Source organism: Lynx canadensis, chromosome B4 (genome assembly GCF_007474595.2).
Source record: "Lynx canadensis isolate LIC74 chromosome B4, mLynCan4.pri.v2, whole genome shotgun sequence".
Taxonomy (NCBI): domain Eukaryota; kingdom Metazoa; phylum Chordata; class Mammalia; order Carnivora; family Felidae; genus Lynx; species Lynx canadensis.
In genome coordinates, this window is record NC_044309.1 from 58,638,056 (window position 1) to 58,782,234 (window position 144,179).

Consider the following 144,179-nt stretch of genomic DNA (forward strand, 5'->3'; position numbering starts at 1 on the left):
GAGCCGGGGCTGTAACCCGAGCGCCCGGCCGAGGGGGGCGCCCCCGCGCCGCTCCTCGCGCGCGCTCTACCCGCGGCCCGGCGAAGGGGCGGAGCCGCCCGGGTGCCCGAGCCCGGCCCGGCCCCCAGCCCGGCCCCCAGCCCAGAGGCACCGGCCGCGGGAGCGAGCCGGCCGCCAACTCCGCCGTCCGGCACAACGCTCGCCGCCCCGCTCCTCGCCGAGCCTCGCTAGACCGCCCGCGGCAGCGGCGGCGGCGCTGGGGGCGGCTCCTTCGGGCGGCACAGCCGCTGCCCGAGCGCTCCCACACCGCGGCAGCTCAGCCAGGGGCGTCCACACTCACCTAGCGCTGGCCGGGAGGTGCGCCGAGAGGACGCGCCGGGAGCCGGGGCCTCCAGCCGGTGCGGGGCGTGCGGCCCGCCGAGTGCGGCGGAGGGAGGCGCGCCGGGCGGCACGGCCGGGACAGGAGCTGGGCGGCCGCCGAGCTTCGGACGCCGTCGCGTCCTCAGCGCCCCGGCCGGCCTGGGCGGGCGGCCTGCGGGGGCGGCGCAGTTGCGAAACTGAGTAAGTATTAACTTTACTCCGCTGCTGCGATTTCTGGGCAACGTCTAGGATCCCTCCCTTCTCCTCCTGGAGCCTCGGGCTCTCCCTTCCCCGCCCCCTCACCCCTCCGTCTGCACCTTGGGTTTCTTCGCCGGTTCTACCCTGCGGCCACTGGCTCCCAGTTCCTCCGGTTCACCTTTTCCCTGTTGTGTTCGCCTTTGCGCGTTCTGCCCGCCGCGCACACGCGCCTCTGAGAAGTACAAGCTTGTGTCCTGCTTCTCTGTTTCCTCCCAGTGTCCTTGGCAGGGGAGTTTAGAGGCCACTTTTGTTGGGCAGGGAAATGTATGTATGGCTTCTTTAACATTTTTCTCTCCAAATGGAAATCGGATGTTCGCTTGCCGGGTGGCGGTTTGGTGAACGCTTACTTTCTCCTCTGAAAACAGGATTGGTTTTTAGGTTTTAAAATTTTGTTTGAACGCTTAACCGTCCTCCGTCCCTATTTCCCCTTGCCGCCAACCCGTCTGGAGAGGCGAGTCCAGACGAGGGGACTTTAAAAGTAATTCCGTTTTGCAGACTAGAAACTTTGCGAGGGTTCATAGCAGAAAGCATCATAAGCTTCAACCTGAAGGGACGTGAGCTTTGAATGTGGCTCCTTGTGCGGCACTAGAGCTTACAAGCGAGTACCTGGGTTCGTAATTGAGTGTTGGCGTTGTTATTTTAGCATCCTAGAGCCGCCTGGTGTTGCTAAACCACTACTTTTTCAGCATCAAATGGCATCTTGAGCAGAGCAAGCGTTGAATGTAATTACGGGTCAGCATTGCCCCTGGTCTTTAGGGACTTAGAAGAGAAATAGATGCAGGGCACATTTCATAGCTGTGAAACCCATCAGGTTAGCTGTGTCAGTGCATCACAGCATTGCATTAAAAAGAATTCTTCCAGCCTGGTAACAGCGAGGAGGAACATTTACAAATTTTCCAGTATGATGTGGCTCAGCAATTCTTCGTTAGATCTGTTGTGTCACTAGAAAGGACCTTTAAAAAGGTATAGAGCTCAGCTTTTCTGCCGATTGGATTAACCCCTCATTCTGGTAGAAGGCCTCAGGTAGTCCTCCTCCCCCCCCCCCCCGCCGTCTTTTTTTTTTTTTTTTTCTTTCATCTTTGGGTTGTCAGCAGTTGGCGATCCTGTTTTGAAGGACTAGAAAACGGGAAGCTTTTCTTAATGGATTTTCAGCATCCCGTCCTTTGCCTGGGTGAGGCAGTAGTGAATGCCAGCTAGATCTCTGCAGGGAGAGGTGCAGGTGGACACAAGAATCTGGCAGAAGGACACTGTAGTACTATCATTGGGGGGGTGGTTTGTGTGTTTATCTTTTAGTGGGCATATTAATGCTACTTTTTATTTATCTCCATGGGGAATCTCCCAAAACCATGAAAATTACATGTGACCATACCCAGCTTTAAGAAGACTGAATGTAATTTGATTATTCCGTTGAAGGATCAGACTTAACAAAATAGAATTTGTAATGTAGGCGATAAGACCTTTCAAAAATCTCTCCCTTCCTCATTTTCTCTCCTTTTAAGAGCCTCAAGCTGGTACTTTCAGTAATAGACACAATTGTTAGTAATGCATTGAGTTCTTTCTAGGTTCATTAATCAAGCCTAATTTCTGGCTTCAATAGCTGAGGGGGACATCAGCCCAGAGAGGGAGAGAATCATGAGACTGTGCAGATAGGAAAGGCATTTCAGTTTGCTAAAGTGTCAATGTGCTGCAGAGAAAAGCAGTTAAAAAGAAGAATGTTCAGGTTTTAGCATGCACATTTACTGAATTTGGCATTTGGTTGAGATATTTGGGAATTGCAGATTTTAAATTCTACAGTTATGGTATCCTTTCTTTTTGCCTAACATTGTATCCTTTTAAGTTTTTGATTGTTTAATGGGAATCTCAATACTTCCTTTTGTAGCCTTCTGTACTGGGTGGCTTGCATTAATTTTTTACTTGAATGGTTTAGCCATTTTGAGAAATAGTTTTTCAGAATTTCTTACTCAGTTGATCTGTCTTATATTGATTCATGTATGGTTTGTGAGTAAAAATATTGTTCACTGCTGGGTGTTGTTGCTCTTTTCATTATCGTTGATTTCTGGCATAGTGGCTTTGCTCCTTTATTGTAAACCATTAAGGTCCTAGGTATCTTGAGGGTGTTCAAAACATTGCAAAACTCTGCAGGGAGAAGTGGAGAGGGGATAGGGAAACATTATGCATCATAAATCTGAGAACTTGGATTTATTTTTTTTTTAATTTTTTTTTTAATGTTCTTATTTATTTTTGAGACAGAGAGAGACAGAGCATGAGCAGGGGAGGGGGAGAGAGAGGGAAACACAGAATCCGAAGCAGGCTCCAGGCTCTGAGCTGTCAGCACAGAGCCCGACGCGGGGCTCAAACTCACAGACTGTGAGATCATGACCTGAGCTGAAGTCGGACGCTTAACCAACTGAGTCACCCAGGCACCCCTGAGAACTTGGATTTAAAAAATAACATATCACCTGTTTACTCACCTTGGGTGCTAGCTTGCTCCAACCCCATGTAGATTTCAAAATGGGAAGTATGGACATAGTTTCCAAGAACTGTGTATAGTGAAAAGAATGCTTACCCCACAGCCAGCCAACCAGACTTGAGTAGCAAGTGACTTTGTCACTTTGAACTGATTTAGCTTGGCCATGCTACTTCAACCTCATGATCTACAGTTTGCTTTGTGTAAAATGGGAATACTGTTCCTAAAAGGGATGCTGTGACAAGTGAAATAGCTAACATAGTGTCTGGTACATCTCAGTCAATACATGACAGTATCTGACACTTCTCGAGAACTGAGCTCTTGATTACCCAACCTTTCAGCCTGTTTCTCCTGTGTTTTTCATCCCCTCCATCCAACAAGTGGCTCAGGCCAGAAGGCTAGAGTTTAACATTCACTTCTGTTCTCACCTCCCCTCCCCACCCCCAACCAGTTTGTCACAAAGTCTTTATTTACTTTTCTGGAAAAATCTCTCTCAAACCTGTCTGATTTTCAATCTCCACTACGTTTCCATTCCACTTGAGGCCACCATTATCTTTCCCCATTGCCTTCTGCATGTACTCTGTATCCCTTCCAGTCTCTTTTCCTACCAGCAGCCTAAAAAGAAAAAAAAATGTCACTTGCTATTTAAAGTCTTCAAAGCTCTAAGAAAACACATTTATTTCTCCAGATATAATATGAGATCTTCAACATACCTATAAAGTCCTGCATGGTTTGGCCACTGCCCACCCCCAATCTTCGTCTCTTGCTAGCCACATTGTTCAGTTCTCCAGCAGGCTCACATCAGGGCTCTTGCTCATGCTATTGGTCTTTCTATTTTAGGACCATCTCCTTGAGTAATTTGTCATCCTTGGATATGGATTCAAATATCCTCTCTATAAATGTCTTCTCTGAGAAGACCCTATCCTTAGCATCATGTCATTTAGAAATTCTTTATTTTCTCCCTCATAGCACAATCATCTTGCCTTCTTTGTGTGTATCATAACTTATATATTATTTACTTAATGTTTCTTTCTTAGCCTCAAGGTCGAAGTAATACCCGGTTTATTCACCAGTCTATACTCAGTGCCTGGTACAGTTAGTAGGTGCTCAATAAAGGATTCTTGTTATAATTAATAAGATAATGTCAGTTTTATATTTGTGTCTTGGTTGCCTCCTATGTCACTGTTCATTCTGCTTTTCATAACAGAAAAGCCAGACTGGTGCTCTCCTGTGTTCCTTCATTGCTGGTGTTAAATGTGTAATATGAAACAGCCTTTGCAGATACGAGGCAAAATTAATGCATTTGGGCTATGTGGAAAATTCATAGTAATAAATTGAGACACCTTTTAATTAGTGTTACCCTTGTGATTTTCTGTTGTAGATAATCCTTTTTCTAAGTACATCATTAAAGTAATTACGGGTTTTTTTCATCAGCACAGGATTACTGAAAGAAAAAAATCTTAGTAGTTCATATTATTTTACACATGTCATAGGATAATATGTTAGCAGCTATTGATCGCTCAGTGTCAGACTTCAAAGGAAGGTAGAGAAAACTAGTAGAAAGATGAGAGTTCTAGTTCTAAGGATGTTTAGTACTTTCCAGCTGTTGATGTGACTTGCATAAATAACTACATATCATTTGAACATTTAGTTAAGGTAGCAGAGTAATTATTTAAAAATTGGAGCCACCTAGAGGTCTGTAAATTCTTTTTCCTTCTCTCACTAAAGCATTCCTTCTTTTAGCCAAAAAAGTCTCATGACTTTCCAAGGCCAAGGAAGGCTTAAAGCTTTGAGTATTTTTGTCATGTGGTTGCTCTCTACAAATTATTAGTTTGATGCACTATAGTTCTAAAGTGCTTATGTCCTTAGTATTAATGTTTCTACTCTAATTCTTAACTAATAACCCACATTTCTTTTGACTTATTTCTTAGGACTTGAGTTTCTTTTTAGAATTTTCCCTTGCACTCCTAGAGTATAAATCCAATTCCTCTTTCGTTTTGTAGCTTATACTTTAGGTCATAAAGTATACAGAGAATTTAGGAGTTGATTCTAGTTCTTTCAACGATTTATTTGTTTGCATTTAACCTCTGGGTGTCTCCTAAATGTTATACCTCATAAGTGGTCTAGACTCTGAGTTTTTGTCAGCAAGAAGCTGGATGCCCTTGGATTGGGAAAGTAAGGGAGATTACAGCAGCATTTTTAAGTCCCTATTATATGCCAAGCTTGAGGCTAAGTGCTCTCGCAAAAGAACAGTGAGTGGTTCATCCAGTCAAAATCATAAAAAGGAACCATAACCTTTCCATACATTTGCTTCACTCAAAGAAATTGTTTTTGTTGTTTCTCCATTTCCCTACCCTTTATTTTTCTAGTTAGGAAGGCATGGCAAGATAGTGAAGCCCTCTCTAGCTCAGCCCATTACCTTACCTTTTTTTTTATTTAGACCTGAATTTACTTGTATAAAAATACTGGACGTGGGGCCAGAAAGGGGCATGCCCTTTGATTTGTCTTTGAGGTAGGTCTCTGTGCTCCAGGATATTTGCACCATGAGTAGCTACTACTATGGAGGAGAAAAAAGTTATGGTTGAGAGTCCTAGTTATTTTTCCCCATATATATATATATTAATATGTATATTAACATATACACACACATATGCATATGTATGTATATATATACGTACATACGTACATGCTTACTGGTTACTTTGGGTGACCTTGAATGAGTTGCCTGAAGCTTTATAGCACCAACAATATCTATTACCTATTTATTTCACAGCCTTGCTATTGGATTTAGAAGACTTATTTTTGGCAATGTTGTTTTTTTTTTTTTTTGTCACATTCAAATATATCACAAAGCTCATTACAATTAACTCCAATGCTGTCAAGTTCTATGCATTAAGAAAAATGTTTTCTTAGCATATGTTTTAACTCTTTGTTTTGATAAGCAATCAGATATGAGTACAGGTTGTAACAAGAGGAGAGTTGTAATACTTTTCTACCAGCTTTTATTCATGTGTGTGATATATCTTGTCGATTGTTAATGGTCATTGGCTTCTGGTTAATCATGTTTATCCTTAATTGTAGTAAATTTATTATTGGAAAATCACCTAAAATTAAATTATTTTTCAGAAAGAAGCACATACAGTGGAAAAATTAGAGTGCTTTTAATGGATAGGTATTGGACAGAAAAGTAAGATATCACTCTAATTTTTGCTTAAAATATTTGAATAAATTTATAATTTCTGAAATCCTACTGCAGAAATAGTATTGAAAGGTAGGTTGGGAATAATTTGTAGTGTTTAAGGTAAAATTTGGGCGTTTCTGAAGCAAGTTCTAATACTTGATGCCATTAGATGTTAGGAAAGTAAACTAGTTTATTTGTGCTACATTTTCCTTATTTTCTTTTTGTATATAATGACTTCCTTCTTTTATATCTCTTTTTTAATTTTTATTTTTTATGTTAAAATTTTTTAATGTTTATATTTGAGAGAGAGAAAGACAGAGTGAGCAGGGAAAGGGCAGAGAGAGAGGGAGACCCAGAATCTGAAGCAGGCTCTAGGCTGAGCTGATGCACAGAGCCTGATGTGGGGCTTAAACTCATGAGCCATGAGATCATGTCCTGAGCCAAAGTCGGAAGCTCAACAGACTGAGTCACCCAGGTGCCCCATCTCTCTCTTTTTTTTTAAACCTCTTTAGTGAGCTAAGCTGAGGTGAACAGCTTAGTAACATGCAATGAACTGCACACATTTAAGTGTACAGTTTGATAAGCTTTGACCTACATATATAAATATGAAATCATGACCACAGTCAAGATAGTGAATATATATATCACCCTCCCCAAATTTCCCATTCCCATTTGCAGTCCCTTCCCTATCCATCATCCCCTCCCCGACAAAGCACAGCTTTGCTCTGTCTCTGCAGAGTAGTTTTCATTTTCCAGAATATAAATTAATGGAACATGTAATATATTCTTTTTTGGTCTGACTTCTTTCACTCAGAATAATTATTTATTTGGAGATGCATTCATGTTGATGTAGGCAGCATTGATGAATAGTGTTCCATTATATGTATATACAACAAATTATGTATGTACCTATTGATGGCCATTTGGGCTGTTTCCAGTTTTTGGCTATTACAAAGGAAGCTGCTGTGAATATTTGCATATAATCTTTGTGTGGACATACGTTTTCATTAATCTTGGGTAAGTACATAGGAGTAGAATGGCAGGGTGATGGTAGACATACATGTTTAGCTTTTTCAGAAACTGCCAAACTGTTTTCCAGAGTGATTATACCATTTTATTTTCCTACCAGCAGTGTATAAGCATGCTAGTTCCTTCACTTCCTTCCCAACAATTAGTATGATTAGTCTTTTTTAATTTTAGTTATCAGCAGTATTTCATTTTTATTTTAATTTACCATTTCCCTAATGACTAGTGGTGTTAAGCACCTTTTAATGTATTTTTTGCTATGTTTGTATCTTCTTTGATGAAGTGTTTGTTCAAGTGTTTTGCCCACGTTTTTATTGGGTTGATTGTTTTTTTAATTGTTGAATTTTGAGAGTTCATTATATATTTTGAAAAATCCTTCATCCAATATATGTTTTGCAAAGATTTTCTCCCAGTTTGTGGCTTACACTTTCATTTTCACAGTGACTTTTGAAGAGAAAAGGTTTTTAATTTTGATGAAGTCCAGCTTATGATTTTGTTCTCTTACATATTGTGCTTTTGGTGTCCTTTTTAAGAACCTTTGCCTAAGCTAAGTTCACATAGATTGTCTTCTAAAAGTTTTCTGATTTTCTTCTAGAATTTTTATAGTTTTAGGTTTTACATTGAAGTATATCACCTATTTGAAGTTATATTTTTAAAATAGACTTTACTTTTTAGAGCAATTTTAGGTTCACAACAAAACTGAGGAGAAGGTACAGAGATTTCCCATATACTCCCTGTCCCCACACATGCATAGCTTCCTCCATTACAGTATTCCCCACAGAATGGTGCATTTATTGTAGTTGAACCTACATTGACTGACACATCATTATAACCTAAAGTCCATGGTTTATGTTAGGGTTCACTCACTCTAAGTGTTCTAAGTACTGTATGTTTAGGCAAATTTATAATGACACATATTCATCATTATAGCATCCCACAGAGTAGTTGCACTGCTCTAAAAATCCTCTGTACTCTGCCTATTCATTTCTCCCTCTCCTAATCCCTGGAAACCACTATGATCTTTTTACTGTCTCCATAGTTATCCCTTTTCCTGAATGTCATATAGTTGGAATCATATGGTATGTAGCCTTTTCAGATAGGTCCTTTCATTTACTAATACGCATTTATGTTTTCTCCATGTCTTTTCATAGTTTGATAGCTCGTTTTAGCCCTGAATAATATTTCATTATCTGGAGGTACCCACAGTCTGTTTATCCATTCACCTACTGACAGACACATCTGTGTCCAACTTTTGGCAATTATAAATAAAGCTGCAAGAAGCGTCCATGTGCAGGTTTCTGTATGGGCATAGTTTTCAACTCCTTTGGATAAATACAAAGGAACACAATTTTAGGGTCATGTGGTAAGGGTATGTTTGGTTTTATAAGAAATTGCCACATTTCCCAAGTGGTGTACCATTTTGCATTCCCACCCTCAGTGAATGAGGGTTCCTGCCCTTCCACATCCTTAACAGCATTTGGTGTTGTCAGTGTTTTGTATTTCAGCCATTCTAATATTACATTGTTGTTTTAATTTATATTTCACTGAAGACTTATTATGTGGGGCATCTTTTTATATGCTTATTTGCCGTATCTCTATCTTTGGCAAGGTATTAAGGTGTTTAGTCTATTGAGTTAATTTTTTTTTTTTTTTTTTATTGAGTAAGTTTTGGGTAGAGTTGATTTTCGGCATATGGCAATCTAATTGTTTCACCACTATTTGTTAAAAAGACTATTATTTCTTTACTGAGTTGTTTGCATTTTTGTAGGAAATGAGTTGTCCTTTATATCTCTTTTTATTATATCAGTTGACATTCATACCTGGATAAAACAAACTAAAGGAAAAGCAACTAAATCCTATTCTGGACAATGAATGTGTTTTTGTCATGTTTAGTAAAATTTCTAGTTTCCTTACTGTAGCCTTTATGTAAACCTTTCCTACGCAAACATTTCTTCTCCCTTTATTTCTCTTTTTGTTATTGGCTATGTATTATAATAAAGTCTGGTGGTGGGACATGCACAACTTGCCCCTGTAAATTTTAATTAACTTTACTGTTACTGAAAATTATTTGTTTTCTCTCTTTGAAAATCTCTCAACCTAGATTACACCTTCCATTTTAATTTTCCTAGTTTTGATGGTCTGTCTCTTCTCCTATTGTTGAGTCATGACATATGGTGTATATTGGAAAGACTGCTCACTTCAGTTAAAAACCTGGCTGGGACTGGGTAACGTTGGAGAAGTTATAAAGCTCACTCCTTCTCAAGTTTCCTTTAAATGGGGCTACTATTTCATCACTCAGGGGTGTTTTGGAATAAAAGTGATGTTTGTATGTGTCCATATATGGAAATGAATGTAAATGAAATGTCTCAGTGAAGAGTTAGTGCCTTTCTCCCTTACCTAACTCCAGTTAAGCTGTGGATACTCATTCTCTCTCAACTGAACAGGCCCCAGTGCTCTTTGGAGCCAACTGAACAGGAGTCTGAACAGGCCCCAGTGCTCTTTGGAGAAGACAGGTGCTCCACAGTCTGTCTAGGCAAGTGGTCTGAGGAGAGAACACTGTCAGTGTAGATGATAGAAAGGTGGGAGAAGAGTGTTTGCTAGTTAACGTGGGTGACATCCTCCTCACCCCTCGCAGTCTGGAGTTGGCTGCCCTCTAGGCTATTCTCCATTAGTAATCCTTTCTCCCTATTGGATTTCAGTCTCATCTTTCATTCTCTTCTTATCCTTAGCCTGGAAAGAATATGCTCAAATCTCTCTTGACATTGCTACACCTCCTGTCTACTTCTGTCTCCTTTCTCAGCCAACTTCTTTGAGGAGGTATCTGTGCTTAATGCTTCTACTACTCACTCCTCAGCCAGGTACCATTTCTTAGAAACATTTTGCCACAGCACCAATTTCTTAATTGCCAAAATCAATGGAAACTTCTTACTTCTAATATAACAGAAGCTTTTGTAGCGTGTTTGCACTGTTGAGCTATCTTCCTGTGTCTCCAGACTTCTCCTCGGCTTCCTTGTCAGCGCTCTTTCTTTGTTCATTTATTTATTCAAAAATGACAACAAAACACACAACACTGCTCTCATAGAAAGTGCTCCATGGAGGAAGTTAGATAATGAGTAATTTTACATTCTTTATATGATGATAAATGCATCAGAGGAAAAAAATATAACAAGCTGGAGAAATTGAAAATGCTGGGTTGGGAGTGGAGGTGTTACATGATATTGGATAGGCAGGAAGTCCTCACTCATGAGAACACATTTCAGTAGAAAACTTAATGAAGCGAAGGACGTAACTCTGCAGCTGTCTGGAGGAAGAGCACTCTACACAGAGGAAACATTGAGTGCCTAGGCACTGAAGCAGGTACATACAGTTGTCTCCAGATCAGTGAGGCTGGGAGTGGGGCCAGGGCATGGGACAATAGCAGGAGATGAGGCAGTGGGGCCTATATACCAGGCCCCTTATTGGCTGTGACAAGGATCTTGGGTTTTACTCTTGAGTGAGAAGACAGTTGAGGATCTTGAAGAGAGGAATGAATGAATTGGAGAGTAGCACGGAGTAGTAGGTGAGAGGATGAACTGTGGAGCTGGCTGCTTAAGTTAAAATCCCAGCCCTAAACTTAACTGGCTCTGTGACCTTGTAGTAGTTCTGTAGCTTCTCTGTGCCCCATTGGTAAAATGGGAATACGAATGATCTCTATCTCACAGTGTTGTTATGAGGATGAAATGAGTTAATATTTATAAAGAACAAAGCATGGCAGATAGTATTATAAAAATGCTTGTTAAATAAAATCAGTAAAATAGAAAAGGCTCCCTGTGCTTCCATGTCTTGTCAAGAGGAATTTATTTTATTTTATTTTTTTTTACCTGTTTGACTTCTTTATTTTATTTTATTTTATTTTATTTTATTTTATTTTATTTTATTTTTTTATATATATGAAATTTATTGACAAATTGGTTTCCATATAACACCCAGTGCTCATCCCAAAAGGTGCCCTCCTCAATACCCATCACCCACCCTCCCCTCCCTCCCACCCCCCATCAACCCTCAGTTTGTTCTCAGTTTTTAACAGTCTGTCAAGAGGAATTTAGAATAGAAGCAGAAAGCCTAAACATGGAAACAACCTAAGTGTTTATCAGTCAATGGATGGATAAAGAAAATGTAGCATATGGAATATGATTCAGCCAGAAAAAAAGGAGTTTTGCCATTTGTGACAACATGGCAAACCTTGAAAGGACAGACCTTGAAAGCATTATGCTAAGTGAAATAAACAGAGAAAGACAAATACTGGATGATCTCACTTATATGCATAATCTAAAGAAAAAAAAAAACACCTGACTCATAGATACAGAGAAAAGATTAGTGGTTGCCAAAGGCGGGGAGTGGGGGTGGTTGAAATGGTTGAAGGGAGTCAAAAGGTACAAACTTGTGCTTATAAGATACGTAAGTCCTGGAAATGTAATATACAGCATGGTGGCTCAATAGGAAGGAAGGAAAAGGAAAAAAGAAAACCAATTAGGAGATGATTGCAATAATTCATGCAAGGAATGGCTTAGTTGAGGTGCTAGTTGTGAAGGTGGGGAACATGGTCACATTGTGGGTGTATTTTGGAAATAAGGATGACTTATTGGCTCAGGAATAGATCTGCTTTTCCTCCCATCTCTGATCTTTCTGGCTCAGTCTTCTTTGCTCCTTCCTCTTCTCCCTTTTGACCAAGGGTTCTCAGAAAGGGTAGTAGTGTTTGGAAATATGTGGGAGCCCTTTTTGGCTGTCACAGAGATGAAGTTGTGGATATTTCTTGTGTTCAGTGAGTGCTCAATATCATGCATGATGAAGATATGTCTTCTGCAATTTGCCGGTAGCTACCTTGTAGAGAAATGCTGCTTTAGACCTTCTTCCCACCTCTCCTACCTGTCCCCTGGCCTAGGATTTCCTAACCTGTGGTCCTGTGTGGGTAGCAGGGGGCCTACAAGCTACCAAGTATTTTTTCCAAAATGTTTGTTTATATACATTTTAGTGAGTGGGGTAGTGGTAAGAATTTTAATCAAGTTCTCAAAAGGGTTCATATCCTCAGAATGCAAGAATTCCTGTTATGGGTGGTCTTACCCACCTTCATGGTTTTTATTCTGGCCTGTATGGTGGTGGACTTTCAAATCTGTTCCTTTAATGTTCTGTGCTTTGACTTCTAGACCCTTCTCTACTGAACCATGCATGCAACACTTCCTCAGGATCAACATGTCTTCTAACTTCTTCCTGTATTTCCCACCTGGGTTTGTGGCACCATCATCCACCTTATTCTTAATCTTGCCTTTTTTGTGCCACTTCACCTTGACTAATTCATCTAGTTCTGCTTTTACCTCCTGGACAGCTGAGGAATTTTTTTTTTTCCATTTCCCCTTTATACACTACTCTAATTTAGCATCTCTGATTTAGATTGCTGCCACTTTGCTGGTCTTCCCACCTGAGACCCATCTTCCACATATCAGCAGATGACTGCTTGGATACAGAAATCTCACTGTGTCACTGACTTGCTAAAAACTCAGCTCTGTCAATGCCTGCAGGGTTGCATACAGGATCTCTGAAATCTGGCGCTAGTTCCCTGTCTTGGGCTGTTCAGGAGGCTGTCCTGCCTCTCTGCTTGGCTGCCCACCAGCTTTCCTCCCTCACCTGTCTTTCTGTGCTGGCCTCTAGTAGGACCAAACTAATAAGCTGTTTTATGCATTGATGCTGCAACATCTAAATATGCTATTTGGCCACATGAAAAAATAGTTCAGTCTCTTTCTTACCCATACTTTATAGCTTTAAAACCAAGCTCGGCTATCCTCTCTTCCTGAAGGAAGTGCTCGCTCACTTAGAAGTCCATCTTGCCTTCCTTATATATCATATGCATGCATATTTCTCTTCTTTCTTTGTGCTGTAATTTCAGAAGCTCTCTATTTCAAACAGATGAGCTTCTAAGAGGCTCTTCTTAAGCTCATTTGTTCACAGGTTCAAAGTGACTAAGAAGACTAAGCTTGCAGTCCCCCAGTGCAGTTCAAGGAGTGTAAGTTGGTTCTTTGAAGCTTTGTAACCAGTTATGCCCTTGCTGCTGGATGTTCAGTGGGGCATCTTTTTCTGAAGTGGAGCAGCTTTGTCTACATTAAAAATCTCTTGAGGCAGATGGGTCCTTTATGGTCTCTTTGGAGCCCGGGGGAGCCCCTTAGTAGCCCTTGGAGTCCAACTTCACTCCTTACCTCTTGAATTATAGGAGCCTCAGTGGGTTCAGTTTTGGCTGTACTCAGCCTTTCTGTTATAGAACAATTTCCTGGCCTCCTGAACTAACTTTGGGCCAAGTTTTCATTTTTAACACTGATCATCCTGTTGTATATTCAAAATGGAAAAACTTCTGAAGATCTATCTTCTCTGTTCTGGCTGATTATTACTGCTAGGTTAATAGGTATAGGTTAGCCTGTTTCACCCTCAGCCCCATTCATCCTTTATCCTTCAGGGTTCCATATACAAAAGGAAAAAAAAAGAAAAATATTTTTTACCACTCTCAGCTATTTTTATTAGTTATCCTTTTGTTTCTGCCATAATTTTGTGTCTTTTTTATTAGTACATTAGACATGTACTGTAGCTTTTCATCGTGAGATAATGATAAGGTTAATAATGTTTTTTTTTAAATACTTTAAAACATATTTTAAATGTAGCAAACACATTCATCCACAGACTAATGAACAGGAAGGTGCCCACCCAAGGCAGAGTTTTCAGAGTTTGGCTTTGGAGCCAGTATATGTCCCCATCTTGGCAATTGTGATACGAAAGCTCAGGAGTAGGGAGGTCAGGATGTGTTTCGTGTCACCTGCTAGATTGTGGATCTCCTTGAAAGTGAGATCCATATTTAATTATCCATCAACTACAATCTCTTTAATGGCAGGAACTTGTCTGATTCTCCTTGGATTCGTAGAGCATGGAACTGTTAGTTGTTGAATGAATTCATTTGCTAGCTAGTATTTATACCCTCAAGGGGAATCGTACTAAACTTCCTCTAAGTATATAGTTGTGTAGACTAAACAAAGAGTTTAAAATATAGATGACTAAAACATTCATGTTACATGGATGACTGAGGTGATACTGAAATTTGGGTTGGTAAGAATGGATATTTTACTTGGCTTTTGAAAACACTTCAACAAGTAGCAACTACCATGGTCAACAGTAGGATTTTGTAGATGATATGAGGAGAGGTGATGTAGTCTGTGGAAGCTTATTGAGCAATGAGGTTGCAGTAAATATATAAATAATTACATATGGCAGAGTATGTTATATGTATTATAAATATATTAAGCAGAGTATGAGGAGAGAGTGGCTAAATGACTTAAAGGTAAACGTATTTGCTCTGGCAATTTTATAATAATAATTGGAAACATCTAAATGTTTGATTACAGGGCACTGGTTAAGTAAATGGTGGCACAGCTTCCAGATATACGGTTAGATAGCCATTAAAAATGTTTATAAAGAATTTCTAGTAATTTGGGTAAAGCATATGCTTTATTGTAGGGGGAAATATCAGAATATAAACATATATAGACAACTTTTTTTTTTTAAACCAGGCATCTAGGAGGAAGAAAAGCACCAGGAAGAAAATAAACCAAAATATATACACTGCATCTGACTTCAAGTATATTATATGTGTGTGTGTATCTGTGTGTATTACACATATACAATACATATCATAAATATACACTTCAGTGAGTTTTTTACACACTGAACCTATCCATGCAACAAATGCCTAGATTAAGAAATAGAACATTATCAGCATTCCCACAAGCCCCCCCTGTGCTCTTAACTTTCAGTGACATTCCAGAGTTTTGACTGTTTTTGTTCCTTCCAGAAATGTAATAATACAACATGTACTCTTTTGTGTCTTAATTTCTCACACTCAGCATATGTGATTCACCCATACTGTGTATAGTTTTTTAGGTTGTTTATGTTTATTACTTATTATGGGTGACTTTTAATCATGCTCTTTTGTGTTTTCCAAAATTTGCTATAATGAGCATGTATTTATAATCAGAAAAAGATTACATTTGTTTTTTCAGAGATGCAAAGTCAAGTTTATTTGTGCCTGCGTAGATTCAGTTACCCAATTCAGCTAGACCATGGAACGTATGAAGGAGAATTGAGAAAATAAATTGTGGCTATTTAGAAACAGATGTGCAGTGCAATATGAACTCAGTATCAAGACAACCAGATTCTGTTTTGTCATTTAGTAGTCATCAGACTGTGGACACACTCTTTAATTCTTTGTTCCTCAGTTTTCTGATCCATTGGTCAATTAGGTATGATGATATCTTCCTTATAAACTAGGCATAAGGGTTAGCTGGAGATCATGAGTCTGTGAGTCTGCTAGGTGGTGAGGTCCTTCATTTAAAAACTGGAGTTAGAGAGGGTGGATGTTCAAGGAGGGAACTCATGTCCAGTTCCCATTTTCTCTATGAAGTGAGGGCTGAGGGTTCTTTGTAAGCAAAAGCACATGGCTTTGACGTATTAGTTTGTGCAAAGCTAAGAAGCTTTGGGGCAGGCAGCCCTTAAGTACTCAGGGAGCTAGGGGACCCAAGGGGGAATGCAGGAAGAATGCAGCAGTGTTGAGGGCCCAGCTGAGGTTGGAGCATAAATGTGAATATAGTGTGTAAGTTTTTCCTCCAGAAGATTATGATTTATCTGGGCTACCATTAAGGTGAATCTTTATTATAAAAGTGGAGGAGGAAAAAACAGAAAGAAAAAGGAAGGAGGAAGAAAGAAAGCCACTGACACATGAGAAGTACGATGTCTAATCTACAAAGAGAACACTGTTTAAAGGGAACCTCTGATTTAAAATGTGTATTATAGAAGTCCACAGTGATTTGGAACTTAGATTGTCTTTTTCCAAGCATATTTGCACTAAAAGGGAGGGCTAAGATTTTAGTCTAGCCCACAAAGGTCCACAGAACAGGCAGGTAGGTATCTTTTACTAACATGTTTTCTAGTTCTGAGAGTCCTAAAATCAACTAGTTTTAACTATTTTAGATCCTTCAAATAAAATAGGGCTTGATGTGTCAGCCTGGAACTGTATTCATGGATAGCATTGTTTCTATGAGAGTAATACTCAGGTACAGTGAAAACTTCTGGGAATGCACTCTGAGTTTTTTCTGACACCTCCAAATATAGGGATAGGTGAGCACTAGTTTCTGAGCCCAATACCTGGAAGGTTAGCTATTTGTAGATAAATGATGTTGGTTCCTTTGCTCAGTTTTAATCCATTCACACAGTATCTATTGAGTGCCTACCAGCTGGATATGCAAAAACAAAGAGAACCAGTCTTATCTTCCAGGTAGTTTGTGTCTGGGCCAGGTATTTAAAGAAATAATTTTTGGAATGTGATAACAGATAAAATGGAGATGTGGGTTCTTAAGGTGGGATTGGAAGTGAGTGTTTCTGGAAAGGTGTTTCTGAGTCTGTCTAAAGAAATCAGGGAAGGTTTAAGAGGAAAATTCACTCTTGAGCGAAGACTTGAGGAAGAAAGGCATTTTCTAGGAGGACACTCCATACTGAGGAAATGATAGACACCCCCCTGGGAACAGTACATAAGGGAGAACATGGTCTGTTGGAAAAGTACAGTAGTTTTGATATTTCTTAAAGTTAGATGTGTACAATGGAGTCGGGGAATGGCAGGAACTGAGGTAGGGACCCCCACTCCCCGACTCCTCTTGCAACCCAGGGGATGGGGAAGGATAGCACATTGTCCTAAAATTAGTTTAAGTTTCTGTTGATAGCATGATTGGTTATGAGAAACAGTTTTTCTATTTCTGTTCTGAATTAAGATTTTTACTTCTTTAGATTTTACATTAGGAAGAAATTTAGAGATTGCTTTAGAATTAACTGGGGCTTAGAGTACTGCTCAGTGTCTTTTATTACAGTGTATTTAGATCACCTCGTGAATACTCCACAAACATTTATGAAGCACACATTGTGTTGAAGGAATTATACTTGTGGTGGATGGTATTACAAGGATGAGAAATGGCCCCTGCCTTTCAAGAAGCTTACCGTCTAGTTAGTGAAGCAAAACTTGAATTTTCAAAAGTCCTATTATGGAAATAAAGATAATAGCAAAAGAAAGAGGATTAAAGATAATAGCAAAAGAAAAGAGGATGGGCTTGTTACCTAGAACTATGGGAAGCTGAGGAATGTATTTAGAAGACCACGTAATCAGGGTGCCTGAGTAGCTCAGTCAGTTAAGTGACCAGACTCTTGATTTCCGCTTGGCTCATGATCTCAGGGTCTTGGGATTGGCCCCGCATTGGGCTTCAGGCTGGGTGTGGAGCCTGCTTGGGATTCCCTCCCTCCATTCCTTCCTTCCTTCCTTCCTCTCTCTCTCTCTCTCTCAAAAGAAGACGACGATGACAGTGTAATCAAGGACTGAAAAGACCAAAAGAAATATGACTGGGGGACAGTGGTGTAAATGTGGGGCAAGGTGATTGGGGAACTGGAAAGAGGCCACCCCAGCCTGAGGACCATGGTGGAGACTAGCCCAGAATATAGATGTGCAGAGTATGGGTGGGAGGTAGCACCGTGTCTAGAGTCACTCAGTCTGGAGTGTACTGCTGGGAGTAGAGGGCAATGGGACTTTGTGGCTGGGGCCAGGTGTTGGAAGTCTTACATACTGCACTGAGGAATTTGAACTTTATTCCAAGGCGGTAAGGTTTTAAGATCAAGTCTTCTACTGATCTTCCTCTCCAACTCAGGCTGCCACTGTCTCTAGTTCTCCCTTCCATTTGCTATGTTCAGAACAAGCCCAGTGTAATTTGCCTAGTCCTGACACCATCTGACAGAGACTCTTCCGGTTTTGTACAGATTACCAAGGAAATTGTGATTTTGGTCTAGAATCTTAGGATGTTTTCATAGTCAGCAGCTAATCCTTTGGTGTTGGTTCTCCTTGCCATAGATTTTTGCAGCACACTGTTCAGTTTTTCAACTATTTTTGTGTCCATTGTATAATCTGATACTTAACAGTTTTTGGAAATAGATCAGACAGCTTAGAGAAATCAGCTCAGAAAGCCTAAATGAATAGCCCAAGATCACTCAGTGGTGAGACTTGAAGATGAAATTAGAAACAGTGACTTTATGACCCTGTTTGGTCCAGGGTTCCTTCCATTGAGTCATTATACCATGGCCTTCCATGGGTGATTCCGACTACCAAGGAATGCACATCAGCCATGTTGTTATGGCATCAGCGAGGTGCTTGCATGGGTTTATACCTGTTGGGTGTATATTTTGAAATGGCTGAGATTATGAGTTACATCTGTAATCATTACACAGAGAGAAACTAACTGGCTTATATGGGAGTTTGCCTATAATCATCTTATTTATTATTTTTTATAGGAACAGTCTAACTTCTTGGTAAACCTTTTTCATTCAACAAATCATTTTGATTTTTTTTTCTGGAAATAATATGCCTAAATCATTGGAGTTTTTATTCTTAATTTCATATAGTTAGCAGGAAAATTGTTTTCATCCTTCAAATATTCAGCAAGCTAACAAAGTATATTAATTTTGTGAGTCATTTTAAAGCAATAGGACTTACCAAGTTAAGTGCACAACTTAAAATATTTGTAAAAAAAAAAAAATTGAGGATCTTCCTTTAGAATTCTTTGTGCCAAAAGCAACAAAGTTCGCCTTTTAAAAATCATAATTGAGATTATCTAGGTTGTAAGCAGCTATAGTATTGGCAAAAATACTATCTTTATAATTAAGGACCACTGACATCAAACACTAAACCTATAGAATTCCTATAGAGACGTGGTGGTGTTGACACTGGAGAGACTGGGAGGTTGTACCATATTCAGAAGAGCAGTCTCTGAAGAATAGCAATGGAAGGTCACATAGTGTTAGGATATGGGACGAGGTCATGAGACCTCCTAGGCTTCCTGTTGTTAGTAGTAGGATCAGGTATAAACTCCTCAGTCTGTCCTCGGCCTTCCATCTGAGGGAGTGTGGGAGATGGAGGCTTTTCCCAAGTCCAACAACAAAGGCACAGAACACAAACAAAAGTAAGGACTTGCTTATCAGCACTGAGTGAATGTAATTTGATGGCATTATAGTAATGACAGTAAGTTTCAGACCTATCTTAGAAATAAAGATGGAACTCTTCTAACATTCTATTAAAAAAAAACAAAACAATAGATTGTCATTGAATATGTAGAGGCTTCTGAGCTTCTGATAGAGCGAGCTGATCTGGAACATTTTGTTCAATTCTAAGGTCAAATCAAGTTATTTTTAAGCTCCTAAATGACTGGGACTGGCCTAAATATAATATCCTTATGTATCTGGAAGTCAGACTGGCTAACCTCACCTGTCTAATAAAAGCATTTACAGTGGCAGTCACAAACCTCTATGTTTCCTAGTTTCTAAATTTATTATTATTTAATTCTATATTAATTATGTGTGTACTATATGTGATTATGTTAATGATATTAATTGTTAAATAATAAATGTTGCTTATTTCCGGTCCAAAATGTTTTAGACCTTTGACTGAAACCTGTGTACGTACCTGTGTTTGGTGGGGAGGGGTTCAGGAGCAACAGAATGAGGGCCTTAAAAACAGGCACATAGATTAAACAAACATTCAGGAGGCAGGACAAGACCAGCATTCTTTAACTTCAAAATATTGGACATGATTATGGTGTCTTGTAGTTTTCTGATCATTTTCACATCTTTTAAATCATTTGATTGTTCCAGAAAACCTGTAAGAATGGTACGCTGGGCATCATTCACATTGTCCATGCAAAGTGAAGTCATAGACTACGTTGTGTAATGTAACAGATATTTACACCATTCTTCCACAGTCAATTTGGTCCTGCCCACCTTCCTAGGTGTCTTATTTGGGGGATTAGTTGGATAATGGTATCTAGCAAAGAAGCTTGAAGCAAGTGAGAAATTCTTGGTCTCTTATAACATTACTACTGGGTTATAATGAAAGCAAATTTTGATTAAACTACACATACAGATAATTTTTAGATAAACATTTACTGGCAAATAGCAAAAAATTGTTAATACAGCCTGGTGTATAAGCTTGATGAAGGCTCAAATCTTTGTGTTTTTAGGCGTTCTGACACACCTTGCAAGGAACATTTACTTAAAGCAGACAGCAGCGTGGCAGAGGAGAGATACTTGGTCTTTTACTTGTCATGAGGGGTTCCAGGCTTCACCAGATTCTTTGTTTACTGCAGGGTGGAAGTATCTCTGAAACATTTTAACAAGCCATACATACTTGAATCCTTTAATTTCATCAATATGATTCTATTTCTAATATTCATCAGGCTACTTATAATTAGCAAGCTGCTGAATACACTGAAGAAAATCCATCCAGTAGGTAATGAGCAGTGTCCCCAAAGCATTTGTCTCTTATAACCACTGTTAAAGTATGGGCTTTCTGATTCCACTGTGGACAGTGCATTCCTACTACTATCAAAGTTATTGCCTAACCTAAAAAGTGTCACAAATCACAGCCTGTATGCTAAAATGGCTCAAAAAGTAAATTGCAGATACTGAAACACATCTAGACTTTTGAGATGTCTAGGCAAGTTACACTATTTGTGTATTCTGTTTAATAAAGAAGTTAGCAGGCACATTAATTTGCTTATAGAAGTCTTAACAAAATGTGGAGAGTGAGTTTGTGGTGATGTTATTTTTGCCCACATCAATGCAGCATGAATAGGCATGTGTGCATGGTATCTGTTTAGTGACTATTTGTGTGTATATATGTATCATCTTTATACAGCCCAAAGACTAAGTGAATTTCAGGTATAGTTTTCTGGGAAGAAATGAGAACTAAAAATTTAAAGATTTGCATTACTGAGGTAAGGCTAGGGTTTTGACACCCACCCATACATACATACACTTAAAACAAGCTATAGTCTGGTGAATGCTATGCAAATATTTACATACTCAAGCATGCAATAGGTGCAGTTTGGTAGCTAAACTTAATGTAGATGGTTTTGGGGATAGGTTGGAATATATTATGTATGGAATAAATGTGAGGATGTGACATGCAAATATTTTTTTCTAAATTTAAATTTAATCTCTATATGGTCTGTATCCCCCAAATATAAAAGCTTATTGAATTATACACTCTGCTTTCCCACAAGTGGTAGTAGTTGAAGACCAATTAATAGATAAGCTTGTCCTAGAAGCAGGTGTAGAGTAAGAGTTAAATAGTGAGAAGCTGCAACAGCTGGCCTAGGCAAGAGGAGAAGCCAGAGAGAAAAGGTGAGAGCAGTACCTTCCCTGAGTGCAAAGGGGAAAAGTCTCAATAACCAGCAGAAATAACCAGCAGTATTGAGTCTTATAGAGTCTATACACATTTTTATCCCCCATTTTACCTACACAAAAACTCAGGCACAGAATAATTTACCCAAACTTACATGGGTAGGAAGAGTGAGGCAGAGCTAGGATTCTAACCCAAAAGTGGCTACACCACTATTGATTTTAACTACCATTCCATGCTGAAGCTTTGCCATAGAGGAGAGTTTAGGTGCTTTGTTGGGTGATGGGGACACAGAGACACTTCCTACCCTAGAGGAATTTTTACAAGAATAGTAGGGTAGATGGCTCAATGACACATGGAGTGTTTTCATTTCTGTGATAGTGTGTTGCAGGTAGAGTCAGGACACAGGAAGACTGTGGCCAGCTTTTAATTATTGGAGGAAGGAGAGAGGAATCAGGATAGGTCTGTTGGAGAAGGTAACTCTTAAACTGAGGTTCGCAGTGGCAAAATTTAGAGTGGTGGTTTAAAAAATTTAGGTACAGGAAGCTGGATTTCATCCTTAGGTCTGCTTCTTTGTTTCCATCAAATTTTCTAAGTACTCTTCCCATATGGTTAAAAACTGATTTAAGCGAATATGCTGTGTCTTTAAAAGTCTGCAATGGGTTTGTCCTAACAAGGTATTTAACTCACAAATGTGAATATTTTGTTATTTGTTTTGGTTAGGTGGGTCATTGTGCTGTAACATTTATAATACAATTATATGCAATGTTCTCTTTAGAAAAAGAGTAATTAAAAAAAGTGTAGTAACTACCATGCTTTGTGTATGAGGTGGGAAAGACCTTTCATAATCATTCCTGTGCTTTCATTAAAAGCACCTTAGAAGAAATGAAGCTGTTCTCCAAATGAGGAGAACAAGGAAAATTAGGAAAGAAGGAATTCTGGAAATGTTGCAGGATTCTTCTGAGTAATGTCCCTTCTATTACACAGGTGCCCTGTCTCCATTAAGTGATTATATGATGTAGCTGAGTTTATTATGTCTTCTTTATGTATAGTTTTGTTACCTGTTTTTTAAAAGCAAGCACATTATAACTTTTTAAAAACTCAATTTCATGAAGTTGTTTTATTGCACTGGCTCACTCTTGGGTTTTTTTTTTGGGGGGGGTTGGGGTGGGGAGGGCCGTTGCCCTAAAAATAGTAAGAACAACCATGCACTAAGTGAACATTGTAGGTGCAGAGGCTGTGCTAGGTCCTTTACCCACATTTTTGTTTAATCTTACAATTTTGCAAGGTAAATTTGCTCATTTAACAAATGAGAAAATAGGGGCGCCTGGCTGGCCCAGTCAGTTAAGCATCCAAGTTTGGTTCAGGTCATGATCTTGCAGTTTGTGAGTTCAAGTCCTGTGTCAGGCTCTGTACTGACAACTCAGAACCTGGAGCCTGTTTTGGATTCTGTGTCTCCCTCTCTCTCTGCCTCCACCCAGCTTGTGCTCGCGCTCTCTCACTCTCTCTCTCTCTCTCTTTCAAATAAATAAATAAGCATTAAAAAAATTTTGAAAAAATGAGAAAACAGGTTTGGAGAGATTTTTTAAACTACAGAAAGTTAAGCAGCCAGTAGGAAGAGCTGGTCTGAGAAGAAAGAGGCCAACATAAGGAGAAAAAGCAGATATGAGGGAGGGCATGGAAGTGAACAAAAGAATGAGAGATGAGACAGATGAATCATTCAGCAGACTCACATGTGTGGTGTTGGAGGTTCTTGTTCTGGAACCCCTGAGGCTGTGGATATGCGATGCCCTTGTCTTGGATATGTTAGCCTTCTATGTATATGGGTGTCTCTTTTTTTCAGATGCTTTTTGGCAAGGTTTACAAACTCATTACAGCAGTCATGCAGATGGCATTAAGAGGTGAGGTGGGGTTAGTATAAAGGGTGAGTGGTTAGGACTGTGGCAAGTTAGAGTATGCCTTACCTAAAGGGGTGGTCACCTGCTCTGCTCAAGTTGATTACTGCCCTTAGGAAATGTTTGGCTTATATTCAGGCTTTTTTTCAGAGAAGCCATATATCTGGATATTTTGGGTCATTTCCACCTTTTTAAAAACATCAAACCACCATGTTAGCCAAACAAAATGGAAGGTGAATTTGTGCTTTAAATTGTATCAGTGTCTTTGTTAGCTGGTGAGAGTAGGGTAGGGATAGTACTAAGTTCTTAGGCCTGTGGGAAAGGATGTCTTGGTTACCTGATTAGCCTCAGCCAGCTACTGAGCAGGCCTGGTCTGGGCAAGGAGTCGTTATAAATGCACTAATTTTAATTTTTGAATTACAGGGGACGTAGATGTCAGATTGTCGAAATAGTCTCATTTCAAGAATAAATCTAAGCTAATTTTTAAAAATTCATGGAATGAGATATTTCAATTCAGTGAATTTTTTAGATAATTTAAATTCCTTTAAAACCTTCATTTTAAGAATTAAGGATATCAAACTGCCTGTTTTAACAAATATATTAAACATAATATTTGTGAGGGATGTATTAAAAGACATTATTAGCATATTATCCCATAAATTTAGATTTTGTTCAGTAGAAAATTGACAATGAATGTGTACTTTTATGAGCAGTTTAAGGAGATACTGAGGCAGTTGCTTTATTTAAAAAGGAGGAGGTATATTGCTAGGGTGACAACATATCCTGACTTACTGGATCAGTTCTGGTTCACTCTTGTTCTGGAATAATTAAAGGACCTTTAGTCCAGGATGATAAATTAAATGGTTACCTTATATAATGTTAATATGTTCTTCAGCTGTTAGTCCCTTTCTCATAGACTTGGAATGAGCCAGGTATGCTGAACGACCTTGTTGCTTCTTGGAAAATTAATCACTGAAGCAAAGGATAAACCAGTCTTCACCTCACTGTTACTCTCTCAGCCCTCCCTGAAGGATCTTTGCTATTGCTGTCATGGTTTTACTTGTCAGCAACATTTAAACCATGATTGATTATATCTATATCATAGTTTTCAAAGCCATCCTTCTTGTTAATTTTAACCTACTCTTATATCTGTATCAGATTTAATTTGTGGTGTGTGAGGGAGGCATAGCAATCCCCATTTCAAGGATGTATACCAAAAGTATCCATAATCATCCTTCAGTGACACTTAGGTAAAGGTAATAAAACCTTAATTTTATATAAGCACATATCCAAGCAAATATCTTTTATTGCATGAAATTTAACATACTGGGTGCTACTTTCCTGATGTATCAATTTTTTTTCAGAAATTATGTTTTATAATTATATATATATGATGATATATGAGTGATACCATGTTCCACATCTTTTCAGCTTGGAATAAATATAATGAAGTCATGTTAATCAGGTTCGTAAATGAAAAAAATTTGAAGATGTAGATAAAAATCTAAAAATGACAGATTGTGAATTCAGAATGATTTTAATGTCTTAAAACAATGGCTGAACCATAAAAGGACTAAATTTAATGGATTATGAATTTCTGCATTTAGATTAAAAAATAACAGTTACGTAAGTACAGGAATGAGGAAACATCTCAACATACCTCCTATGAAAAATAACAGGAAGTAATGGCCTTTAAAAAAATTAATGCTACCTTTCATTTCTTGGTATGTGAGACTAAATATGCTCAACTTCTTTTCTACCATAAACTAAAAGTGCTAGATAAGTTACATAATTGTGTCTTTAAACGGTGAGAGGGAAACTTTGGGCCGAAAGTAAAAGCAACTCCATGAGGTACGTGAAACGGCCAATATGTGAACACTTGTTGAATCCAGCAGATGTGAGCTGTGATTTACTTGGAGATAGGAGACAAAGCCCAGAGCCTATGTGAGGGAGAAAAACTTTACTAGATGTCTCCACATCAGTCTGGAACCCTGTAAAGACTACTTTCATTGTGTGGTGTTAAACCAGAGCTAACTTTTCCCCCTGATCTTCTCCCAGTCCCTAGCAACTCTAAGGAAAACTGCCTAATATTTCATAGCAAATAGCGTTCATGCAGGTTTTTAGTCCTAATTTAGACCTACTTAGGTAGTTCAAAAAAGACAAATAGTTGTTAAGTGTTTTTAGAAAGCAGAAGCAAGTGCAGATTCCTTCTGGAGGAATCTTTCTTCAGTGTAGGTCTCAAAGAGTTCAAAAAATATAATTTCAAGAAATTTCAACTCATAATCAAAATTATAAAACAGACAAGTAAACAAAGCATCATGAATAGAACCAGCCAGAGTAGTAGATGATAGAATTAGACATGTAGTGATCTAAGATACAGTTATCAGACAGAGAATGTAAAGTAGCTTTGTGTTAAAGAAATGGGAATGTTAAAAATGTTAGTAAATAGCAAGTGAATATAAAAATGACAAAGGAGGTCTGAAAATACTAGATAGAGCTTTGAAAATTTAAATATTTACTTGGAATTTTAAAATCAGCAAACAGGCTTAGTGGTAAATTAGACATAGCCAAAGAAAGAATTAATCAACTGGAGAACAGTTCTGAGCTTTCTGACTGTGACCCACAGTAAGAAATTCATTTACTGATGTGTGTGTGCATGTAACATGTGTATAATTTAAGTCAGAGTTTTAAGAAACTGATTGTATCCTCCTAAGAGTAATATTCTCTATTATTTTTCCTTTCTAATTTGTTCTTTTTCATTTAAAAACAAAAGTTGGATCCAACCCAGGAAATTTTATGAACCACACACAATAGGTCATGACCACAGTTCTGAATAAAACTGATTTTAATAAAGTTGAAAATATTCATACCCTGCAGCCCAGCATTTATCCACCGATGTTCGTAGTGCTTCATGTGGCCCATTCCAAAAAACCTGGAAGAAAACCATCAGTTGTAGAAAACATATCTGTGGTGTGTTTTATACACATAGTGGATTACTGTAGGACTAAGGTGATAACATGATGAATGACCAGTAAGTGCAACATGGGTACCACCCCATCAGAGTGGATGCTGCCAGGAAACAGCCAGCCTCAACCCACACCTGTGCGTGCAAATCTTTTCTGCAGCTTTGGAAATGCATAGAGCACCGATCCAAGCAGCAACATCACACTGAGTAAAAAAAAAAAAGCAAGGTGCAAAAGATTATATGTGGTATGATACCATTTATATGAAGTTCAGAAATTTGGGCAAGCTAGTAACCATTTGGGGATACAAACATGTAATTGAATTATTTTTCTAAAGATGAGTACACACAGCATTTAAGAGAGTTTCACCTCTAAGTGGAGAATTAGGGAGTGGGTTAGGAAGAGTCAAAAGGGGCTTCAGAGGTGTTAGTAATTTGGGTTTTTTTTCTTAAAACTGGTTGTGGCACACACGTTTATTCCCTTAGAATTCTTTATATATTGAGCATTAAATGAAAATAATAAAAAAGCCAAGGCACGATCAACACAGATAATAAATCTTTTATGCTGATCAGACCATCTTTAGAAAGACATTTTTAGTTTGGGGTGCCAGATTTTATGGACTTTAACAAACTGGAATGTGTCCAGAGGAAAACATCCAGAGTAATGATATAAACCTGGTCTTGAGCCTTTCATTTTTTAGATGAAAATCATGTGAATTTTGAGCATGGGGCAGTTTTGATTTCCCTGATCCATTAGCTAGTGGATGTGGGAAGTGAACTGTGCTCTGTTAAGTCTCAGGGTAATATACTTCTGCTGCACCATGCAGAAATGAGTTCTAAAAAATGTCTACAATTGTATTGTTTTTTCTGTCAGATGCTAGAACTGTAGGCCTTATGTGGCATGTTGTAATATACCAAGTAATAGCTCAGAAATGGGACCTTTCATTACTGGCTTCAGACAAGCCCTGTGCTATCCATAGCTCCTGAAAGCATCTTTAGATTCAGGTAGTATCCATGGAAGGGAGGTGCATCTGGGTAATTTGGTTTGGTGTCTTTTGGAGGAAAAGCAAACTCAGTCCTAGCATTGCTCTGTCTTTGGCTATGCAGGGAGCCAGTTTGTCTGACCAGGACCTTAGTTGGACATAAACATGGAAGGTTGGGCAAATAAATGGTAACCTTTATCTAGGTATAATGATCACTGGAGGTAAAGGTATAAGTTAGCAATTGTTGAGGATCTACAATGTGCCAGCTGTTGTTAGGCATTTTTTTAAGACTTTAATTTTTTTAGAGCAGTCTTAGGTTTGCAGCAAAATTAAGAGGAACTTACCAAGATTTCCCATATACCCCACACATGCATAGCCTTCCCCATTATCAACATGCCCCACCAGGGTGATACATTTGTTACAGTTAATGAACCTGCATCCACATATCACTATTACCCAAAGTCCGTAGTTCACACTACAGTTCACTTTTGGTGTTGTATCCTCTGTGTGTTGGGATAAATGCACCAGGATATGCATCTACCATTAGATTATAGAGTGGTTGCCCTGCCCTAAAAATTCTCTATGCTCTGCCTTTTCGTTCCTCTCTCTCCCCCAACCCATGGCAACCACTAATCTTCTTACTGTCTCCATACTTTTGCCTTTTTTTGAGTGAATGTCAAATAGTTGGAATCATACAGTTTGTAGCCTCTTCAGATTGGCTTCTCTTCCACTTGCTCATACGCGTTTACCTTTCCTCCATGTCGTTTCATGGTTGATAGCTCATTTTTAGCTCTGAATAATATTCCATTGTCTGGATATACCACAGCTTATTTATTCATTTACCTACTGAAGAACATCTATTTGCTTCCAAGTTTTGGGAGTTATAAATTAAGTTGCTATGCAGGTTTCTGTGTGGACATAAATTTTCAGCTCCTTTGAGTAAATACAAAGGTGCATGATAGGTAGATCCTGCCAGCAGGGAGTATGTTTAGTTTTGTTAGAAACCACCAAATTGTCTTTCAGAGTAGCTATCATTTTGCTTTCCCACCTGCAGTGAATGAGAATTCCTGTTGCATTTTATGTTGTCAGTGTTCCAGATTTTGGCCATTCTAACAGGTGTGTAGTAGTATCTCATTGTTTTAATTTGCATTTCCCTGATGATGTATGATGTACAGCATCTTTTCATATGTTTCTTAGGCATTGTCACATAAAAATATTCTATTCCTTTGGGAAGGAAGTGGTCTTATCTCCATCTTACAGATGTGAAATTCAAGGAGAGGTGATTAAAATCACTCTTTGGAAAGAAGGCCTTCCTGTCAGGAGAGCAAGCTGCAGGGTCCTGGCTAGAGGCAGTGTTGTGGAGTGGTTAGGAGCACAGACTATTCATATATACACAGAATCTGCCATTTGCTAGCAGGGTGAACTGGATTATGAGTTATTTGCCTTATCAGGAAATGAGGAAAATCCTTATTTTATGGGATTGTTATGAAAAGTAAATGAATTAATGTATACAGTACATAAAACAATGGCTTAGCACATAGAAAGTGATTAAAATGAAGTGTTTACAGAAATATTTTTCCGGACTCTGGCTTGTAGCAAGCAACTCTCTTGGTCTCAGTGACCTCGTAGCAGAGCCTGCCATCAGTCTTAAAGAGGTGAAATAGTTATGTCCAGTCTGGTATCCCCAACATCCCAAGTTGGGTTCTGCCCCATCCAGAAGGTGATAGTGGCCTTGATGATTTGCATTCATCAGTTCGTCTTCTTCCAAGATCCTTCATCTTCCAGGGGCATAGAGATGTTGATTATGATGCAGTTACTAAAAGACATAACAGGTACACTGATTTCTAAGAGCTTTGCTCTGCAGATGAGAAATTGAGGCTCAGGGAGGTTGTGAGTGTCCCAAATGCACTTCACATCCGAACTGGGATTAGGGTGTTTGCTCTCGTATGTACTACCTCCAGAACTGTGGAGGATAAAGCCAAGTTTTCTCTTTGAAGCCTCAATTTCATACAATATGAATCATCTCACATTTCTTGGGTTGACTGGACCATCAAGACTGTGGGTTCCGTGTGCCTTTTGGGGACTGGTAGGCTGTCACCAGCGTCCACATCATGCCAGGGCTGTTTGCCTTTTCTATTAAGGCATCTAATGGCTGCTCCTCCTTGCCCAGTTTCTCTCTGAATTGTGCAGGGATTAGACTTCTGTTGGCTTCCTCTGTGTGTTTCTCTTGTATCTGACCTATCATTTCCCAGTCATTGGCTTTTCATAACTCTGGCCAGGTTCGTATTTACTTACTTCCCCCCTTCCCCACCCCCCGCTTCTTCTGCCACTTCCTGTTTCCTTTAATCATTTTCCCTTCCTTATCCTGTTTTCTCTCTTATTTATTCTTACACATTGGCTCTTGTATGTTTTTGACATTTTTCCTGTAGCTGGGGTCAGGAGAGGTCTCTTGATTTTTAGAGTCATTATTAGACAGTGAATGGTATGAACTGGAACATGGCACACTGACCCAAATCCACATACAGCATGTGAACTAACTTAACTTCCTTTTGATTCCCTGGAGCCAAAGTGAACATTATTAACACAGCATTATAGTCAATATCATAATGGTCTCAGTAAGGGAAAAGAAGACACCAAAACTGTAGAGACTATAATTCTAGAAATGATCCAAGGACTTCCCTTCCCTAAGGCACTAAGGCAGGAAATGATAAGATCTCAGAAATAGGTAAAGTGTAATAATAATCACAAGTTCCTGGCTTAAATAGTGTTTAAACATAAAGATACTCTTTTCTTCAACTTAAGATAGCTTTATTGCTTAATGCTCTTCTTTGAACCGAAATGAGGACATTTATTCAAGATTAGCATATATGATGAAACTGTTCAATTTAGGAAATTAGATAATTGTTTGAAACATCTGAGCATGCCAAATGCTATAGTGATTGTCAAATTTAATAGGAGGATATTCTTTGATCTCTGTGTTTTGCGTTTTTAAAAAACATGCTAAAAATTTTCTATCAACTCCTATTTTAAAAGGAGAGAATAGAAATCATTGTCACTTAAAATCAATTAGTGTTATTTTAAAAATGAATCCATCACATTTGAACATACCCTTCTTTATGGTAGGGTTTTAAAAATTAGTTCTAAGACTGTTAGAAGAAAAATGGGAGAAAGTTTAGAACATCTGTGGACAACCTTTCAGTCAGAATTGTCAGGTCTTTATAAGTAATCTAGGGATTTTTCTTGTTGCCTGGTAGCAGTATTGAACATATGCTAAATTTACAGAAATAAAGCTGGATAATCAAATCTGATAAGCTGAGAAGAAGTTAACTAGAGCAATCTGTGGTATTTTAAAAAATTTCCAGGGTAATTGGGGACTGGTGGCTGAAATCAATATTTGGGATTTCATTTGTGTTAATACAAAAACAAAACCACAAGTTTGCTTTTTAATTAAATTATTATTTTTTTTTATTAAAATTTTTTTTTTTTCAACGTTTATTTTACTTTTGGGACAGAGAGAAACAGAGCATGAATGGGGGAGGGGCAGAGAGAGAGGGAGACACAGAATCGGAAGCAGGCTCCAGGCTCCGAGCCATCAGCCCAGAGCCTGACGCGGGGCTCGAACCCACGGACCGCGAGATCGTGACCTGGCTGAAGTCGGACGCTTAACCGACTGCGCCACCCAGGCGCCCCTAATTAAATTATTTTTCTTTGATTTAAAAAATAGCCCTCCGGGGCACTTGGGTGGCTCAGTCGGTTGAGCATCTGACTCCAGCTCAGGTCATGATCTTGCAGTTCATGGGTTTGAGCCCTGCGTCAGGCTCTGTGCCTATGGCTCAAAGCCTGGAGCCTGCTTCAGTTTCTGTGTCTCCCTCTCTGTCTGCCCTTCCCCTGTTCGTGCTCTGTCTCTCTTTCTCTCTCAAAAATGAATAAACATTAAAAAAAAAATTGTTTTTAAATAGCCCTCCTACCTTCCAACCAATCCATCCTTGTTGGGAGAGAAAGAAAAGAAAAATTTCTATCAGCTAGCTGCCTGCATGCCACCTCAGGAAATAGCATGTCAAATTCCTGCTTTATCAAGATCCTCTTCCTGGCCTTCCTCTCATCCTCATTGATTGAGTGTGCCAGATTCTGTGCTAGGTGCTGGGCCTATAAAGAAGAAGTGAGACAGGATTCCATTGTACAGTAGGGGAGTAGGTCTAACAAATAACACAAAACAGGGTGGAAACCTCCAAACAATCCTTTTGGTATGTTTAGAGAAGCTATCTGCTGAAGGAGCTGTCAACTTCACCAGCTCATTACCTTTTGTAATTCATTTAAATAAAAAACTAGTTAAGTTCTTTGAATTTTTCCTGTTCTTTACAAAGCAGCTCTTTGACAGGTATTATCTGTCCCACCTAAATTCTTCTGCAAACTCACTGTGCCTCCAAAAGAGCCTTGTACTTTCTGAGCAACAGTAAAGACAGCTTTGCAGAAAAAGCCCACTTCCTTTTCTGTTCTTCAGGTCTTTTTCCCTCCTAACATTTCCATCAGTTTGATGTTTTCTCAAACACCAGGCCACATGTGCTGTCCTGATCACGGAACCACACCAAGATCATGCTGTTTCTTTCTCAGTGCTTGTTTAATGTAACTCTTTAAGACGTCCCAGTATCACATTTGTCTGATGTGTGTTCTACAGGGAAACATAGCTTCTGTTAGCATGGTTATGTTTGTTCTTTATATGCATTTAACAGTGGCTTTTTTGGCCAACTCAGATTGGAATAATAGAGCTTCAGTTAGGACAACTAGATAATTTGATGAATGCTTGTTAAACTCTGCAGTTGATCTGAAAACAACTCTGGTGTGTAGGTTAAGTGTTAGCTAGGAGAGGGAGACCCTATCCAAGCAATCATTGGATAGCTTCTCTAGCAAAGTTTATGAAATGCATTTTTCAAACTTCTCTAAGCAAAAGTGATTGCTTGGTGGTTTAAAAACTAATTGATCATGTCTTTTGTCTTCTCCTTCTCCTCCTTTATAACTCTTCTGATTTCCTGTGTGACATTTAATAACAAATCATAAGACTAACAAGGATGGATTTCAATTCCTGTGGTTTATGGATCAGTTTATTAGGCCAGAAAGGGAAGGTGCAGTAAAGAATGTGAACACTTACTGGGAGCAGCACGGGTTAGGAGAACTAACCTGGGATGGGAGTCTGGGAGAAAAAAGAAGGATCTTTCAAATCAGGTACACCTAAGTTCAAATCAGGGCTCTGCCATTTACTAGCCATGTGAATCTGGAAAGGTACCAGATCTTCTAAGGTCTTAGTGTCCTCATCTGTAAAGTGGGGACTGTAGGATTTACCTTCCCAGTGTAGTGAACAGCTTCTGAATGATGCATTGAGTGTTGCCTGGCACTTATTTTCTGAGTGTCTACTATTCCTTCTTTAAAAAGCAGAAACTTGGTTCAGATCAAGTCACTTAATCTTTCTGAGCCTCCGCTTTGCCATCTGTATAATGGGAATTATAACATATTAACATGAAAAAGCTCAAAAAATTTTTAGTCATATACAAGTATAATGACATTTCACAAAGGCTTCCTAAATATCCAGGATATGAACTCTGCTGTAGCTTTTTTTACGTTTTTTTGGTGCTTCCAAAACATCTATTTGGTATTATTATTACTGTATATTAGTTATATCTCACAAATATTGCACAATTAGTGGAAAAAAATCCTTATCTTATTCACATTTATAATCCCTACTATATTTTAAATATATTAAGAGCTTGGTAGATGTTGATTATATAAATAATTCTCTGCTTTGCAAACTAATATAGCTTATAGCATCCTAATGGATTTACTTCACCTTTATTGTTTCTGTAATAATTTTATTTTAACATTTTATATTAAATGTTAGAAACCTAAGATACTTTTCTTAATAACTGTATTTCTTGTAGTAGAACTGAATTATGTTCACAGATGCATGATGTCTAGGAGTTTTGGTGTCAAAGAAGAAAAAAAAATTGTATGTTCCTACCCTCTTTTATTAGAAAAACTAAAAATTCAGGAGAATTTCAAATTTGCATAATATTTATAGTTTTAATTTATTTTGTGTATACAAAGAGATATCACTTATAAAAATGTGCTGTTGCAGTCTATTTATAATTGAATATTTATAGTTGAATATAGTTGAATATTTAGATGGATTTTTCCCTTTCCAATAAAAAAATGTACTTTTTTAACTTTTTAGTGTCTTGAAGTCACAGAGTAGAGAGTAGCTTCCTCTAAAACCTTTAGAATTTTTCCTATGTGACCTATAAGACTTGAACAACCAGAGCAGTAACCTCTTTTCTGACTGTTGTCCACTGATTATTCATTTGGTGGGCCTAGTTTAGAAGAAGGGAATATACCCGGCAATTAACCAGTAGTCATTAAGGGATAACCTACAAGCAAATGAAAGGCCTGCATGCTTCATTTCACCTATTAAAAAAAAAAAAAAAAGGAAGGAAAGGAAAAAGGCAACATCTCTTAGAAAACTGGAATTTATGGGGGGCGCCTGGGTGGCGCAGTCGGTTAAGCGTCCGACTTCAGCCAGGTCACGATCTCGCGGTCCGTGAGTTTGAGCCCCGCATCAGGCTCTGGGCTGATGGCTCGGAGCCTGGAGCCTGTTTCCGATGCTGTGTCTCCCTCTCTCTCTGCCCCTCCCCCGTTCATGCTCTGTCTCTCTCTGTCCCAAAAATAAATAAAATTAAAAAAAAAAAAAAAAAACAAAAAACGTTGAAAACTGGAATTTATTTTGCACTTGAGTTGTTCTTAATCATTCTATTTTGGTTTTGTTCAGTGTATAGGAATTGCGATAACCTGATATTGTGTTCATTTGTTATCAGTAATTTCCATTTGCATTCTTATAAACTGAATAAAGGCTGTGTGAGTGACAATAGATATATATTAGTTATCTATTGCTGCATAACAAGTTGCCTTGAACATAGGGATGTAAAACAATAAATGTTTGTTTTTTATCTCACTAGATTCTTTGGATCAGGAATCCAGGAATGTCCTAGGTGGGTGGCTCTGGCTCAGAATCTTACATGAGATTGCAGTCTAGACGTCATCTCATGTTATAAGTAGTCTGTGTGAAGGCTTTACTGGGGCTGAAAGATCTATTTCCAAGGTGGTTTGCTCACATGCCTGGCAAATTTGAGCTGGTTGTTGCCAGGAGACCTGTTTCTTACCATGTGGACCTTTCCATAGGGCTGCTTGACCATCTGCATAACATGAGCAAATGATCAAAGGGCAGGATAGAAGCTGCATCATCTTTTGTGACCTAGCCTGGAAGTCACACATCATTTCCATGATACCCTTCTGGCTATACAAATTAACTCTCCTCATAGTTGGAGGAGAATACGCAAGGATATGAAGACCAGGAAGCAAGGATCTTTAGGGGCTATCTTAGGCGCTGGCTACCAAACCTTAGGAGAATGTCTAATCTAATATGTGCAAGTGTCCAGTGAATGTTCAAATAGCCTTAATTTTAATTTTATCAAAAATAATATAAATTGGGGTGTAGAGGTTTTCAGTTTTTACATCTTTTGCTCCAAATTGCATGTGTTGGTATACATTGGTTATTGGTTCATTTCAATTACTTATATAACAGATACCTATTTTCGAACATGTAGTCATAGGAGAATTCTAGGTAAAAGAAATCATTTAGCAAGGCAGGACTTTCATTGGTGATAAGCTCAGCACCACTGAATAACCTATTGCCATTCTGTAAAACTCTGAATTCATCAAGCCCTCAACAGACATTTACTGAGCACCTCTTATGTGCTAGGCAATATGAATACAGATAGCAATGCAAAATGTCTCTGTGCTCAAGGAAAGGCAAACATTTCATTATAATTATGCCAAATACTATAACAGAGGTACATACTACAGATGATGAGGTCAGTTGTTGAAGAACATGGGTTCTGAAGTCAATCTGCCTGAGTTCAATTTCCAGCTCTCTTATTTATTAGCTATCTGACCTTGGACCACTTATTCAACCTTTCTATTCTTTAGTTTTCTGATTATTCCCTTTTTACAACTTACCTTCCTCATAGGGTTGTAGGGATTTAGGAAACAGTACCAGTGAGTGCTCTTAGCCAGCCAGAATTCCTGGAATGATCAGTTTGGATGAGGGAAGATTTCCAGAGAATGTGAGATGATTGAGTTGTTTCTTGGAGGGTAAGTTGGAGTTTGGTCAGCACAGAAGATTGGTGGAGCCCAGGGATGAGATACCAGCATGCAGTAGAGCTGGAGCCTGAGGAGCTGAGCAGGGATAAGGCTGGGGCATGTTGTGCGGTAGCTTCAAGGGAATGACTAGAAATGAGTTTAGACAGTGGCATGCAAGGATATGAAGTCTCAGGTGGAGCCCCAATACATTGTAAATTTTCTGAGATTATCTGTTTAAATATCAAATTTCTTGCTGTCTTCAGATTGCTAGATCTTATGTCCATATTTATGGTTAGGAAGAAATTGTCACCATAATGACAGGCCAAACAAAAAAATTTGGACTTTTTTGTGGAGGTTTTAAAAATAGTAGAATGATAGGATTTGCTCTTTTATTTCTTTGTTTGTTTGTTTTTAAAGTGGTTTGGGCAACGGGTTGAGTAGTTAGGATGGTTATAGTAATCCATGGGGAGAGGGTTGAGGCCACGCAGGAGACTAGAGAGGTGAGTACAAGTATACCAGAACCTGGCCCTTCTTGTCAGGTTTGGCATTTCCCATAGGCATCCCAAGCACATTCCCGGGACCCTGGCAGGACTAGGACACTTCCCATCCTAATCTAAAGAACCTTGAATTTTGCAATTATAAAAATCTAAGAAGGAGAGATTTTAATGTTAGCGTATATCTAAGTATCATTTTGAATTACATATGAGGAAATAGGTACCATAATCTTCTTGGCCTTTAAATGTCTGGCTCTAGTCTTGATAACCTTATTTTATGGATAAAAGAGGATAATGATTATGTCAATTTTAGAAACTCCTTAACTGCCAACTTCCCACTTTCAAAAGTTTTTTTTTTGAAAACAAAACTAAAAAGAGAGATGAGGCTTTAAAGAAGAAAAGATGGGTAAGAAATGAGATTTTTGATTTAGATAAATAAGAATCCCTTTGCCAACCAGGCTGACTTCTAGATAGCTTCTAGGCCCAAGGTTGGGAATTAGAGTGCTTAGTCTATTTAGCCTTTCTCACATGTCTTTTAATTCATCTTCCAATACTCTCTCCCAACAGGGCTGACCCTTCATTGCTTTTTGGATGACATGTTCCATGGACAGACTCTTTTACCAAGACACATGAGCCTCCAATTTGTGTCTTTCTTTTAGCTTCTTTAGGAGGTAGTTAGGTCTAGTTGAAGCCAGAAGGCTCTAACCCATCTAACATAAAATGACGAGACAGGAATTCTTTGATATCTAGTTTGCTTAAGGCTTATTTATTTTCATTAGAAAGAATTTTCATGTGAATGCTTCCCTCTTTTTCTTTTAAAACTTAGAAGCATGCACTAATGCACCTTTGCACTACAGCTATAACACTATTAAAAAATAATCCAGAAACGGATGGTATTTTATAACAACTATTAAGTTGTATGAAATGTTAGTGTAGCAAACAGACTGAAAGACAGTGTTTCCATTCAGGGTTATATAGCCTTTCAGGGAGAACCCAGCTATGGAAGGGGAAATTTTGAAGTAACTTATCCCTGCCTCAATTATGTTTGAAATTTATATATTTTCTGATAGCTTGCATCGTATTTGGGTTCATTTTCCTTACACTATTTCTAATTTGACATTTCATATTATTTCATAACTAAGAATTTAAGGATTGTAACTTTTTTGGTGATAGTTTTTATTCATGAAGTACTTTAGTGTGAAAAGAAAATGGTTGGTGGAAGATGGTCTTGTTATTAAAGTAAACCTTTCTATAAATAAATGCAGAAACATCTGTTAAGGGCAGAGTCTGAATGTGGCAGACATCTGAATTGCGTCAATTCCCGCCTTGTGGCCAAATTTCTTAGGCTTTCTTTATAACTAATGGCAGAGTTTCACATTCTCACAGCATTAGGCAATAGAATGGGCAAAAGAACTGGTGCCAAGTTACCCTCTTTCTTGGGTTAGCTAGTGGTAATAATTTATACTCCCTAAGGAAAAGTGTGGCGTGTTTTTGTTTTTATTTTTGAAGACTGAAAACCTGAAATTTCTCCCTCAACATCACTTTTAGGTGCTGGCTTTTGGCAGTTTTCCAAATGTCTAACTGCTAAACTGCTCTCAATAAATTATTGTGGTGTTGCAGTCAGCTTTGGTCAGGAGAAAGAGGGCACAAAGTCTTTCCTAGAACACCATGGGCCCATCAAATGACCTTTTTGAGAAACAGCTGAGATTTCTTTTTCAATGGCACAAACACGCTAATTGAGATCAAACAGAACACAAACCCACCCCACAAATACCGCAGTTCAAATGAGGAAGGGAGAAGGTTGGAGAGGGGAGGAAAAACTGTTCTTCAGGAAACTGTTTGAAGCTAAGGGCTTATGTATTTTGTTCTTGGATAATTAGAAGTTAAAATGGGGTGATTTAGCATTTTTAAGATAAAAATTAGCCAGGACTGTAAGAACACTGTGTACCTTTTCAGGTGCCTGTGTAGTTCCTCCTAGAATACTTGTCTGGTGCTCCACTCTTCCTCAAGACTACCTCAACACTCCTCCCACTTGGGGACTCCAGCGCCCTAAGGTGAGTCTGAAAATTTGTACTCCTTTCATGTATCCTAGAAAAATATCACTTAAAGTGACATTTTAAAAACAATTTTTCAAAATTGGGGGAGACTTTCAGAGGTTGTGTTCACTGGTGAACTCCTAAGAATCATTACTTATAAGTCCTGTATTTAGATAAGTATAAAGGGTAGTTAGCACTAGTATTTCCTTGCCAGTGTACCATAAATCCTAGGTCCAAATTTGGGGTGACACTACTAGCATTATGAACCATGCTTTAGATTTCAAACGTGGAGTCTGAAGCAAATTTTTTGCAGGTTGGTGTGTCACCACTTAGGCTTTCTGAGCGTTACTCTACTCGTGCTTTAAATTGGCAGCCTCTTTTATTTATTTATTCATTTTTATTTTCAGTTTTTATTTTAATTTCAGTTAGTTAGCATACAGTGTTCTATTAGTTTGGGAGGCACAATATAGTAATTCAACACTTCCGTACTTCACCCTGTGCTCTTCAAGACACGTGCACTCTTTAATCCCCATCACCTATTTTACCTGTCCCCCCATCCTCCTCCCCTCTGGTGACCATCAGTTTGTTCTCTGTAGTCTGTTTCTTACTTTGTCTCTCTATCTCTCTCTCTCTCCCTCTCTGTCTCTCATATTTTTTCCCTTTGCTTGTTTGGTTTCTTAAATTCCACATATGAATAAAATCATAGGGTATTTGTCTTTCTCTGACTGATTTACTTCAATTAGCATAATACTCTGGCTCTGTGCATGTTGTCACAAATAGCAAGATTTCATTCTTTTCTGTGGCTGAATAATATTCTGTGTGTGTGTGTGTGTGTGTGTGTGTACACACATTTTATATATACACACACATACCCACCACACCTTCTTTATCCATTCATTAATCGATGGCCTGTTTTACAGCAGAGAAGTATTTCTAACAGTGAAGATTAGAAGGTCTTGATAACTTTGAAATAGCTTATAGTTTGAGCTTCCATCTCTTAAGTACTGTAATTGTCTTCATGAAAGGGGGTTCACAAAGTCTCTTAAAGTGAGAATATACAACTAAATTAATTTTCACTTGCTTTTTGTGTGCTTGATGTGTATCGCCTCTTGAAACATTAAAGTGCTTCGTTGGTCTCAGAAGGGAAAATAATTTGACCTTGTTTGTAGTATGTGAATCACTTGTGAATAAATTGTCCACATTTTACAAGGTGAATTAACTCTTCAAAGGCACCAACCAGCATACTGTTTCATAAATTCCTTAGTCTCTTATTTTGCAAAAGTTACGTGCTTGCTTTTTTGCCTTAATGATGTATCTTCAAAGGTGTTAACATAAATTAATCCATCCCTGAAATAAAAATAACCTTAGAGCGTTGTAGTAATTGCTAGAATATTTGGAGGGAAATGAATTCCTAAAACCACAAGTCCTTATCCTCACTGGTTCAGTTTTTCTCCTACAGACTCTTGCATTGCTTGTGGCATTAGCAAAATCCATGACAAGCAGGCCACACGTGCTGAAAGTAAAAGATAGTCAGATTCTCATTGGACAGTTTTGTTATATCCATATCAGAAGCTGAAAAATTCTAGTTTAGCCCTGCTATTTGTCATGTGATCTAAAGAAGAAAAGTATAAGGAATAAAATGTATTATGTAGTCTAACTTACTACAGTTCTCTCCATAATTATGTTATCACTTAAATTTTAGGTTTAGCTTTCATCACTGATGAAGCTATTCTGTAAATCTTTCTTTTATTTACATTAATTATGTTTTGTTTGGGAGGATTTATATATAAGTTATAGGAAGAGGAACTATGGTTCAGATTTAATGTTTAGATATTGTGTACACTTGGGTTTGAATGCTTCAGTTATTTTGTTTCTTTTAGAACGCTGGTAGTTATACATGTAGAAGATGTAGGACTTGATTCAACTTTGCAGATAAAGAGTTAATTTTTTGCTATTTCTTCTCAAATGCTTACTATACTAGGAATTAACAGTCTTTGATTTTTGACTTCAAGTGCAAAAAGATTCCCTTAGCATACTGCCTTGTTTTCTTTTTTCAAATGAAGTTTTATCTGTTTTAAATAAATGAGGGGTTTCTGGATGTGTTATAGTAATAGATAAAACTTTTTTGCCTTTTGCTGGCTGCTGAAGTAAACCAGTTTACTCATAGAAAGAGGGTATCTGAGGGGCGCCTGGGTGGCGCAGTCGGTTAAGCGTCCGACTTCAGCCAGGTCACGATCTCGCGGTCCGTGAGTTCGAGCCCCGCGTCAGGCTCCGGGCTGATGGCTCGGAGCCTGGAGCCTGTTTCCGATTCTGTGTCTCCCTCTCACTCTGCCCCTCCCCCGTTCATGCTCTGTCTCTCTCTGTCCCAAAAATAAATAAACATTGAAAAAAAAAAAATTAAAAAAAAAAAAAAAAAAAAGAAAGAGGGTATCTGAGTTCCCTAAGCCTTTCTGAATGTAGCATCTAATTTTAGTCATATTAACTTTCTGGCAACAAAACCAGCTTTGAATTTTCAGTATTGCTACACTGTGAAACTACCTTAAATATTTTTTTATGGAGTGACTTTAAATTTTTAATGTCTTGCAATCAGACTATTTCTACTAAATTACATTTTCTCCACAATGATGTAGTTTCTCGTGAGCCATTATTCTTTTAGCGAATGATAGAGAATAATTCACATTTTATTTATCACAAGGCATCTTTCCTAGGTTTTAAATTTGAGGCTGTGTAAGAAGAAACTTTAAAACTCATATTTTATGTAAAAAAGACAGATTATGTAAAACAGAATAAGACATTACAGATAATTTATTTGCTTCTCTTTCTGTTCCAGATAAGATTGCATTCTTCTCCCATCCCCCTTTTCTGGTACCTTCCTGTAAAAAGCATTAATGGAGGGAAAAGAATGATAAACAGGACTTAGCTCTATAATCTTCTTTCAAAACTGCCGTGTAAATAATTTCCTATAGTTTCTGTAATGAAGCTTATGGTGGTAATATTTTGTGCCTCTGGTAGTGGGGAATAGTTTCAAAATACTCTCAACATTTTACATTTTAAGCTGTGTGTGTGTGTGTGTGTGTGTGTGTGTGTGTGTGTTCATGTGTTCATGTTTTCAGGTTAGGTTTTCTGTCCCACGTAGATTTAGTGGAATTTATTTTTTATATGCTTATACTTGGTTTTAACGGTTTAGGTGGGGGCATTTCTAAATAAAACTTGTTAAAGAGATGTTTATTGTTGTCACAGGTAATTTATGCACGCAGAGTTTAGGAGACTTGAAATGATCTTTTGGCAAAAAAAAAAAAAAAAACTTGGTAGAAGAAGGGGGGACATTTTCTGTAATTTAAGTTGTCATAGTAACTTGCATCAAGACCGATACTTGGAATCCAGGCCTGAAGAATTTCAGTGACAATAAACATTCCAGTTGCATTCATCATTTTTTTCCCCTCTGAGAAAAGAGCCATCAATTGTGATCTAATTATTCGCTTTCTGTTTTTAGAAGATGAGTAGCAGCTTGCATTTTTTAACACTTTGAAACTTCCCTGGTAGAGTAGAAATGAAAAGTTAGCTGTTTATATTTAAACTTGGCATTTTCTGGTAATGTATCTCAAACTAACCATTTCGGATGACAAGATAGGTTCAATATAATGGTTACTTAATGAAATATGAAAAGAAAAAGAGAAGTTGATGAGGATTTGAACACATTGCCACACACATTTGTTAACATGCAAATTTTAATATTAAGAGTATTGGAAAATGGTTTTCATGGAACTCTGATCTGGGAATGTTAGGATTTTCCTAATATCAGATTTTTAATATATTTATGGTATCTTGTATTCTTAAGCATGAATGTATTTAAATAAAAAGGAGGAGATACCATTTTTATTAGCAGAATAAGTTTACTTTGAGAAATTTGTATCCAGGCATTATTGTTAGATATGCTGTCTTTCACAAAGGACAGTACAATGTTGTTTTTAAAGAGAAAGCTTTTTTAGGTTTTGCTTCACTCTTGCCTTCTGCAAGATACTGATGACTAACCGACCCATAATTTAGAGTTAGAAACATTCTCCTTAAGCAAGGAACATTAGGAGAAATAAGGAGATAAAGGTGTATGTGTCCATTCATTTTAGGAAACTTGGAAAATAAATGGGAAGAGTTTGTAGCTAGTCTAATAGTAAAAAATAATATACAAAATTAGCAGCTGTTGAATATAACTGTAGTCATCTGTAGATAAAAGTGGTAATACTTTTGTAGAAACTTTTCCACATATGTGTGAGAATCTGAATCAAATGGGCAATCTTTTAAAAAACATAAATCAACAAAATTGAGTTTTAAAAATATAAGGTAGATGTAGAAAACCTAAATAAACCTACATAATTTACTGGAAATTGTGAAGGAAAATATAATCACCTATTATCTCACTGTTTAGAGATATTTACTGTATGTATTTTATGGGAAGTAGCTGAAGTTATGTGTTATAAACAAGGATCAAGTTATCAATAGCCAAAATACTAGTAATGGTGAAACACACAATTTTTTTTTTAATTTTTTTTTTCAACGTTTATTTATTTTTGGGACAGAGAGAGACAGAGCATGAACGGGCGAGGGGCAGAGAGAGAGGGAGACACAGAATCAGAAACAGGCTCCAGGCTCTGAGCCATCAGCCCAGAGCCCGACGCGGGGCTCGAACTCACGGACCGCGAGATCGTGACCTGGCTGAAGTCGGACGCCTAACCCACTGCGCCACCCAGGCGCCCCGAAACACACAATTTTATCTCCTATTAGAATTAGCAGCTTACTTGCTGTCATCATTACTATCTAAAATAGCTCTGAAATATTTAGCCAGTATATTAACAGAAAAAGAGAATTATTGAAAAGGACAGAATTATTTGTAGATAATAAAAAATGCCCAAGATATTTAATATAGTAAAATTCCATTATAAATAATGTAAATATCATGATTTATTTATATATATATCTGTTCATAGTAGCAACAAAAATTTATGCTGGGGATTAAACTTTGTAAGAAATGCGAATGGCCATGGGCGGGAAACTATTAAACTTTATTCTGAAGATGCAGAGACTCAATGTATCTGAAATTCTAGAAAAGAGGCTTTTAGCAAAGCATTAGTTCTCATATATTTAAAACAATTGCTCATTAAAAAAAAAAGTAATACAGTTAAGTTTAAAATGTATAGAAAGGTATAAAATGAAAAACAAGATTCCTTTCTTCCTCATTGTGTTTCTTCTATCTAAAGGAACCATTGTTAACAGTTTCTTGGGTATCTTTGCAGAAAATGTGCATACAACATTTATTTATGCCTTTTTAAACTTACAGCAATAAGTAATAGTGTGTGTGTGCGTACGTGTGTGTGTGTGTGTGTGTGTGTGTGTGTATTACACGAGATTCTTTACAGGTTGACTTCTTTAATTACCAGAATAATCTTAAAGGCAGATATGATTATCACACTGCTCATTGAATTGGTGGGAGTTCAGTAAATATGGGTAGTGTGCATTCTTCCATTTGGCTGAGTTTATAAAAATAAGGTTAGTATGGAATTACCTGGTATACTCAAGATTCTGATTGAGTCTACTTCTGATTGCACCTATCACTGTCATTCTCTGTGATCTGGTTTCTATCCCTACAAATTGAAATGGTGCTTATATCTGCCTGAATGTGGTAGAAAGAATACAAAAATTAAACAGGACCAAAATACAAAATCATTTTTTGTTCTTAAGGTATTACTAAGATAATACTCAAGAAATAATGATACCATAACACTTTTTTTCTTTTAAGTTTATTTATTTATTTTGAGAGAGAGAGAGTGTGCAGGAGCATGAGCAGGGGAGGGGCAGAGGCTTGGAACTGTGAGATCATGACTCCAACCGTTAACCAACTGCTACCCAGTCATCCTCCATAACACTCTTTCTAATTTTACAAAGGCAATTCCTTTTATATAAAGCAGACCTCATGAAAGTTATAAAGTAGAATAGGATGGAGTCCATATTTTCTGCTGTCAGGAATATATAGTCTCACCAACTTAAGCAGGTTCACACCAGATGGGAAAAACATAGTTTTTAGTTTTTATTGCTAAGCGATACCATGTTATAGCAATTCTTGAACTCTTGAACTTGCATGCTCTCTCTCTTTCCCTCTTCCTTTCTCTCACATTTTAGCCAGGGTATACTTGGCTCCTTAGAAATTTAGGGAAACTTGTCTTAAATCTCCAGTTTCAAAGCTTATAAAAGTATCCCCATGATCTTGATAAGTCTCAAGGCTTCGTGTCTCCAGTGAGAATCCCCTCATCTGTCTTTGACTTGACTCTATGGATAGTCTTCATTTTGTCCAGGGTTAAGCCTTCCTTTTTTAATGGATTCTCTGAGAACACAGCACAACACAACACATGCACACCACTTAGTAGAACCTACCAAAGATCTGGGACTTAGAGGAAAGAGATTCACATTGTGGGAAGGGCAATCTTGATAGTCTTCCTAGACTCTGGCTTCAACCTCATCCCTTCTTAAGATGCCTCAAAAAGCTACAAAAACTGCCACGTGTCATCTGGACTCATCTGTCAGGGTACAACTCAGCTTATCCCATTATTAATTGTGTGACCTTGACTGATTAGTCTCTAAAATCCAGTTTTCTTACTCGGATGTTAGGTAAGATTAAATTATGCAGTTGATCCTTAATGTGCTGTGTTTAGGGGTGCCAGCCCCCATGCAGTTGAAAATCCACATATAACTTCTGACTTCTCCAGAACTACTGGGAGCCTTGATAACATAAACAATCAATACACATTTTGTATTTTATATGTGTTATCTGCTATATTTGTACAATAAAGTAAGCTAGAGTAAAGAAAATGTTAAGAAAATCCTAAGGAAGAGAAAATGCATTTATATAGTACTATACTGTATTTACTGGGAAAAAAAATACACATAAAAGTGGACCCACACATTTCAAACTTGTGTTGTTCAAGGGTTAACTGTGTATGTAAAGGTCTCAGCATGTACAAAATTCAGTGTATTATAATTATCACCAATTTTATTGAAAGAGTACTGTTTTCCCCAAATGCTTCGATCTTGTTTCAGACTTAGGCTAGATATATTTTTATATAAGCACATGTTCACCCTTCTGTACTTATGGAAACTATGTAATTGTTCAAACCAGACACTTTGGAGAGTGAAACATGGCATTATTGTTAATTATGCTGGGATAACCATGTAAACTGTAAACCAGGATGAGTGGTCACTCAGCATGCCTCATTTGTGGTGCATGCTCAGAGAACACAGGTCATTGTCATTGAGTGAGACAATGAGGATATAGGACAAGTGAGGTCACATTCATCTTTTTGAGCTTTAGTTCCTTACTCATTAAACTGAGATTAACAATAACTAGCTCACAGGGTGACTAGAAAGATTAAATGAAGTTGTAGTCTGATAAAACATTGTATATATGTGGAAATTGGACACCTGTTAATTCCCTTCTCTGTCTCTGCAAATTACCTTAGTTCTGCTGATGGGTAAGTTTGTGTATAGCTGTGTTATTAGGTACTTAACCTTAATGTATCTTTATAGTTCATTCCACTGGACATTGTAGGTGGTACTCATAACCAAGTGCACATGTGGTTCCTCAGTTTCCTGTGGAGAGTTGGTCTATATTGCTTCAATTAATCACTTTTTAACACTGAAAGCATGAATTGTAGTGTTCAGGAACCACACCCACTTTCCCTATAAATTCTCCTGTGGTATGCTTTTTTCTTATGTGCTTTCCTATTTTTTGGATGAACATAATCTAAATAGGGGGATTTTTTTCTTAAATATTTCAGGCATGAATATTTATTTGCATTTAATACATGGTGAGAATCAAAGGCACTTGTTTTTGCACATCAGTTGTAGAGATGTATTTCTTCCTTGGGGAAAAAAATCTAGCCGAAACCTTAAAAATTAATAGTATAATTGGTAATATACATACCAAGTTTGATTTTCTTATCATTTACAAATAAATTTTAATAACACAAAACTGGAAGAAGTAATAGACCTCAAGGTTTGGGCCTTTTGCAAAATGATCACAGCATTTTCACCATTATTTTTCATAGTTGTTGTCTTCATTAGCAAATCCATATTCAGACTTGGTGGTATTTCCCGGTCTTTAGGCTTACAGAGAGTCTGTGGAGTACAGACAGGTGGTAAATGATTTTAGTCCTGTCATAAATTACACTTTTGTGGAATGAAGAAGGTGCTATGGGAGCACATGGGAAGTACTTTGTGCAAAGGTTTAGGAAGGCTGTTTGTGGCTACCATTTAAGTTAAGTGTTTAAAGGTAAGTAGGTCTTTAAGGAGGGGGGGAGAAAGCCTTTGAAAATGGCCTGGGAAATAGCATATGCAAAGCCTAGAAAGGCATATAAGGAGCATGATGTGTTTGGGAATTAACAAGTACAGCTAGGTGTGAATATGAATGTGGATGCCAAGGAGATGACTAATTTAAAAAAAAGGAATTCTTATTCTAAATGATAGCCCTTTTCTAGGGCTCTGGGCTTTATTGAAATTGAAAGAATCAATATTATAAGTAGATAAAGTTCTAGTTGGAAAAGAAGTAGAAGTGTTAATGACTTAGAACAACCTAAACTTTAGCTGTCTCTGTAAGGAGAAAAATTACTTTCTTTATTCTTGATGGCTTTTCTATAATCTCAAGAAATTAAATATTTACAATATCCTCATTCTTCAAAAGGATATTGCTACTTTAAAATTTTCTCACTTAAAAAAAATTAGATATAAATAGATAACATTAAAATCTATATATACTGGTTCCAGCCAGTTAGCTTAACATTCCATTCATTTTGTTAACATTTTATTCTGTGAGCTGCTCTGTAGCCACCAGACAATTTTGGTGTGCAAATTCTTTGCAGATTTTGCCTTGTCAAAATGTGAATTGCGTGAGGGATGAAATGATTAAAAGTGCTATTTTTTTTGTACAGCAAATAATGCTTTCAGAAAAAAACATGCTGACATTAACTGCCATTTCTATTCCATTTTGCTCCTGAGAATTGTTTGAATGTATACTCTCCATCTTTTTATTATATCAAGAAGTAGAAATATAATGACATTTACTATTAACAAAATAGTAATTTCATGTAGTAATATTTACACTCTCATGTGAGAAATAAAATAATGTCCTATGAGTGACTATTTTAACTCTAGTACCATCTTGCCTGCTTCATTTTGTATTTTCCCTGTGCTACACTATAGCATATACATAAAATCTTTATTTTTTCTTGGAAAGCACTCTGAACATTCAGATTTGAGCTTGAAGAAACCAAGACCCAGTTGGAGACTGATTTGCTCCCTTTAGACATCTCCTGTAGGGCAGAAACTCTTCTCATCATCTTTGTAGTCTCAGTGCCTAGCCAATAAATAAAGATCTGTCAAATAGGTGGATACATCTCTTACAACACACCTCATTTGATTCCTGGTCAGCCCATGTTCTTTGTACATTGGTACCTCCCCCATCTGTTTTCCCTCTCGCAAAGTGGATTTACATAGCAGCAGCATTCCTTAGGTTTCAAATTATGTATTTATGCATGATTGTTGGCTGTCATAACCCCATCCCCAACTCACAAGAAAGCCAAGCTCATCAACATGTTAGGACAAAGGGGCTGTTTGGACTGAGAATCAATGGATATACCAGAATATTCCTGAATGAATTTAATTTCCACACTCAAGATAGATGGCACTTTGTGCTTTTCAATATGTTGTTCATTTTTTTTTAAGTTTGTTTATTTTGAGAAGAATGAGTTTGAGCTGGGGAGAAGCAGAGAAAGAGGAAGAGAGAGAATCCCAAGCAGGCTCCACACTGTCAGCACAGAGCACAACGTGGGGCTCAGTCCCATGAACTGTGAGATCATGACCTGAGCAGAAATCAAGAGTCGGATGCTTAGCCTACTGAGCCCCCCAGGCGCCCTATTCATGCTTCTTTTGATGAAATTACAGAGTCAAGATATTCTGTAGGATCGGACACTATATTTTTAGAATAGTGTTTCTAAGCAGGAGTAATTTCACTATTGGGGTGTTTAGAAAATTTGTCAGAGCATTGTTGATTATTACAGTGATTGGAAGAATACTATTGGCATTTAGTCAATGGGTAACAGAGATGCCAGGCATCCTGTAGTGTACAGGACAGTTCCACATATTGATATTAAAATGGCCCCCTCAGTTTCCTATTGAAAAACCACAACTGAGCATAACTTTTTACATGTATACACAAAGCATTTTTGCATTGTCTTAATATATAATGAATTTTCTAGGAATACAACTGTTATGGAAATTAAGGGAAAATCATATTTAATTCAGAAGTTGAAAAAGAGTTGTTCTCCAGTTTAATAACCATGTCACAGACAACAGTCCCCTTTGTAGTATTTGAGTTTCCTATCAACGTACCTGCACTTTACATACCTACGTTTACAACTGTTGCATTTATGACATAGACATACCTCAGAGATATTGTAGGTTCAGTTCCAGACCACTGCAGTAAAGCAAACATGACAATTAAGTGAGTGAACTAAATTTTCTGGTTTCCAGTACATATAAAAGTTGTATTTACACTGTAGTCTAATAGTGTGTAATAGCATTATGTCTAAAAAAACAACATACATACCTTAATTAAAAATACTTCCTTGTTAAAAAATACTAACCATCATCAGAGTTTTCAGTGATGATGATGATGCACTTATCACAGATCACCATAACAAAGTAATAATGAAAAAGTTTCAAGTATTCTGAGAATTACCAAAATATGAGAAAAACACAAAGTGAGCAAATGCTGTTGAAAAAAAGACTTGCTTGTTGTAGGATTGCCACAAGCCTTCAATTTGTAAAAAACACAATATCTGCAAAGTGCAGTAAAGCAAAGCACAATCAAACAAGGTAGGCCTGTAAAGGTGTGAGCATCTAGCTACTTCATTGAGTCTTGTCATTTACATAGTTAAGTTCATACCTCTCTGCTATAAATCCTTTTTCTTTTATTTCTTTCTGGCTTCTTTGTTGAGAATAGCCTATTTGGGGGTAGAGGAAGCACAAGTGTAGAAGCAGGGAGACTCATGAGGAGGCTTTTGCAGTTAGGTGAGCAATTATGGTAGCATAGACAAAGATATAGCCAATAGGGTTTCCTGGCAGATTAGATGATGGCTTGTGAGATAGAGAAATCAAGGATAACAGTAGGCATTTGGGCTTAAGCAACCAGATGGATACATTCTAATTGCTTTGAACTGAGATGAATATGGGTGCAACAGATTGGGTGGGGGGTGGTAAGAATAAGAGTTCTTTTAAGACTTGTTGAGTTTGAGCTAGAAAGGCAGTTGAGGAGGAGGGAGCGGTTGGAAGGGGTACGCTGGCTTGGCATGCACTCCAGACCTCGGGATTTTGGAAGACTATTGCCCAGAAGAAAAGATGTTTGGTTTTCACAAGCCAAAGATGTACCAAAGTATAGAGGGCTGCTGTATTTGCAGAGCTAAGTCCTCCAGTTCTCAATTCACTGACACTAAATGCTATGGAAAGGACTTCCAGAGCTGTTTTGGGTTGCATGAGACTCGTTCAGGAGACATCTGTAATGCCTGTGTCCTGTTTTTGAAAAGATGGAAAAATCTGCCAGCAGGATCAAAAAAAAAAAAAAAAAAACACACACAAAAAACAAAAAACTGGAATCGTGGTACATGCAAGGGCAGGACCTAGTCTGAAGACAGCATTGAAACCAAAGACAGTGAAAACTCTATCTGGAAACAGGATAAAAAGCAACCAGATCAGTAAACTACAGAAGGAATTTAAACATCACAATTCTGATGCTCACGGTACCACCTCAAGTGCCTCCCCAGCTCAGTCTCCTTGTTATGGTAACCAGTCAGATGATGGCTCAGATACAGAGATGGCTCCTGGCTCTAATAGAATGCCAGTGTTTTCCTTTTTAGATCTCACATACTAGAAAAACCAGAAAATATGCTGTGGGATTATCTATAAAGGCCGTTTTGGAGAAGTTCTCATTGACACACATCTATTCAAGCCTTGCTGCAGCAATAAGAAAGCAGCTGCTGAGAAGCCGGAGGAGCAGGGGCCAGAGCCTCTGCCCATCTCCACTCAGGAGTGGTGACTGAGGTTTAGGTAGAAGGGGAACAAAAAAACGATTTAAATTTTGGAAAGAAAACAAAGCAACAAAACCCTCCTATTTTTAACTTGGATACCTGCTATTCTGCCAAAAGACACTTTCTAGAATAGTTTTGAATGGGTTGTTATTTCTCCTCCAGTTCCACAAACTCTGAAGCCAGTGTCTAGCTTACTAAAAGAAAAAAAGTGTACATAATATTTAAGATGCTGAGTATTTCATAGGAAAGCTGAATGCTGCTGTAAAGTGCTCTTTAAGTCTTTTTTTTTTTTAATCCCCTTCTAATGAATGAATCTAGGGGAATTTCAGGGGACAGAGATGGGATTTGTTGTATGATAAACGTAATGTAGTTTTAGTCTTTCTATATTGAGAAGCAGTGGTTGGGGCATTTTTAAGATGGCTGGCTATACTTGTTTTCCTTCATGATAATAAATTTGTCATAACTCAGTAACGTGGACTTGCCCCAAGAGGTAGTTGTTAATAATTTAAGGTCTTGCCAAGGTTCTGATGATTCAAACCTGTACTACTGAATATTAAGCAGGACAGACTAAGCTCTCTGGTGCAAATGCCTTGAAGGAGTAGTTTCTAAACATACAGAGAGGTAACTTGAGTGTATATGTTGCATCCTCTGTCACCTCCCTCCATATTCATTTTTGATAAAGATTTTAATCTATATTGAAACTTCTAAAGCAGAATCAAAGCTCCTCTGGGGAAATGTCAAGTTTTAGGATGAGCAATCCTAAATGAAGAGAACCAAAGCATTACCGCATGGTAGAGATCACATTCTATTAAAAATGTTAAATTATAGGGGCGCCTGGGTGGCGCAGTCGGTTAAGCATCCGACTTCAGCCAGGTCACGATCTCGTGGTCCTTGAGTTCGAGCCCCGCGTCAGGCTCTGGGCTGATGGCTCGGAGCCTGGAGCCTGTTTCCGATCCTGTGTCTCCCTCTCTCTCTGCCCCTCGCCCGTTCATGCTCTGTCTCTCTCTGTCCCAAAAATAAATAAAAAACGTTGAAAAAAAAATTAAAAAAAAAAAATAAATAAATAAAAATGTTAAATTATCTTTAAAAATGTCCAAGTCTTCAGGATGGCACACACAAAAAAACAAAGGTTAATGCTTCTTGGGGCACATTTCTTAGAGGGCTTGCTTAGTGTGTAAATAATTGACTTTTGTTTGTGTTACATGACTGGTGACTTCATTGAAAATCTGCGCAATTCAGTTTTAGCTCTGGATTACTTCAGTTGACCTTTGTGAAGGTTTTGTCTGTGTAGAGTGGTTGTTTGACTGGTTTTAACCTATTAGGGTTTGGGGTTTGTTTTTGTTTTTGTTTTTTTTTTCCACTCTATATTAAAGTAAAATTCTAAAAGAAAAGAGGTGTGTGTTAATGCTGAGTGGGCTGGTTTAGGTTTGACTTCTTTTAGTCAGGCTTTGTGAACATTGAGATGATAGATGATGCATCCGGAACACGGAGCTCTTCAAATCCAAAATCTTCATTTGAAGGCTTTTTACTTGAACCCAAACCAAAGTACTGTCATTGCCTGTTTTCTAAACGTTCAGGAATAACCTATCACTGGTTCAGACTTTTCATAATTAGGGAGGATCATTTGCCTACCTCATAATAACATGACTCAGTGCTTATTTTTAAAACTGGATTTTAAAAATTAGATAGTATAAATAACAGTAAGGAGTCAGCCACTTTTTTACGGGCACCATATAGTTTTATAGTTCTTAATCTAAACTTAAAATTTTGTATTTCTTCCTTATGGCAAAAACTACAAGCCACCATATGCACAGATTACACCGTGAGTTGGGTTGGCTCTCCCATAGCCTCTGAGGTGAATTACAAGAGTCCCAGCCATTATCATCTTCCTCCTGTTGTTCCGAAATTTTTTTTTTTTTTTGTACATTTTGGCTACAGTATTGGTGGTAGAATATACTATAACATGGATCATCTCTACTTCTTTCTTTCTTTCTTTCTTTCTTTCTTTCTTTCTTTCTTTCTTTCTTTCTTTATTACTAGACCTCAACCACAGCCTTCTTCTTCCCCTTCCACCTCTTTGCCTGTAGGATGTACTGTATATAGTCATGCACTTTGTATTAATATATTATAAATCTACAAATCTGTTTTGTACTTATAATCAAAACTTTTACTAGGGTACTGAATAAATTTAGTCTAACTATAAAAAAAAAAAAAAGACATGTTGAGTTTGAGATGTCTACCACTCAGTAGCAACACTAAGTAGGCATCTGAATGTGAGACTGAAGTTCAGAGAGGAGTGTGAGCTCGAAATTTTATGGGAATTGTCAAGTATATGGTATTTCAAGTTATGATCAAATTGAGTGAAATCACCAAGGGAGTGAATATAAATGGAAAAGATCCATGATTGAGATTTGGAATTCTCAAAAGCATAGAGAAGAGATTGAGAAGGAACACCAATGAGATTGGAGGAAAAGCAAAAGAGTGCAGCTGTTCTGGAAGCCAAATGAAGAAAGTGTATAAGGACGAGAGAGTGATTAATTGACTCTTAGATTTAGCGATGAGCTAAACATGATGGGTGACCATGGTTTTGGTGGAGTGATGGGAGTTAAGAGCCTGACAGGAATGAGCTCAATGGAGATGGAAGATGAGAATATGAAAAGGGATCAAGAAATGGAGGATAGCTGGTAGGGGAAGTGGGATCAAAAAAAATTTTTTTTGTTTTTGTTTTAAGATGGGTAATATAGCTACTTACGTATTCTCTGATTGACAATAAAAATTGAAGAAGATAGTGATGATGCTGGAGCTGATATAAGGGGGCTGACATGCTGCTTAGCCATGGGATGCCTATGGCTGCACCACTAGTTGTCCAAGCATCTGGTATGACATAGCTCTGGAATAGTCAATTAATATATAATAGATTTTGAGGCCCTGGGATCATCTTCTCACTCTCTGGTGTTTATTCATTTTTTTTTGTTTAGTAAAGTTGATCAGGCACCAGACAAAGGTTTAGGCTTTAACCAGACACTAAATTAGAAATTAGTGGGAAATTAGAAGGGAAGGCAGAACCAATTCCTTCTCAAAAAGCATCTGAGTGCAGCTTAAATTTTTCCTTCTTGTCCACTGGGACCACCTTAACCATTTTGACTTGTGGGTAAATGGCACAGGGATTTTAGAATAAGGAAAGTGAGTCACCTATGAGGGCACAGACTGAGGAGGCACTCACTTTTAGAGTCATGCAAGTATAATGTTGGCACTTGAGAATGATGCCTCCTTACATTTTGCACCCTACACACTTTGCTTGCTACATGCCCCCTAATTCCCCTGGTCCTGAGAATGGGCACTGTGGTTCATTTAAGGAATAATAGGAAAACTCTTTCCCTAATTATCTCTTCTTATATTACCAAATGGAGATTTATGTGCTTTAGTTAGTCTGATACTCCTCTCTCTCCTCAATATCTGGTTGACTTTGCCAACTAACAAACATGAGGAATACTTGGTAAAGAAGAAAAGAAATGCTTCTTTTCTGCAAAAGAAAAATTAGTGATGAGACAGAGTAGAGAATGATTGGTTGGAGCCTTTAGGCCAACAACTTGAAGGACTTTTAGATACCAAAAAGGCTGGAGAAAAGGAACTAGGGGATAGAAGGGAGAATCCATTCTGTTTGTGAAGACAAAAATAGAAACTGTTCCACTTTAGCTTAGTACATTTGTCATTTTTAAGAGTTTTAAGGGCCCTGGTACCATCTTGTCCTTCCATCTTTGGAATCCAAGGTGATAGGTTATCACTTACCTTGTTAGTGCTAAGAATTGACTTTCTTGTTCTGCTCAGTGCAGATCTGAGAAAGATCTTCTGAGGTCATCTGAGGAATTATCCATCTTTGTATCTCAGAAACCAAAAAAAGACTTACAGTAACATCTGCAGAACCCAGAGAATTCTCAAGGCTTTGTGTCATGTGATCTTGTGTTTGTCCCTTCTGAGGGAGCCACAGCGGTAAAGATACAATAGAGAATCACAGACCATCTTGACCATACTATATGAGTTGACAGATTCTCATATGAGGAGCATTTAGGACCAAATGTGTAGAGATGGTGCAGATGTGCTTGTGTACAAAATGAGAGTCAACTGAAGGAATGGTGGGGAGAGATGTACACAGACAGCTCTTAGGAGCTTCCACTAAGAAGTGTGGGAATGGGAAAAGCCAATTGAAATTACAAGTGAGAAAGTTTTCTTCATTTTAAAGTGGTCACCATGAAAACTGGAATAGCAAGAAGTCCATGACTAATTACGAATGAAATAAAAGATAACTGATTAATGATCCTGTTATTTTAAATCTTGAGGTATTTCACTACAAAATTAAACCTTTATAAGTTGCAGCCACATATGAATGAATCCGGGAGCAATACTATCAGATGACAGAAGTTTTTATTGCAGTTTCTTTTGGGATGAGGCCTGATGCTGGTTTAGCTTGTGTTATTTCCATATCTGAGAGCTGACAGTCATGTGCCCATGGAAAGAAGTTCTCACTGAAGATAGTAGACATTTGACTTTACTCAGTGTTACATAATCAGGAGGTCCTTTGAGAATTTCCCCAGAACTGATTTTCCAAAAAATTAGTCAAATATTTCCCAGAAAGACTTTCCTCTTTTTCGTAAGCAATATCATTTTTGTTAGTAGTGGTTACTCTTCTATGCCCTTGCCTCCTCTTCACGTCCAGTCCCAAAAACAGCTGAGTCAAGTAAATGTGAGGACATAATTAATTAACTGATAAATAGAGACTAACTCATCAACTTGTTTAAATCTAGTGTCTTTAAAGCTTTTGTTGTCATATGTTTGGCAAATAGTAGACCTTTAATAAATGTTTTTTTGAAACCATTAAGTATAATATATATTCTGCTTAATTATTTATTTTATTAGATTGTAGGGTATATTAGTTCATGGCTTGAGTTCTGGTTGCATTGCCTGGCTTCAGATCCTGGCCTTACTCCTAATGAGGTGTGTGATCTTGGGCAAGTTTTGTAACTTCTCTGTGCCATGATTTCCTCTTACAAAAAGTGGGGATAATAATAGTGCCTACCTTTTAAGATTATTATGAGAACTAAATAAATTGATACATTCAGAGCACTTAGAATAGTTCCTGGCGTGTGGTAAGTACTTAATAAATATTACGAATGATTTTAACAAAAGCTGTCAGACATTTAATATTTAAAAAGTGAGAAAACCGAGTCTCTACTTCTTCCCCAAATAACACTGTAGCTGGCAATGAATACTTGAATGTTGGTTGCTTGAATACTAGATAAGCCTTTTTTCAGTGGCTGTAAACAGCTTTCTGTGTTTCTGAAGGTGGAAGAATAGAAGTCATCTTCCCATCTGGCCTCATGTCAATACATCATTCTTGACACACTCTTGACACTGTGTTCATATATTGTTTACATTTTTGCTAATCACAAAAGTGCGTTGAGTTTTTAAAAAATTTGTGAGTACTATGATTAGTATCCAGATTTGTTTTTTGTTGAGTATTCTGTGTCTATGATGTTTCCTTCCACGTGAATTTTAAGAGTGGTACAGTTTGTTCCATCTTTGTGCTTTGTCCACCCAAATTTATAGAATCAAAACACAGGAAGGTATATCTCCCAAAATTAAAAAAAAAAAAAAAAATGGTGAGATTTCCATGTAGGCAGCAGCATGATATCCACAGGGTTCTTTGTTGATCCAGGCTCATAGTCAGGGGGTTGGGCAGTTCTGCTCAATAGAGGGGGCAGAGTTCTCTTCATGTGGTGTGCCCACAGGACTTCCCTCCCAGCTTCTCTCGTTTGCAGTAATCCAAGTCTGTTTTATAAACGCATGGAAAAATGTGGCTTCTCTGCTGATAGCCACCTGCTGGGACAGCACTTTGGTGTTCATAAAACACTTTTAAATAGGTGAATTTAGGGTGATGCTCACAGCAGACTAATGTGAAAAATATTCTTATAGGTATTCTACAGCTGAAAAAAAAAATGAGTTTAATGCGTGAGTTTAAAAGGGCGTTCACTTAAAATATAAGTGAACCCAGGTCTGCTGACTCCTTAAATCCTTTGTCTTCCCATTTTATTGCTTTCTGATCAGAGTCACTCAGGCTCAGCAAAATCATGTAATAGGAATAATAGCTGAGACTGTTCATTAGAAATCATAATCATAGAATTAGAATTTCAAATACTGTAAGATTTGACACTGTATTTAGTTGTTGAAAACTTTACTTTTTATAAAATAAAAGGCCCCAGTTTCTCTTTAGTTATATTATTCATTCTTTCTGGTTATGTATTCTTCCTGCTTATGCATTTTCTAACTAGCCTTAAATTTTTAAAGGTATTTTTTTTGTTATATGTATACTTTGTCATTAAAGTAGATTTCATGTTGATAGAAGTCTTTTTTCTTTCAATGTGGCTGGTGTTGAGTAGGCCTAGATTAAGAGTTTTTCTGAAATTCTTAGAAGAGTGTAATTACCAGTTCTTATCCTGTACTTGATAGGTAGGTGAGTGGTCTCAAGAAGAATAAAACGGTTCTATTTTTGTAACCATTATTTTTCTAAACCTCATTCTGAGTAAATGGCGCTTTTCTGTATTGTCGGGACAAACCTCAGACCTGTAGCATTGGTTTGAAGAATAGGAGAGTGTGGGCCTTTGTTGTTTCATGGGGTTGTGTTCGTGTCCCCTGCCTGAGCTGCCAGTGCTGCAGATGCAGCCACAGCTGGCTGGTGCCATGTGTCCAGTGGCTTGCTGAACGAAAGCTCGCTCACTATGACAAGCAGGTTTGGGCAGAGAACTGCCTATTTCAAGATCATGTTCAATGATCAGTCGCTGATGAGTCCTGAAAGACCCTAACTCCTATAGTAATACCAATAGCTATTTTTATTAAGCTATTTTTATTTTTATTTATAGTCCTATAGACTCTAACTAACTCCTATAATAATACCAATAGCTATTTTTATTAAGTAATTGCTGCATGCCAGGTTGTATTTAAGTCTTCATGTTCATTGTTATTTAGCTCTGACAAATTTAAGGATTATTATTTCCACTTTAACATTTATTTATTTTTGAGACAGAGAGAGACAGAGCATGAACGAGGGAGGGGCAGAGAGAGAGGGAGACACAGAATCGGAAGCAGGCTCCAGGCTCTGAGCCATCAGCCCAGAGCCTGACGCGGGGCTCGAATTCACGGACCGCGAGATCGTGATCTGAGCTGAAGTCGGAGGCTCAACCGACTGAGCCACCCAGGCACCCCTATTATTTCCACTGTAGAGCCAAGGAGCTAGTAATTTGTCTCAAGTCATATAGCTAATAAGTGGTAGGGTCAGGATTTGAATTCAGTGCTGCCTGACCACTAAAATGTGTTCTTAACCAGCAACTTACATATGAAGGATGATGAAATATGTCATATGTGCATACATGTGCCCATGGCAGACATGGTTAATTGTACATGGTATGTGTTCATGCTGAGCTGATAATCCTTTCTAGCAATCGTTACATTCTTGGCTTCTGTAGTCAAACAATCAGACTTTTAATAGGCAAGGTAAAATATACATGCTATCTTTAACTCTAAATGTGTCTTTTATTAGCTTTCTCTGAAATTTCAGTGGTGTGAACTATTGCTTTGTTTGATAGGAAGAACAAATATGCAATAATTATCTATGGAAGCCTTCATTGGTGTGGACAGTTGAATTGAATTCAGGATAACTTTCATTTTAAATAGCATATAAAAGTCATCTCCATGTCAGAAAAATTTTAAGGCAAGTTGATTTTACTTATTTATAATATTTATTTATTTGAAAAATTTTTAGAATGGATATTTGAAATAAACAAATTTTGACGGTGGTCATAGAGTTTGTTATAATGAAATTAGATTTTTTATACAGTCAGGAAATTAATTTGAAACTCTGTGTATGGCTGCAGTTATGGAAATAAAAAGCTGTTAGGATTACAGCTTTATTTACTTACTTACCTTTCTTATATACTTATTTATTTATAGTCCTTTTTTCTTTCAGACCTTACTACTACTTCAACTCAAGATAGTATTTTTTTTTTAATTTCACATATGATCAAATAGGCATTCCAGTGTGTCTTTTGACTCCTCGATAAGAGGGACTCCCCTCCCTGCAGTATTGTTGAAGAGCATCTTAGGACAGGATTCAGGGTTGGCATGTTTAAGCCAAAGACCAGTAATACCTGCTATAATAAATTGTCATTCCTGTCTGCTCTTTACTGTTCACATTTCTAGAAAATGTGTTCTTCATTTTTCTCCTCTGAAATAGTGGCACAAAACTGAAAAATAGAAAATAATTGATATCAAAATATTTTTCCAGCAAAGAGACTGAGGTATAATTTAATCCAAATTAATATGTGAGGCCATGGAAAATTCTTTATCTTTTGTGTGTATCTTTAAAGTTAAGTAACCTTATACTTTAAGTTACTTATCTCCATTTACAAAGAAATGAAAATTTTCCTTGCTTATTTTTATAGTGATGTTAGGAGAAGAAAATATATAATACTGAAGAGACTAGACAGTCTGTTATTGTGTTGTGAGAAATGCTGACTTGAGTGTGCTTTTTGGAAAAATAAATGAAATTAAGAGAAATAACTCAATAATGTTTCTTTAGTAACTCTCCTTGTTCTCAATAACACGTTTCTGTTTTTTCTTTATTGATAAGGTCCTAGTTATTCATACTTTAAAAACAGAAGACAGTACTTCTCTATAACACTGTGACCACAGACCCCACTAATTCTGAATAATGGTTACTTTGAAGTGCTGGTGGCTAGTTGGAGTTTATAATTTGTTACCAAATTACTATTATCTTTATTTTCATCCTGTATTTTGCCTGTCAAGCAGTCATATTCTCCAAAATTGGAGAGTCAGAACCTTCAACTAAAGAGTTTAACTAGAGTCAGGAAGGGCCTGTTTTCCCTTGAAACATATGGGATATTCATTCATTTTCATTTGTTTTAAACTTAAAAATCTGGAAGTTATTAAGGGTTGCTTATGGAGTTTTTTGTTTGTTTGCTTGCTTGATTGGTTGGTTGGTTAGAGATTTTGGTTTTGGGTTATCTAATGACTCTCCCTGGTTTTAAAGTCTAACTGGTGCTTTTTCTTTCCTTCATGTATAGTGTTCCTTTAGATTAAGAATTTGTTTCTCCCTAACCTAAGATTTTAAGATCTCCCAAATCCATGGCCAGGATTTTTATTGTAATATTACCTTAGTTAATCTACATATTATTGCTATTTATTCCAGAAAATAACAATTTTCTAAGGAAGAAGGAAGTTTTTTATGTATTAATATTTTATTGAGGCATAATTGATACATAATGTATTAGTTTCAGGCATACAGCATAATAATTCTGTATTTGTATGTATCGTGAAACAATTACCACAATAAGTTTAGTTAAAATCATTCCCATAACACAGTTAAAAATTTTTTTTTCTTACGATAAGGAACCTTTAAGATCTATTGTCTAAGCCACTTTCAAATATGCAATATAATATTATTAACTGTAGTCACTATGGTGTACATTACATCCCCATGACTTATTTTATAACCAAAAATGTGTACTTTTTGAGCCCTTTAGCACATTTCACCCACCCCACACCCTGCCTCCTGCCTCTGTCAGCTACCCATCATTTCTCAGTATCTGTGAGCTTTTTTTCTTGATGTTGTTGTTGTTGTTGTTGTTGTTTTAAATTCCACATATGAATGAAATCATACAGTATTTGTTTCTGTAACTTATTTCACTTAGCATAATGCCCTCAAGGTCCATCCATCTTGTTGCAAATAACATTTCATTCTTTTATGTTTTATTTTATATTAGAGAGAGAGCACGAGCAGGGGAAGGGCAGAGAGACAGAGAGAGAATCTGAAGCAGGTTCCAGGCTCAAAGCTGTCAGCACAGAGCCTGATGTGAGACTCAAACTCACAAGCAGTGAGATGACATGAGCCAAAGTTGGACGCTTAACCAACTGAGCCACCCAGGCACCCCACATTTCATTCTTTTTTATGGCTGAACAATATTCTGTTATGTATATGTCACCGTGTGTGTGTGTGTGTGTGTGTGTGTGTGTGTGACATTTTCTTTATTCATTCTTACATTGATGGAGAGCACTTAGGTTGTTTCCATATCTTGGTTATTGTAAATAATACTGCAGTGAACATGGGGGTACATGTATCTTTTTTAGTTAGTGTTTTTGTTTTCTTTGGGTAAATACCCAGAAATAGTATTACTGAATCATATGGTAATTCCATTTTTAATTTTTTGAGGAACACTTACACTGTTTTCCATAGTGTCTGCACCAGATTACATTCCTACCAGCAAGGCACAAGAGTTACCTTTCTCCACATCCTTGCTAACACTTGTTATTTCTTGACTTTCTGATGATAGCTATTCTAACATGAGTGAGGTGATAGCTCGTTGTGGGGTTTTTGTTTAATTTTTAATTTATTTTGAAGGAGAGAAAGAGCAAGGAGGGGAAAGGAAGAGAGAGAATCCCAGGCAGGCTCTACATTGTCAGGACAGCCTGATGTGGGGCTCGATCCCACGAACCCTGAGATCATGACCTGATCCAAAATCAAGGGTCAGATGCTTAACCAACTAAAGTACCCAGGCACCACCCCCATTGTGGTTTTCATTTTCAATTACCTGATTGTTGATGATGTTGAGTGTCTTTTCATGTATCTGTTGGCTATCTGTATGTCTTGTTTGGAAAAATGCCTGTTCAGATCATCTGCACATTTTTTAATCCAATTGTATTTTTGCTGTTGAGTTTTATGAGCTCTTTATATATTTTGGATATTAGCCCCTTATCAGATACATGATTGGCAGATATTTTCTCCTATGCAGTAGGTTGCCTTTTCATTTTATTGATGGTTTCCTTTGCTTCACAGAAGCTTTTTAGTTTGAGCTAGTCCCACTTGTTAATTTTTGCTTTTGTTACCTTTGTTTTTGGAGTCAGATCCAGAAAAATCATCTCTAAGAGCAGTGTCAAGGAGCTTACTGCCTATATTTCTTCTAGGAGTTTTATGGTTTCAGGTCTTCCATTCAAATTTTTTTTTCTTGAAAAATTTTTTTAATGTTTATTTATTTTTGAGAAAGAGAGAGACAGAGACAGGGCACAAGTGTGTGTGTGTGGAGGGGGGGGGAGTGGTACAGAGAGAGGGAGACACAGAATCCTAAGCAGGCTCCAGGCTCCCAGCTGTCAGCACAGAGCCTGACGCAGGGCTTGAACTCATGAACCGTGAGATCATGACCTGAGCCGAAGTCAGACACTCAACTGACTAAGCCACCCAGGCGCCCCTTCCATTCAAGTTTTTAATCCATTTTGAAGGTTTGTTGGTTGGTTGGTTGGTTTTGTATAGTATAAGATATTTAGAGTTCTTTTTTTAATCTATTTTGAGGTTTTTGCTGTTTTTTTTTTTTTTTTTTTTTTTTTGTGGTATAGTATAAAATACTCTTTTGCATGTGACTGTCCAGTCCAGTTTTCCCAACACCATTTATGGAAGAGACTCTCCTTTCCCCATTGTATATTCTTGACTCCTTTGTTAATTGTGGTTAATTGACCACATATGCATTGGTTCAGTTCTGGGCTCTCTTTCCTGTTCCATTGATCCATGTGTCTGTTTTTATTCCAGTACCATACTGTTCTGATTACTGTACCTTTGTAGTCTAGTTTGAAATCAGGGAGCATGTCTCTAGCTTTGTTCTTTCTCAAGATTGCTTTGGCTATTTGGGATCTTTTTTGTTTTCAGACAAGTTTTAGGATTGTTTGTTCTATTTCTGTGAAAAATGCCATTGGTATTTTGATAGGGATTGCATTGAATTAATAGATCATTTTGGGTAGTATGGTCATTTTGACAATATTCTTCCAATCCACGAATATAGAATGTCTTTCCATCTATTTGTCTTTAATTTTTGTTATCAGTGTCTTATAGTTTTCAGTATACAGATATTCCCCTCCTTGGTTAAATTTATTCTTAGGTATTTTATTCCTTTTGACACAATTGTAAATGGGATTGGTTTCTTAATTTCTCTTTCTGATAGTTCATTATAGGAGGGATCTTTTTTATTGATGTTGTTATCTAAATATAAGGACCTATGAGAAAGAGCTTTATAAATAAAGTTTAAAGTTCTGTACAGTTTTTATATTGAGTGAGAAAGTTGTTTTTACATAGTTATAAATATAAAATATAAAAAATAATTTTCAGAATTTAAGTTGCTTTTAAAGTCGTTTGCTGACAGTTGTCTATGTCAGCCCATTTAAAAGGTGTGAAAATATTTTCTTCTTCCCCTTTTTCTTCATGCTATTTGATTTGTATTTGTCCTTTTACATAAATGTTCATTTGTATTTTTTTACTTACTTTAACATGACAGGATAGATAATTAAAATGTTATCTGAAGTTCATTCATTAGTTGACTAATTCCCTTTTAAAGACCTTTCCTTTTTCTTTTCATTTCTAGTGATTTGTAAAATTGACTTGATTCTTTATTTCTCTGCTGTGCACAAACCAGGCAAGTTTTCTTTTTTTATGCAAGCTTTAGCTTCACAGTTTTAGTATTTTCAACTGGAATGTTTCCCCTGTAGATACGTAATAGTAAATGAGAACATTCTTACTTGTTTTTCTCTGGTTTTTCCTATGGGAGTGAAATTCCATATAGGATTAGGTAAGTAAAGTATTTTAACAGAAAAGCTTTTTTCTGATTGCTTTTGTCTTTATTATATCAGTATTGTTCATTGTTAGTAAGTGTATTTATTCTAAGGTACACAAAGAAGAATTAGAAAAATAGTGCTTTCCATTGCTGAACAAATCTGGGCCCAGTCAAGAGAGAGGAAAGATATGGTCCTTTGAACAGTGAAAATTTAATAGAGGACTGTAAATATGGCAGGGAATATGAAGTGAGAGATTGATACGAGGTAAAGAGAATTCTGTGGAATATAGGAATAGCAGATATAATATGATCTTAATAGCCACTACCCTAAAACTGAGATTGAGTATCCAAAGAAGAGGCCCCATGGGACTGAGATTCAGAGTTTGTTGCACAAGGCCTGGCTGTGGCTCTCTGCAGAAAAGTCAGTGTGGTGCCTTGTTGATGGAACTTACCCAGAATCCAACCCTCCTGGAACTTGCTGAGGATGCGTCTTACCACAGGCACTCCAGTATAAAATCACCCAAAGCCAGTGCTGGGAAAGCTGCTGGTTCTGCTGACCTCTCTACACTTGTAGGATCTGGGCACTGGGGGAGCTACCAGGAAACAAAACCCTTTCCTCTTGCCCTCTCTAGTGTGTCTCTCCAGTGCCCTCTCTTGACAAAATTCCACGTGGTGCGGTTGTCCAAGAAAACCTACTTAAGGTGCCAGATCCATTTTCAGAGTGGGCCAAAGGGAAGAATTTAGAGCTGAGAGGCAATAATTTAATAACCAACACAACCTGCAAGATCATGACAAAACACATTTTCTCTTTCCCATGTCTGTGAGATAGCCTGATATCATTTCTACTAAAATGTAAGAGGCATGTGAATTGTCAGGCATATCAGTTTACTTAACGTCTAGTGAAATGTATTAATCCTTTATAATTAGTGCACATCTGCTCCTTAAGAATTTGTCACTATAAAAGCTAATTTTTATTATTTTTTAAAAAGCATTGTTTCATTTCATCATGCTTCTGACCCATATTCATTACACTATAAACATCCACATAAATGTTATACAGGGGTTGGCAGCCACCTGTGAAGAATTTATTCTTGATTAAAAGTATTTTTGAAATAGCTGTAGAAGCTTGTTATTTGCTTAACAAATCCATTTTTTAATTTTAAAATTCTTGACGTTACTAACTAGATTGAAATTTTATGACATTCTGCTTTAATATTTCTTATTGACAAAACTCATGAGCTAAAAACAAAAACAAAAACAAACTAGACTAAAAACAAGAAAAGAGGGCACCTGGCTGGCTCATTTGGAGGAGCATGTGATTATCAGGGTCATGAATTTGAGCCCCAGGTGGGGTATAGAAATTACTAAAAAAATAAATAATAATAAAACTAAAAAAAAATTTATAAAACCAAATATGGATCCCAGCATTAGTAGCCAGAGAACATGATTTTAATTTCTTAGAGAATATTAAAAATGTATGCAAACTAAACACTTAAAATTATTTGAAACTTGAAATTACTGACCAGAAATTATGTAGGTCCTGTGGGAGAAGTAGCAGAAAGTATCTGTAGGTAAAACTGTGTTGTCCTGGTTGTAAACATGCCACTTCCAGAGGAAAAGTGATATTGAATGGATACGGGGCTAAGTCAAGGATATTGATCTACCCTGTCAGAAGAGCCTTTCACTGCATTTGGAAAATTCAGTCTGGCCCCAGACCTGATGACTAATGTTGGCCCCTGTGTAGTCAGTTACATAGAATAACTAGTTCATGTGTGGCTTCAGTAGATATGTCCAAATTTGCTCAATAAGCCTTCTCAAGAGTTGAACTCAACTCTGGTGAACCTGGAGCTGTCTACATCACGGTAGAGACCGTTGTCTTCTACCTGGCTTGGTTTGGCCATAGCGGTAGTATGCTATCATTGAAACATTTATAGGAGGTGGCTTGGGGTAGACTGCACAAAGACGACTGGAGGGCTGGACTGCAGTGGTCATAACTATCCACTGGTGAATGTCTCCAGTAAGACCAACATGTCTGCTTGTCAAAATTGGTTACAGATTACAGTGTACCAGCATTATTCTTTTAAAATAATCTTAATATAATTTAATATATATTTAAATAATTAAACATAATAAGATTATATAATTAAAATAATTTTAATAATAACAAAAACATGCCATATCAGCATATTTTATTTTTAAAAATAAGAGGTAACTGTCTCAGTTTCAGTGAATAATAATTATGAGTGAGTTCAGGAATACTACTGATACTTAGAAAATATGGCCATTAAAAATAAGACTTTTTGGAGTATAATAAACTGATGCAGAAGAAATTTTTAAAAGAAGAATTACAAATACCATTTGAGAAGTTGCAAATTATGAGTAAGTATATATTTCCCAAATTGCCTTCCCTAATGGGTACAGTACCCATCAGCACGTGAAGTATGAAATTCTATATTAAAGAAAAATGTCTCCTTACTTTGTACTCATAACTCCTGGTAATAGCTTTGGTGCACCAAAATCCAAACTTTTTACCTCCTAGAGTAGACTAAATAAATAATATAAATGGTCTTCATGCCTCACTGATGTAGAAGAGTGTAAGTGTGTGTGTATTTTTAAATTGAGTTTATAAGATATTTTGAATTGTAAAAACATTCCTGAATGTAGGAAAAGATTTACCATTTTGCAGAAGGGCAATGAGTTATTGTTCTTTTAAAGGAATGTTTGGATGAGGTATAAATCTACTGATTATCTTAATGCCACATTTTTAACTTTGATGTTTTAGAGAACTCTCTTATAAGAGGGAATTTAATTTTCTAGATATCCATTGTTTGAAAATGTTTTTTAAATTATATCTTTGAAAGTGCCTCAGGGCTGTAAGCTTAAAATTTGCAGCTTTATGACATTTGTCTAAGATGTAACAGGAAGAAAATGAACATAAGAATCTCACTTGTCACCTTACATGATAAGAGTGAATATTCCCTTAAATGACAAAAGAAATAAGTATGTTAAATCTTTTTCCTGGATTATCTGGGAGGGCCCTAATGCAATAATATAAGAGAAAGGCAGAGGGAGTTTTTGAGACAGAAGATGATGAAGCAGTGGGACCATGGAGGCAGAGAGATTGGAGTGATGTGGTCACAAGCCAAGATACCTGGAGCATTCTAGAAGCTTGAAGAAGCAAAGAAAGAATTCTGTACTAGAACCAGTGATGTATGCATGGCCCTATTGATACTTTGATTTTGGTGCAAAATCAAAACTGAGTTTTGGATTTCTGGCCCCAGAACTGTGCGAGAACAGTTTTTGTTCTTTCATACCAAGCAGTTTGTGGTAATATGTTATAGCAGTTCCAGGAAACTAATTCACTTAGTGCATGGACTGAATCTTTGTTTCTCCCTAAAATTCTTATGTTGAATTAATTACTAACTCCAACGTGATGATGATATCTGGAGGTGGAACCTTTGGGAGGTAATTAGGTTGGGATGAAGTCAGGAGCCTATATGATAGGATCAGTTCACTCATAAAAAGAGATCAGGTGGCCATCTGCAAACCAGGAAGTGGGCCTTCATTAGACACCAGATCTGCTGGCAACTTGATCTTGGACCTCCCAGACTCCAGAACTGGGAGAAATAAATGTTTTTTTAAACCATCTAATCTGTGCTCTTTTGTTTTAACAGCCCAAACTAAGACACTTAGTAATGAAGCAAATATAAAAATAAAATGTAAATATAAGATAAATCAACCATATGAGAAAATATTTTAGAGATTGATAGCTATTTTTTTAAAAGAAAATATTGTATGTAGTGATGGTCACTAGATAAGACAGATACTATCATACACTGCTATGAAAGTGAAGGAAATTTGGCAATTTGGAACAAAATTATGGTGCCATTAGAAACTGTTTTCAAAGAATATTTAAGGTAAAAATATGATTACCATATACTATGTAAAAACATGATTTAAAATTTAAAATTATGAACTAAATTTTAAGTAGGTATCTGTTTATAGGAAAAGAAAAGTAAAATTAAAAAATACAGTCTGTGGAGCAAATTTACATGTCTTTAATCCCTGCTTTTCCACTTCTTAAGTGTGTGACCTTGGGCAAATTACTAAAGCTTTTTGGGCCTCTGTTCACATCAATAAAATGAGGATAATAAAACAAACTATGCACCTTATAGAGGACTAAGTGTGTATTATTTTTAATCCCTCAAAACAACACCCAGCATGTTTTAAAGTGTGCAACATATGTTACTTAGTTTTTTTGTCTTTTTAAAACATACTGAAATAAAAATTTTAAAATCTAAGGAAGTGGTTCACCTGATTACTTCAAAAACTATTTCATTCTTCCTTCACTTAAGGTATAGATACTGAAGAGAGGCTCCATTTCCAGAAGCTCTGTGATCTGCTTCACAGCAAAACAAGCATAACTAGTGGAAACTATTTTTAAAAAATTAAAGTCACTGGATATTGTTCTATAGGTTGCACCAACTGAAGAAACATTTATCCAGGAAAACCTGCTAGTACTTGATAGGGGCAGCCAGTAAGGCAGTTAAGTAATGACAAGTTCCTGCCCTACGCCACTTCCAACAGCTCAGTTTTATAATAGCTGGACTGTCAACAGGTGTGGCTAAGAAAACAGGTATTCTCTCTTTCATCTCCCAGTGAAAAGATACCATGTCTTACGAGGAGGGCAGACTACCGGCATTTCTCATCCCCTCCAACTTTAAATTATATAAGAGGCTAAATTCCTGGTGAGTACAGCCAAGATGTCAAAGGTTCCCTTCCTCCTCCCAGCCCCCACTGATATTATGGAGACTCTATTCCAGATGTGGCAGACCTGGAATACTGGGGCACAATTGCCCACGTTCTACCTTGCTTGAAAAACAGAAGTTTCATACAGAGCGAGGCAAGCCCAAGAAGACCAGAGGCTACTGCCCCCACTCAGCCCCTGGACCAGTGGCTCCATGATTTTGCCTAGGGGAAGAGGTAGTCCATTAGAACAGAGAGTAGTACCTAAGCTCTCCCAGAAGGAACTCATTTTACTTGAAATGGAGTATGGGGAAACAAAAACCTAATGGTGCTCTCAAAAACAATGGAGATCTCTTAAGCAAGTAAGAGCAGCAAAAAGCTAACCCATAGGCCATCTTGTTCACAAAAGAGAACTGGGCAAAGAGCTAAGAAGAGGTCAGAACAAACCTCAAAGACTAGCCAGAAAAACTACCGATGCCCAAATTTAACTGGATCAGACTGTGAAACAACTTATGCCCAAAGCACTGTTTAAAACAATAGAGCAATCAGCCAGCAATTAGTTGAGCCAAAGATCTGGGCAGATATCTTACCAGAGATAAAAAAAAGACAAAGTTTTGCTAACATGACACTGGCATTCCCTGATGATTTTATGAACATAATGTCCTCCAGGTTCATCCACTTTGTAGCATGACAGGATTTTTTTTCTTTTTTATGGCAGAGTAATAGTTGCATGTGTATACATTTTCTTTATGCATTAATCCATTCCTGGACATTTGTTTCCAAGTGTTGGCTATTGTGCATAATGCTGCAATGGACATGGAAGTGCAGATGTCTCTTTGGGATCCTGATTTTAGTTATTTTGGGTAAATATGTAAATTGGGATTGCTGTAGTTCTATTTTTAATTTTTGGAGGAAACTCCATACTGTTTTTATTTACAATAGTGCACCCACCAACAGTGCACAAGAGCTCCAGTTTCTCCACATCCTCACTAGCACTTATTTTCTGCTGTTTGTTTTATGCAATAGCCATCCTAACAGATGTGAGGTGATACCTCCATCTAGTTTTGATATTTGTTTCCCTGTTGACCAGTGATGTTGAGCATTATTCGTATATCATGATGTTGGCCATTTGTATGTCATCTTTAGGAAAATATCTATTCAGGTCTTTTGCCCATTTTTAAATTTGGTTATTAGTTTTGTTTTTTTCTTTGCTTTTTCTGGCTTTTTCTTTTTTTCTGGGTTCTGAGAGCTCCTTATATATTTTGGATGTTAAATCCTTGTACGTGGTTTGCAAATATTTTCTCCCATTCTGTAGGTTGCTTTTCACCCTGTTGACATTTTCTTTTATTCTGCAGAAGATTTTTTTTAATGTGCTCCTCTGTGTCTATTTTTGCTTTTGTTGCCTGTAATTGTGATGTCATATCCAGGAAATTATTGCCAAGCCTAATGTCACACTTTGTCCTTAGGTTATCATCTAGGAGTTTTAACAGTTTTAGGTCTTACATTTAAGTCTTTAATCCTTTGGCTTTGTTCTTCTTTTTTTTTTTTTTTTTTCTTAACTTTTTTTAATGTTTATTTATTCTTGAGAGACAGAGTGTGAGCAGGGGAGGGGCAGAGAGGGAGGGAGGCACAGAATCTGAAGCAGGCTCCAGGCTCTGAGCTGCCAGCACAGAGCCCAACCCAGGGCTCGAACTCACGAACCACGAGACCACAATCTAAGCCCAAATTGGACATTTAACCAACTAAGCCACCCAGGCGCCCCTGTTCTTCTTTTTTAAGATTCTTTTTGCTCTCTGTGGTCATTGTTGTTCCATGTGAATTTTAGGATTGTTTCCTCTGTTTCTATTAAAAACTGTCAGGATATTGATAGGGAATGCATTGCATTTGAAGATCGCTTTTGATGGGTTAGACATTTTAACAATACTAAGCTTGGCAGTACATGAATATGGGGTCTCTTTCCATTTGTTTGTATATTCTTTAATTTCTTCCATCAGTGTTTTGTTGTTCTCAATGTACAAGTCTTTCACCTCCTTGTTTAGCTTATTCCTAAATATTTTATTCATTTTGACGCTACTGTAAATGGGTTTATTTTTTTAATTTCTTTTTCAGGTAGTTTCTTATTAGTATATAGAGACAACTGATTTTTGTGTTGTGATTTTGTGTCCTGAAATTTTATGAATTCATTTGTTAGTTCTAACAGTACCTATGTGTATATGTGTGGATTCTTTAGGAGTTTCTACATATAAGATCGTATCATCTGCAAACAGATAATTTTGTCTCTCCCTTCCCAATTTGGATGCTTTTTTTTTTTTTTTTTTTTTTTTTTTTGCCTAATCGTCTAGCTAGACCATTCCAAGCCTATGTTGAATAGAAGTGGCAAGAGTAAGAATCCTTGCCTTAATTCCTGATTTTAGAGGAAAAGCTTTCAACTTTTAACTGTTGAGAATGTTATTAAATGGGGCTTTTCATGTACAACCTTTATAAGTTGAGGTATTTTCTTTTGATTCCTAGTTTGCTGAGAGTTTTAATATGACAGGGTATTTAATTTTGTCAGATGTTTTTTTACATCTATTGAGATGATCACATGATTTTTTTTATCCTTCATTTTGCTAATGTGGGATGTCATATTAATTGATTTTTGTATTATGAACCATCTTGGCATACCAGGGATAAATCCCACTTGGTCATGATGTATGATCCTTTTAATGTGCTTTTGAATTTGGTTTGCTAGTTTGTTGTTGAGGATATTTGCATCTGTGTTCATCAGGGATATTGGCCATAATTTCTTTTCTTGTACTGATTTTGTCTCATTTTGATAACAAGGTAATGCTATCCTCATAAAATGAATTTGGATGTGCTCCCTGTTCTTCAGTTTTTTGAAAGAGTCTGAGAAGAATTGTCACTAATTCTTAAGTATTTGATAGAATTATACCGCTCAAGCCATCTGGTCCTTGGGTTTTTGTTGTTGGGAGATTTTTGATTACTGATTTAATTTGATTACCGATTCAGTCTTTGACTACTGTTTGATTAAAGACCAATCTTTAATCAATTGGTCTGTTTGGATTTTCTGTTTCTTCATGATTCAGTCTCGGTAGGTTGTATATTTCTAGGAACGTACCCATTTCTTCTAAATTGTCCAATTTGTTAGTCTGTTATTGTGTATAGTACTCTTTCATTCTTTGTATTTCTTTGGTATCAGTTGTAATGTCTCTTCTTTAATATCTAACTTTGAGTCTAATCTCTTTTTTGCTTAGTCTAGCAAAAAAATTGTCAGTTTTGTTAATCTTTAAAAAGTATTTTGATTTAAAATTTTTTTCTGTTCTCTATTTCTTTTATTTCTGCTTTAATGTTTATTATTCCCTTGTTTCTGCTAATTTTACACCTAGGTCATTCATCTAGTTCTTTGAGATGTAAAATTAGGCTGTTTGAGATCTTTCTTTTTTTAATATAGATGTTCATTGATATAAACAACCCTGTTAGTACTATTTTTGCTGCACCCATAAATTTTGATATATTGTGTTTTCATTTGTCTCAAGATATTTTCTCATTTCTTTCTTGCTTGTTGACCCACTGGTTGTTCAAGAGCTTTATTTAGGGGAACCAGGGTGGCTCAGTCAGTTAAACGTCTCACTTTGGCTCAGGTCAGGATCTCACGATTCATGACTTCCAGCCCTGCTTCTGGCTCTGTACTTTCAGCACAGAGCCTGCTTCAGATCCTCTGCCTTCCTCTCTCTCTCTGCCCCTTACCCTCTTGTGCTCTCTCTTGCTCTCTTTCTCTCTCAAAAGTAAATAAAACATTTTTTTAAAAGTGTTTTATTTAATTTCCATATATTTGTGGATTTTCCAGTTTTCTTTCTCTTATTGATATCTAGGTTAATTCTATCGTGGTTAGAAATGACACTTACTAGGGCGCCTGGGTGACTTAGTCAGTTAAGCATCTGATTCTTGATTTGGCTCAGGTCATGATCTCAGGGTTATGAGTTCAAGTCCCTCATCAGGCTCTGCTGACAGTGTGAAGCCTGCTTGAGATATTCTCTCTCTGTCTCTCTCTCTCTGCTTCTCCCTCCTCTCCCCCCCGCCCCCAGCAAGTCTGTCTCAAAATAAATAAATAAATACACTTTAAAAAAAAGATACTATAATTTCAATCTTAAATTTGCTAACATTTTTGTGACTTAACGTGATCTGTCCTGGAGAATGTTTCATGTGCACTTAAGAAGAATACATTTTCTCCTGTTGTTGGTTAGAATGTTCTGAATTTGTCTTCTAGATCTATTTGGGCAATAGTGTTCAAGTTTTGTTTTTTTATTGATCTGCTCTGTATGATCCATCCATTGTTGAAAGTGGGTATTAAAGTTCCCTATTATTGTATTGCTGTTTCTCCCATTTCTGTCAATGTTTGCTTCATATATTTGGATGCCATGATTTCCGTATAATTATTAGGTCTTCCTAGTAAATTGACCCATTATCATTATATAGTGATCTTGATTCAAAAAATACTGGCAAATGATTGCACGTTTGTTTGATTAAAGTTAAATGTGTTTTTATGATTGACTGCTTAATCCATTTTTGCAGTTAGTCAGCCAATTGCTATTCTAGCTATAGTGGATAAGAGACATCAGCTGGGTGGTTCTGGTCTTGGAGCTAAGAACTTCTTGGAGATTAGATTTGAAATTCATTAAGCCATTAATAAAATTAAACATCCATTGAGCATCTGTTCTGTGTTACTGCCTGTCAACATGTAGCTAATAATTGATACCACGAGAATGACTTTGCTCACTTAGGGAAAAGGTGTAAATAAGTGGCATAGAGGACAGAGACAGGAAATCAGTAGTTAATGTTGACATGAAAAAGAATAGCTCATAATGATGACTCCTAGAGAATGGCCAGATGACTGGGAAAAGCCATGGAGAGTGGGATGTAAGAAATCAGGTCAGGAGGGTGTTTGCAAACAACAGTTTGGTCAGTAGTGCCAATGCTGTAGAACATCAAAAAAGGTACAAAGAAAGAATAAACGGAGTATAAAGATATGGCCCTCCAAACATGAGATTCTTGGTGAACTTGTTGGAAGTATTTCATTGGTAAAGGGAGGACATATTACAGTGGCGTTTGTGAGGTAAATGGAGATGAATTATAAGAATTTGAAGCTATGTGTAAATTTTAATGTCTTAAAAATATATTTCACTCAGAACTGTATTCTTTTTCCCATATTCTGTGGGATCATAGTTGATTTTATTTTCCTAGAGCCATTGTCCGTTTACTGAATATTCTATAATGAACATATTTTACCTTTGTAGTTGGAAAAGAAAGTTGCTATATATCTAAAAGATGCAATGATGTGCAATAGCCTTATTTGCTAATATGTTGAAAATACAAAACAGTTTTCTAAAGAAGTATTTTACAAACTTCTAAGGACTTCCACTGGCCTGCTAAGTGACCTTTGCTTTGGGATTTCCTTTGGTGCTACTTTAACAATAAGAAAGATTGTGTTTTACAAAGTTCTAAATTATAATATAATCATAAGGGTTTATGCTGAACTGTCTCTTGGCTGCTTTAATCTACATATATGAAATAACCTGCTTTACCCCTTGAATTTTACTTCTACCTGTGGCTTACAGTAAATGGAGAGAATTGGGCCCTACCTTACCTAATGTAATAGAAACAAAAGAGATTGAAACTTTGGGTTTTCCGCGCCTTCTTATATAAGGGATGGCGTGAGTGGGGAAGAAGGTTTACATACTTTGTGTAAGACACTATGATAAATTAAGGGTCTCTTTAATTGTAAATATATATGCTGAACCCTGAAGAAGCCCTGGCTAATTTACTTTTTCCTTAAAGCCAGATTTGGCACACAAAAGTTAATTTTGACATGCAAAACTAATTTAAAAAGCAGTATAAATCTTTACTGCAGTCTTTAGCTGAAAAATGTCCAGGAATGCTTAGATTTGTAGTACAATACACAGTAAAAATTCTTGAAACTGAAATTTCATCCAGTTTCCTCCATTATCTCTCACAAGTACCTGTTCACAAATCTCTCTTCTTCAAGAAACTCCATCGCCTATTCCCCTTCACCTACCCCTCACTGCTTGATTCAGCTGTTAACATTGATCATTTTAGCCTCTCAGGCTGTTTTCAGTTTTCCTGTTCTCCATTACCTGTATGTCAGCATTAAGGATAAAGATGGAGGAGGGGGTCCCTTCTCAGTTTGGGTGGGGAGATAAAATTGCAAACACATGCATTGTTTGTTTTTGTTGTTTTTTATATCCTTGTAACAAACACACAATAAGTGGTGTTTCACAAACCCTGCTTTTCATCTCTCTGGGGAAGGGTGACCTCTGGTGGCTAAAACAAAAAGCCCCAAATTCAAGAGACTTAAAGCTTTAATTATCTCATCTCTGCTCAAATTGTGTGTATATTTGTTCATGTTTTGCCACTTTTTGTAATGCTCCATGTGCTCATTCCAAGTAAATCAGTATCTTCTGCCACCATGTTTAAATCCTGCATCTTTTGTTACTCAGAGCTGTGCTCTGTCAATTCATAATTGACCTTAATTCAAGATCTAAAATATTTCTTAATAAAATATATTAATTTAATTATTGATGTAAATATATCTAAAAATTATATATATATTATGAATACTAAAGTATTATTAATTTCTTAATATAGTTATATAGCATAATATATTACATAGCTATAATAACATTAACAATTAAAATTAATTGATATATTAATGTAATTGTATTTTCTTAACGAGACTGTCTCCTTGGTACTAAAACTTAAAACTTTTCTATTTAAATTATAGTTTTTAGTGATTATTCTAATTAGAAAAAAAGTTTTACCTACTGGCTAAAGAACCTATCAATCTCCAACTATGCTGTCTGATTCATACTCCAGGCTACTGTTTATCTTTGAACCAACCCTTTAACCAATATTTAATTCAGTTGCTTCCTCAGAGATATTTGTCCTTTACTTGTTTAGTCTGTCACTAAATGGCAGCTGAATTGTCCATTTTGTTTTCATATCAATCTTCACTGATTTGGTTATTTGTGTCCCACTTTGTTTAAAAAGGATTTAGGGCAACTCACAAAGATGCATACTATAAAAATGGTAAAAATTAATTTTAAAATAAAAATGAAGCAAAGAAATAAAAGTATCTTGGGCACAGTTTATACTATAGAATGTCTAAATTTTCTCAAAATTGATTTAAAAAAATTTTAATGTTTATTTACTTTTTGAGAGACAGAGACAGAGCGTGAGTGAGGGAGGGGGTAGAGAGAGAGGGAGACACAGAATCAGAAGCAGGCTTCAGGCTCTGAGCTGTCAGTACAGAGCCTAACACAGGACTCAAACCCATGAACTGTGAGATATGACCTGAGCTGAAGTCAGACACTTAACTGACTGAGCCACCCAGGCACCCCATCAAAACTGATTTTAATCCATTGTTTTTCTGAAGTGTAATTGATAAATGCTATCATGATTAATGTGGGTGGGTTTAATAATAAAATAATTCAGTAATTTTTCCCCATGATCAAAAGAATGCTTTATTGTGGAGAAAAGAAAAAATTGTTGCTGTGACAGTAAATCTACATTCTCATGCTTTATAATCCTGAGTAGGGAGAGTATAAGAAGCAGAAATTAATCTATTCCACAGAATTCTACTTGTTTTCAAAGAACTTTCTGTGAAGTTCAATAGAATGACTTTTTAAAAACACTTATCTAGATAAGATGGATTCTATTCTTTGTAATCCAGTATTGAGTTTGCGTCTATCATGCATTTTTACAGCCTGTGATGCTCTGCAGAGCTATTACTAATCCACAGGCATTTTTGCTGAGGTGTTTGGTATGAAACAAAAATTACCGTGTTACTCTAATGTAGTAGAAAAGTGTATTATTCTAATAAATTATATTTAACTGCTTTTTAAACCAATTACGTGTCTTTGAACTTCTTTTTTCCCAAAATTACATTTTAATTAATAAGCAGTCCCAGATTAATGTCTGAAGCAAAGAATTCAAAAAGCATTTTTTTCTCACATACTGTACAAGTTTTCAAGGTTAATTGTGTGTCACAAAATATATCCAAACTATGGCATAAAGAAAACAGTACTACCAAAAGCCAGACTATGCTTAATTATTCTTGGACCATTAACCACTATTCTATTGATAACCTGAGATACCTTAAATTTCACAAGCATGTATGATTTTGGTATATTTTTTCCTATCGGGACATAGTATTTAAGTGTCCTATAGTGATAAAACAATACAGATATTCTATAGTTGGTTATACAAAGAACATACTAGTTACTCAATGATCACAAACATGTTTTTGCAAAGTATCAGTACCATGGAGATGATGGTGCAAAATACAAATATTCTGTATAATAATAAGGGTTTTGAACTATTGGCAGTGAAAATGGCAGTTGATTGAGATATTTTAAAATAGAGAACTGGAAAATGAGTGTCTGCTTCTGAAAGTGGCTTGTTAAGTGGAATCTGAGTGATCAGAGTCAGGGTGGGAGAGCTTGAGAGAAGAGGGTTTAATAGAGATTTCAATATCAACTGTACATGTAAAGCCACAGCTATTCCTATCATTATTGAAAATACTCCTTATTCAGTGAAATTCAAGAAGTCTGAAAAGATGCTTCAGTGGTTTGATCTGACCTATATGTTTTACTTATAAATGCATTCCGAATAAATTTACCAAAATATCTTAAGTTTCTCATCATCACATGCTATTTTAATGAAATGTACGTTTCTGTGTGTTTAGTTCAAACTTAGGTGCATGATATCAGCAGCCTGCAGCATAGGAAGGAAACTTCCCATATCCTAGCAGAGCTAGTGACGAACATATGGTTTTGGGAAGTTTGGAAATTTTATGGCTGGAAAACTTCTGGATTTAGGAATTTTTCCATTGAGTTTGCTTCCCCTTGAGAAGATCCTTCCTCTTACGATAGTCTGTAGCTTTATTGGCCAAGCTCATCTATTTTTGTGATGATTTACTCATTTATTGTCACATATAAAACTTTTAAATATGGGGCACTTGGGTGGCTCTGTCAGTTAAGTGTCCACTTCTTCTCAGGGCATGACCTCACAGTTTGTGAGTTCAAGCCCCACATAGGGCTCTGTGCTGACAGCTCAGAGCATGGAGCCTGTTTCGGATTCTGTGTCTCCCTCTCTCCCTCTCTCCCTCTCTCCCTCTCTCCCCCTCTCCCCCTCTCCCCCTCTCCCTCTCCCTCTCCCTCTTGTTATGTGTTTTATGTTAAATAAATAAACATTAAAAAAATTTAAAACCTTTTAAATATCTTTTCGGAAAATTTGTGGAAATATGTATGTTGTTGCTTAATTTTTCCTAAAAAGGAGTAGGAGAAATTTGAGTCATTAAATATAAAAACAATTCTACTATGTCTGTATGCAGTTAGATTCTCAACAGGTTTCTCAAACTCATCTAGGTAAGGAACTTTGCAATGTTCATTCAAAACAAACTTCTTGCACTGTTTGGTGTAGAAACCCAAAGTCAAGTTGTAGGACTCATGGGAAACTTCCATGGCTTAATCAAAGGTTCCCTTGGGACACATGGATTTTTAGAAGGGAGGACAATAACAAAAAAGGATGTGGAAATTGCTACACTTGTGTGCAGCAAAGAATTTTGAACAAAATATTTCCGTGCAATTTTTATATCTTATTTACCTGTTCTTTATAGCCTAAGATATGTTTAAAGCCATAAAACCTCCAAATCTATTGAAAGTCAAAGGAGTTAGATTTCATTAACATGTGAAATGCCCAGTTTTCTTTACCCTTCTATAGTTATTTAAAGTAGGATTAGTAATAGGAATATCAACTGAGAAATTCTGTTGATATTTGAAATGCCTGGGGTGCCAACATAATTAAACAGCATGTGTACACACTTTGGCCCTGTTCCAAAACCAGTGATTACGTGTCTAACATTAATCTTGTGTGTCTACAAAAGCTGTTAGGGTAAACATCTGGGATCTTTTACTACCTAACCTAAAGTATTACATAACCAGTTAAGGGAACTTCTTACCCACAGATGTACTACAGAGAGCAATTTATGTGTGTGAACTTATTTTAAAGCACACATGTGTTAGGAACTAAATACATTATATCACATACTTCAGCCATCCTTGGATTGTGACTTTTCTTCTAAGGCAAAAAGTAAGGACAGTGTTCTTCTCACTTTGGTAGCACATATACTGAAAAAATAAAAAGTAAGGACAGTGTAAATGTTGTTAATGAGTTCAGTTTGACCCCAGATACTCTATAATGAGACTTAGGATCAATTGGAGATCAAATTCTTACCAAAATTATGTGGTTCAGCTTTTAAGCCATTACAGAATTTGTTGGAACTCCTTTGATCAAAAGAATCTGATACCTGCTCATGTAAATATTGAAACTCTAAGTAAAACTTGTGATCTTTTAGATCACAACAGATACCAATTTGCTTATAGCATTTTTTATTTTTATAATAGAAAATGACAAGAACAGTGAACTATGCTATATCTTTTTATAGATTTCCACTACATTCCTCCTTCATGCATAGTAAGGTTATTATCTCACTCTTTCATCCTAAAAAGCACATTAAAATTTTCAAGAGAGTATACATGATTTATCTATGAAGTTGACATTAATTATCCAGGTTTTGTTTTAGAAAATTAATAACATGAAGTGCTATTGATTTTTTATGATAGACATAAGATGAAACTGAATAAAATCATCTTCATAGAAAGAAAGAAACTTATGGCCATGTGTGTGTTTAAGCATGTTTCTTTGTCCATGGAAAACTGTTTCTTTGCATTTAATATGCAAACCTGCCTGGTCCCTGTGGGCTTTCCCACCCTCTGGGTAAAGATTAAGAGTTAGGACTGGAGTCAGACTCAATTAAAATCCTTGTCTCATGTTATACTAGTTGTATCTAGTCCATTAACCTTTCAGAGCCTCTACTCATTTTGCGTTATTTTTAGTTAGCATATGTGGCTGACATAGAGGAAGCTCGTGGCTTCTGCTGATGTGTCTTTTCCACCACCATCTCATCAAACTGAGACCAGCTGATTCCTGGGGGCAGTGGGTAAGAAGGAGGAGGATGTTCTAAGTAGAGAAAACAGTACTTGGTGGGGCAGAGAGATATGACTACCTCACAAAAGGAAGTGTAGTTGAGGAACGGGCTGGACTGAGGTGGACAATGGTAGGAAGTTTATTCTAAAGTCAGTGAGGAACATTCATGGATTTAAGCAGAAGAGGCCCAGGAATATAGTATTGTTGAGTGGATAAATTCATGCAGAAATGAACTAGGTTGCTTTTGGATGGATTTAAACTGAGAAAAGAAGCTAAAATGAAGAGATTGTCATGATGTCTGCTGTTAAGACTGCTTATGGTTAAAGGAATGAAGTTATGGATGGTTATGGATTTCTTGAAAAAGAAATTTTAAGTGTATAAATAAGTTCTAGCCCAGGTGATATTATTCTTAGCCCCCTATAAAGATAGGGACTGTCACTAGACCATACAACTTAATTATGCAAGAGTAAAACTAGCTAGGGAGTAATGCCCACAGAAGAGGGGTCAGTGCCTTAGTACAGCCTAGAGAAGAAGTTTATTAACCTTACCCTTAGAAGTTATAGTTTTTATCAGTAGTATTGGGCAGTTGGGAAAATGTCCATTAAAATTTATAGGGAAATACTGGAGTAATCTTCATAAATCTCAAAAATAAGATATATTCCATAGCAGCTAATGCACATAGAAATTAGGGGCACCTGGGTGCCTCAGTTGGTTAAGCGTCTGACTTCTGCTCAGATCATGATCTCATGGATCATGGGTTGGAGCCCCATGTCAGGCTCTATGCTGACAGCTCAGAGCCTAGATGGAGGCTGCTTCAGACTCTGTGTCTCCCTCTCTCTCTGCCCCTCTCCAACACGTGTGTGTACGCGCACTCTCTCAAAAATAAATAAACATTTTAAAAAAAGGAAATTAAAACCAAAGGTTGCAATAAAAAGAAAATATCCAGAAAGGTAAAACAAACCAATTGGAAGAACTCTGCAGCTTATAAATCTGCTATATGGTATTTTTTAGTTAGATGGGCTTTAAAAACAATTAAGAATTAGTATCATAGATTTTAATACATAGATTATGTGGAAAAGATATAATAATTTTGCTGTATTTGGACCTTATCCCAACCTTGTTTGGTTTTCTCCCTCTTCACCCCTGCATTTCGTAAGGAAGTAGGAAGCAGGAAGTTCTACAGTGTTCCCTTAATTGAAATATGGATAGTAAATGCTGGAGGATAAGGACTAAGAGTTACTTAGCCTGCCAGGAAAAAAAAAAAAAAAAAAAAAAAAGGTTTTGTTTTTTTTTTTTTTTTTTTTTATGAAGTTTATTGACAAATTGGTTTCCATACAACACCCAGTGCTCATCCCAAAAGGTGCCCTCCTCAATACCCATCACCCACCCTCCCCTCCCTCCCACCCCCCATCAACCCTCAGTTTGTTCTCAGTTTTTAACAGTCTCTTATGCTTTGGCTCTCTCCCACTCTAACCTCTTTTTTTTTTTTTCCTTCCCCTCCCCCATGGGTTCCTGTTAAGTTTCTCAGGATCCACATAAGAGTGAAACCATATGGTATCTGTCTTTCTCTGTATGGCTTATTTCACTTAGCATTACACTCTCCAGTTCCATCCACGTTGCTACAAAGGGCCATATTTCATTTTTTCTCATTGCCACATAGTATTCCATTGTGTATATAAACCACAATTTCTTTATCCATTCATCAGTTGATGGACATTTAGGCTCTTTCCATAATTTGGCTATTGTTGAGAGTGCTGCTATGAACATTGGGGTACAAGTGCCCCTATGCATCAGTACTCCTGTATCCCTTGGATAAATTCCTAGCAGTGCTATTGCTGGGTCATAGGGTAGGTCTATTTTTAATTTTCTGAGGAACCTCCACACTGCTTTCCAGAGCGGCTGCACCAATTTGCATTCCCATGAACAGTGCAAGAGGGTTCCCGTTTCTCCACATCCTCTCCAGCATCTATAGTCTCCTGATTTGTTCATTTTGGCCACTCTGACTGGCGTGAGGTGATACCTGAGTGTGGTTTTGATTTGTATTTCCCTGATAAGGAGCGACGCTGAACATCTTTTCATGTGCCTGTTGGCCATCTGGATGTCTTCTTTAGAGAAGTGTCTATTCGTGTTTTCTGCCCATTTCTTCACTGGGTTATTTGTTTTTCGGGTGTGGAGTTTGGTGAGCTCTTTATAGATTTTAGATACTAGCCCTTTGTCCGATATGTCATTTGCAAATATCTTTTCCCATTCCGTTGGTTGCCTTTTAGTTTTGTTGGTTGTTTCCTTTGCTGTGCAGAAGCTTTTTATCTTCATAAGGTCCCAGTAATTCACTTTTGCTTTTAATTCCCTTGCCTTTGGGGATGTGTCGAGTAAGAGATTGCTACGGCTGAGGTCAGAGAGATATTTTCCTGCTTTCTCCTCTAAGGTTTTGATGGTTTCCTGTCTCACATTTAGGTCCTTTATCCATTTTGAGTTTATTTTTGTAAATGGTGTGAGAAAGTGGTCTAGTTTCAACCTTCTGCATGTTGCTGTCCAGTTCTCCCAGCACCATTTGTTAAAGAGGCTGTCTTTTTTCCATTGGATGTTCTTTCCTGCTTTGTCAAAGATGAGTTGGCCATACGTTTGTGGGTCTAGTTCTGGGGTTTCTATTCTATTCCATTGGTCTGTGTGTCTGTTTTTGTGCCACTACCATGCTGTCTTGATGATGACAGCTTTGTAGTAGAGGCTAAAGTCTGGGATTGTGATGCCTCCTGCTTTGGTCTTCTTCTTCAAAATTCCTTTGGCTATTCGGGGCCTTTTGTGGTTCCATATGAATTTTAGGATTGCTTGTTCTAATTTCGAGAAGAATGCTGGTGCAATTTTGATTGGGATTGCATTGAATGTGTAGATAGCTTTGGGTAGTATTGACATTTTGACAATATTTATTTTTCCAATCCATGAGCAGGGAATGTCTTTCCATTTCTTTAAGTCTTCTTCAATTACCTTCATAAGCTTTCTATAGTTTTCAGCATACAGATCCTTTACATCTTTGGTTAGATTTATTCCTAGGTATTTTATGCTTCTTGGTGCAATTGTGAATGGGATCATTTTCTTTATTTGAAGAGACTCATTTTAGACCTGAGGACACCTTTAGATTCAGAGTGAGGGGTTGGAGAACTATTTATCATGCTACTGGAAGCCAAAAGAAAGCTGGAGTAGCCATACTTATATCAGACAAACTAGACTTTAAATTAAAGACGGTAACAAGAGATGAAGAAGGACATTATATAATAGTTAAAGGGTCTATCCATCAGGAAGAGCTAACAATTATAAATGTCTATGCGCCGAATACCGGAGCCCCCAAATATATAAAACAATTACTCATAAACATAAGCAACCTTATTGAGAAGAATGTGGTAATTGCAGGGGACTTTAACACCCCACTTACAGAAATGGATAGATCATCTAGACACACGGTCAATAAAGAAACAAGGGCCCTGAATGAGACATTGGATCAGATGGACTTGACAGATATATTTAGAACTCTGCATCCCAAAGCAACAGAATATACTTTCTTCTCGAGTGCACATGGAACATTCTCCAAGATAGATCATATACTGGGTCACAAAACAGCCCTTCATAAGTTTACAAGAATTGAGATCGTACCATGCATACTTTCAGACCACAATTCTATGAAGCTTGAAATCCACCACAGGAAAAAGTCTGGAAAACCTCCGAAAGCATGGAGGTTAAAGAACACCCTACTAACGAATGAGTGGGTCAACCAGGCAATTAGAGAAGAAATTAAAAAATATATGGAAACAAACGAAAATGAAAATACAACAATCCAAACGCTTTGGGACGCAGCGAAGGCAGTCCTGAGAGGAACATACATTGCAATCCAGGCCTATCTCAAGAAACAAGAAAAATCCCAAATACAAAATCTAACAGCACACCTAAAGGAAATAGAAGCAGAACAGCAAAGGCAGCCTAAACCCAGCAGAAGAAGAGAAATAATAAAGATCAGAGCAGAAATAAACAATATAGAATCTAAAAAAACTGTAGAGCAGATCAACGAAACCAAGAGTTGGTTTTTTGAAAAAATAAACAAAATTGACAAACCTCTAGCCAGGCTTCTCAAAAAGAAAAGGGAGATGACCCAAATAGATAAAATCATGAATGAAAATGGAAGTATTACAACCAATCCCTCAGAGATACAAACAATTATCAGGGAATACTATGAAAAATTATATGCCAACAAATTGGACAACCTGGAAGAAATGGACACATTCCTGAACACCCACACTCTTCCAAAACTCAATCAGGAGGAAATAGAAAGCTTGAACAGACCCATAACCAGCGAAGAAATTGAATCGGTTATCAAAAATCTCCCAACAAATAAGAGTCCAGGACCAGATGGCTTCCCAGGGGAGTTCTACCAGACGTTTAAAGCAGAGATAATACCTATCCTTCTCAAGCTATTCCAAGAAATAGAAAGGGAAGGAAAACTTCCAGACTCATTCTATGAAGCCAGTATTACTTTGATTCCTAAACCAGACAGAGACCCAGTAAAAAAAGAGAACTACAGGCCAATATCCCTGATGAATATGGATGCAAAAATTCTCAATAAGATACTAGCAAATCGAATTCAACGGCATATAAAAAGAATTATTCACCATGATCAAGTGGGATTCATTCCTGGGATGCAGGGCTGGTTCAACATTCACAAATCAATCAACGTGATACATCACATTAACAAAAAAAAAGGGAAGAACCATATGATCCTGTCAATCGATGCAGAAAAGGCCTTTGACAAAATCCAGCACCCTTTCTTAATAAAAACCCTTGAGAAAGTCGGGATAGAAGGAACATACTTAAAGGTCATAAAAGCCATTTATGAAAAGCCCACAGCTAACATCATCCTCAACGGGGAAAAACTGAGAGCTTTTTCCCTGAGATCAGGAACACGACAGGGATGCCCACTCTCACCGCTGTTGTTTAACATAGTGCTGGAAGTTCTAGCATCAGCAATCAGACAACAAAAGGAAATCAAAGGCATCAAAATTGGCAAAGATGAAGTCAAGCTTTCGCTTTTTGCAGATGACATGATATTATACATGGAAAATCCGATAGACTCCACCAAAAGTCTGCTAGAACTGATACATGAATTCAGCAAAGTTGCAGGATACAAAATCAATGTCCAGAAATCAGTTGCATTCTTATACACTAACAATGAAGCAACAGAAAGACAAATAAAGAAAATGATCCCATTCACAATTGCACCAAGAAGCATAAAATACCTAGGAATAAATCTAACCAAAGATGTAAAGGATCTGTATGCTGAAAACTATAGAAAGCTTATGAAGGTAATTGAAGAAGACTTAAAGAAATGGAAAGACATTCCCTGCTCATGGATTGGAAAAATAAATATTGTCAAAATGTCAATACTACCCAAAGCTATCTACACATTCAATGCAATCCCAATCAAAATTGCACCAGCATTCTTCTCGAAATTAGAACAAGCAATCCTAAAATTCATATGGAACCACAAAAGGCCCCGAATAGCCAAAGGAATTTTGAAGAAGAAGACCAAAGCAGGAGGCATCACAATCCCAGACTTTAGCCTCTACTACAAAGCTGTCATCATCAAGACAGCATGGTATTGGCACAAAAACAGACACACAGACCAATGGAATAGAATAGAAACCCCAGAACTAGACCCACAAACGTATGGCCAACTCATCTTTGACAAAGCAGGAAAGAACATCCAATGGAAAAAAGACAGCCTCTTTAACAAATGGTGCTGGGAGAACTGGACAGCAACATGCAGAAGGTTGAAACTAGACCACTTTCTCACACCATTTACAAAAATAAACTCAAAATGGAAAAAGGTTTTTTTTCTAAGATGATTATTTGTTTGATCATTCCCACTTAAAAAAAAAAAGAGTTTTAATTTCAGAAATTAAGAGCGATAAAATCCTAGATAGGGCATGGGAGTATTTCACCCTGCCCCTGTGGACTCAGGGATTTTGACATATCTTCTCTCATCCCCATACCCCAGCCATTGCTATGACTCTTCCAGCTGACCAGTGTGTTCATGGAAGATATGTGTCCTGTTTCTCTGGTATTAGGGCTGGAGACCAAATGGAGAGTCCCTGACCTAGATGATCTATAGATCCTTTCAAGGGCTTTGGATCTATATCCTTTCAGATGCATGTAACTGCTACTAAAGAAGTACTGCAGGAAAGTAGATGGGAGATTATCCTAAAACAAAAAAGGGAAGAAGCAGTTGAGCCTGTGATAAAGCATGTAGATTTCAATGAGTTATAAATATAGCTTTGAAGTACAGCAAACTAAACAGACTAGTTAAGAGATGCAGAATTCATTTTAGCCTAGCATTGTTTTCCCCAGAGTTTGTTAAATTCCCTTTTAATAGGCAGCAAAATAAAAAGGAAACAAAGACAAGAAACAATTTCAACGTCTCAAATTAAATAATATCAGTTATAAAATACTTTCCAGTGGATCGCTGCCAGTGCCCACTCCTTATCCTCTTTGGTATATGCTCTTATAAAAGTGAACTCTTTACAAATAAATTTAAAATTTTATATGTTATTTTGTATAATTTTTGTATTTTATATACTTTTTGGAGGTAGTTTTAGAAATAGGGTAGAGATTAAAATGTTTTACTACCAGTATCCCATTTTATTCTGCCTTTTGTCAAAATCTTCATCCCATTTTTTAAAATTTTGTGACCAAATTGTATTTTATTAATGATTTTCTTGTTTGTTTTTGTTAGACTTTTAAGACTGAAAGTTTTATTAGACTTGTAACACTTGTAGTTTATTCAGATTAGCACTAAATTTAGGTAAGTATTTTCAAAAGCAAATATATTTCATAGCATGGACTGCCTTTTTTATGGCTGATGGACCACCACGACTACTTCAGTGGACCCTTCTACATTGGAGGGGGGAGGTGTGTGCACACCTGTGTTCACATGCACACAAAGAGATTCACGAATGGGATGCAGGGGAAAGAGCTTCAGAGGGGTAACAGGGTCCTGAAACCAAGAGTTGGTCCCTAAAGGTCACCACAACATGCTTGTTGCCCAAGAGTCAGAGTCTAAAGGAAAATAATGTTCCAGCCATCCGGAATGTGAAACAACTTAAAGTTTTTCTTAAAAAAAGAGAGAAGAGCAGATATGTATTAAACCAAGCTCAGCTCAATTCCGGGACTGAGCTTGAACAATGCCTATGATATATATATGCTTAAGATCTCACCTCCTCCTAGTGTATTATTGTCTTTCTACCTTGTACATACCTCCATCATCAGTTATCATATCGGATGGTGATTGTAAACCTCTGGATTTGGCACACAGATTATATGTGGTGTATATGCTTTGGATGAACTAATACCACTGTAATAAAATACTTTGTTCTCTTTGTAATGTTTTCTCTGCTGTTTTATACCTATTTTTTAGAGTGAAAGTTTGTTTCAAGATCAAAGTCTCAAAGGAGAACATCTCAGCTGCTTTGGAAATAGAACTGACTAGAAGTAAAAAAAAAAAAAAAAAAAAATACAGTAAAGACCACAAAGATAAATAAGCTGAAATAATGTGGTTTTGATAGTTTCCTAAAAGTATTTTACCTTCTCAATTATGAGCACCACAGATCCTGCATGCTTACTTGTTTGTTTTTATACTCTGCGTTTAGAACCCAAGCTTCTGAGGCATGTTGGAAACCACAAAAATATAAAACTAGATATTTGGCTTTTAAGTGTATCTTCAATGTACACCTTCATCATTGTTACCCAGGGCACATTAGAAAAAAAGTCACTTGCATAACCTACTCGTTAACTCCCAAGATTAATTTGGGAAAATAATTTAAAATGCTTTATTCTTTAAAATTCTTGTTTAAAAAAAAAAACACCATTTAAAAGGGAGCATATTTAATTTGCTTCATTTCCAACCAGATATAATTAGTGCTTAGTGAGGCCTCAGCTCCCAGTGCACAAAACTAGGACATTGCTTTGTCTCTTGTTGGTTTTATTTAATTTGACTTTAGTGTCTTCACAATGAATTTATTGGCCTGATAAATTACTCCTTTGTTTTCAAAGACAAATCCTTCCTGTCACTCAGGTCTGTGTCAGTCCTTTCTACTTAGAGCTTTGTGGAACAGTCCCAGATGTTTATTCTTCCTACGTAATGGTAGGACTTTTTCTTTTTTTCCTAGAAAATGTTTATATTTTTCAAGTTTGTTTTTGAGTTGTCTTTTAAAATATACATATATATATATATATATATATATATATATACACACACACATGTGTGTGTACATATATGTCTGTATATACATATTTAAATATCTATGTATGGAAATTAGAATATATTTATATATTCTACTGGCACTCACAATGTGAAGCATTAGAATCATAACTGGAAGGGATATCGTGGTTGTTCCTCATGATTGGGCAGGGAACTGATCCAAAGCTGTGGGTTTCATTGAGCCTCCTCTTATGAAATTTAACATACTGCTTGTGGTCAGGCTCAGAAGGTGAATTTTTTTTATCATATTTTTTTAATTTACATCCAAGTTAGTTAGCATATGGTGCAACAGTGGTTTCAGGAGTAGATTCCTTAATGTCCCTTACCCATTTAGCCCATCCCCCTTCCCACCACCCCTCCAGTAACCCTGTGTTCTCCATATTTAAAATGACATATCAGATAAAGGGTTAGTATCCAAAATGTTAAAGAACTTATCAAACTCAGCACCCAAAAAAACATAATACAGTGAAGAAATGGGCAAAGGACGTGAATAGACATTTCTCCAAAGGAGACATCCAGATGGCCAACCGACACATGAAAAATGCTCAACATCACTCATCATCCAGGAAATACAAATCAAAACCACAATGAGATACCACCTCACACCTGTCAGAATGGCTAACATTAATAACTCAGGCAACAACAGATGTTGGTGAGGATGAGGAGAAAGAGGATCTCTTTTGCACTGCTGGTGGGAATGCAAGCTGGTGCAGCCACTCTGGAAAACATTATGGAGGTTCCTCAAAAAATTAAAAATAGAACTACTCTACGACCTAGCAGTTGCACTACTAGGTATTTATCCAAGGATACAGGTATGCTGTTTCAAAGGGACACATGCACGCCAATGTTTATAGCAGCACTATCAACAATAGCCAAAGTATGGGAAGAACCCAAATGTCCATCGATGGATGAATGGATAAAGAAGATGTGGTATATATATATACAATGGAGTATTACTTGGCAACCAAAAAGAATGAAATCTTGCCATTTGCAACTACATGGATGGAACTAGAGGGTATTATGCTAAGCAAAATTAGTCAGAGAAAGACAAATATCAGGACTTAATTCATATGAGGACCTTAAGACACAACAGATGAACACAAGGAAAGGGAAGCAAAAATAATATAAAAACAGGGAGGGGGACAAAACATAAGAGACTCTTAAATAGGGAGAATCAGAAGGTGAGTTCTTAAGGTGACTTTCATGGCATCTCCAAAGAAATCATCATCAGAATTAGTTTTGTGAAGTAGATAAAACAATCTCCATTCCTTGGTTTTGCTTAGGCAGGTGGAAGGTGGCCTCTTTATCTGCTGCAGATAGTTCACTTATAATAAATCTGGGAGGCTGTTAGGGGTCTGAGTTGGTGTAGTCCTAATTTCAGTCTAGACTCTGTTGAGTCTGGGTGTGAGAGGACTCAAGATTAGAGACCTGAGTTCTTTACCTAACTCTTTTAACCTTAACTCTTGAACTCTTGAACTCTACTAACCTCAACTATTTGGTGTTTTGTTTTGTTTTTGGTAGTGGGAGGGGGGGAGTATTATAAAATGATAGTATTATAGATTATAAATTATAGAGATATATTTAGAGAATATAGATTATATGGATTATAAAATGATAACTGCTTGCCTAACTTCATAAATTATCTAGCACTTGTCAATACATGATGTATTTAAAATTAAATCATTATTTCATTTTCTGGCCTTGCATCATCCTCATCCTCATGAGTATTTGATTCATTTGAACAGTAGCTTTTTGCTTTGATTTTGGTAATAATATCAATGTTTTTGCTTTTTAGTTGTTGAATCATAACTTTAAATATATTAGTGTTTTGATTTTTAAAAAAGGAAATTAGGACATTGTTTAATCTCCTTAACATAAGATTTCTGGTTCAGTAGCTAGGCACAAATAATTGGTTCCTTAGATTTGAATTTAAAAAATGAAAAATTTCATTCTCTTAGTCATTCTGCCACTTCTAGGTAAATTTTGAGCAATGGAAAAACTTTCCAAAAGTTCAAATTATACTTCTATTAACGTTTCAGTTAACTAGCTATAGATACCTCTTGACTGTAAAAACTACTGTCCCATGCTACTGTGCTGAAACCTCCTGAATGCCCTTCTTCATTCCCTTTCTCTGCCCCTCCCCCCACGTCTGCAGGTTTTAGACATTAAATCTACTGGCTTTTAAATAGTAAATATGTTAGGCCTTGAATCCTTGATTCCTGTTTTATTAGTAAGGTAACTGCTGACTCTTCATTATACTGAGACTTCATATTTTCTGAGCACTGAATATATTTATATAGAACTAACATGAATTTAATATATTAATATTTGTCACATGTAGGTTTTAGTCTCTGAGATTTTTTTCATAGTCTAAAGTTTAATAATTTACTTAATCTTTTTCCCTGAATATGTTGCTTACCATCACATTAAAACACAAGTCATGAGTTTTTTGACATTTCTTAAATTTGTTTTCATATGTACAGCTTTTAGAGTATTTCACTGTTTAGTTTGTTCTTCAAAGGTCTATACTCTTTCACTTTGGGAGCTCAGTTGGAGTAATATCATTATGAATTTGTAGAAATTTAGACAGTCATAAATGCATCGATTTCCTGGCTTTGACATTGGATGATTGTATAACTTAAACAGTTGTTATCAACGTAATGAACCTGCACATTGTTCACAACATTAGCTGTTATAAAGGAAACGAATTCTGACTTCTAGTTTAAAATATAGTTAAGGAATTAGAAGGGGTGTGTGTGTGTGTGTGTGTGTGTGTGTGTCCATCCATGCACATGCACACACATGTATGTGTATGAATATGTTTGTTTACACATATATACACATATACATACATTAAAATACAAATTTGCAAATCTAGATCAGTCTTAACAATGGAAGTACAGGACAGCCTGATATAAATGTGTACAATAATGCTAAGGAGATACTATTTAAGGGCATAGAGTATACTTGAGTGTGTTTTATGGCTTTATGTCACCTTTCTGATACTGTGATGTTGTTGGATCTGTCTTCTCAGTTCCAGATGCAGATTTCTAGTTTTGCTGAACAGCTCTACAGAAATATTGCTCTTACAAATTCAAAATATCCAAAACTTAAAAACTTTTTGTTTATGGCAAAATCATATTGAGAATATGAATTGCTAGTTATTGTAAATATTTTGGAACTTTTAGGGTCTAGTTTCAAAAATAAAATGAAGTACATGTTTATTTAATTCTTTTCTTAAATAATATAGTTACAGAAAAGATTAGTTTATCTTTTCTGCACCTAAATAAGCTAAACATAGCAATTTAAGAACTTGTTTACAGAGAATACAATGTATTTGAAAGAACACTTTGGAAAAGACCATATGTTGTGTTCACTCTGTGTATTCCCAAGCTTTGAAATGGAAAAGAATATTAGCCACAGGTCTATCTATGGGTCTATTTGTCTTCATAATCTTAGATAAGTTATTTAGATAGGTCATTTATAAACCGGAATCTGAAAATGGCTTGAGAAGTCCGTACTGTTTACTTTATCAATTCCTTTGTTTTGATTTCATTAAATTCCTTACATTCTTTTTATTAAAACTCTCTGAGTGTGTAGGGTGGAGCATGTCTTTCTTTTTAACTGGAGACATTTGGCCTATTTTGATTAATCTGTTTTTAGGGAGGGAAAAGCTTTGCTTAAAGTGATAAGGTGTTGAGAAAGAGCCCTGTCAGCAGAATTTTATACTACACCGATATTTTTTTCATTTCTAAACATTAGGCATTATTTGTGCAGTTATTTTTCTATCTACTCTTTTACTTGCACACTTCCTTTCACTGAGCATTTAAAAATTAATAGCCAGAAAATTATTTCAATTAAATATTTAAGATCACATGGAAGCCACAAATTGTAGATTAGAACAGTAGTATTCCTTTCATAGGTATTACCTTGAGATATACAATATTTAGGAATTTTACAATGTAGTGTAATATTCATCGTAGCATCACCACTGGAGTAATCCTTGGCCATATTTTTTGACGCATTTCATTCCATTGGGTGATAGTTCTACAAGGGACTTTGCCAAGGTAATTGCTAGATTAGCAGTACTTGAGCTTTTCATTTTACTCTAAAAATATAGGAGTTGATGAAATGTAAACACATTGTAGAAATCAGATGTACTAATGAAATGTAAATAAATTTATTTAAACATAACAAAAACTTAAGTTTCTACCCCCCATCCCCACCCCTTGTTTAATTTGGAAAGTGTTTTGGGATTTTTAACAGTTAATTGCTTTAGTTGCTGTGCCTTACAGTTGAGCCATTTATATTAATTCATGTGCTCTAGGTTAGGTGTATAGCTTTCCTCATTCAGTCTGCCTACTGACTGACAGGTCACACCCATCCTCACCTAGCACCATTAATTTCAGTAAAGGGCAGGGACTAGGCCTAAGCCCAATTCTTTAAATAGAATATTGTCAAGTAGAATACCACTTTAGTCAACATCAATGATCATATTTATAATAAATACCATGCCTTTTGCCCCAATATGTCATAGCACACATCTCAAACTTAGCATCTGTCTTCTCCAATAAGACTGAATGCCCCCTCAAACAATGCAATACTTCATAGATTATTTGAACTCTAAAACTTCCCCAAATGAATGCAGAGCAGCACATAATACCTCTTTAAAGAGAATGGAAACTAAAGATAATGTAAGGAATAAAGTATGGTACTTTGGAACAATAGCATTATGGGTACACTGAATAACCTCGATATTAAATTTTTGCTATGAAGGAAAATACCTATTACTTACTAAAATATAACCAAAACATGCACCTATTTTTGCATATCATCTAGGGATTTAATTATTTAATTGGCTTAGATTGTCTTCTACAACAAGCAAAATTCTTCTTGACTCTTTTTTCTTATCTTTTTTTTTTTTTTTTGAGACAGCATGTGCACATGCGCATGCATGAGTGGGGGAGGAGGAGAGGGACAGGGAGAGAAAAAACATACAGGCTCTGATAGCACAGAACCTGCTACAGGGCTGGATCTCATGAATTGTGAGATCATGACCTCAACTGAAGTCAATCGTCAGGTGTTCAACAGAGTCACCCAAGTGCCCCTCTTCTTGACTTTTAAAGATTATGGGAAAACTGTCTTTTCATATTGTTTATACTTTTTTATATGTAAAGTTTATTTATTTATTTTGAGAGAGCACAGGAGGAGCAGAGACAGGGAAAGAAAGAGATATGTGGGACTCAAACCCACGAACCGTGAGATCATGACCTGACCTGAAATCAAGAGTCGGAGGCTTAACCAACTGAGCCACTCAGGTACCCCTGTTCATACTTTTTAAATTTTTGAATTGAAATAGTCCACTTTAACAAAGATTCTTAGGGATCATGCATGTTTAGTTTTGCCAAATACAATTTCAGGCTTCTGTAGTCTTAAAGCATTTAGTACTTCACCAACTGAGTAAGTATAATAATGAAATTTTGGAAAACATTTGAACTGTTGCACTTTATATACTGTGTTAATTAAATCTTAAAATTGAATTTAGTGTAAATTTTATAGTCTGGCAACTACTTTGAGCCAGGAGTCAGGCACTCACATTTTCTTTAATTTTATATATTTATTTCATTAGTATTTCCTCCCAAAATTCTTTTATTTTGGCTTTCAAATGTTTACATTCTAATTTAGCTTAGAAATACTAATTTCCTGTACCTTCAGAGGAACATGTTTTGACATACAAATTTTGGCTATTTGAAGTCACCATTGTAACTGTAAGTCAAAACAATGTTCTGTTGAAAAGTTTATACTTATTTCATTGTAAGTATAAAAATGGGCTTACTTGTCGGAATTGATGGGCTCAGTATTTATGAAAACATGAACGAGAAGGGGCGCCTGGGTGGCGCAGTCGGTTAAGCGTCCGACTTCAGCCAGGTCACGATCTCGCGGTCCGTGAGTTCGAGCCCCGCGTCGGGCTCTGGGCTGATGGCTCAGAGCCTGGAGCCTGTTTCCGATTCTGTGTCTCCCTCTCTCTCTCTGCCCCTCCCCCGTTCATGCTCTGCCTCTTTCTGTCCCAAAAATAAATAAACGTTGGAAAAAAAAAACAAAAACATGAACGAGAAGTCTGTAGTGATCTTGGCTTCATGAATAAAAAATAAATTTGTTTTTATCCCCTATTAAGTAAAACATTGGGTTTTATCACAGAACGTCATTAATACTAAATTCAGGAAATAGATTCTTTATACCTGAATGATGACCATAAAGTCACAGCATAATTTTGTTACTCAAATGGATAAAAATCACTAATGAAGTAGCCAGTATCTATTCAGATGTGGAGAAGAAAAATGATTTTGCCTTGCAGACAGTTTGTTGTAGTAGAAAGGATCTAGACTTTGGAGGTCTAATAACATTTGGATTTAGACCCAAGCTCTATTCCTGCTTCACTGAGACAAGGGAGGTATCAGAGGAGCAGTTTCTGGTAGGAATCTCAGGGGTCATGTATTCCTTACTAAGTCTGATTATTATCGAATATTAGCTCCTTGCTTCTTCTCAGCTCTATGGCAATGATTAGGCTAAATATATCACTCAACTTAGTCGTATTGGAATTTATATGTCCCATGGTCACATCCACTTGATTACTTTCTCTCCTGAGCCAAGACTGGTGATTACAGAGTCCTGGAAAACTTTACTAATAACTTTATTTCATAAATATAAGTAACTTTTTAGTAGTTACAAGCATTATCAGAGTGGATCTTCTACTTACTGGCTGAGTAAGTCTGGGCAAGTTCCTAATTTCTCTATACCTCCATTTCTTCATTTGTATCATAATAATTCATATCATATAGAGATATAGATGGGTATTAAAAGGATTAAATATAACAGTTAACTTTTCATCTATCACAAAGTAAGAGCTGAGGTAGCTATTTATTATTATTCTTGTGTTATAACAAAGACATGTTTTTATTTGAAGGGTTGGTTTACAGTGAAGGTACTAAAGTGCATTTGCTCAAGGAGAAATATCACAAATCTGTTTGCACTCACATCTACATTTAAAATGTCACCAAGTTTTCAGGAGTTTTTTATTTGTCTGGGAAACTCCTTTTATCTCTCCTTGTATCCTAAAATGACAGCTTGCTGGATAGAGTATTCATGGCTGCATATTTTTCCCATTCAGCACAGTTGAATTCAGCACATGCCACTCCGTTTTGGTCTGCCAAGTTTCTGTGGACAGATCTGCTGCTAACCTTATTTGTCTTCCCTTGTAAGTTAAGGGATTTCTTTTGTCCTGCTACTTTTAGGATTTTTTCCTTACCTGTATTTTGCAAATTTTACTAAGGTATGTCTTGGTGTTGGCCTGCTTTTGTTGATTTTGTTAAGAGTTCTCTGTGCCTCCTGGATTTGGATGTCTGTTTCCTTTCTCAGATTAGGGAAGTTTTCAGGTATAATTTGTTTAAATAAACCTTCTGCCTTTTTTTCCCTCTCTTCTTCTGGGACTCCTATGATATGAATATTTATGGAGTCACTGAGTTCTCTAAGTCTGCATTTGGGATCCAATATGTTTCTTTCCTTCTTTTTTTCAGCTTAATTATTTTCCATAATTTTGTCCTCTATATCACTTATTTGTTCCTCTGCTTCTTCCATCCTTGTGGTCATTACATCCAGTTGGTTTCATATCTTGGTTATAGCATTTTTTTTATTTTGGCCTGACTAGTTTTTAGTCTGTGGTAAGGGACTCTCTGGTGTTCTATGTTTTTCTCAAGCCCAGCTAGTATCCTTATGATCAATGCTTTAAATCCTGGATCAAGCATATTACTTATATGTGTTTCAATTAGACCCCTAGCTGTGACCTTTTCTTGTTCTTTTTTGGGGGGATAAATTCTTCCATCCTGGCATTTTGTCTGTTTCTGTCTTCCTTTTCTGTGTCTTAGGAAAGCCTGTTATGTTTCCTGCTCCTGAGAGTAATGGCTTTATAAAGAAGAGGCCATATACTGTCCAGGGCCTGGTGCTTTAGGAAGTGTCTCTGGTGTATGCTATGTGCACTCTGCTACTGTGTTTTAGCTGCTGTTTCCCTCACGTCACTCCTCTGCAGAGTTTCTCCTTACCTGCAGCGGGGAGTGTTTCAACCTTGTCCAGAGTGTGGCGAATTTTATCTAGGTGTAGTCTGGTCTGCTTGTTAAAAGAGACCTGATGCTATTTTATACTAGAGTTGAAGCTTTGCAGAACTCTAATTGTCAGTAGACTTGGTGCATGCAGGGGGTTGGAGGGGGACGGTTGTGCTGGTCTTCTGTGGGTGGGGCCCGCTGCACTGGTTCTGACACACTTACCTGAGCAAAGCAGCACCTGCAGAGCATGGGGGTGGGGGAGGGCCTGGTGTTGGTAGTTTACACCGCCACTGTTGACACTGTGCTGATTACTGAAGTTAGTTTATGCTGAGGGCGGGGAGAGATAAATGGTACCCACCAGCTCCTTTGTACCCATAGAGGCAATGCCACCTCTCTCAGATGTGCTCCAGGAAGGGGGAACTGTCTCTCCCGATGTGTCCCAGGAGATCTCAGATCACACTTCCATCTGCCTCTGGATTATCTGCCCTCCTTCTCCACAGGAGCACTGCAGTGTCCACTGGGCTCCACACCTGCCATACCGTGGACCTCTGCAACTCCAGTCTTTGGTTGTAAAAACTCATGAAAATCAGCCCCTCTTATTTTCCTAGTCAGTGGCTTTGAGGAAACATTCCTCCTTGTGTGATCCCCTGTGCACTCCTCTCTCTCTCACCTTTCTCTGTGACCAAGGATCCCTCCCTTCTGTAGCACCCACAATCCACTTCTTTTCCAAATCACATCTCTGCACCTCCTGCCTTCCATGATTCCCCTCTTCTCTGTCTCTCTAGTTGTGCAATTCTGTCAGTCCTTAGATCGCCTTCTTGGGCATTCAGAATGAATTGGTATTTATCTAGCTTAGTTCAAGGGACCAAACAAGCTTCAGGTCCTCCTACTACTACTTAACTCCTCCTTTCCTTCAGTAATTTTTTTAGAAATACATTATAGCCTTGTTCACTGCAATGTTTTCTAATGATTATGAGTGAGAGCCATGAAATAGCACATATAGTAAAAGGCATGATTTAATTGATGCCAGAGTTTAGGGCTTTTACATTAAGAGTTTTGAGAGTGTGACCCCTCATCCCAGGCTGAGAGCTGTAACAGGAATTAAGCCATCACAGATCTTGACACTGCACACATGCCTCCAACTACCTCTAAAGGGCCTCAAAGTAGACTGGGATCCTAACAGAAGATATAATTACAAAACAGATGGCTTTTTATGTTTCTTTTTTATATTACTTCAGCAAGAAATGGAACCCAGTGGTATATTATTTTTTTATATTTCTTTTTTTTTTTTTTTTTTTAATTTTTTTTTTCAACGTTTTATTTATTTTTGGGACAGAGAGAGACAGAGCATGAACGGGGGAGGGGCAGAGAGAGAGGGAGACACAGAATCGGAAACAGGCTCCAGGCTCTGAGCCATCAGCCCAGAGCCTGACGCGGGGCTCGAACTCACAGACCGCGAGATCGTGACCTGGCTGAAATCGGACGCTTAACCGACTGCGCCACCCAGGCGCCCCATTTTTTTATATTTCTTAGGAGATTTTGTCCTAGTAAAACCAAGTTGCAAGGACCTCTACTGTTCCACCTTCCATAAACATTTAACAAAATTAGCAAGAACAGACAACACATATTTTTTCATACTTCTGTTATATCAATGGTAGCCACCATTTTATGGTCTATTTTGTTTATAATTATTTTTTTAAGTGTATATATCTATTTTGAGAGTAAGAAATAGAGCATGACCAGGGAAGGGGCAGAGAGAGGGAGAGAAAGGATCCCAAGCAGGCTCCATGCTATTAGTGCAGAACCCAGTGCAGGGCTCAAACTCCCAAACCGTGAGATCATGACCTGAGCCAAAACCAAAAGTCAGATGCTTAACTGACTGAGCCACCCAGTTGCCCCTGGTCTGACTATTTTAACTAGAGTGTTTTATAGGAGCAACTCCTTCAACATCTTCTATACTGGACATTTAATTTATTTCAGTATATGTAAATATATTTAACTTCAGTTTTCAGACTAATATTATTCCAAATATTGCCTAACATCTATTCATGTGACCTTGATCAAATGATGTAATTGGCCAGCCCCCAGCCTTTTGTGTTCAGATAAATGATTACACTAGTTGATGGCCAGTGAGTTGCTAGCTCTGAAAGACAAGATATCTTATCCATTTGGTTTCAGTGAACTCTATGAAGTGAGAGAAAATACCATCATGTGCCTATCCCTCTCTGATTTCTCCAGTGCATGGAATCTACAGCTTCCTTGTTATAAGTTTTACCAAGTAGAGCCAAATGTATTTTGGGGTGTTGTTGGCTGTCTTGTGACTTGGGAAGAAGAATATGGCAAAGGTAGAATGGTAGAAAGGAAGGAATAAAAGAAGGTGCATGTGCTGACATTTTAGTGGCACTTGTGTGGAATGGTGACATTCCACTTAAAGTTCACTCAGGGCTACTACCACTAGAGAGACTGTGACAACCATAAATTGGCTTACAATGATGGCTATAGGGGCCATTGGAGGACTTGAACTGGATTGTTTCTGTGTGTTGGTCTAAGTTCATCTCCATCACTATTATGATATTCCTACATACCTACCAAGTGGTCATTGTCTCATGCCACCACAATAGCTCCCTAGCATCTTCTCTTGTGATCCTTTTCAGGCTGTGATGTTCCAAGTTAAATTCCCAAGCAAAACTCTTGATTTAGTAGTGTTCTGTCAACCAGAAGTCAAAGAAGAATTCAGTCTAATAAACATGGCCTTGTGTTTCATGGATTATTAGAATGATTTTACAAATGGTAACCATTTTGTAGGGAATAGGCAAGAAATGACTTTCTGGTAGTGTCAGTATGTTAGACTGGTAGAAGGAATTATTATCCTGAAGCAGAGCTTGCTTTTGTGACTAACCTTAATTACTAGAAACACATCTCTTTATTTTCTAAAATGGGCAATTACAAAGATTTTGCTTCCTCTCCAAGTTATAATTCTTACATAGAAATCCTGTGTTCCTGCTTAGAGTTTTAATTAACAGATCAAAGTTTACCCAAATTCTTAGTTCAGAAATAAGGTTGGTGAAGTATTATACTCCCAAAAGTTTCTTGATACTCTTTTATGAACATTTGCTTAACATCTCTGGGTATAGGAGATACCAAAGTCATAGATTATCAGTTTAACATTATATATGATTTAGAAAAATATAATTGCCAATAAGCTTTCTGGAGGTGGGTTTGAATAGGAAATTCAACTGAAGGTAATGGCTCTTATACCACTAAATTTGATGCTAAATAAAAAACTAAAGTTACTAGCTATATTTATTTTAAAAGTTTGTTTTTTAAGAAAATAAAAAGTAGTTCTTAATAGCAAAATCAGTATTTCTGTTCCAGTAATTTTAACTTGATTTGTATCTTGCTTATACCAGATGCAGTTGAAATTTCCTAAAATGGATGCTAATCCCAATTATCATTTCTAATCTCTATCTAAAAACTTTGAGAATGTTGGCTGCTCTTAAGTATATGGTATAATAACCTAAAATGTCTTTATTTTTAGATGCTCTTATTAAAATAATAGTATTTCTGAAACTTTTATATTAATAAGTATAATAACTTACAATATTATAATATAGTAAAAAAGTTTCTAACTTCTGAAAGCTATATTTATTTCCATAACTAACTTTTGTTGAATTCATACTTTGTGCCAAGCCCTGCACTAAGTCCATTTTAAAAAGACATGTCATTTCTCACAAATGCCTCTTGAAAAGTTATGCATCTTGACTTAAGTCACACAGTAAGTAATTGACTCAGGATTTGAACCTTGGTGCATGCTGTTTCCACTAATCAGTGTTACCTTGGGGGGAAAAATGGCTTTTTCCAAAAAGTAGTTTTTAATGGTGTGAACTTAAAAAAAAAAAAATGCCAGAAATCTCTGAAGCTTTGCTTTGTATTTAAGGAAAGAGTTAAAAATTATCACAAATATGCAGACACATTTATTTTGGACTCTGTAAGTAAATCTGGATATAATTTTCAAAAGCTGAAGGAATAATTTGTTAGTGCTGAAAATGAACCTAATCATGAGACACTCGCTTTGCTGACTTGTGTATTTATTTGTCATAGGTTCTCTGAATTAAAACTGTAGTTTCTTAACATGATTTAGTTGGTTTACTCTTTACTTTCTCCTAAAATGGACAGTATGCACATGTTGTCTGATCCTTGCTTACTGACAAAAATCAATTTCTAGGTGATGATAGATGAGATTTCTTAGTGTAACTTAGGACATTTTAAAAGCATTTATTTGAATACATTGAATCCTTCTAGAGAGGCCTGCCTTATTCATGCTTTAGTTTCTTCATTCATCCCAATTTTGAATATATGCCCCTATTCCTAGGTTTGTGACCTTGAGAGAATTATTTAAACTGAGATTCACTTAAAATGAGACTAATGGTACCTAACTCACTCGTGTTGTGAGGAATAAATGAGAAACAATACACTGTGCTTACCAGATGGTAGGTACTCAGGCCATTCCTTGCCATAGTTGCAGAACGGTCACTTGAACATGTTAAATCTGGAAAATGTTAAATCACTGCATGTGTTTAAATGTTGTGACCTGAGGATAATGAATAGTAGAAGGAAGAGCATGGGTTTGCTGGATGTAATAATTAATATGCAAATATTGCTTATCATTGTGAATTTTTAAAAATGTAATATCAAAGAAAAAATCCTATGACTTTTCTAAAAAGAAAAATATAAAACCTATCTTTAGAAGAGATGGCTTAATCATGGCAATTAAGACTTTTCATATAAGAGAAAGAGAAAAGCTATTAAATTTTCTCATTTGTTCTATATTATTCCTACAATATAGTTGTATCCGTCACCACTTCTGGGTGTTTCAAAATACATTAAAAGGCTAACAGAAATCTCATTTTACCTACAGCATATCTTCAAAAGTTGGTAATTTTGTATCCTGTAGTTCAGTGGGATATTTTATAGGCATTATGCCTCTTTTCCACTCTCTCACCCTCCATGCTGAGTCACTGAGTACTAGTTTAACAAAGTTTAACCAGTTTCTCTACTGTGGGATATCTTGCCGCACATTGTCTCCCACACTGTATTTTGAAATGTTTCCCAAAATTGTTAAACTGGGGAACCTTATTTCCTTATGGTGCGTGCACAGGACTATTGTTCTCAATATTTCATTTGGGAAGGATCTTATTGATATCACTAAGGTCATCTTCCTCAGTGCCCACTTTTAACATTTTGTACTTTTTATGACAACCTACTCTCTGTGACACCATTTCCAGAACTGTGTTATAGCAAAATAATGGGTTTTCTGAAAGCAACTGAACATTTAACTGTATTTCCAAAATACAGAACCAGAGTGTTATAAAACAGGCATCACCTGAACACTGCAGTTCAGGGGCAGATAACCTATGACTGGCATCTGATGCAATTTTCCAGAACCTGTTACCTGTACCTACCAAAATCTGTTTTCTTACCCACCGCCTTCCTTCCTAATCTGTTTTCACTCTTCTCCTTCTCCACCCACATTGTGCTTCATCCTCTCATGTTATCCAGGTTGTTTTTCTTTTTTTTTAAACTTATGTTACTTTCCCATCACCCACAGGCAATATGTACCTATTTTTTTCCTTACCTCAAAACCATTTGAGCATTAAAAAGTTAATCCTTTTTTAGTTTGTAGCAGTTGTTCTACATAACTTCATAATTCCCACATCAAATCAGTTTTAGAATAAGGTAATCTAAAGTTAAAGTTCCTTTAGTTTTTATTTTTTCACTAGTTTTCTATACAAAAGAGAATTTGGGTATCTTATTATTGATTCCAATAAATATTATTCAGGATATACCATGTTCATTGTGCAGAATCTCTTTCTGTATGATGCCAAAAAAACTAGTGCTTAGCATTAGTATTTTATTTAAAGTAGCTAGTTTGATTGTAAAGATTTTGTTATAACTCATTTTATCTGTATGATGTTTCTATAAAGAATGCTTTAATATGCAGTAACCAAAAACTGGACATGAAAGAAATGATAAAATTGGCAATAAGCTTGCTTGTATGTTTGTGTCTAGTGTCCAGGGAGTAAAGGAATTTGCTCAGTAGCTCAATGGTAGCCATCACAAGGAACTTACACCATTTTTAAATATGCAGTCAGCACTTATTTGTGAGAGCCTTTGGTCACAACAGTTTTGTCCGCTGATCAAGACATCACCTTGTTTTGTGTGTTTTTCTCTTGAAAGATACCTTATTTGATATTTATTGTTGATTCATTAACATTGAGCTCACAACCAATAGCACTATAACTCACACCCAAACCAAACCTATCTAATAACATATTTTCTTCGTAAGTCGCATCACAACCTTCTTGCATTTAGGAACACTAGATAGTGTCTGCACTGTGTTTGGGAGCCATTTTCAGCAATGAAATCGCCAACAAAGACCATAAAAATGCCAAAACATGGCACTAAAAACACTGAGAAAAGATAACTTATTGATGTTATGAAAGCTGAAACAAGAAGGCAGAGTATTGCCTCTCTGCATTTTCCACTGCTGTATACATGTCTGTGAATGACTGTGAAAGTGCCATAAATATTGATTTTGGGGTTACAAATTTAGTGAGTGGATGAATTCACAAATAAGGAACCCACAAATAATGAGGATTGACTGAAATTGCTTTATTAAAGTACTGGTCTTGGAGGAATATGTCTCCACAAATGCAGATGCTTAATTCCAATAGGCTTTCAAGACAGTAAATGGTTTTTAACTAAAGAACACTTTGTTCCCAGTAGCTTGTTACTGAATAAACCTAGTTCTTCATTATAAAAATTAAAATCATGGTTTGAATATAGAAACCTTATAGTGGAAACCATAACTGAACTATAATATAAGAATACTTTTGCAGTAGAACCTTACTTCTACCTACATCATTGTTTCCATGGAAAAATGTATTCCAAATTCCAGCTGAGATGCCAAAGCCCTTTAGCTTCTCGAGTCCTTAGTTCCAAGGATGACCAATCTACGAAACGCACCTACAGTGTAGGACTTGTATTTTCCTTCTAGTCTAGTTCTGGGACTGGGAACAGAGCCATAGGAATTAGACTCTGGAGGATAGAACAGGGTTGCAGATCCTGGAAGGGAGTACCTAAGGGCTTAGAGAGGGACAGATTCTACAGATGACTTCCATGAATAACACCATGATTTTTAGGGAAACTAGGGATGATTGTTAGTACAGCCCAAACTGGACAGAAGCCATATTCTAAAAACAATAGCCCTGTTAGAAATAAAATTTTGGGCCACATGATCTATTAAGGCATTTTTTTTTTACCCTCCTTAAGGATTTAAGTTTGAAAGAGAATATTAGTAGTGTAAGAAATGCAGATGCTGGTCTTCTCTGTGATAAGCCATGGTAGGAAGTCTCTGATCAAGAGGATAAATACCTGCAAGTTTATATAAACTAAGCAGTATTATTTATGCTCAGTGTTTTCCCACAATGTTACTATACTCTGTAATATTTAGTAGATGTACATGTGTTCTTTGTTCATTTGTATTCTCTTAATGATTAAAAGTTTGAGGTAAACAATGATAATTCAAGATAGGAAAATATGTGGTAGTGTACTAAAACCTTTGTAGAACTTAAAAATGAACCTCATAAGTGTCTTTTAAATGACAGGTTTCTTTGGGGGGAGGAGGCCTTTAATGAGATCTGCTGTCTTCCTTGCAAGGTTCCCCAAGTGTAAGATATTTTAATGAAAAATAATGGACTAGGTATTAAATAGATTTTAATTCAGTTTAGTTTTTTAAATTCAGCTTTTTATTTAATAAAGTAATTTAATTTTTTTATATTAATTTAATACAATATCTTAATGTTGGGCCAATTTTTTAATCTTAACTATATTCCAAGAAAGAATAATACGTATTCTATTTTTAATAAGTAGAGCGTCTGGCAGAAAACGAAAAATATCTTGTTTTAAAGTCAGAATTCTTTTTCCTTTCATCAAATGGTCTTTAAATGGATTGGGGACAGTAGCATATTTGAAATTCTCATTTGAAATTTCAACTATACATCAGCCTATTAAATGCTCAGAGTGGTCTAACTGTAAAGAAACTTGTTTATCTTTATTTGTAGAATTTCTTACATTTCTCTGGCTTTGGAGCCCTTTTCTCCACCCAGAAACTTCATCATTTCATGAGATTTCATAACTAAGGAACACAGTTATGGCAATTTAGCTTGTCAGAGGCAAATAGCCCTTTATCTGGGTGTAGAGAGGGTTGATGAAACCACCTCTGTACTGCAGCGTAGGCAGAGGGAGCTGAAGTAACACGCTGGGAAACTGTCAGTCCTTTCCCTTGTTTTCAGGATGACAAAAAGTATTTTTGCACCTTCCCTGGAGAAAGCAAATAAGCTTATTTGCCTTCACTCACATATGTTCTGACTCATCTACCCAGGTGGCCTAGAACTATCTTAGGTCCTTTAAGAAAATGCATAAGGACTGTGTTACTGTTTATAACAAATGCTGTTTTGATAGAGAAGTTTTTAGTGTTTTTTTTTTAAATAAGCTTTTCAATAAGTCATTAATGCTGAAACACTAGTTCCATTGTCAACCTTTAAATAAATTTAAATATTGTTTTAATTAATTAAATCAATGTTTATTACATCTCATAAACTTTAATATTCTTTTCAAAGAAACCAACAAAAAACAGGAAGATCATAGGACAATGAACAAATCATAGATTGATTAAAGATTTAACACAGGAAGAACTGGGATTTTAAAACCCTACAGGAAAAAGAATTGTGTGCAATTGATTTTTAGCAAGCTAATAACATTCTAATCAATACAAGAAATCAAGACATTTGGTTTGATTGTAGGAGAGTGTGAAAATTTCTGCATGGCATATGAATAAATGCAACTAAACAAAAAAAAAAAAAACAATGAGGAAACACCACAAATACAACAAAAATTGAGATTTATATTATTAAAATAACTTGTAATTTAAGAATATTATCAAACCCCAGTGAAATAAATAAGAAAAAGTCAAGCAGTTCATATATGGGGAAGTTGCCAGCCTTAAGTAAAAGAATTAATTTCCATCAACTAATATTTTCTGCACACCTATGCATTATACTATGGTTAGTGTTAGAATTTCTGTGGTAAAAGCAACACTCTCAGTCCTTTTGGGAAGAGAGGGAGGCAAGGTTCACATGAAACAAAGGAATACAGTGGAGTTCTGAAGATACATTTACAAATGCCGGCAAGGCTGTGGAAACTGGTTCAGTTATTATTCAAAAAATGACAAACATCTTTTTTTCACCTCAGAAGTGATCCTAATGAGATATTTTTTTTTAAATAGCTTATGTGTTTTTAATAAATTGCTTCTATGTTGAGCAATAGGGCTTGGTCCAGTAAGTAGGATTTCTTTACCCAAAGAAGAGTTACTTTATGATTAAATTACAATTATATGGGGCATGTGGGTGGCTCAATCCATTTAGCATCCAACTCTTGATCTTGGCTCAGGTCATGATCTCATGGTTCATGGGATCAAGTCCATGTCAGGCTCTGCACTGACAGCATGGAGCATTCTTGGAATTCTCTCTCGCTCTCTCTGCCCCTCCCCTACTTGATCGCTCGCTCTCTCTCTCAAAAATAAATAAATAAAATTATAATTATGAAAATCCTACTAATATGAAATAATGTCATGAATAGGTGGCTATAGTTGTATTCATGCTGCTGAATTCACTTCTGTGAAATAAGTAAGTACTTGGTCATTAATGGTAGTAGGATTATGAGATATTAAAATTTATTTTGCATAATACTTAAGAAATTTTAAGACTCATTTTATTAAAAATGTTTTTTCCTCTTTTTAGCTGACTACACAAGACTCTGCCTTCCTCACATTTCCATAGCCAGCGACATGACCTGACACCTTGATGACCAGTCTCAGGGCCCTTGGGTGACTGGCTGGTGCACCATGGAACTTAAAGTATGGGTGGATGGAGTTCAGAGGATTGTTTGTGGGGTCACCGAAGTTACAACTTGCCAGGAGGTTGTAATCGCCTTAGCTCAAGCGATAGGTAAGTGAACTCTCTGAGAGTCTGAGACAAAGTGGTTTATCCTTCCTGTTGTTGTTTGGGGGTTTTTTTTGTATTAAATATAGATTTCTAGTTTTTTATTTGGTTCCATAATACAACTCGAGAGCACACTTTTACTTATTACAGTTCCCCATGCTTAAATAAATCTGTAAAGACACTTGTCTTCTGGCTTCTCCCAGATTTACTGATCTTGAGTCCAGAGTCTGCACTGTCTCTGTTCTCTTATTGTTTATCCTAAACAATGATTTCTGCAACTAAAGGTGTTTTCTTGAGCCAAAACATAGATTCCTAGTTCCCAGACCCCTCATTAGGAAAAAATCCTATTTACTGTTTATTCTGACTACTTTTTGAAAAGAAAAACATTGGGGTGCCTGGGTGGCTCAGTCATTTGAGCATCCAACTCCTGATACCGGCTCAGGTCATGATCCCAGGGTCATGTGATAGAGCCCCGCATCAAGGCTCCATGCTGAGCATAGAGCCTGCTTAAGATTCTCTCTCTCTCCCTCTCTCTCTTGCTCTCTCTCTCTTTGCTTGTGTGCTCTCTCTTTAAAATAAAAATAAAAAATTCAGGGGTGCCTGGGGTGGCTCAGTCAGTTAAGCATTTGACTCTTCATTTCAGCTCAGCTCGTGATCTCACAATTCATGAGATTAAGCTTGAGATTCTCTCTCACCTTCCCTCTCTGCCCCTCCCCCGCTCACATGTGTTCTCATTCTCTCTCTCAATAATAAACATCTTTAAAAAATAAAAATAAGGGGCACCTGGGTGGCTCAGTCAGTTAAGCATCCAACTTCGGCTCTGGTCATGATCTCACAGTTCGTGAGTAGTTTGAGCCCCGTGTCGGGCTCTGCGCTGACAGCTTGGAGCCTGGAGCCTGCTTCAGATTCTGTGTCTCCATCTCTCTCTGTCCCTCCCCCACTTGCACTCTGTGTCTCTCTGTCTCTCAAAAATAAATAAATATTAAAAAAAAAAAAAGAAGCCATGGGCAGTGTTTTAAAAGAAAATGAGTATATTTTACAGGGTGGCTAAGGAGTGCAGTAAGCTGCATCTGTCCATATCATATGATAGTCGCATTTTCTACACAGAATTTCAAAGGGAAAATGCCCAGATATACCAGGTGTGTGTTTATCAATTTGAACTAAACAGTGTAATGTACCTGTTTGTGAACAAGCCAGAAAGAAGTTTTAACTAAAATCTACCCCCATTTTTGCTTTCTCGGTAACTCAGTCCAGACCGTTTTGAAAAGTTGATGACTTAAATATAGAGGTTTTATATTTCTCCAGACTTGGCCAAACAACTTTTTTCCTGTATCATAAATACTTCATTAAATTCAGAATTCATCTGAGAGATGACTCAACTGGCAACCAGCCGAGGACCGTTGATCCTTGTTTCTCTTGTGCCATAAGATTTTCTCAGCTTCAGATGCAGTACGCTTTTGATACATACTTAAATATTTATCCGTCTTGTAATGTGGGTTATTGGCATTCAAAGTTTAAACACTAAGTGAAAGTTTTATAGTATTATTTTGACCTTATTTCCACTATAAGAAACAATAAGGGGTTTATCAATTGGGGAAAATTAATTCTGTGACATACAGTCCCAGAAATTCTATGGCTTAACACAGTAAAAGTTTAGGTATCCTGTTAGCGGAGTATGTACTGAATGAGAAAACTGCAGATGCTTCTAAAAAATGTATACTGAAGCAACTTGTAGAATACCTTCATGGGTTCAAACCCACACATTTGCCTCATGGGATGGAAACACCATAGATATATTCTTGATTAGGGATTATTGAAATTCTCTGGATAGCTAAAATTACTTTCAGGAAACCATCAGGACACAAAAATATTTACACAGCTTGGTAATTTGCAAATATATATGGCAGCAAACATTTTTTGACTTGGTGCTGCTAATCAATTGAGTCAAATTAGAAAATAGCTAAAAATAGAGCATAAATTGGTAAAAGATGTTGAATGCATCTAATAGTATAGAAAGAAATCCTTTCTACTCTGATCTGTGACTACCTTGACAGGTTATATCTAGGTGGTGGAATAATGAGACAGAATAACAAAATAAAAACATAACTCTGAAACATTTAATTGGCATGAGATGGATAAACTGTCCTGCAGCGTGCTGTGTGTTTGGTCACTGTATACATCTTGGGCTTTCTGAAACAGTCCCAATTTCAGACATTTTATCTTGTTTTTCTCATAAACTATCCCAGAAATGCCATTATTTCACAATTCAAACTGCTTCTCAAATCTGTATGTGAAACAGAAAGCCTGTTTCAAGTTATAGTCCAGAAAATGCATTTGCTTTTACAATATTCCCAAAATATGAAAAGAATGTATTTCTGCCCTCAAGTAGCTTAGAACTTAAGTAAAGTATGGCTAACAAAAGATTAGAGAGGAAAAGAGGAAGAAATCAAGGAGACTGAGGGAAAAGTTTTCTGATTCACACTCCTTTGTTGCCTGGTACCATTTGAAGTACTAAAGATTTAGAATTTTTCTCTGTTCCCACTTCTAATGATCTTATTCCTATATCTCCTTCAACTGGGGCCAGAGTTAGCATTTAATATAAACAAATTGATGGGGCTGGGGTCCAAGGTGGAGTGAACTGTTCCTAAGAAGCCTTGTTTCATATAGTTTGCCCCACGAGATCAGTTTTCAAACAAGCACATTTTATACTGAATTCTAATTTAACTATTCAACGCTTCTTTTCTCTGGAAGTCCCCGTACAGTAGAGATCCTGCTTGTTTATTCTTCTTACACCATTGCTTTGCCTAAAGTAAGTATTCAATAAAACATAGTTTCTAAAACAGTGGTGTCCCGTAGAACTTTCTGCAAGGATAATAATGGTCTGTATCTGTGCTATGCAGTATAGTAACCACTAGCCACATGCAGCTACTGAGTACTTGAAATGTGGCTAGTATAACTGAGGAAATGAATTTTTAATTAAAATTTAAATGTGGCTAGTGGTTAATGGGTATTGTAGTAAACTGTTCTAGAAGACGACTAACTGGTATCTCAAACTTCAAATGAGAGAACCCAAGTCTGTTTCTCCGCTGCTGCCCACCCACAAATTTCTTCTTTCTCTTTATCTCAACAAATGAAATCTCTTTTCTTTTAATTGATTAGACCGAAAACTTTTATGTGATCTTTTTTGTTGTTGTTCTGATATCTTACAACTAATCCAGTAACAAATCCTACCTGTACTACCTTCAGTATACATGCAGAATCTTGTTTCTCTTCACAGTCACTGTTAACAACTTGATGTAAGCCACCAGCATTTCTCACTTAGGTTTTTGCTGTAGCCTTCCAACTCATCTCCCTGCATCATCTTGGTCCCCTCCAGCCTATTCTTAACAAATTTCTTTTATTTAATGTTTGTTTATTTTGAGACAGAGAAAGAGAGAGCACAAGTGGGGGAGGGTCAGAGAGAGAGGGAGACAGAGAATCCCAAGCAGGCTCCACACTGTCAGCACAGACCCCAGTGCAGGACTGGATCCCACAAACCATGAGAGCATGACCTGAGCCGACATCAGGAGTTGGATGCCCAACTGACTGAGCCACCCAGGCATCCCATATTTCTTTTAAAGTAATACTTTTTTTTTTAAAGTTTCTATTTAAATTCCAGTTAGTTAACATACAGTATAATATTAGTTTCACGCATACAATTTAGTGATTTCACACTTACATACAACACTTGTTGCTCATCATCAAGTGCCCTCCTTAAGCTTCATTACCTCCCCTCCACCCACCTCCCCTCTGGTAACCATCACTTTGTTCTCTATACTTAAGAGTCTGTTTCTTGGTTTGCCCCTCCCTCACCCTCCATGCTCCTTTGTTTTATTTCTTACATTCCACATATGAGTAAAATCATATGGTATTTGTCTTTCATTGACTGACTTATTTCCCTTAGCATAATACTTTGCAGCTCCATGCTGTTGCACATGGCAAGATTTCATTCTTGTTTTTGAGTAATATTCCATTGTGTGTGCATGTGTGTGTGTGTGTGTGTGTGTGTGTGTGTAAGTCCATACAGTGGTCTTCAAGACACTGATGAATCTCTACCCCCTCACCAATCTGACTTCATTCTCTACCACTTACTTTTGATTGTCCCTTTACTTATACCAAAGATATTTCTGCCTCAGTCTTTGCCTCTGTTCTTTTCTCTGCTGAGAATACTCTGCACCCAGATATCTTCAGAATTCGTTCCCTTGGATCTCTGCTTAAATATCTTCCCACAAAAGATGTCCCTGACCACATATCCATACACACATGCACATACACTCACATACTCTTTATCTGCCATACTCTAATTTTCTCTATAGCACTTACCCCTCCTGACATATTACCTATAGGCCACATATATAGACCATATACACATTTTTAAATCTAAACATTTCTGAAAGCCTTAAATTTATCATACTTCATTTGTTAGCCACACTTGGAATGTCTTGAACTCATCTGGTGCTAAAAACTGTTCTGATTCAATATGAGGCTGTTTTTAATTTATATTTATTCCATTTGATATGAATGTTGATACATTTTACTTCGTAAACTGTAATATGTTTGATTATAGACCTATAGGGATAGCACCATGTTACCTTTCTAAAATCCAAAAAGTTCTGAAGTTTCAGCATATCTGGCCTTAAAGCTGTTGGATAATGGACAGTAGACCTACATTTATTTGTGCGCTGTATATTGCCTGCTACTGTTTTGTTATTGCCTATTCTCATAGCTTAAAGCCATGCCTAAGTAGTAGACACTCAATACATATTTGTGAATAACTGAATGAATTTTTTAAAGTTTTCTATAAATTACAGGCTGAACTAGGTGACCACCTAATGCCCTATCCATTTCTAAGGGTATATGATCCTTTAGAAGATAAGGAAAATAATATTTTATGTTCTCACATTTAACTCTTATTAATTTCATGCATAAATTATCAATTTTAGAAATTTACAAATTTACCCATTTTACAGATGTATTCATTATAGACTTTTTTGAAATTCAGAAAAGATACAAAGAAAATTTTAAAAATCACTCATGATCTTGCCTCCTAGAAGTAATCACTATACACACTCCTTTTATGTACCTCTAGATAAGTTTAAAGATTTCACTCTCCATAATTCTTGATAGTTTTAAAGTCTTATTTTTCATTTACTGGATTGTGAATTAAATTTTCCACTTAATCCTCGCAAGTCTTATGAGGATCATCTATTATCTCTATAGATGATCAAGCTAAGGCACAGAGATACCAGTTAACTTGCCCAAGCTCCTAGAGCTAGTAAGAGGGTAACTGGGATTCAAACCAGTAGTCTTAATTCAAGAACCTTGCTCTTAACTTCTTGTATACTGTTTTGGTTATACCCCCTATAATTTAGTGGACATCTGTTAGAAAGTATAGTTATTGATTGAATTATACTGAAACAAGAAATAAAAGTACTTAATAGTAAATTATACTGCTTTTATGTAGCCAAGATTATCTTTTACAGTTTTGATATTTATAACAATAGTGTAATCATTCATAATTCTAAGTACTTTCTATATTTTCTACATCCATAAAAGATTATTTTAATGAATGTAAATACATGTAATTCATAGCATGCATCAGTCAGGATGGGTTAGATTATGCTACATTAACAAAAAGTCCCCCCAAATATTACTGGTCTATAGTGATAAATGTTACCTCTTATTTTGCTTAATAGTATTTATGCAAAGTAAGCAACACAGTGCCTAGCAAATAGAGGCATAATAAATGTAAATCATTATGAAATCAATAAATTTAATGGTTTTATTATTTTTTAATAGTAGTAAACTCATCATATAATACTAAATAGTTCCTAAATTAATGTGCAGTGATTCTGTGATTACACGATAAATAGATTACATGATATTCCCATCAACACTGTGGGAAAATATACTGTGAATGACTTAACTATGGGTTGTCTATAGCTGACCAACAGGTTATATTCAGAGATATTTACATTATATCACTGTCATTATAAATTAAACACTCTATGGTTAAAATTATCTTAATAGCTACACTTAGGACTTATAGAAAATCCATTGACAAATTTGCAGAGTAGTTGTATGTAATTGATAAATTGCTTTAAATTTTTTAAGCTTTGATTTCTTCACTGAAAAGTTGAGGATCATATCTATACTGCTTATTTCACAAAACCAATTAAGCCTGTCTGTAAAATATATTTTTATATATTTTATATATCTTTGTTTTATATATGTGTGTGTGTGTGTGTGTGTGTATGTCAGCATCAAAAGCATTTAACAGACTATAAAATGATACAATGCAATTTCTTTTACAGAGATGTTCCTTGTAAGAATTCTAAGTCATTATGAGAATGATTGGTTATGTTAACTAGAGTCTATATAAGAATCCAAAATGTTCATATAGCTCAAGGAGCAAAAAGTATCTGTTATTGGAAAAATTAAGGGCGGTAGGATTCATGATAAAGAATAAGTTTACTGACATCACTTCTAATATATCCAGAAACAGGAAGATTTGTTAGCATTAAATTCATAAGTGATGAATGCAACTCTCTGTCATGTTTTTTTGAATAATGTATAGTATTCATTTTGGGGGTAAGAAGGATTTGAAATTGAAGAAAAAACCAAATGTCAGCTAAAGCTAAAACTTACAAAGAGGGTTGATGATCAAGGTGTTCAATAGAATTTATATCCCTAGGGCCTGACACTATTTCTGACAGGTATTTGATGTTCTATATGTACTTGTTGACTAAATAACAAGATGTGACTTTTCAATCATGATTTTGTTATTTGGCTCTCTATTTAGAAAATTTCTGGAGAAATTTTCTAAAATTGTGTAAAAATGATTTACACAATGTTGTTGAGTGGTTGAAATAAGGGCATAATGTTTCTGAGTGACTCATATTTGAATATTTGAGTTTTGGTGTATATTTTCAAAAACTTCATATTACATACTATTCTGCTTTAACTTAGATGAGAAGAATCTATTATCCTGTTTCCTTTTAATTTATGTCAATCATCCAGTGAGATTCCACTAATGCATTAAAGTCTCTCTATGTGATTTTCCTTATTATATGAAGTTAATATAATACTGGGAATACACTCAATTGCTTCATCTATCCAAAAGTACAATCAGTATTTTATTTACCATTCATTATTGTGGCACACATTTCTAAATAGCCACAACAGCCTAATCTACAAATGCTACAGGTAGGTAGGTAGGTAGGTAGGTAGATACTCCTTTTTGTTAGTTTTAGGGGTACATCAAGATGGAATGCAAGGTACAGCTCAGTGTATCCGTTTAATAAAATGCATTGAAAGGAGTTTTGCAGGAGGAATTTGAATCTATCCAAATGAAATAGGATCTTTAGGGTCTTGCCAAGTATGATATTAAAAATAATTATTATGGGATTTAACTGTTACATAACCTATCTAAAACCCAATTTTTATAATAAAATCAAAGCTATTAATTTACCTTTTATAAAAGCTTTTTTATATTACTGGATAGATTTTTTTTTTTCTTTTTGTCTAACTGCACTAAATATGCATTATTTAACAAAAAAGGGAAAACTGGCATTAAAAGTAATTCTAAATAATCGTCTACCAAGACATTCTCATAGGGCAGCAGTACCATTAAGCATTGGAAAAATTAGCTTCGTATTTAATTATGACTAAATTAGGGTCTTTAAAATTGTTAATATAACTTGTATAATGTAATGATTCTGTTTTCTTTTTCAAGATGCTTCATTGGCCTGGTAGGATTAGAGAGGGCTCTGCTGATCTAGTCTAACCCCTCACATTACTTATGAGGACACAGAGCTCCAGATAAGAGTGAGATTCTAAAAGTAGTTGACAGGCAGGAAAGCCAAGAACACAGAGTGCTGTGATCTTTGAAGCAGTGAGTACACGTGGAACAGTTTTAGCCTTGCAGATTTGTCATGTGGTTTTTCTTGGAGTAATTACAGTAACTTTTAACCTGAAAGTCACTAGAAACATTTTTACTCCAAGAAGCCAATCCACTGTACTAAGGCTTTCTTCTTCATTCCCCTTGTTTGCCCAGGCATTTTGATAATAGTAACAACTAATATTTGTATAGAACTTTTCAATTTTAGAAAAAAAATTTTATATTTCACATCTCATTTGACTCACAACAGTATCAGTAAGAAAATACTATTCTCACCCTTTAGATGAGGAAACTGAAGCCAAAGGAAATTTAATGCATCACGCAGATCATTTAAGTAGCTGGCAGAGCCAAACTTGAACACAGGCCTTCTGACTCCAGAGCCTTTTTGCTCTTTCCAGCTCTGTATAGTTGAGAGTTGTTGAAAGGTGCTGAAGGACTTTTAAGTCAGATTATTGTCATGTCACATCATTTTTAAGAGGTCTCTGGTCAACCCTTTTGTTATGTGACTAACAATGTTTAAAATTAATAATGGCTACCATGTATTAAATGCCTGCCATGGGCCAGGCAGTGTTGTAGGTGCTTACTATGTGTGACTCTGACTCCCAGAACCTGTGACATACTGCTACGGTCTCTATTTTAGAAGTGAGGTTATGCTATTTATCCAATAGGCAATTAAAACATAGGACTGAGATGCCTGAGCGGCTCAATCTATTAAGCCTCAGACTCTGGATTTTAGCTCAGGTCATGACCTTATGGTGGTGAGATGGAGCCCCGTGTTGGGCTCCATGTTGGGCGTGAAACCTGTTTAACATTCTCCCTCTCCCTCTCCCTCCCCTTCCCCTCCCCCCCCACCCCTCTCCCCCTTCCCCTCTCTGACTCTGTGTCTGTCTCTCTCAAGAAAAAAAAAAACAAAAAAACAAAACCTGGGATTAAAACTCCAGTCTGTTTGCCTCCCAAGCTTCAACTTTGCAGCTGTACCCAAGATTCAGCATCCTTAAAGGAGAATATATGCATATGTTTAAAGCAGTATCATTCTTTGTGTACTAACTCTACACTGCATACATGGCTACTCATATACATAGGAATATGTATATCCAGATCTTAATTTATTGACCTAGTAACTGAGAAAATAACTACTACTGGTTCAGAAGCTCATGAAATTCAAAAAGAAGATAAATCAGTAGCTGTATGGACCAGTATTATAATTACTAGGTGCCAGGATCAGTTTTTTTCTTCCTTGTAATAATGTTAAGTAGTAATGGATGCTTTTTATTGAGATGTAATTGACATGTAACATTTATATTAGTTTCAGGTATGTAGTGGATATTTTTAACAAAATATCCATCTGACCTACCTACCTTAAATGAAAATGTTTAGAAACTGTGTTCAATTTAATGATATTATACTGTCTTCTGAAATTTTATCTTCTGTAATTACTAGTTAGGTTCAGTATTTCTATTTATATATGATTTTATTACTGTTTTTTTTAAATATTTTTGCCTTTAAAAATTTTTTTAATCGGCTTCTAAGCTACAACTATCAAAACTGTAGAAGGCTTCTCTTTCAGCCCCTATTTTTTACAAAATTATTTTGAAGAGTTGTTTTCACTGAAGTGATTTTTATTTGCCACAGGTGTGCAGAAAGATACCAGCAGTGTGAGCTATGGGATGGCCAAGCCCTTATGCAGAAACAGAGGAAAGACCTGTACAGCCACCTCTTAGCTAAGTAGCATGTTGTTCACTGGCTCAATATCTCCTTTCAGGAGGAAAATGGGCCTCTAACCTTCCCAAATTCTAATGTGCAGAGAAAGCATAAGAATTCACAAAGAGGAAATTTATTCCAGTTTTGAAGTTCTACCTAGTTCCTGCGACCAGGCCCTCATGGCTTCCAGTGGGGCATTCTCCTGTCATCCTTTGTTTTATCTAGAAGTCTTGTCCCACACAGGAAGGTCTAGGGAATCAGGCATTTAACAAGAGCATAAAAGTCTCCCTGAGTTTTAAAGTGTTCAATTTCTAAGCAAATCTGAAGGATATATGTAATTCACATCCCATAATTTTATGCTGTTAACATATCTTCAAGGGAAGTTTTAAAAGCAGCATGGACTAGACTTTGATGCTAATCAAGAAGACACATTTATTAAATAGTGTCCTCTGTAGCATTATTTTAGCTATTGCATATGCCACTTTGACAGTTTGTTATTATCTTTTTTATCTAGGTCGAACTGGAAGGTACACTCTTATAGAAAAATGGAGAGATACTGAAAGACACTTAGCGCCTCATGAAAATCCTATCATATCCTTAAACAAATGGGGGCAGTATGCTAGTGATGTACAGCTAATTTTACGTCGAACTGGGCCATCTCTTAGTGAGCGACCCACTTCAGACAGTGTGGCTCGAATTCCTGAAAGAACTTTATACAGGCAGAGTTTGCCCCCTTTAGCCAAACTGAGGCCTCAGATTGACAAATCAATCAAAAGGAGAGAACCTAAAAGGAAATCATTAACATTTACAGGAGGTGCCAAAGGATTAATGGACATTTTTGGAAAGGGTAAAGAAACTGAATTTAAGCAAAAGGTGCTGAATAACTGCAAAACAACAGCAGATGAGTTAAAGAAGCTGATTCGGTTACAGACAGAGAAGCTTCAATCCATTGAGAAAGAGCTAGAATCAAATGAAATCGAAATACAGTTTTGGGAGCAAAAGTATAATTCTAACCTTGAAGAGGAAATTGTCCGCCTGGAGCAAAAGATCAAAAGAAATGATGTAGAAATTGAAGAGGAAGAATTTTGGGAAAATGAATTGCAGATTGAACAGGAAAATGAAAAACAGCTGAAGGATCAACTTCAAGAAATAAGACAGAAAATAACAGAATGTGAGAGCAAATTAAAGGACTATTTGGCTCAGATCCAGACTATGGAAAGTGGTCTTGAAGCAGAAAAATTACAAAGGGAAGTTCAGGAGGCACAAATCAATGAAGAAGAGGTTAAAGGAAAGATTGGTAAGGTCAAAGGAGAAATTGACATTCAAGGCCAACAGAGTCTGAGGCTGGAAAATGGCATTAAAGCTGTAGAGAGATCTCTTGGACAAGCCACCAAACGATTACAGGTAAGAACATTTTTATAAAAAGGATGTTTCGTGTGTTTAAAAGAATTAATATATTCTTGGCATTTTCTTTAATGATTGTCCATTTTCTCTTATATTGAAAGTTAGAAAGCTATCTTGGCTTATAAGTTTCTTAGAATTTCTGTGACTTACGACAAAGCTAAGATGTGAAACCAAAACAGAGATGAGCGCTAAAGCCACACTGATCCTTGTTCCATGGCAACAGGTTTCTTACTGTGTGTCAGTTGTAACATTAGGTAATTGGATACAGAGAATAGAACCTCGGAGCTGGAATGGACACTAATGATGAGATAGTGAATCTGACCTTCACTCCTTTTAGAGATAAGGAATCCAGTGCAAAAGAGATTACTGCAGATTGGTTTGCCAGGGACTGTGTGGCTAGTTAACTGCTTATCTATTACTTCTCCATTGTTGCTAACCCCATCTTTCTTGAGATGTAAATAGTTCCCTTCTCTCCACATTACTTACTCTCCTTTGCTTTCCTGAGGAGAGGGACACAGAGGTTCCTCTCTGATTTTCCACTCTCTGGTTCACATACAAGAATATTTATATTTTGCCATTAGGTGCTGATTACTCAACTTAAATTTCTTAGACACCCGTTCTTGAAAAGAAAATGTGATGATGTTAGGAGAATTACAAAAGAGGTATTAAAATAAATAATAGTTAAAATATTAAATATTAATATTAAATAAAAGCTTAAATAGTACATAAATTCACATTTCTGATTTTTGTTACATTTGGCCACATTTCAAATGCTCTGTGGCACATGTCTAGTGGTTGCTGTATTATTGATCAGTGCTGGTTAAGAAGCTTGCTATTCAGAGTGATCCATGCAGTTCAGGACACATTTGTTAAAAATTCAGAATCTATATTTGTAATAAGGTGTCCAGATAGTGCCTACGCATTTGGAAGTTTGAGAAGAATTTCTCAACTGGAATATCAACAGTTTTATCAGCAGAGAAAGCTGAGCTTTCAGAAAGCACTTTCATGATTTCCTTTCTGTGCCACTAACCATAGTGAGAGAGAAAACTGCCACCAAAATTTTGAAAATTGAGAATTCCTCATGCAGTGGAAAAGTTGTTAACCTCTGATTTGTCAGTATTCTACTATTTGGATTCACTTTGACCCTTAAAAAGGGTACAATTGGAAGTTGTGTTGCCTTTGCTATTATCTACAGGAAACACTAATTCTTGACAGCCATTACTAGTAAATCTCACCACCCATTGAAAAATATTTCATAATCAAACTAACATATCTCCAAGTACCTGCTACGCTCAAAGTAAGTGGAAGAAGCAACCACTCATTTCTGGTATCTCTCCCCTACCCCTGCCAGGTTCATCAAACAGACTCAACCTGGATGAGTCCTTGCCACTTTTCCCTATAGTGCAGTAAAGGAGAGAAAGAGAACTTCATCAATGCCTTTCCTTGTTTTTTGAGCTTTCTGGCTGTCCAAACTTGATCTCCTTTCTTTAAAGATCTTCGGTTCTCAGATCTGTCTTTGCCAAGGATTTAATTAAGAACCCCACAGTGAAAATCTTGTGGGAACTTTGCTTTCCTCGTGCTCTAATATAAATCTCAATAACGGATCCCATGAACACTTGAACAGTCCACCAAATACAAGAACTTTTCTGAGTCTCACAGACCAAATGACTATGAATTTTACAGTCGGTTTTGAAGTAAATAATAGGGAAATTTATTTGTGAACAGCTTATAGCAACATTGCTATAAACACTGGGATGGATGGAAACCGGTATTTATTGATGAAAGTCTATAGATATAGATTTATTTCATCAGGTGTATAGTGAATTCCTAACAGAGGAAAGCATCACATTTAAAAGGACAGACTAAAGAAGCTCTTGTCCTTTATTTGCTTACTTTTTGGCCTGTGCCACAGAACAAAAATGACCTCTTTTTAGCCTCTTTTTAGCAAATTTAACACAGATTTGTTGACTGTGTTCTTGTGCAAGCAAGTATCGCACACACAGCCCCCACAAGCAGATGGACTGTCACCAGGATGTCTTTAGCTGGCCAATAGTGACTCCTCCAATAAAAAGAAAAATTTTAACTTCCATCTAGGACAAAGAACAAGAACTGGAGCAGTTGACTAAAGAGCTGCGTCAAGTCAATCTCCAGCAGTTTATCCAACAGACAGGGACAAAAGTTACCGTTTTGCCAGCGGAGCCCATCGAAGTAGAGGCCTCACATGCAGACATAGAAAGGGGTAAGGTGTTGAGAAATCTGCTCTTTTCCCTTTATTCTCACTGGTTAACTTTGAATAAACTACTCGCATTCAGTTAAAACGTTAACCTGCCACTCAAAGCTTGGGCCACTTAAAAAAAATTGATGTACGTCCTGTTTCTGGGGAAGATCAATAATATTTAGGTTATTTAATTTACTTAGAAAAGCATGTAATCCCCAAATCTTCTGTCATTTGTTTTAAACTGCTTCTTTAAGAAACTTTTTCCTGACGTATGAGTCAAATTTTAGCTTCTGTTCCTGACACCCCTTCCTCCTCTCCTAAAAGTCTTTATTATTAATTTGTGCTGATATTTAAAAGATATGTATCATCCGAACAACCAAGAAAGAGAAGCAAAATGCTCACCTTTTTACAAAGATCATTAACTGTTGAAACCACTGAAAACTGTTTTTATCACTGAGAGGGTCAAGAAGACTTAGCCTTCTCCTCGTACCCCAGACCCCACGGGGGACTACAGTTTTACAGTGTAATGTTAGTTGGCTCTTCAGGCAGGAAAAATTCTAATTTTTCACGTTGCTAAGTCCTTCGAGTTGCTGAGTCCACAAAATGGCTTTCTTTGTTTTCTGTGTAGAGGCACCATTCCAGTCCGGGTCCCTGAAGCGGCCCGGTTCATCTCGGCAGCTCCCCAGTAATCTCCGTATTCTACAGAATCCTATCTCATCTGGTTTTAATCCTGAAGGCATATATGTATAACATTATCTGTCTTCAGGGGAGAGACCCACTGAAGGTACCAAGGACAGTGAAAATTCCTTCTTTGATTTGTGCCAATGATGAACAGAGGATATATTTCACAAGCCACCGTATCTTTTTTCTGTCCTAAATTGCATACCACTTGGAGCCATACCCTGTGCACTGATGCTAAAGAACAAAGAAACTGTGTTTTCACACATCAACAGTGTTGACGTTTTTGTCCAGCAGCTGTAATGCAAAGCCTTCATTTTTATTTGTAGCATTTTGAGAGCATTAGGAAAGTATTATACTGTGTGTATACATAAATAAAACCATGACAAGAGTGAAGAGAAATACGTGACTGACTTAGTTTAATTTATTCCATATAATCAATTAATGGGTAAATGTTGATGTTTTAATATTTTTTATTAATACTTATCCTGTGACCTAATTACATTATATATGGTGTGATTATGACTGTGTGCATGTTGCCAGACTCCATCCATACATTGCCAATTTACAGCTCTACAGGTGTCATAGGGTGCTCCACCATCAAAACTAAGTCCTTAAGAACCCACTTGTATTTATTTTGTGTACCTGTCCTAACCATTGTTTAATTAGATCCAGTCATTCAGGTTTTCTTTTTAATCTGGACTTTAATCTTTTCTTTACAATATTTCCAGTACATGAATGACCACATAGCAGAATAGAAATATTTTCATGAGGTTAATTGTATCTTTAACAAACAAAAATGTAACTGTTGACTATCCAAACAGGTGTGGGGTTTCCTGATACATTATGTGTTTTGTTTCTGCCCTGCCTTAATCACTTTAATCTCATGGGTCCTCAAGAGTTGCCATAATACATAAGTTAGAGATACCTGGTGGGTCTGCTTCAGAAAGGTTACTTTAAGTGATACATTTTTTAAATGACCCACTTCATATGTATGATCTGTTGGTGTAAGCACCCATGGGCAAGCTTTTGCTTGCACATAATTTACTCTGTACTTTATGAACTATTGCTAGTTCTCCAATCGCTTAGAGAGAAAGTATGTTGGAGTTAGGTACTTTTTGCAAAGGAAATTAAGTTAATCTTTTTTTTTTTTCCCATTTTTGAGCTTGACTTTTACATGTAGGACATGAGTCTCCATTTGTACATATATTTTCTCTATTTATAAAACCAAAAATGAGTCAACACCTCTCCCATGAGTGGTGACTTAACTAAGATTCACAAGTAATATCTGGATGGATGTGGTCAGATACCATTTAGCCATTTTTACATTCCCTCTGATCAAAATTTGGTACAGTATAATTAAGACTTTAAACTGAAATTTAAAGTAGTTTTTAATTCTGAGGAAAATATATTCTCTGTATTACATGCAACAAAGTAAAAGTGGATTAGTATATTAATGCCATGGTAACAATAAAAAGATGTAAGTTATATCTTATGCATGAGGGCAACTTTGGATGTTTTAACACATTTGACTTATTTTTGGTTTAATGAATGCTGAGAATGCTGCATTTAGGTTTCCAATGAAAACTTTTAAGAATGGCTATGAAAATATATAGAAGCTTCTAGAGAACTGAAAGTAATAATGCAGAGTTGCCTTTTCTAGTCCAGCTAAATGGCAGACCTCAACTAAAGATATTATTTTCTTTGGGTTCTTGGAGTTATCAAGTTGACTGTGCCATTATACTATTTTGCAAATAACTTGATAAATAAGTTATTCTTACCTAAATAACTACAGTCTGTACACATTTGCTCTCAATTTATAATAGTTATTTCATATCTACATATATTTAAAAATTAGGAGAATTAAAAAAATCAAAATAATTTGTAGATTTTGTGACAGCAATGATTTATGTATGCCCAATATATGCCTTATTTTAAAGGGTTCCATCCTATACCAAGAGTCATTTTGTTATTGTTGTTCAGAGAAATTAAGATCTTATTCACAAAGAAAAACATTTTTATAAATTGATCACATCCTATTTAAATCAAAATGTTAAACTGAAGATATATTAAACTTTGCAGTTTGTAATTGCAAAGATGCCTTGGTGTGCCATCCAAAACATGAAGTCAATATCCAACTTAATTGTTGTAAATTATTATCAGCATTAATCTAATAACTTTAAAGAAAGACTGGCAGCATTGTGACAACTTTATCTGAATTTTCAATGCCAAGTAATCTTTATGTACCTAATTATAGATAGAAATACTATTTCCTAGGTGAGAAGAATATATAATGTGAATTGATAAATACATTGAGCAGCTATACTTTTTAATCAGTTATATTACTTCTGGAAGAACATCTCTAAGAAATATTTTCTAAGTCTTTTTTAAAATAGAAGAAAGAAAATTCATTTCCCTAGAACATCTTAAAATATTGTAGTCTATTCCTGATCATTTTTATCTATTGTGAATATAGATGAGTTAGATTAAGTGCCACATCTTTTGGATACATTCGGAGGGGGGCAGTGGGCAATGATATACAAAAAAATACCAAATATAAAATTTTGCATCTGGGGGAATATTCAGGTTCTAAATACTAAACTAGATTATAAGGTTTTTATTATTATTATTATACTTTAAGTTGTTGTTTTATTAGGATTTCCTGTATTAAGTACATTAGAAGATATTTTTTTCTTACCAAGGAACGATTTGAAATAGCACTGGTATATTTGACCCTTTAGAATGTCTAGCGTCTTCAGAGAATGATCCATAGTTGGTTGCCTCAGTCCTTTTTTTTTCCTTATGAGATATTTTGGTTGAGTAGCATGTTTTGTTTTGTTTTGTTTTGTTTTGTCCTGATGCACAGGGAATTGATATGTGAGACTTTGGTTAGTATTAATAGTAGTTACCTATTTAATTCCCTCAGTCATCCCTGAATAATCATCAATTCCCATAGTTCAAATAAATCATAAACTAGAGCTAAAACAGTAAAGATGCAGAATTTATGGTGTGAAGTGTGATTATTAACAGTGTTCAAGAACAAAACACTTGCTTCCAGAGCATAAATAAATTTTGTACCTGCATTAAAAGAACATTTTCTTTGTGAATAAGAGAAAAATGGTCTTTAGAGTAAAGAAACTTCATTTAAAGCCATTTCTGTGAACATCTTTCCAAGTTAGAACTATAATAATGGATTGAGGAAATAATACGGAAAAGGCAAAAACTCTTGATTTCAGGTGTGCAAAGGATGTGGGCAGATGGGCATTTCCCTGTGTGCATTGCCTTTCAAAAATTGGGCCTTAATTTATATGTATATAACAGTGCTGTGTTCACATCCCTCTTCTACCTAAAGTTGTCTTATTAATCCATATTGTATTAAAATTTAGCTCATAAGTATTACTTTTATATTATGTCCATTTTTTTGCATGTTTATACTATTTGCTACAGTATTTTAAGTTTTGGGGTGAAGGCCATCAGCTGTGTGGAGAAGACAAAACAATCACTATTTATTCAGTATTGCTGCTTTACGTTTCCAGAATAAGCTTTCTATGCCAGGACAGTGACTGCTTGAAAGCTGCAGGAGCTCTATTCCAATGCATTTTATATATTTTTAGAAACCAAATACATGCAGATAACTATTTAGTATACTAATTATATTAAACCAGCAGAAATATAAAGGCAATAAAGTATATACATATATATATGGGGGGAGGGAAAGATTAAAAAATAGGTTTACAGCCAGACATGGTGATAGCCCTAAATATATTTCCAATCTGTCTTTTGGTATTGACCCAAGGAGGATTTGAGTTGCTGCAGCTTTAAACAGATAATTGCCACGTTCACTACTGTGGACACATAAATATGCTTTTAGTACTGCTTTGCTTATGTACCAATAAAATATCTGTAATATGTATTATATGTAATTCTTTTTTTTTTGACTTTCATTTCAAAATGTATATTTTCTGATTATTATCATGAGCTGTAAAACAAAGGATCAGTATCTGATATTCTCCCAAGTAATAAATTTTCAGGATTCATTGGGGCATTACAGTTGCTGCTTTGTTTCTTATGTGTTTAATATTTCAAAATATGAGTTTATTTTCTTTAAAAGATACTAAAGAGAAAAGGTCTGCATAACCGTGACATAAAATTATATTTCTCTGAAAGTAATGTTAAAAGAATTACCAATTGCTAGATAAGTAGCTGTTTTATCCAAGTGAAACTTACTTAAGAAATTAATGCCTCCCTTTTATTTCAAAAGCAAAAGGAAAAAATTGTATCTTAACCTCTGTATTCTCAGATTTCTTTAAAACCATAAATGAGGGGAACAATTAAATACCTACTATGTACCCAGTACAATAATAGGAGACACATTGAGCCATGCAGGGAAACTCCTCCAAATCATACAACTAATGAGTAACTTACAGGGCACTTGAACTTAGACCTTTCTGATACCAAAGTACTTTTCTATATTCCATGACAAACTACACAAGCTTTATAATGGTCAGTTTCTGTTTTTAATGTGAAAGTACATAAATTGTCATTTTTATATTCTGTATAAATTATATATTGACCAAGAATTATACATATGAACAATAGTATGTTAAAAAACAATGGCAAATTATTAACAAAATAATGCAAAATACAATTATTTTTGGCCTACTTTGAGGGAATTTAAAAATCTTAATTATCATGTCCCTCCTCTATAGACGTTTGTTTAGTTAATGGCAGAGCAAGAAATAACCTTTCTTCACTTGATTCTTCACCTGCTGCCCACTTCACCTATTTGTGCTGCCTCTTAGGAAGGGCCAGCAGAGTCCTAGCTATTAAAACAAGCAGAAACTTGCTGGACCATTCTCGCCGTCTGTTGCCATTTCATGAGCCTTTATTGTTGGTCAGACATTGTACTGAAATTAGTATGATTTGCTTTGCACCTCAAGGAGGTTACAGTCTAACGATCACCGTTAAAGGAACAAGGATAGAGTGCCATGGAAATGCACCAGAAGGGCTTAGCTCTGGTCCAGAGTGTTGGCACACCCTGGAGAAGAGAATATAAACTGGGGAAGGTTATCTGGCACAGACTTACAGATGGGAAGATGTAGAGCCTGTGGGGCTGTGACCACAGTGAAAAGGTCTAGAGGGCTAAGAGGGAAGGTCGTCGGCATCCTGAAGGGCTTTGGTTGCCATGGTAAGGAAGGACTTTATCCTTAGAGCTATGAGGGAGTTTGGCATGGCAGTGAAATGATCAGACTAGCATATTAAGAAAATCATCCTTGCTGGCATTGTGGAGGACTGACTGGAGAAGGTCAGGCCTGAAAGCAAGAAAGACCACTTGAGGTGTCTCCAGGAGTCTCAGGCAGAGCTAACAGTAACTTGAACTAAGAAAGTAAGAATTTGGGCTTTATTTGATAACAAATGTTTATTGAGCACCTACTTTGTGCCAGGAAGAAGAGAACCAAACAAGTTATAGACATTCTAAGTAAACAGTAGCAAAAGGATATGGTGTTCAAATGTTGGGGGCAAAATAAAGGAATCCCAGGAAACTCCAAGTGTTTGACAGCTACGCACAGCCTTAAATGGCTGGTAGTAATGGTGCTGTGAGTTTCGTAATGATGAGTAGTCACAGATACTCTGTTCTGTGTGCTGGGGTGAAAGATTGGGAGAGGAGGAAGGGAAGAGAGAATAGAGACCTGAAGAATATGTACTTGAGAAGTGATCTTCCAATGAACCTCCCCCTTATATAGAGCCCATGCAGCCTTTCCTGTGAGGATGGTGTGGATTTGGGGAAAAGCTCTCTCTCTCTGTAGCACCAGATGTACCCATCAGTCTCCTCATCTGGTATGTTGGAATCCTGTTTTCCCAGCATTACTTTGTGTTCTATATAGGCCACTTTTATTCATCTGCCATGAATATGTGTCCAAGACGTTAGAAGGGTCTGACCATGGTCCAAAGTGAAAGTAAGTGAAGAGGGTGGACAATACAACTTGTCTCTGTCTATGCCAAGCCAATACTTACAAGTTTCCTGCAACTGCTAGCAGTGTGAAAATCAAATAATGATTGGAATACCTAAGTAACAAATGATTTTTTTAAAGCATACAACAAATCAGTGACACTGTAACCAAAGAACACGGTGAGCTAAAATGCTGTGTGGCAACAGGTAGCATGCAAACAGAGGCTGGGGAGAGCAGGAACTTGAGCAAGATGCTCACCAGGAGCCACCCACTAAGCCAAGACGGTGCCAGTTGTGGCAGTCACTGAGCTGTGACCATCTTCCATACCATAACATAACATCCCTACTAAACCCAGCCTGCATTAGAACCTTCAAGGACTACCATCCTGGTCACCTCAACAGGCCAAAAATCTCTCCCTTTCATTAAGCCAAAATAGATTTCCTTGTAATTCCACAACCTTTCTTAAAACCACACAGAACAGTTTCCCACCAATATGACAACACTTCAGATATTGAAGGCATCTATTATGTCTCCTACTATTCTCTTTCTGAATTCCCAATTCTTTCAAGTAGTATAATTCCAGTCTCCTCTCTTTGAACATGCTGTAGACACTCTTGAATGTGGCAGCCAGAACTAATCACACATTCCATTTGTGATTTGATCAGGTCAACACAAGAACTTGATTCATTGTTGTGCAGCCTAAAACTAAAATTAAATGGTTTATTTTATTGGTATTAAGTTTTTGTGAACCTCCCCTCGCTATAAATCATTGAACTTACTAGCAAACCAGATCCAACAGTACATTAAAAGAATTATTCACCATAATCTAGTGAGCTTTATTCCTGGGATGGAGAGCTGGTTCAATATCTACAAATCAATCAACGTGATACATCACATTAATAAAAGAAAGTATAAGAACCTCATGATCTTCTCAATAGATGCAGAAAAAGCCCTTGACAAAATACAGCATCCTTTCTTGCTAAAAACACTCAAGAATGTAGGGATAGAAGGATCATACCTCAAGATCATAAAGGCCATATACAAAAGACCCACAGATAATATCATCCTCAATGGGGAGAAACAGAGCTTTCCCCTAAGGTCAGGAACACGACAGGGATGTCCACTCTCACCACTACTCTCACCACTGCTATTCAACATAGTGTTGGAATTCCTACCCTCAGCAATCAGACAACACAAAAAAATAAAAGGCATCCAAATCAGCAAGAAGGAAGTCAAACGTTCACATGTCTTTGCAGATGACATGATACTCTTCTGTGGAAAACCCAAAATATTCCACCAAAAAACTGCTAGAACTGATACATGAATTCAGCAAGTCACAGGATATGAAATCATGTACAGAAACCGGTTACATTTCTATACACCAATATGAAGTAGTGGAAAGAGAAGTCAAAGAATCAATCCCATTTACAATTGCACCAAAAAACATAAAACACCTAGGAATAAATCTAACCAAAGAGGTGAAAAATGTATACACTGAAAGCTATAGAGAGCTTATGAGAGAAATTGAAGGAGACACCAAAGAATGGAAAAATATTCCATGCTCATGGATTGGAAGAACAAATACTGTTAAAATGTCAATACTACCCAAAGCAATCTACATATTCAATGCGATATCTATCAAAATAACACCAGCATTCTTCACAGAGCTAGAACAAACAATTCTAAAATTTGTATGTAACCAGAAGAGACCCCAAATAGCGAAAGTAATGTTGGAAAAGGAAAACCAAAACTGGAGGCATCACCATTCCAGACTTCAAACTTTATTACAAAGCTGTAATCATCAAGACAGTATGGTACTGGCACAAAAACAGACACATAGATTAATGGAACAGAATAGAGAACCCAGAAATGGACCCACAAACATATGGCCAACTACTCTTTGACAAAGCAAGAAGAGAATATCAATGGAAAGACAGTCTCTTCAGCAAATGGTGTTGGGAACATGCAACATGCAGAAGACTGAACCTGGAGCCACTTTCTTACACCATACACAAAAGAACAAAATGGATGAAAGACTTAAATGTAAGACAGGAAGCCATCAAAATCCTAGAAAAGAAACAGGCAACAACCTCTTTGTACCCCCATGTCTCCAGAGGCAAGGGAAACAAAAGCAAAAATGAACTATTGGGACCTCATCAAGATAAAAAGCTTCTGCACAGCAAAGACAACAATCAGCCAAACTAAAAGGCACCGACACAGTGGGAGAAGATATTTGCAAATGACATATCAGATAAAGGGTTAGTATCTAAATCTATAAAGAACTTATCAAACTCAACACCCAAAAAACAAATAATCCAGTGAAGAAATGGGCAAAAGACATGACTAGATACTTTCCAAAGAAGACATCCAGATGGCCAGCTGCAACATGAAAAAATGCTCACATCACTCATCATCAGGGAAATACAAATCAACAACCACCATGATACCACCTCACACCAGTCAGAATACTAACATTAACAACTCAGACAACACAGATGTTTGAGGATGATGAGAAAGGAACCCTTGTTGCACTGCTGGTGGGAATGCAAACTGGTACAACCACTCTGAGAAACAGTATGGAGGTTCCTCAAAAATTAAAATAGAACTGCCCTACAACTCAGCAATGCACTACTACTATCCTTATTCAAAGTATACAAAAATGGTGATTCAAAGAAGTACATGCACCCCAATATTTTTATAGCAGTACTATCGACAATGGCCAAAGTATGGAAAGAGCCCAAATGTCCATTGATGGATGAATGGATAAGAGGATGTGTGTGTGTATATATATATATATATAGATATATATATATATGTATATATAATGTATATATATATATATATACCACACATACACACACACACAATGGAGTATTACTCAGCAATTAAAAGAATGAAATCTTGCCATTTGCAACTACATGAATGGAACTAGAGGATATTATGCTAAGCAAACTTAGAGGAAGACAAATATCATATGACTTCAGTCATATGAGGAATTTAAGACACAAACAGATGAACTAGGCGAAGGGAAGCAAAAATAAAAGGGAGACAAACCATAAGAGACTCTTAAATACAGGGAACAAACTGAGGGTTGCTGGTGGGTGTTGGGTGGGGGGGATAGGCTAAACAGGAGATGGGCATTAAGGAGGATGCTTGTTGGGTGAGCACTGGGTGTTATATGTAGGTGATGAATCACTAAATTCTATTGCTGAAATCATAATATGTTAAAAAAAAACAAAATAAATTTTTAATGTGCAAAGAAAACTAAGTCATTGGACTGATTGATAGTTTGCCAAAGCCCTTTTCACACTTTCTGCTGTCAGTGAAATCTTCTAACTTGTATGGTGTGGTTGAGTTTAGGATGCCTATGCAGAATTTTAGTTTATCAAATACTATCATCTCTAAACACTTTGAAAGTAATAAATTCCAGAAGGAAGATGTGAGCTTTAATGTCAGATAGATAATGATGACTTTGTCGAGGACAGAGTACTATAGGAGCATACAGGAGGTGAGTGGGAAAACAGAAAGGCACCATGGAGGGGGTTTAGGCTCCTGAAATGGGCTCTTGAAGAGCGAATAGGCTTTCACTTATACTTACTGAATGCCTACTATGTGGTAGCACTAGAGATACAGCAGTGAACAAAAAGGCCAAAATCCCTGTTCACTTGGAGCTTAATGTGCTAGAAGGAAAGACAGAAGACAAGAAGTAAAATATGTATTTTTTTAGATTTTTATTTTATTTATTTTGAGAGAGATACAGAGAACAAGCGGGTAGGCAGAGAGAGAGAGACGAATCCCAAGCAGGCTCCGTGCGCTGTCAGCACAGAGCCTGAAGTGGGGCTTGAACTCAAAAACTGTGATGAGATGACGACCTGAGCCAAAATCAGGTAAGATGCTTAACCATCTGAGCCACCCAGGTGCCCCAAATATATTAGCATTTTTTTTTTTTTATTGTGAAAAGAGCTAAAGAGAAAAATAACAAAGCAGTAAAAGCAATAGGAAGTACCAGAAGTTAGGGAAAAAATTGCAATTTTAATAGAGGTGCCTGAGGCTCTCGCTTAAAAGGTGATGTTGGAGTAAACACATAGAAGTGGTGCCAGCACACCTGCAAAAATGAAGAGGAGGTATCTAGGCTCTATAGCCCCGTTAGGCTTCTGTGAGAAAGGCAGAAGCTGCCTGAGAAGCCTGTGGAGTCTGGCTCCTTTTCCAAGCACTGACTCAGAATGCATAGGCCTCTTTCTGGCTATGGCCAGTCTCCTCCCAATTATTCTTTCGATCATCCTCTCAAATCTATGTAAGTGAAGGGGAAAAGATATTTTAAGATATCTTAAAAGTTTGAAATCTGAATTTAATTACTCTTAATCCTTTCCAAATTTAATTCAGAAGTAAATGTCCTTCTATGCATGACTTACATTTGACCTCTATTTTTCAAAATAGTGGCTAAAGGAATAGTTTTATATCTAACGATGCTGTTTTTGCTAGGCTGCCTCCCAATTTAATGCAGCTTTATAACTTAAAAGATAGATGTTTTTCAGTTCCAAGATATTAAACAAAAACAAGCCATTTTCAGGTACTCTGCCATATGATGATCAATGTTTCAGTCTATGTTTATGGAAGGACCTGTATTTGAGTTCCATGGACCCCAGGAAAGGTTTCAGAGACACATTGTGTAAGACTCCTAATACAGACAATTGGGGGCTTGGAAAATTAGAGTGCGCACTGAGTAGGGGTGGAGGTAAGAGGAAGATGGAACCATACGAATGAAGAACTTTGAATTTCATCAGGTGGGTAGTGAGAGCCAAATGAATTCAAAGGCGCCTTAAGATTAGACTTAATTTTTAGAAAGCTTACTGTGGCGATGTTGCAGTTATTGGGCTGCAGCAGGAAGAGATCGGTATTGGGGACAACCCCCTGGGAAGCAGTTTGTAATAGATCTGCATATGTTACACTTTTATGAAAACTTCCCTGATCTTCCATCCCTACCAAATTCTCTGATAAATAGCATGACAACTCTTCACCCTTGTGTCGCCATTTGCCCTGAAATATAATCTAGCATAGCTCGTGAAGAAACCCCAGTGACCTGAATGGACAATTCCTAGACTCTGCCATCCAAAAACAGATACAGAGAGATTACTCAAACAATGGCCTAGAAAAATTCCAAAGCCTGTCATCTGGCTTAAGGCCCTGTCACATTGACACATAAAAATTAACCATCACAGTATGTAGTATATGTTGTGTGTTGTGGGTGTGTGTGTGTGTATATACATATGCATATGTATACATATAGATCTATATATGTATATAAATATGTGCTTATGTTACAACACAGTATTATATTATAATACATACAGTAGCCAAATAAAACCTTTCTTTTTTGTGTACCATTGTACACAAACTCTCCGGTATTCATCTAAAGGTAACCACTGGAATTGCTTTATTGCTATTGCTATTTGACCATATCTCTCCTACCAAGAGCTCACACAAAATTATGAGATTTAGAGAACAGAGGATCAGCTCTTTACGGGGTCTCTCTGAGCAAATACTCGTGGAGGGCTTCCTTCTGCGTGTGGTAAATGGAACTTCAAATGGAGTCCGGCAAGTTCTTGAAAATCTGTTGCACAGGAACCAGTTCGTATCTAACCATAGTGGCTTGCTGCCTGGCAGTTTCTTTTATGGCACAAGCAAATATGAGAGAGTGCTTCCAAACCAGCTTTTCACTTTCTTTCATTTGCTATTGCCTCAAAGTTATATCCTTGATTTTTCCAAATCAAACAAACATTTGGCATGTTTTGGGATCCATTTAGGGCATTGGGGAGCTGGGGACATTATTCTGAAATTCTACCACTTTGTGATATCTTTTTAAAATTTTTTTAATGTTTTATTTATTGATAGACAGAGAGAGACAGAGCAGATGGGGATGGGCAAGAGAGAGAGGAGATAGATTCTAAAGCAGGTTCTAGGCCCTGAGCTGTCAGCACAGAGCCCTACGCGCGGCTCGGACCCATAAACCATGAGATCATGACCTAAGCCAAAGCTGGACCTAACCAATTGAGCACCTAGGCACCCTACTTTGTGATATCTTTAATGCAAGTGGGATCCACCAGGAAGGAGCTGTTTAGAGGATGGTGAGTCAGGTTTTGCACTTGTCTGTCAGATGCTGATAGGATCCAGAAAGTATTGAATATGAAGGTCTGAGCTTGAGAAGGAAATAAAGCTGAAGATGGACATATAGAAACTTCACTGAGGCATAGTTGAAAACACAGCAGGAAAACCCCCTAAAAACATTCAATATGTTTTAAATGAAGAAATAAATTTTCTCAGAAGGATAAAACATCTGGTACTTAGCAGCCTCAGTGTCACCAAGAACTGGTTAGAAATTTAGAGTCTCAGGCCCCACTCTGGACTTAATGAATTTGAATTTGTGCTTCAGCAAGATGCCACATTATTTATAAGTACATTCAACTTGGAGAAGTGCTGAAGTACACCAAGAAGAAGGGCAAGGACAGGAGCTGGAGGAACCTCTGCATTTATAAGGCCAACACACAGGAGACCAGAGAGGGGGACCATGAGGAATCAGAAGCTGAAAATGTCAGAAGGGTCATTGCCAACAAGCAGGTGGATGGAACATTTGTCTAAACAGAATTCTACTTAGGTAATGGGGTGGGATGAGGATGAAAGAAACCAATGTCTTTTAGTTTTTAGTGTTTTTGTTTTTAGCAACTCCAGATTTTCTAGACAATATTAACAGCATTCCCTTTCTCTGCTCCTCTGACCTCCATGCCCTGAAAGGAGAAAAGATTCAGACATCTGGACTCTTCTTACCTCTTAGGATGGCAAATTGCTTTTTGTATGTGAGTGATTTGGGCTAAGTGAAGAGAATTTTGAAATGGGAGTAAATGGCCCTGCAAATAATCTTTATGGTTTAATGGTAACAGACAAAAAGAAAAAAAAAAAAAGAAAAAAAGGAATAGGCTGGATTGGACCTGAGGGGCAACAGCTCAGTAGGGGAGTAACGTCACAGCTGGAGATGAGATTGCCCAGGACTGAAGGAGGGGGTGAAAGTTCTAGGCATCAGAGCCATCTGCATAGTCTCTGTGGCATCACCGCAGTGCTGAGCTCTGCTGGGGGGCATGGCTGTGTGTGTGGAGGTCAGCACCAGAGCTGGCTACCTTCAAATGCTTCACCCTCAACAAAGGCTGGGAACCAAGCCACTCCTTTTTTCCTGAATTATAGAAGTCCAGGGGCTTGTGCTTCCAAAGTGGGGCAAAGAAGGAGGGTAGGGAAAGTGCCGATAATTGACTGACATTGTATGTAATTAGGAAAAAGAACAAATGTGATGTCTTTTTTCATTTCCTTTACCCTCTATTGCCAGAGTTGCTTCATTTCAGAGAGATTTTATTGAAAATTGGTGTCTAATAGGTTACGATTATGTTTTCTTGAATTTCCCATTTCCTGACTCTGTCAGATACTTATTAAAGGAAAAAACAAGCATAAGGGTAGAAAATGCAGATGAGCCTGGAGACTCAGTTCTAACACCATCTCTATTTCATAATAGCCATATGACATTGGGCAAGTCATTGACTTTCTCTGGGCCTCAGTTTCCACTTTCTGTAATATGAAGAGATGAGATGAGATGATTCCTCACTGTTTTTCCAGCTCTGGCCCCCACAATCAATGATGTGTTAGAAAGACAGTATATATTAAAATGTCCAAAAGTCATGAAGATTAAGAACATGAATCACAATACAGCAGCTACTAAATTTGTCAGTCAATTTAATCTTTTTTGAAGTTTGTTACCAAACATTGTCCACAATATGGACAGCCAGGGAAGACAATTGGTAAGAGGGAGGCAGACTGAAAAGAGGTCACTACTCCTAACACACAAGACGGAGATCCAGTCTTCCCAATCAGTGTGGCTTGACAGAGCCTCCTCTGGCTAAAACTTACCTCCTCCCCACATGCTCACGACAGTGTGCTTGTATATTGGGCTGCCTGTTGCTCTTAAAGGCTGAACCTGCATGAAGAGCCCCCCTGTGTGTCAATCTTCACATCTGCCCTACAGGTTTTAGCTAAAAATCTTGACCTAACATTTCCCCTTTCCTCCCCCTTTCCCACTCTTTAGGTTCACCTATTACGTGCTGATAGCATCCTTGACTTACTATCACAGCAGTATCATGGAGACTGGTTTGTCTGGTTATTTAATGTCCTATTTTACTACACTGCCTGTTTGTTACCCCTCTATTTCCAGCACATGGCATATGGTATGCATTCGATAAATATTAATTGAAGGAAAAGTTAATTAATGTATTTCATCTTGCTTATGAGAAGATGAAGTCTCATTAAGGAAGTCAAATCGCTAACAAGTGAGATAACAAAATCATGGATGCGTTCTCACTGGCTCCACAGCATACCCATCGTCCACTTTGGGCGGCCTCCTCGTGGTCTCTCCTGGACTTACAGCCTCCTGGCAGTAGCACTGGCGCAGGAGGAAGTGATGAGGGAGAAGCGACGCAGAGCTGAGGGTATATTGCCGCACACCCGGTTCCTCCTCACTTGCCCTTTCTCCGCGTGCTTGCCAGTGCTCGGTATATACTTTATGAAATATGTAACTTCAGAACCTGCTTGAAAGAAGTCTGCCTGTTTGCAGAAGGTCTTAGCATATATGGCCCTTGCCCTCATGTGGAGGAGCATAGTGAAATATTCAGAACCATGACCTCTCCTCTCTCATTCACCTTCATCTATATCTTGGATGCCAGTATGCAAACACTCAAATTAGAAATACATGGTATTTGTATTTCTCCAGTGGACTCGATGTGGGATCATCTCTCATCCTTAATGCAGCAATTTTATCTCTGGCCCAGATACTTGGGTATATAATCTGAGGTCAGCCCTTGATCCACCATGCCAAGCTGTAGGTCCATTCCAGAGCCCAGGTGTCCCTTTGCTCCATTCCTTTGTCTTGCCCAGAGCTACACTCCTCAACATGTCCACTCCATCTGCTGTATCTGCCTACCTCCCCCACCCTTCCATGCCCACAGCTCCCTCTCACTGAATTATTTCCTTAAAAATCCATTAGGCTTAATACCTCTGATTTAAGATAAGCAGAATAAACACAGTCCTGCCCAAATGGAAATTACTTCCATTTGAAGAACTATCTTTCTTCACCTTAGAATTGTCATCAAAGCAAGTTCTCAAAATCTGAATGGCTCAAAGTACTTTTTAATGAGTCTTTACTTGTTTGTTCTATTTATCACAACGCAGAGAAATACATCCTCAAAAGACTTTCCTCAGCCTCTGTTCACAGTTTTTTGACTTAAAAAAAAAAAAAAAAAAAAGCCTAACTTTCCCCAACCAGCCCACAGTGCAGAAATGTGTGTGGAGTCTGAAAGTTTGCCCACATGGAACACACAGTGAAAAGCCTGACATCGGCATCTTTCCTTCTTCTCCAGTTGCCACCGGCATTCTCCAGTTTCTATCAGAGCGTGACTAAAATGGGTCTCCCTACCAGGTGATGCACTGAACCACAGCTGTGTGCTCCCTGCCTGGTCATCCGTGCCCTCTGCAGGAGGACTCTATTTTGGCTTTGTTGTATCCAGAATGCTTTTACAGTCTTTACAACGCCAGAGCTTGATCTTGTGACACTGTGCATATTACCTGTAATTACCCCCACAAATTCCCATCCATTTAAAGTTGGAGATTTGTTTTCATGCTACTGAATTTCACACACACACACACAAATCTATCTACATTAAAAACCTCTGGTGCTTGAAAAGAGTTTCAAATTTGGAGGGAAGGTCTGATACAGATATTAGTATTCCGATTTTAATTTACTTCAAAATCTCTTGGCATATAAAACCAATCCCTTTTTGTTTTTCCTTTGTTCTGGATCCCTACCATATTATTTTAGTCTGTATTTTGATTTGATCCTTCATACTGCAAGGAAAACATTTCGAGCAGGCTGAGATGAAGAGCAGAAAGCACTGTCGTGAGAAACGAGCTGGGTTCTAGGCCTAATTTTCTGTTATTTACTGTAATGCCTTGAAAAGCCATTTCACCCCGCTGGTCTTTAGTGTTATCTTTTGTAAAATAAAGGGTTGACCAGTATGATTCCCAAGTTTTCTTCCGGCTCTGAAAATTAATCACCTATGCATACACCTGGGTCACCCTTCTCTGCTAATATTTATCGCCTTTCTAAAAGGTCGTATAAATTAGTTTTATTTCCTACCTTATCTTTTGTGCCTTTTAATGGCCTCTGTTGCATTAGCTATATCCTTTAAACAGACATTGATGATTTTACACTAGATCTTTTGAGAAAAAAAATGACACAGTCATTGTGGTCATGGTTTTAAATTTTAAGAGTGGTTTCTTTTCTTTTCTTTCTTTTCTTTCTTTTTTTTTTTGTTTTGTTTATGTATTTCAAGAGAGACAAGAGACAGAGACAGCATGAGTAGAGGAGGGGCAGAGAGAGAGGGAGACAGCGAATCCCAAGCAGGCTCCACTGCCAGCACAGAGCCCAGCGCAGGGCTTGAACCCATGAAACCGCAAGATCATGACCTGAGCTGCAACTAAGAGTCAGATGCTTAACCAACTGAGCCACCCAGGTGCCCAAGAGTGTTTTCTTTCCAAATTATTTTTAAATTCAATGTTTCTTCACTCTGTAGATTCCTTGGTTTCCAGCATCAGTGTTTTAGCCAGGGATAATAGTTAATAATCTCTATCATCCAACAATAAACTTATTGAGTAAGTACCTACTATGAGTCAGGTATTCTGCTATGTGCTACAAATACAAAAACAGACAAACCCTGGACCTTGTAAACTAAGGCTAAGAGAAGATGTTCCTATATGTCTAGAAGTTAATGCGCTCCTGCCAACTCCTCACCATTCCTGCTGTGTCCCAAAACTGACTTCGGGGAAATCATACTGAAAAGCTACTGACATGAACAAATAATCTAAGGCAGAGGAACATGATCTTCATACACTGAATATGACTTCTGCTGTGTACATGGTTGGCAAATGAACTTAATTCCTACCAATTGCCTCAGCTTCTCTATCTGTAAAACTAAAACAAAAAAAAAAAAATTGTAGACTTGGGACAGTGACTGGAATTCATGATTCTAAGATTTCACTATAGGCCTGTGGTTTAGATATCAAGTTCAATTGTATAATGCCTTCAATAATTAAGACTCGGGACTTTACTTCTTCATAAAGACTAGCAGAAATGAAGCAAAGTCCATGGAATCTTCCACTGTAAGAAAACTTCCATTGTAGGAAAGCTTCCATTGGAGGAAAACTAAATATCTATCCAGTCATTCTATTTATCTATGGCAGTAGACTAATGGGTCAAGGCCACAAGACCAGTGGAATAAAAACTCACTTTAAAACAGGGGCACCTAGAACTAGAAGATAAAGTTATGGAAAAGAGGAAGCTGAGAAAAAGAGAGATAAAAAAATCCAGGAGTATGAGGGGAAAATTAGAGAACTAAGTGATACACTAAAAAGAAATAATATACGCATAATTGGTATCCCAGAGGAGGAAGAGAGAGGGAAAGGTGCTGAAGGGGTACTTGAAGAAATTATAGCTGAGAACTTCCCTGAACTGGGAAAGGAAAAAGGCATTGAAATCCAAGAGGCACAGAGAACTCCCTTCAGACGTAACTTGAATCGATCTTTCTGCACGACATATCATAGTGAAACTGGCAAAATACAAGGATAAAGAGAAAATTCTGAAAGCAGCAAGGGGTAAACGTGCCCTCACATATAAAGGGAGACCTATAAGACTCGTGACTTATCTCTCTTTTGAAACTTGGCAGGCCAGAAAGAATTGGCACGAGATTTTCAGGGTGCTAGACAGAAAAAATATGCAGCCGAGAATCCTTTATCCAGCAAGTCTGTCATTTAGAATAGAAGGAGAGATAAAGGTTTTCCCAAACAAACAAAAACTGAAGGAATTTGTCACCACTAAACCAGCCCTACAAGAGATCCTAAGGGGGACCCTGTGAGACAAAGTACCAGAGACATCACTACAAGCATAAAACATACAGACATCACAATGACTCTAAACCCGTATCTTTCTATAATAACACTGAATGTAAATGGATTAAATGCACCAACCAAAAGACATAGGGTATCAGAATGGATAAAAAAACAAGACCCATCTATTTGCTGTCTACAAGAGACTCATTTTATTTTATTTATTTATTTATTTTTTTTTGTTGGGGACAATGTTAGGTCCCTCTCGGGGGCCTTTTTCTTTTTTATTATTTTTTTTTTATGAAATTTATTGACAAATTGGTTTCCATACAACACCCAGTGCTCATCCCAAAAGGTGCCCTCCTCAATACCCATCACCCACCCTCCCCTACCTCCCACCCCCCATCAACCCTCAGTTTGTTCTCAGTTTTTAACAGTCTCTTATGCTTTGGCTCTCTCCCACTCTAACCTCTTTTTTTTTTTTTTTTTCCTTCCCCTCCCCCATGGGTTCCTGTTAAGTTTCTCAGGATCCACATAAGAGTGAAACCATATGGTATCTGTCTTTCTCTGTATGGCTTATTTCACTTAGCATTACACTCTCCAGTTCCATCCACGTTGCTACAAAGGGCCATATTTCATTTTTTCTCATTGCCACATAGTATTCCATTGTGTATATAAACCACAATTTCTTTATCCATTCATCAGTTGATGGACATTTAGGCTCTTTCCATAATTTGGCTATTGTTGAGAGTGCTGCTATGAACATTGGGGTACAAGTGCCCCTATGCATCAGTACTCCTGTATCCCTTGGATAAATTCCTAGCAGTGCTATTGCTGGGTCATAGGGTAGGTCTATTTTTAATTTTCTGAGGAACCTCCACACTGCTTTCCAGAGCGGCTGCACCAATTTGCATTCCCACCAACAGTGCAAGAGGGTTCCCATTTCTCCACATCCTCTCCAGCATCTATAGTCTCCTGATTTGTTCATTTTGGCCACTCTGACTGGCGTGAGGTGATACCTGAGTGTGGTTTTGATTTGTATTTCCCTGATAAGGAGCGACGCTGAACATCTTTTCATGTGCCTGTTGGCCATCCGGATGTCTTCTTTAGAGAAGTGTCTATTCATGTCTTCTGCCCATTTCTTCACTGGGTTATTTGTTTTTCGGGTGTGGAGTTTGGTGAGCTCTTTATAGATTTTAGATACTAGCCCTTTGTCCGATATGTCATTTGCAAATATCTTTTCCCATTCCGTTGGTTGCCTTTTAGTTTTGTTGGTTGTTTCCTTTGCTGTGCAGAAGCTTTTTATCTTCATAAGGTCCCAGTAATTCACTTTTGCTTTTAATTCCCTTGCCTTTGGGGATGTGTCGAGTAAGAGATTGCTATGGCTGAGGTCAGAGAGGTCTTTTCCTGCTTTCTCCTCTAAGGTTTTGATGGTTTCCTGTCTCACATTTAGGTCCTTTATCCATTTTGAGTTTATTTTTGTAAATGGTGTGAGAAAGTGGTCTAGTTTCAACCTTCTGCATGTTGCTGTCCAGTTCTCCCAGCACCATTTGTTAAAGAGGCTGTCTTTTTTCCATTGGATGTTCTTTCCTGCTTTGTCAAAGATGAGTTGGCCATACGTTTGTGGGTCTAGTTCTGGGGTTTCTATTCTATTCCATTGGTCTGTGTGTCTGTTTTTGTGCCACTACCATGCTGTCTTGATGATGACAGCTTTGTAGTAGAGGCTAAAGTCTGGGATTGTGATGCCTCCTGCTTTGGTCTTCTTCTTCAAAATTCCTTTGGCTATTCGGGGCCTTTTGTGGTTCCATATGAATTTTAGGATTGCTTGTTCTAATTTCGAGAAGAATGCTGGTGCAATTTTGATTGGGATTGCATTGAATGTGTAGATAGCTTTGGGTAGTATTGACATTTTGACAATATTTATTTTTCCAATCCATGAGCAGGGAATGTCTTTCCATTTCTTTAAGTCTTCTTCAATTACCTTCATAAGCTTTCTATAGTTTTCAGCATACAGATCCTTTACATCTTTGGTTAGATTTATTCCTAGGTATTTTATGCTTCTTGGTGCAATTGTGAATGGGATCATTTTCTTTATTTGAAGAGACTCATTTTAGACCTGAGGACACCTTTAGATTCAGAGTGAGGGGTTGGAGAACTATTTATCATGCTACTGGAAGCCAAAAGAAAGCTGGAGTAGCCATACTTATATCAGACAAACTAGACTTTAAATTAAAGACGGTAACAAGAGATGAAGAAGGACATTATATAATAGTTAAAGGGTCTATCCATCAGGAAGAGCTAACAATTATAAATGTCTATGCGCCGAATACCGGAGCCCCCAAATATATAAAACAATTACTCATAAACATAAGCAACCTTATTGAGAAGAATGTGGTAATTGCAGGGGACTTTAACACCCCACTTACAGAAATGGATAGATCATCTAGACACACGGTCAATAAAGAAACAAGGGCCCTGAATGAGACATTGGATCAGATGGACTTGACAGATATATTTAGAACTCTGCATCCCAAAGCAACAGAATATACTTTCTTCTCGAGTGCACATGGAACATTCTCCAAGATAGATCATATACTGGGTCACAAAACAGCCCTTCATAAGTTTACAAGAATTGAGATCGTACCATGCATACTTTCAGACCACAATTCTATGAAGCTTGAAATCCACCACAGGAAAAAGTCTGGAAAACCTCCGAAAGCATGGAGGTTAAAGAACACCCTACTAACGAATGAGTGGGTCAACCAGGCAATTAGAGAAGAAATTAAAAAATATATGGAAACAAACGAAAATGAAAATACAACAATCCAAACGCTTTGGGACGCAGCGAAGGCAGTCCTGAGAGGAACATACATTGCAATCCAGGCCTATCTCAAGAAACAAGAAAAATCCCAAATACAAAATCTAACAGCACACCTAAAGGAAATAGAAGCAGAACAGCAAAGGCAGCCTAAACCCAGCAGAAGAAGAGAAATAATAAAGATCAGAGCAGAAATAAACAATATAGAATCTAAAAAAACTGTAGAGCAGATCAACGAAACCAAGAGTTGGTTTTTTGAAAAAATAAACAAAATTGACAAACCTCTAGCCAGGCTTCTCAAAAAGAAAAGGGAGATGACCCAAATAGATAAAATCATGAATGAAAATGGAAGTATTACAACCAATCCCTCAGAGATACAAACAATTATCAGGGAATACTATGAAAAATTATATGCCAACAAATTGGACAACCTGGAAGAAATGGACACATTCCTGAACACCCACACTCTTCCAAAACTCAATCAGGAGGAAATAGAAAGCTTGAACAGACCCATAACCAGCGAAGAAATTGAATCGGTTATCAAAAATCTCCCAACAAATAAGAGTCCAGGACCAGATGGCTTCCCAGGGGAGTTCTACCAGACGTTTAAAGCAGAGATAATACCTATCCTTCTCAAGCTATTCCAAGAAATAGAAAGGGAAGGAAAACTTCCAGACTCATTCTATGAAGCCAGTATTACTTTGATTCCTAAACCAGACAGAGACCCAGTAAAAAAAGAGAACTACAGGCCAATATCCCTGATGAATATGGATGCAAAAATTCTCAATAAGATACTAGCAAATCGAATTCAACGGCATATAAAAAGAATTATTCACCATGATCAAGTGGGATTCATTCCTGGGATGCAGGGCTGGTTCAACATTCACAAATCAATCAACGTGATACATCACATTAACAAAAAAAAAGGGAAGAACCATATGATCCTGTCAATCGATGCAGAAAAGGCCTTTGACAAAATCCAGCACCCTTTCTTAATAAAAACCCTTGAGAAAGTCGGGATAGAAGGAACATACTTAAAGGTCATAAAAGCCATTTATGAAAAGCCCACAGCTAACATCATCCTCAACGGGGAAAAACTGAGAGCTTTTTCCCTGAGATCAGGAACACGACAGGGATGCCCACTCTCACCGCTGTTGTTTAACATAGTGCTGGAAGTTCTAGCATCAGCAATCAGACAACAAAAGGAAATCAAAGGCATCAAAATTGGCAAAGATGAAGTCAAGCTTTCGCTTTTTGCAGATGACATGATATTATACATGGAAAATCCGATAGACTCCACCAAAAGTCTGCTAGAACTGATACATGAATTCAGCAAAGTTGCAGGATACAAAATCAATGTCCAGAAATCAGTTGCATTCTTATACACTAACAATGAAGCAACAGAAAGACAAATAAAGAAAATGATCCCATTCACAATTGCACCAAGAAGCATAAAATACCTAGGAATAAATCTAACCAAAGATGTAAAGGATCTGTATGCTGAAAACTATAGAAAGCTTATGAAGGTAATTGAAGAAGATTTAAAGAAATGGAAAGACATTCCCTGCTCATGGATTGGAAGAATAAATATTGTCAAAATGTCAATACTACCCAAAGCTATCTACACATTCAATGCAATCCCAATCAAAATTGCACCAGCATTCTTCTCGAAACTAGAACAAGCAATCCTAAAATTCATTTGGAACCACAAAAGGCCCCGAATAGCCAAAGGAATTTTGAAGAAGAAGACCAAAGCAGGAGGCATCACAATCCCAGACTTTAGCCTCTACTACAAAGCTGTCATCATCAAGACAGCATGGTAGTGGCACAAAAACAGACACACAGACCAATGGAATAGAATAGAAACCCCAGAACTAGACCCACAAACGTATGGCCAACGCATCTTTGACAAAGCAGGAAAGAACATCCAATGGAAAAAAGACAGTCTCTTTAACAAATGGTGCTGGGAGAACTGGACAGCAACATGCAGAAGGTTGAAACTAGACCACTTTCTCACACCATTCACAAAAATAAACTCAAAATGGATAAAGGACCTAAATGTGAGACAGGAAACCATCAAAACCTTAGAGGAGAAAGCAGGAAAAGACCTCTCTGACCTCAGCCGTAGCAATCTCTTACTCGACACATCCCCAAAGGCAAGGGAATTAAAAGCAAAAGTGAACTACTGGGACCTTATGAAGATAAAAAGCTTCTGCACAGCAAAGGAAACAACCAACAAAACTAAAAGGCAACCAACGGAATGGGAAAAGATATTTGCAAATGACATATCGGACAAAGGGCTAGTATCCAAAATCTATAAAGAGCTCACCAAACTCCACACCCAAAAAAAAAATAACCCAGTGAAGAAATGGGCAGAAGACATGAATAGACACTTCTCTAAAGAAGACATCCGGATGGCCAACAGGCACATGAAAAGATGTTCAGCGTCGCTCCTTATCAGGGAAATACAAATCAAAACCACACTCAGGTATCACCTCACGCCAGTCAGAGTGGCCAAAATGAACAAATCAGGAGACTATAGATGCTGGAGAGGATGTGGAGAAATGGGAACCCTCTTGCACTGTTGGTGGGAATGCAAATTGGTGCAGCCGCTCTGGAAAGCAGTGTGGAGGTTCCTCAGAAAATTAAAAATAGACCTACCCTATGACCCAGCAATAGCACTGCTAGGAATTTATCCAAGGGATACAGGAGTACTGATGCATAGGGGCACTTGTACCCCAATGTTCATAGCAGCACTCTCAACAATAGCCAAATTATGGAAAGAGCCTAAATGTCCATCAACTGATGAATGGATAAAGAAATTGTGGTTTATATACACAATGGAATACTACGTGGCAATGAGAAAAAATGAAATATGGCCTTTTGTAGCAACGTGGATGGAACTGGAGAGTGTGATGCTAAGTGAAATAAGCCATACAGAGAAAGACAGATACCATATGGTTTCACTCTTATGTGGATCCTGAGAAACTTAACAGGAACCCATGGGGGAGGGGAAGGAACAAAAAAAAAAGAGGTTAGAGTGGGAGAGAGCCAAAGCATAAGAGACTGTTAAAAAACTGAGAACAAACTGAGGGTTGATGGGGGGTGGGAGGTAGGGGAGGGTGGGTGATGGGTATTGAAGAGGGCACCTTTTGGGATGAGCACTGGGTGTTGTATGGAAACCAATTTGACAATAAATTTCATATATAAAATAAAAAAAAAAGAAATCAGAGACAAAAAAATAAAAAAATAAAATAAAACAGGGGCACCTACATTCAAAAATAAATCTCATCTCTGGATGATTGTTATTATCTTTCAAAATAAATGTGAAATAAAGTTGAAAGAATTCTTCACCAGAAGACCTGCACTATGAGAAATGTTAAAGGAATTCCTTTGGACAGAGAATGATACCAGTTGGAAATATGGATCTCCACAAAGGAATAAAAAGCTTTACATGGATGCAAATTTCATTAACTGGTGTTCTAGCCTCAGCAGATCAGAGGCAGCAAGTGAAGAAATGGAGAGTAGAAGGTCTGGTAGAAACAGATACACTGATTATTCAGCTAATAACCCTACACCCAGGGAAGAAAACAAGAAAAAGAAAATTTATCAGAGGAGGAGAAAGAGGGGAGAAGAAGAAATAATTTTAAAATTCTAATAATGCCAATGCATGTTGGCCATCTAGAAAAAAAATCAAATCAGATTCAAGATACCCTTTGCGTAGGCAAGAAAGTGAGATATGTCTGTAAGAAATCTGTGTCTAAATTGAGTAAAATAAAATTTCATTTCTAGACTAGTGAAAATTCTTTTATTTGGATCTTATACTACTTTCTGATAATGTCATGGCTACCGTTGGGTCCTGGTTGGCAGAAACTCTGCCTTCTGCCTCTGGACGCCCCCTTCTGTTTTCCCTCTGGGTACGTGCTTTAAGCATGGCACACCCAGAACACATGTGTTCTGATTGAATCTTTGATGCATTCATTTATAAATTTTCAGCTAAAATTCAGTCCTCCTGCCAGGCTTATTTACCTACCCCTTTTGAAAGGATTTAGCCACCCCTTTTGAAAGGTTAAGCTGAAGAAACCCTAGCACTTGTCTATTTTTAAATACTATGAAGTTTTAAAAGTGAAGTTAATTTTGCCTCTTGTCACATGGTTATGCTGAGGAGTCAGGAAGACTTTTTCTGATTGCTCTACAGCAAATATCCTTCTAGTCTCTTAGATATGCCCCCATTAGCTGTTGAACATTGTTTCGTGATTCCTACATTAGTAATCTTTATCCTCACTTTGAAACTATAGGCCTGAACACAAACCAGACTGCAAATCA

At 37.0% G+C, this 144,179-nt stretch overlaps 1 protein-coding gene and 1 pseudogene across 2 annotated transcripts; both read left to right on the plus strand.

Moving 5' to 3' along the window:
- Nucleotides 1-519: 519 nt before the first annotated feature.
- On the plus strand, nucleotides 520-120,299 carry RASSF8 (Ras association domain family member 8). Of its 2 annotated transcripts, XM_030321988.1 has the most exons (6): nucleotides 520-561; nucleotides 38,042-38,139; nucleotides 104,974-105,180; nucleotides 115,329-116,218; nucleotides 118,313-118,457; nucleotides 119,065-120,299. In XM_030321988.1, exons 3-6 carry the CDS (start codon nucleotides 105,078-105,080, stop codon nucleotides 119,184-119,186), a joined length of 1,260 nt encoding a protein of 419 aa, XP_030177848.1. In that variant the 5' UTR covers nucleotides 520-561; nucleotides 38,042-38,139; nucleotides 104,974-105,077; the 3' UTR covers nucleotides 119,187-120,299. The 2 variants fall into 2 exon arrangements, with proteins under 2 accessions (XP_030177848.1, XP_030177849.1); XM_030321989.1 differs by lacking the exons at nucleotides 520-561; nucleotides 38,042-38,139 and adding an exon at nucleotides 92,307-92,335.
- On the plus strand, nucleotides 49,070-50,446 carry LOC115518484 (annotated as a pseudogene).
- Nucleotides 120,300-144,179: the final 23,880 nt, after the last annotated feature.

Bases quoted from the DNA above. Each gene is read 5' to 3' on its own strand.
- RASSF8 (XM_030321988.1), top strand. From the start codon at position 105,078: ATGGAACTTAAAGTATGGGTGGATGGAGTTCAGAGGATTGTTTGTGGG. The intron at 105,181-115,328 runs GTAAGTGAACTC...TTTTTTATCTAG, and splicing joins CGCCTTAGCTCAAGCGATAG to GTCGAACTGGAAGGTACACT. The intron at 118,458-119,064 runs GTAAGGTGTTGA...TTTTCTGTGTAG, and splicing joins ACATGCAGACATAGAAAGGG to AGGCACCATTCCAGTCCGGG.